A 144179-nucleotide genomic window follows, 5' to 3' on the forward strand; every position below is an offset into this window, starting at 1 on the left:
AGACAGAGAGACAGAGAAGGGACCCCTTATAACATGAACTGTATAAAATTATGTTGCACATTGAACTTGGCCAACAGTACAATGACTTGTAAGCTAGCCTACAGTGCCATATATAAATATACTTCGTTATTGGGCATATGATACAAAGCTATTAGAATAGTATTTATCAACAAATTCCATATTTGTTTTAATTCTACATATTTATATTAAAATCTATATATTATCAAGCATTTTGTGGCCCCCCTTGCAGAACCTCTGTGGACCTCCTCGCAGTAACAGACCCACTGTTTAATTCTATTGTGTATGAGCCCATTTTCATTAAGTTGTTGTTCCTTATTCGAGGGAACAGCATCACAGTAACCGAAAACAAAGGATGACACTTTCATATAATACAGTGAGAAGAGGGCACAGTGAAGACGACAGCTAGAGGGGCATTATAGAGAGAAGGCCAGAACCAGAGCCAGAGAGGCATATATTATATTCCTCTGGATTATGTGCATCCTTGTCTACACTGGCTTTACTACTGTGCAAAACGAGTAACATCAAAAAGGAAATTTTGGTACTTCAAAAATCTTTATAAGGGGTAATGGTGACTAGCACATTACTACTCCAGCACAGTAGGTGGAGGTAGTGCGACTCTGGCCGATTGGCACCCGTCATACAACTGCAACGAAGAAGACAATTGAAGTCACCCGGGAAGGTGGCAGCAGAGCAGCGGTGGTAAACGCGGCAAAATATTGAACGTAAGTAACAATAATTGAGTACTGAGAAGCAGATTTTGAGCTCTACTTATAAACGGACGTTGAACTTGGCGGGCGTCAACCTCTTGTTGTGAGCAGCAGTTGATCATCTAGCTACCATAAAACAGGTCAACGTTAGCTGTTCGTCACCCACGAACATGTTTTAATCCACTCTCCACACACAACAATAATATGACAAGTTAATCAAACTAGGGAGCTCTGACGCAGGACTCGAAGCGCAGTGGGTTTGTACAAGATGTCTTCTTCGGTGTGATGTCATCAGCTGCTGCTGCATATGATGATAAAGATGACGAAGGCACACTTAACATAGACAGAGGCTGCCCACCGAACTCGGGTAACAGCATTTTTAGAGCAATTGTTTCTGTGCTGTGGAAAGGTATTCTTCTGGAGAATGTTTGCTCAGTAAAGCGTTCCTCCATTGTGGACAAATATTTTAAATATGTTTCTATTGGATGTGTACTTTTTGTAGAGGGGTACCATCACCTTGCTTTCAGGACTCCTCAGCGCTGCTATTTTGTCCAATCACATTAAACTGTTGACTCAAGGTAAGATAAACCCCAAAGGAATTAAGGGCCAATTAATGTGACATTTATGACCTAGATACAGATTTTATAGCAGAAAAATCTTCTATGATCCTCCATGATTGGCTGATAATGGCAGACATATTGGCTGACCGGAATATTGGTCCGATAAGAAATGGTAACAAATGACTGTTTGAGATTTTACATGACACTGAAATAGATATAGAACTAATCTAGGAATGGTACAATAGACATACATATCATTATGGTGTCATATGTGGGCCATTCTACCGAATTCGTGCAAATTGCTGTCCCACAATAATAAAAAAAAAACTATTTAACAAAACAATTAAGAATTCAGACCTTTAATAGTTACTAAGATTATGGTATGATCTAGTTAAACACAAGACTGTAACATGATAGTAATTAAGCTAAATATATACAAAATCATCATTTATGCTACCTTCCTAGGTACTTTCTATTGGGAAGTAGTTGTCCCAATCTCTAAACCCTAAATTTCAATCCATGAAAATAATACTTAAAAGAATTTTGTCATTTTTTTCCAATGGTGTATTTTAAAATATATGTTTGGTTTATTTTAAACAGAATGTAAAATATTTAGATTCATTTTGAAGTTTTTTTTTTAAATTATAAAACATGCTTTAAAAAATGGTGTCCCACACTTTCATGTCACAACCGTAACAGGACTAGTTGTACCACATGTGTGGAGCCTGGTTTTAGCCACACACCTGAATTTCTGACCAGGAAGTTTGGGGGCTCAAAGCAAAATATTATATTTTGTTGTGTGTACAACTGTTCAAACATCTGTTGCTAGCCATTTACTTGTTAGCATGTTTGAGTTATGCTCGGAATTAGCTAAAAATATCACAACTGTAAACGTCACAACCGTAACAAATTGTAATGTTATAGTAGTGACAACATGTAATGTTCCACATATATAAGGCAATGTTTGATCATTAATATTACATTATACTCTTAACACATAATAATAATAATAATAATAATAATAATAATAATAATAATGGGCTGGACGGTGGTGCAGTGGTCAGGACTGTGGCCTCACAGCAACAAGGTTCTGCTTTCGAGTCCTGGCTCGGGCGCGGGATCTTTCTGTGTGGAGTCTCCATGTTCTCCCTGTTCCTGGGTGGGTTCTCTCTGGTACTCCAGCTTCCTCCACCGTCCAAAGACATGCAATTTGGGGACAAGGCTAATTGGATTCTCTAAATTGACCGTAGGTATGAATGTGAGTGTGAATGGTTGTTCGTCTCTGTATGTTGGCCCTGCGATGGACTGGTGACCTGTCCAGGGTGAACCCTGCCTCTCGCCCGTAGATGCTGGGATAGGCTCCAGCCCCCCTGCGACCCTTACTAGTAAGGAATAAGCGGAAGACGACGATGGACGATAATAATAATATTGGATTTGATTTGCAAAGCACATTTCATTTTTAAAAATCTCAGAGTGCTAAATAATTTATAATATGATAAAACATGAAGAAAATGCTGATTTATATTTGACATTATGCAGCTTAGCTGGGAGAAAACAAGCAGCAATGCCAAAAGAACACAAAAAGAGTGGAGCAGAGAGGGTGAGAGAAAACAGAAAAAGACTGAGGGAAGACCCAGAGAAGTACGAAGAATATTTAAAGAAGGAAAGAGAACGAAACAAGAAATGAAAGGAAGAAGGAAAGGTCAAATCTATCAGTGATTTATCTGACAGGGAGCAAATGACGGTCAGAAGATCATGGCGAAAAAGACAGCAACATCACAGGGTATTGGTGAAAAGTCAAAGAGAGCTTGAGAGATTGTGCGTGGCTTCCACGCCACCTCCCACACCCTCTGCCACGCCTTCTGCCATGTCTTCTCCCATGCCTATTCACCTTCCATGCACTTCTAGTGAGACGAAATAAGACATTCTGTTATGCGTGTCCACAGAAAAATAAAGACCCTTGAGCTGAAGATTAAAGAACTTGAATGGAAGAAAGAAAAATATAGAAAGCGGTGCCATAGATTGTGCGTGAGCCAGAGAAGTCACAATGTTCCCCAAGAACAAAATCTCAGAAGGAAGTACGGAAGCAAAGAAATCGTGTGCATATCAGAAAGACCCTTCTTTTTCATAACACACTCATGCATGATTTGAAGAAAAAATACAAGGCTGCCAAGTACAAAGAGAAACATGAATTAAAGCTGCAAGCAGCGTTGTTAGGGCCTGAGCCCCCGCCTAGCCGCGGCCGGATCGCCGGCCCGAATCCAACGGTGTAATCGGCAAATCCCTAGGCCTTGTAGTTTAGGAGATACGAGCCTCAGTTCGCTGCACAGTGTGAGTGCAGAGCTGAGAGCCGGCCCTTTAAGAGCCCCTCCCTTCTCTGCTCGCTCTCTGCCATCTCTGTCAAAGCTGAGAGCAGAGCTGAGAGCAGAGCTGCCAGCTGGCCCTTTAAGAACCCCTCCCCCGCTGCACTGTGTCTGATCTGTGCTGGAGTGGAGAGAGTGGAGGATTCAGAGAAATGTAGTGTGTAAAAGCTGAATAAGTCGGCATACGTTGGTCAAAAGTCACACAAAATACCATATTTTTGTAGGGATTTTTGTCAGGAATACAGTGGTGTGTTTTTAAAAGCTGTGCGATGTATGGTATAGACGTGAGAAGCATTTGTTTGAGAGTATGTACCCTGAGAGGACACGCTCTCCCCATAGACTTCCATTGTAAGGCGAAAAGTGTCTCCCCCACTTTGACGGCTCATAAAATCCAAACCGAGCGCGTAGTATATTAACCTTGAACAACTTTCAATCAGCACAGTTGGGAGAGTAATGTGTGAAAGTTTGGAAGCCCTGGCATTTACGGTTTAGGAGGAGATAGATTTTGTTCGGGGCGCAAAATTGTCCAAAATTAGACATTCGTGTCCAAATTGTGGACATCCTGTTACAGTTAGGTCAGGGGTGTGAGTGTATGATTTATCCGTCTTGATGAGACGAGTTCAATGGTGTTTGTCCCATGTCTGTAGGACATTCCTACAGTCTGTGGCGTGGTTTTTTGTGTATGTAGGTGGCGCTATTGAGTAGAGCGCCTCTTTTTTTTTTAATTATCGAATTTTTCGCCGCACCCGATGTGCTTACCAAATTTGGTGAGTTTTCATGCATGTTTAGGGGGTCAAATTTACTTTTGAAGTGGCGAGTGGCCAGGGACTGGCTCAGGCCCTAATTAAGAAGCGTACTGACAAGCAGGTTGTTCAGGAAATACTTTTTACGTTTCTATGCTCAGAGAAACACGAGGCAGCTCCCACAGAGTAATCAACACGACTGCAGACAACCCACATCTGAAGTTCACCTATCAGAGAACTGCCCAACACAAGATCTTAAACCTAGTCAAGACTTTCTTAAATCGAGATGACAACAGTCAGGCATCAGCAGGGAAGAAAGAAACAATGACTTGACCTCATATTATTGATTATAAACATTTGTGTTTGTAAAATGCACATAATAAGGCAGGTTATGAGTTAATATTAAGCAATAAGGTTGAGGGGATATTATACAAACTTGCAAACAAAATACTGTGGTCACGACCAAAACAGTGCGGTCACTACCATAACACTGTGTGTTTTGTAAAGTAAAATAAGAATTGAGTCATTAAATAACGTTTTATGATAACTATTGGTTAAAGGTACATTCAGTGTAATAACTAATTAACTCTGAGATCTCTATCTCTATTTAAATGCAAGCTTTTTTCTAAAATGAATTACACGGATGTGTAATTCATTTTAGAAAAAAAGCTTGCATTTAAATTTTGATGAGTCTTAGAAAATAAAATTTGAAATTTGTTTAAGAAAAATAATTTTAATCGATTTAGTTGTAAAACCCTTCATAATAAATTACTAAAATTATTCTTTAGAGGATGTATGGTTTTTATGGCAGTGTGTTGCTGTGTTACGGTAGTGACACATTTCAGGAGCAGAAAAACATTTAAAGAACAGGCAGACATTAATATATGAAATTTGACTGCGCCTTTACTAGATATGTACCATAGAAATATGGTACAATATATGTATGGACAGGGTTTTTTGAAAAAAAACAACTTTTAAAAATGTGTTTCCAACTCTGGACTTTGCATGAATTCCGTAGAATGGCCCATATCAAGTGTTAAAAAGTTTTTCTTTCGATCTGGTCCACATTATATTGAAGAGCATTTATTAGTCATATGTTCACATTACTCTTCTGGATAAAAATGAAAACTCTCTAGTTTCCTTGTAAGTGTATTTAGTTTGCTTTCTATTTCAGTGTTTTTTTTTTCATGTCTGGTGTCCATTGTTTGATTGTTGCTAATGGTATTCCTTTGTCCAGTCGCCTGCAAGGCCGATGGACTTGTTATGAATGGACTTTGTTTGTGACAGGAAGATGAGTGAGCTGGAGGCTGTAAGCCTTGACATCCAGGACAGAATATCATCCATCCAGTGCATGCTGGATCTGTATGTTGCAGGTATGCTGTGATAATTACGTCACTTCTCAAATAGAATCATTCAAGTAAAATTATATATAGCACCTATATGTCTCCAAAAACTACAGATGTACCTCAACCCAAGATAAAGAGATTTGTACAGGAATTATTTGCACTTGAGAAGCTTCTGGAGGAGTTTGAAACATATGTTCGTCAGCAGAAGGAGGAGCTGGAGCACCTGAAGGTAAACTGGAGGCGGAGTATCCTTCTACTTATGCACCAGGCAAAACCCAGCTCAGCTTCTTTTTATTTCATTTCATGGCTGCATAAATGGGAACCAAATCAGGTGCATGAGACAATTGTTGTTTTTTTTTCACACAATCCAGTGTTGTGCTTCATGACACATTTTGGCAAATTTAATGGCTGCCTATGTCATATTGAGACAGTGTCACAACACACTGGATTAGTAAACAGAAATGTGATTAATACAGATGGATACCAAGGGCCGGTATCAATTGATACATTATCTATATGTGATAGCGTCTGTATTGGAGTACCAATAAGCTTGACAAATGTTGCCACTCTTGGTATTCATGGCATGTCACATTAATTAAATCTTACAAAGCTGCCAACCATCCCCTAATGATGTCGAAGTTGCTGGCACCACACAGATGTAAGTAGCACTTCATAGAATTTCTCTGTAGCTTCTCGCTCTCTCTGAGCCGTTGGTTTAATTCTGAACAGCACTGTTGTGTGTTTGGTGGTTTTGTTTGGTGACATTGCAGCTATTAAATCAAGTGTTTTCAGCAGCTCCAAAGTGTAACAGGTGCAAATAAATTATCATTTCGCATTATTGATTTGAGATACTTTTAGTCGCTGTTTCATAATGTTAGTTCTACTGATGTCTTGTCAGAAATGGACAAATTCATACCTGAGAACGGTTTTATTGTGAATTCATATGCTAAATGTAATGTAAGTATGAGCATTGACAGTGAGAGAGGAGATTGATTGCCTTATTTTTTTTACCAGCTCTTGATTGGCTTTGTATCTTAAAGTTGCTGCCTTGTTTCACGTTTTAGTTTTCTTCCTAACTCTATTATGTCTCATTTCATTGTCACCCTACAAAACATGATGACTTGTAAATAAACATCACCTTGAGTCACAGCCCTTTTGCCCCTCCTGCACCTAAAAACACCTCTTAATGTCTGCTGTCTTTCACAGGCTTAAGAGAAGATTTTGATTTGATACAGATCTCCACAACAATCAGACATTATCATTTAAAGGGTTTTTAATCAAATTAAGAATAATGGTGAAAGAATCGTATCACAATATATGCAACACCAGTCAAAATAGTAACAATAATCTATCTCAAAATTGCACAGCCCCACTTACAGTATCTCTGTTTCTTGTCCTCCTTATTTTTCTCACTTATACACAGCTGTAATGTTAGGCATTATATTAAAATTGGTGGTCATCACCATGTTTGCCTTTGGTGTATTACAAAGTAATACATCATTGTATACATAAAAATACACTTGAAGTAACCCTCACAGACCACATAATCAAACATAAATTAAAAGACACAAAAAACAACACAGAAAGGATTTAAAACTGTAAAAATGCTGAATATCACATCACATTAGGCCATCTGTAATTAAAGTTTTAACTCAGGTCAATGGCCCTAAAAAATAGGCATTTTTGGAAGTGACAATTAGGGCATGACACTCTTGTGTGTGTTTCAGGACCTTGAGAAATCCTTCCAACAAGATTTGTGGGATGTCCAGCTCATTACAGAAAATATACCTGAACACATGCCCAGGAAAAAATGCCCAGGAAAGTGAGGAAATTTTGTCTTTCATCCTAAATTTGCAGTTTTGGATTAGACAGGAAGAGCACTTGAATTTAGAGAAGTTATGTACTACATAGTATATATAGCTTACTCCTCTTCAGCTTTTGTTAAAATCATTAAAAGACATGGGAAACTTTCACTGAGCTTCTTGCTCTTTCATTAAATCTAGCTCACCCATCAGTGGACCTCTTAATCTAAAGCCTGATTTATGCTTCTGCGTTGTGGCGACGCCGTACCTACGCCGTACCTACACCGTACCTACGCCGTACCTACGCCGTACCTACGCCGTACCTACGCCGTACCTACGCCGTACCTACGCCGTAGCCCCTATGCCGTAGCCCATATGCCGTAGCCCCTACGCCGTAGCCCCTACGTCGTCATTGTGCATTTATAGTTCTGTGTCGAGGGAACGCCTTGCTCTGTAATTCACCGCCAAGCCACTAGAGGGGTGTGGCTTTATCTTCGTATGGTTTTGGGGGACTCGAATTCCTTAGTTTTCTTCCGGTCATAGCACATGGGTCAGAGACAGAGACAACAATGGAAGTTGTAAAGGTGGTCATACTTGCGAACCTCCTCGATAACTCTTTCTTCAGCTTGGTCCATTTTTATTTTTGCGTGTTGCTCTCACCACAGAAACTTTAAAAATGGCGGTGTTGTGCTGAACCGGAAATGTCGTGTGAGCGGACCAATCACAGTCCGTTGATGTTCACGTGTCAGGATTTTTTGGAGGTGCACGTCGGGCTACGGCGTAGGGGTCTGCGTTGACGGCGTAGGTACGGCGTAGGTACGGCGTCGCCACGACGTAGAAGCATAAATCAGGCTTAAGTATTCAAATAGAACACATAGCTCATTTAAAAGAAGATGACCATTCCCTGAATAGTTATAGTTAAGGTGTAAGTGAACTGATGTGTTGGTTGACACTATCTGCAGTAAGAAATAAACATGAAATGGATGTAGCATGGTAGCACCCTCCATTCTCAACACCAAATACCTTCATGTCAACTCAGTGGAAAAGAAGCAGTAACGAACCAGAGAGCAGTGGCAGCAGACCTCCAGCCCAACCACCCGGAACATGTCAAGAAGACCAGCAGGAGCTTTGTCAAAGAGATGGAGTTCATCACCATGCCTGAGTTTGACAGCATTCCTCAGTGAGTGTCCCTTTTTAATGTACACCATGATGATTGACTTATTGGCACAAGGAGGTCTGAGGATTATTAACAATAATCATAATTCATAAATATCCCAGTTGTGAACAAACAGTGTAAGAGACTGTTATCCATCTTATTAGGCTTTGTATGTACGTATGTTCCCATAACTGGCAAATATAAATACACTCTGCGGACAAAATTGGCATTGTTTGTCGATCATCAGTGGTATATATTGTGGTGACATTGTCCAAGAGACGTGATTGGGTGTTGGGTGGTGCTTGTTTATGTTTTGTGTGGTCCAGGGAGAATAAAGGCTCTGGAGTGCATCAAATACTCCAGTTACAAGACGATCTTTGGGGGTTGGTGTTATAACTAAATACAGCTAAACAAAACATTCTTTCAGTAGTGTGAATGTAAATGTACTCTGGGCCTCATTGAAGAACCCCCTCATGAGCTGATGTCCCTTTGTTTGAGAGGAAAAACCATAGCTGGGCACATCAGCAGCAGCATATAACTGCAACTTCTGATCATTTGAAAAGTCCGTACAGAGATATTATGGAACAAACATTTCTGTTGGATTGGTTTCCTCTAAACGAGTATCCTTCGGATTCCTTTTCTTCTGCTTCTCATTTCCAACAGATAAACACAAAGAAGTAGGAAGATGAACAAATTCACAAAATTATTTATTTCGTTAAGTTTTTTTTGTTGGTACACTCTCCCACTTCCCTCTAAATCTTGTTTGCTTTCCCCTTCACCTCTGTCATCAGCTGCTCTACATTAGACTAAATAGTCTGTCCCATTCAGGTATATGAAAGGACGCCTCTCCTATGATCAGCTGAATGCAACAGTGCAGTGCATAAACACAGCTGTGGTGGCTAAATACAAGATCCTCCGTCAGCCTGTGAAAACACTCAGTAATCATGCACGCAAGCTGCACCAGCGCTTCAAGGACCAGGAGACTAAAGACACTAAAGGTACGCTGGCTACTGTTCAGAAGACTAGACCTGAGGGAAATTGTTAATACATATGTTATGATAACATGTCTAATTTCAGGTGACACTGATATTTACTTATCATTTTAAAGACATTTCTATAAAGATCAGGACCACATCAACATGTTTCTTTTCAAATTTTGGCTACTATGAATATCAGTTCTTAATAGGCCAAGTAGACTTCATTCAGTTGTAATAAATGTTAAAATTTAAGTGCAAAAATACAGCTCTTCAAATGGCAATACAACGATGCCATGAAAGGAGCATTTCATATAGAACTGTGTATGTATTACAAAAGGGGACTTCTAATTAATATATTGAAAAGTCTCAGCATATAAAAAGTATTGGTCACATTTTCTCAGTAAATATTTTTCTAAAGGAGCTACTGACACAACATTTCACCAGATGTCGGTAACAACTCATACAAGCCACACATGCAAAGACATCAAACTTGAATGTCCATATGTGTTAAAAATGGAATGATACAGGGGAAAAGTATTGAAAACATGAAAAAATGAAGGCGCAAAAAGGCACGGAATCCCAAGACCAGCTGAAATCTATCAGTAATTAGAAAGCAGTCAAGCTCTTGTCAGTGCAAATGAATGTAAGATTGTTCAGCTCCAACTGATTGCCCATAAAAAGGTTTCTCATTGCCAAGGTGTCACACAAGAAACATCTCATGATGGGTAAAAGCAAAGAGCTCTCTAAAGACCTTCGCAGCCTTATTGTTGCAAAACATACTGATGGTGTTGGTTACAGAAGGATTTCTCAACTTCTGAATGTTTCAGTGAACACAGTTGGGGCCAAAATTCTGAGGTGGAAACAACAACATTTCAACCGGCCATGACTTAGGTGTTCATGCAAGGTTGCTGACAGAGGAGTTAAAGAAATTATCAGAACAGTTGTCCAAGAGCCAAGGACCACTTGTGGAGAGCTTCAGAATGACCTGGAATTAATGGGTACAATTGTTTCAGAGAAAGTAATGAGTACTGCACTCAACAGCCATGGCCTGTATGAACACTCACCACGCAATACTCTGAAGACTGAGCTTGAGTTAAGTTTGCTGCACAACATTTAGATGAGCCTGTGAAATACTGGAGAATATATAGTCTGATAAGATGAGACCAAAATTGAACTCTTTGGATGCTATAATACACACCATGTTTGGAGGTCAAATGGCACTGCACATTACCCCCAAAACACCATATCGAAAGTGAGGTTTGGAGGTGGAAATATCATGGCGTGGAGCATTTTTCAGCATACAGCACTGGCAAACTTCATATAATGGAAGAAAGGATGAATGGAAAAATGTACCGAGACATTCTTAATAAAAATTTGCTGCCATCTACCAGGATGATGAAGATGAAATGAGAATGGACAGTTGAGCAAGACAATCATCCCAAACTCAGCCAAGGAAACTCTCCCTTGTTTCAGAGAAAGGAAATAGAGTTGCTAGAATGGCCCAGCCAATCACCTGATTTGAATCCAATCCAATAAATCTATGGAAAGAACTAAAGATCAGAGTTCATAGAAGAGAATATCAGAACCTTCAAGATTAGAAGACTGTTTGTGTGGGAGAATAGGCCAAAATAATACCTGAGCAAAGCATGCAACTAGTTTCTCCATACAGGAGGCACCTTGAAACTTTTATTACCGACTAAGGCTTTTGTGCAAACTCCATCCATCCATCCATTTTCTTCCTCTTATTCTTGTTAAGGGTCGCGGGGGGGCTGGAGCCTATCCCAGCGGCTACGGGAGAGAGGTGAGGTCCACCCTGGACAGGTCGCCAGTCCATCACAGGGCCAACACATAGAGACAGACAACCAGTCACACTCACAGTCACACCTACAGTCAATTTAGAGTATTTAATCAGCCTCATCCCCATTTGCATGTCTTTGGACTGTGGGAGGAAGCTGGAGTACCAGAGAGAACCCACACAGGAACAGGGAGAACATGGAGACTCCACACAGAAAGATCCTGTGCTGGAGCCGGGACTTGAACCCAGAACCTTCTTGCTGTGAGGCCACAGTGCTGACCACTGCACCACTGTGCTGCCCATCTTTTGTGCAAAGTATTAAATTTAACTAAGTGTATTCAATACTTTTCCCCTGTGTCATTCCATTTTATTACACATAATTTATGGACATCTAAGGTTTGATTTTTTTGGGGGGGGATGTGTGGGTTGTTACTGATTATCTAGTGAAAATTTCATGTCAATAGCACCTTTAGAAATATATTTCCAGAGAAAAATGGTGACGTATTAAACTTATTTTACCTGCTGTATGTCAGTGGTACTAAGACAGGATACGAGTCCATCAGGACTGAGCAGCTCTGGTCTCCGTGCTCTGCTGAAATGTGTTTCAGGTCAGTTTTTTTTGGTGGAGGAGGATGTTCGTGAATTCACTCAGATGAAGGTGGACAAGCGATTTCAGGGGATTCTGAACATGCTGCGACACTGCCAGCGTCTACGGGAGCTAAGAGGGGGAGGCTTCACTCGCTACATGTTGTTGTGAACTTCAAGGTCTCACATAGTTTCTGTCAACATGAATATTTTGTATCACAATGAAGTGAATTGAAACTACATTTATTGAATAAAAATGAAAAGAAAACAATACCAGTTTTTGTTTTGAACACTTGATAACGATTAAAAGGATTATTCAACCTCAAGATCCTTGTCCCTTTTAACAACACTCATACTGATCTGCGCAAAAATGTGCTTTTAAAATGGGAGTTATAAAAGAATATTACTCATCACCATTTACCTCTTAAACCGAGTTCCTTTTTTTTAACCAACACTTGTGGTTTTGACACTTGAGGGTGAATCTCTGAAGCTGTGGATTCTATATCGATGCACTCTGCTGGCTGAGAGTTAAGCAGAGCATTATCAGCCATGGACAGAATCTAATGACACATTCTGTCAGCTGGATTTCTTTCCACCCTCTAGCTATCCATAGCAAAATGAAGCTTAAAACATGTAGTTTAAGTTGTATGGACCTAATGCACTCAACAGGCAATGACACATTAACATTTAACTTGATTGTAACTGAATTCGGTATTCTGATTCCGATTCAGCAATTCTGATTCTGATGTACAGTATTACACAATTACATTATTACAATTATTAGTAGTACACAATTGCGTAAAAATTTGATACAATTATACCTGGCTGAGGTGCTGGAGGGGTGTCGACAGAGCAGCACAGAACTACCACCAGAGAACCACACCAGCTTTGTCACGGAAGGGGATGGACATAGTTACTTCAGGCCCAGAGAGACATCAAGGCTTTCTTCCCCTGGCCAGGAGTGGGACATGAGGGTGGACCTCAACAAACAACTAAGGTCCCCCACGGAGATCACAACAACATCTCTCTGCCCAGACATTGTGGTGTGGTCCACCAAAGCAAGAGCAGTGCACCTCATCGAGCTGACAGTCCCATCAGAAGAAGGGGAAGAGGCCGCCTTTGAGCGTAAGAAGGCCAAGTACTCTGCTCTGAGTGCCGGGAGGCCGGATGGAAGACCACCACCTACTCACTCACATTCATACCTACGGTCAATTTAGAGTATCAATCAGCCTAGTCCTCAATTGCATGTCTTTGGACTGTGGGAGGCAGCTGGAGTACCAGAGAGAACCCACGCTGGAACAGGGAGAACATGCAAACCAATCCAGTTCCAGATCCCTGAAATTTCATCTCACCTCACCTTATTTCAAACTACTACAAGGGTAACTGCAATAGCAGAGCCAGGCAACACCTGCTCATGGGCTTCAGAAATTGCAGATTTCACCCCACATTCTCCTTGCTCTATGTATATTATTATATATGCCACCATTTTTGGCATCTAACTAGTCTTATACTATTAGTTGTACTGATGTACATTAATCGTGTATATAAACTGTTACATGTATTTTTTAATAATTTTATAGATTTAATTTTATTATGGGAAGTCAGTGGCAGGAATGTTTGAATACTACCATCTCAAAAAGTAAAAGAGCAAAAACTTCAAATTTCATGGGCTGGTGTTCCATGTGGAAATGCTTAACATTTTAAACATGGGACCAAACAGCACCACCATGTAGTCAGTTATTACCACATTAGTTTTTCCCAATTGCTAAAACACATTTGAAACCTCCAGCCATCTTCTTAAAACCTTTGTTTACCTTGCGGAGGGCTCTTGGTCATAGACCTTCCACAGCCATGCAGAGAAAAACTCATGTTAGATTCAGGAACAGGTTGTAAGCTGGAAGGAAACCTTCATTAAGTGCCGTTTTTTTTGATGAACCACTTGCATATCAGGACAGCACGATGAAAGCTCAAATTCTTTCAGACTATGACATTTTCAGGGTGCACTGTTTGCTAATCCAGCTGCTCACGCACAGCCATAATATCCTGTAGACCACTCAGAAATGAAAGGCGATGTTCAGTGTTATATGGCCCCAGGTTTGCATTACGGTGGAGAACCCCTAGTTACTTATGACTGCACAAAGGGTGATATTGCCACCATGCCGATCAAGGACTTACACAATGGCACGTGTATGTATTCCTGCCTTTCTGGGTCCTTTTCGTCAGATTTAACACTGTTTCATCGATAAAAATATATTCATGGGGCCTTTCCATGAAATCAAGTAAGAACATTCTACAAAAATGGATAAAAAGTAGTTCATTACAGTAAGTGATCCAGAAAGACACTCTGTACTCTGCATTCCAGATTTATATACATTACAATATAATTTACAGTACTGTAAAAAGTAGCAACTGAAACTACTAGCCTTCAGTTACTGTAGGCTAGAAGTTTCAGTTGCTACTTGCTATGAGCATAGAATTGGACTGTGCTGTAAGTTTGTGCAGTTACTTACTTGCATATACTGATCTCATATCTGTGACTCTTGCAGAGTTGCACTCAAAGGGTACTCTGTGCACTTGTTTCATGCTAAGTCTGTTGCATTGGATGACATGGTCATCCTCCTCATCAGTCACCTGTCACATGAACTCTTCCTCCTCTGCCTCTCTGTATGTTCCTGTCCTTTGTAGATGGATGCAGATGTGCCACCTGTGCACCCCGAACTGACTTTTGTCCTGCCCAGTTGGTCTGACCACATCATTAGAAACGTGTTTACATTTTGCTAACCATCTTTACAATTTTGCAACACAAGTGTTTCATATTGTGAAATATGTTTGTTACTGAGAATGTGTTTAAGGTTTAGCAAAAAAGAGCAAAAGAGTTTTGCAAAATTCCAAGTACCTGAACATTGAAGATTTGGCCAAAAGAGTGTTTGATTATAATAATGTGTTTAGGCCACTTGAAATTTGGTTCAGAGAATGGAGTTTAGTGTTTTAGCAATCAGGGAAAAAACAATGTATTTTATCTTTTGAAGGACTCTGTGCAAGTCTCCTTCAAAATAATCCAAGGCATACTGTTATGTTAGTGAAAAATTTAAATGCCTGTGTTTAAAATGGGTCACCTGGGTTTACATTTGACTTGCACACTTAAATTGTGTGGAGGGGATGATACTCACAGTCAGTGACCCTAGTGAAGACAACAAAAGTCTCAATGGTTTTATTATTACAAAAACTAGACAGGTCACATGTCATATTTTATTTATGTGATTTCAAAAACAAATGAATTACACCATTTTTTCCCCCCAAAGTTGGATCAATTTCCTGCTGTCAAACATTGCTGCCACATTTTGTAAACCACATCAATTGAAATGTATCATCGGAATATATCGATAGTTCCTTCATATATATATATATCTCTTATGAGCGGACACAATTGGGCAGTAGCTTTAAATTGTCATGATTAATTTTAGAAACAACACAACATTAATTTAACTTCACCAAAAATTCACCAATTCAGTTTCCATCTGTATAATTTCTGAATTTGCTCCAATTATTGACATTACACACCACAAATAACCTCTGAAAGGAGATCATTGCTGTAGATGGTAAAGATATTTCCATGGTAAAGATATTTGTCAGCTTTCCAAGCAGAGGTGAAGTAAATACATATCAAAATTGGCCCCACTCAACACTGTAAAAGAACTGATTGTCCTTTTGTTTAATAAAGCTGATGCTGCAGTGATCTAACCTTTCAGTAGAGACTGGAATTTTGGAACCCACCCAAAAGGCTGATTGTGCTGGATTGGCTGCTGTTGCTGTAGGGCTTTGCAGGATACACTTTAATGTCCGCCCAGACTTCGTTTTCCTTCACTCATCCAATCAAGTCCAATGAATGTAAGGCTCATAGTCATGAATATAAAACCCATTCCTGTGAAACATGCAGCCTGAAAACCCAAAAAGAAAAACAATGTCAAATCAAAATCGCACAGCCTTTTGTAGTTCGTCTTGTTTACTGAATTCAATTAAACTCTTTCATCTTGAGCTCCGTAGTCAAGAGGGTAACCAGAAACCAACCTGGATCTTTGGTCTTGAGCTCATGGGCTCTTGTTCAGTGGGGATGATGCGGATATAGAATAGTCCAGGAAGGATGAAGATCAGACTGGGGGCTGTGGTTGCCCCTGACCAAAGAGAAAACATGTCATATACACCTTCTTTGAAAAACACGATTTATTATGCTGCAAATAGAAAAGGAATGTAGGAACCATTTTTTTTATTCTTATTTACTGTTTCAACTAGATGGAATATATCTCCCCCCTTCTAGAAGACCATCGTGGTCAAAAATAGAGGAGCATTTAGTGCATCCTTTTTCCATGGAGTTTTTTGTAACGCAAATGGGCTGTTCCATTTCAGGACCCTGTACTGACTTTTGCCAGAGAATCCACAAAATCAAATCCATATATAGCAAGCAGGTAGTCCATAATGTATTATATATAAAAAGAATTTCCAATAGAACGAGTGGATTATTGCTGATTTTGAGGACAAGATTAGAGATAATCAATTCAGTCTGTTTTGTGAAATTAAACACAAAAAAGTAACTAAATTTTGGCAATTTCTATAAATCATTGTATAAAGTTAAAATATTTCATGGTACTCAAGTAAAATAGTATTTACTATACACTGTGTATCACAGAATAATTTTGGGGGAAAAAATTGCATGTTTGCACTGTTATGTTATTGAAATCATTACTCACTGTTAAGAAGATAATGGCATATATTGGACTGCTTCCAAACGAGCTCGTTGAGATTGAATTGAAATGTGGGAACCCTAGTAGATTTGTTATATTAATTTGTCTAGGTAAATGTGGGAGGAGATACATTGATTTCTGAATAACATGATGGGAACACACTTGATTAAACATCCCACAATGAGTGACTCGAGAATCCTTCCAATGTTAAAAGATCCAAATGCAAGATAGTATGGTTCCATTTAGCCATGACAACAGGGTACAGGATAGCTATTTCATCAGAAGCCTAGTGCCTTATCTGCTTTTGAAGACCTTACAGACCCCCAGTCGACCAGTGAGGTGTGCTGTGGCTGCTTCAATGAGTGTGTGGTATACTGAAAGCTTGGAATGCAGGTTTCAAATCTGGTTACATGACAGCCTGACAGCCAACGTAGGTCACTAAAAGCCAGCCTGAACAGAGCAAGAATGCAAAATGGGCCAACAGTCAAAAGATCCAGAGTCACCTTCATGTCTCAAGGGAGACCAGGCATCATGGCTTGGTATGAAGTCTATCATGGACTGTAAGTCTACTCTGTCCCTAAGAAGCTATTGGCTATAACAGAGCAGTTGGCAGCAATCTAGGAGCACCTTGTGGTTCCTCATCCTCTTCCAACCATCCATCAAAACTGAGACTAAATCAAAATTAACAACAAACAGATGAATTTCCAGCTCAGACATTTCTTGCTGATGCCCTCACAGTTACGCAACAATGTTGCCATGGAAATGGCAGAGTATATTTTAAGTAATTTGCACTGTTGCGCTAATTTAAGCATATTCTAAATGTCTTGTTGACCAGTTAGGTTGCTTGGTCAGAAGTACTTGTTGTACAAGGGATGCTTTTGAACAGTTTTGCTTTTGTTAAGCAAAACACATGTGGCTGGCACTTTCTGCAGTCTGGACTTGCAAAGAAGTAATGCAGGAGGGAAAAATATCTTTGTGAGCTGAAAAAAACCTATTTGAGTCCCTGAAATGCAAAATATACTTCATGGATGATGAAACCCCTAAAATCCCTGTTTGTTGATTTATTTTTTTGTTGGCTATTCTAAAGTTAGGTGTCTGATATTATTTAATTGCCATTTCATCAAGTTGTGACATTTTATAAGAACTACCTGTAATCCCAAAGATGTCTCGAATGTTGGGGACAAGGATGACCAGCAAGTTGACAGCAAACAGTAGACAAAAGGCGATAGTGATATGTCGGAGCCAATGGAATGCCTTCCCTGGGAACAGAAGCTGTAGGAGAGCTCGTCGGATCTAAGAGAATATGGACATAGGGTATGCTGAGATACTGACAGGATACTCATATCAGATGAAAATGCAATCTCAGCACTTGACGCTCAGTGTTTTGAAGTTAAATATTAAAAAAAAAAATGTTGCAGCATACTTAAGATTCACTTATGATTATGATTTTCGTTTTATTCGTCTAATCCATTTTAACAAATGGTCAGATACTGAATACGTATTTGCAGGTGCTCTCTAACTCAGAGGGACTTATGACAGTGTCACACAGAATATCAGATAGATGTGTTATAAGAGGACATATATGTTCATACAGGAAACAGGACCACAGGCACGGTCAGAGTGACAGCCACCAGGACAGCCAGTCGAACACACAGGATCAGACTATCCAAAGGGTCCACCTTATTATATGTATGGAGGAGCTCTGCTTCAGTATTCTCTGAACACACACATACACACACAGATCATAAACCTGTAACCTTTCAATTTCTATCAGATCAAACTGAGCTATGTTTTGCAGCTGATCAAAAAAGATTTCTCACCATAGAAAGTCAAATAGCCAAATATAGCAGTGAGGATGTACATGATGAACATGCCAAGGATGGAAACATTGCCAATATGCTGCATTCTTCTCTTTGTTGGGCTGCAGGGGAACAACATGGCAGAGATTTGGACAAGATCTTAAGACACAAAAACCATTGCAATCATTTTGGATTTCTTCTTTTTAAATGTAATTAAACAGTGGTTAATTTCTATGTCCAGCAGTTGTGGAATATGATCATTTATTTTGACTTTTGTTATGTCATATTTACTTTCTAATTTTGCTCTCTGCAATCTCCAAAGAAACATAGCTGCCTTTTGGTTAAGTTGCTTTTATCTAACAATGGCTGGCTCAAATTGAGCAATGACTGAGAGTTTGCTTGATTCAACTGAGTGGACTTCCACTGCTGTGTACTGTAACCTCTGGACTATGCTGTAAACCATACTGAGTGTGCAGAGCAAAATTCAAGAAGAAGCGCAGAACAGTGCAAAAGACGCAAGCCAAAGACATTCTCTAATACAGAGTGAGATAGCAACAATGAAAGGAGAAAAGAAATTCCATGGGGGAGGATAGGTAATTTCAATGGTGAGAGAGGAGTGAAAAGGAATCTTAAGGAGAGATGTAGGAGCAGAAATGGGGAACGTGATGAGTTAGGAGGAGCGAAGCATTGGTGAGGAGCTGGTTTGGCGAAGGAAGAAAAGAACATGAAGAATGTGAGAAACTGAGGAACAACAACAAAGGGATGTGACTGATGATTGTTGCAGCCTCTCTTCACACTGACAAAGCAGTTCATCTGGTAAGGATGTGTGGCAGGCTGGGTCTCTACCCCTCCTTCTTCCACCACGTAATCATCACCAGGTTCCTTCATTTGCATCTTACTTGCTGTGGTGTGGTGCCGGTCCTATAAGGTATGCATGCTGCTACTTTTAGACTTTCTAATCTTATTGTTGGGTTCTACAGGTCAGGCAGGAACTCTGACCATCCCTCACCTCCCTGGTTGGCAGGTTGGCTGTGTTGCCTTCTCGCTCAGTGGATCGCCAATGTGTGTTTTGAACTTTTGCATAATTTAGCTGCTCCTTGATGTAGGCTGGCTTATACTTCTCACCTCACCAGTCTATTTCTTCCTGGCCTCTAACTGCAGCTATTGTTTTAGCCCTTGGCCTGCTATTATTGTGACTAAGCTGCGGCCCTTTTCCTGGGCCTCCCACCCCTGATGTGTTTTGCAAAGTTACTGCTGCCAAAATCGGTATAGATTAGTGATGATTAGTATCATGTTCTGTACTTTGGTATTGGAGCAATCGGGGCTGTCCTTTGAGTTGCTGGTCCCCAAGCTTGTCTTCTTGGGCACTTGTGCTGTTTTGCCCTCTGTCAACAGTGGCTACAAACTGCCTCAAAGCTTGGGCTTCCTAAAGAGTCTGACTCTCAAATTGGATTGTGATTTGGAATGCATTATATTTAGTCCTGTTTGTTTTCAGTGTGCTTATCTATGCATGCAAGTGTGTGTGTGTGTGTGTGTGTGTGTGTGTGTGTGTGTGTGTTTGTCATAGGTTGATTATAAAAAGGTTTATCAAATAATACTAATGAAACTTTAAATGTCTGGAAACATGGCTCTTGCCTGGTGTCTAAAAAGAACCTTCATGTCTTCTTGTTATTTCCTGGGGTGCAATTCCTCAGGTTGCATTAAAGTTTTACATTTTAAAATTGGAAACTTGAACTTTTACCCCTCTCTAACTTTCTATCGAAGCTTATTGACTTTCAGTGGATTCTATTGACATTGCATGCCAAGGAGAGACTCCCACAAATCATATTTGCAAGCGGTGTATATGATGCACTTCCTTGATTTTTCAATATCTATAGAACCAAGCGAAGCGAGCAGGAAGCATTTTCTGGAGGAAAAAGGTTGCATAGTTACCTTATCATCAACGTAAATCTCATGATCTTTTATTGTTTCAGTCCAATTGCAGCTTTTTAACCATATTATTCATGCATGTACTTTAAACCGTGCAAGCAATCAACACCTCTAGTCTGGCCTGCGTCTTAGACAGAGCAGCAACAACAATCTTTCATGCTTTGTGCACCACTATGCTTTGCTCTTGCTCCTGCTTTGTCAAAGATAATTTTAGAGAGTGAGTCAATCATTTTCTTATTAATTTTTGTTTCTTATAAATGGCAAGGTAGAGAGGTGCTGTTCCAAGCCTAAAAATAAAACTAGTGGTGAGAATTGACATGAGAAAGCTCTTAAGCCAATGACTGTCACACATCCTCCCTAGAAGTGCATCTAAAATAAAAATCTATATGTCACAATAAAATGTTTTTTAATTTGCAATACTCCTTTAATTTGCATGTATGCTGTTGAGAATGTGAGAAACAAAACAATTCTTTGTCTTACTTGCTCAGTTCGGTGTAGATGGGAAGCACCTCAGGGTGACACACAAAAGCAAATGCCAGAATGGGGATGGCATACGCAGTCTGGAAATAAAGTAGTCAAGCAACTTAAAATGGTGATTCTCCAGCAAGCACAAACTCTGAACATATCAGGCTATGTGCAACACACAATATGACACATCCAAATAGCTCTCATGAGTTCAGAGCACTCAGCAGCCTTTGAATTTTTGACTGTTACAATGTCCTTGAAATTTGGGGACTTAATTACTGACCTCTTTGTTGATGGTGAAGAATTTGGTGGCACATGTGACCTCTGGGATTGCTGTGTTCAGAGAATAGTTTCCAAATACTTCTAGAGGGCAATCAATGTTGAATCTCTTGTAGATGACCTGATGAAACACAAAAGGAGAATTTTACTTTTTGGTATTTTGTCTGAGGAAAACTTCCTGTTCTACTTCTGGTGATAAAGGCATGATTATAAAATGGACCCAAAGGACTGTTGTTACCTCTCAGGTGCATAGTACAATTTCCAGCAGTGCGTGAGTCTAGGGCAACAATAGATTGAAAATTTATGAAAATAAATTTAAGAGCTTTTCCAGCTTGAAAATGTATCTTTTTTACATGTACACAATTTTATAAGTTGATAACTTATGATAAGTTGGCCAAAACCAAAATAAAGAAAGCTGTCATTACTCTTAAATGTATCACTTTTAAGTACAATTTTCTGCCCACTCGTAACAATAGAAAGGTATTAAGTTAGTGCAACTCATTTATGTTGGGAGGAGCCGAGTGGACTTGCCTGTGCTGTCCTCACCAGGAGGGAAAACGCCATTTCACACAGACTACTTTGAAGTCAATTTACTCGGTGAATACTTATTTGCTTCACTACATTCACAACAGTTAGTAACTGTATTAACACACAGTCATGGAAACGTTTGTTCCTATTGAAATTTAAGCTTGTCCTCAGATAATTGAGCCATTCTATCACTAAACCTGTAGCTAGTTGGCTGTTAGCTGGTAAACTTAGCTAGCTAGCTGTAGTCAGCCCTAATTTTTTTCATGTTTTTGTTGTGCAGTGGCAGCCGAATTATATCTACTGGCACGGAACCTCTGTAAGGGAACTTGTGACACTGCAAAGGTGAGAAAAAAACGTGTTCTGCTTCATCCAAATTTAGATTTGGTAAAACTTTGATGCAGGTTTGGTTTGCATGCAGCTGTTCATACATTCGTGTTTAACCTTTAATAAGTGAAGGGTTGCTACGCTCCATAGTTATTATGTTTTGGTTTTAAAATCTATGCAGGTTGATGTTTAAACCCTGAAGTTATTTCTGTGTGAGGTTCAAGTTAATTTTCTACATTAACAGATTGTGCCTTTTATTAGGTACCTTCAGGCTCAGGCCCTATTATGTTTGCAACACATTAGCAGCACTAATTTGTGTTTGTGTTTTTACAGATAAACCAAGAATTCAGACGGATCACCACTATTGACCTTGAGACCACTTTCATGGCAAAATTGGACCATTATACCCCGAAAATAATGACCTTGACGTCCTCAAGAGGAGGGGCTGCAAAAATGAATATTCAGCGCATAAAGAACATGGTGCTAGAGGTATGAATAAATGTAACATGGTTAATTTCAATCAGGGAAATCCACTTTTTCAAGTAGTTGAATGTTTGGTGTGTGGTTTATACAACATCTCAGGCTCACGGTAGAGGGAATTTTGGATTTAAATTTGTCAGTGGGCTAAAATTACAATTTAAAATGAATACTAACATTGCTCGTTGTCTCCTGAATGTATTAAATGCTACTGTTTGCAACCCAATACTTACAAAGGGATAATATTCTCACCGGCCACTTCAAGGTACAATGAACATCAATAAAAAACAAAACTTTGAATACTTAAGCATACAACAAATGAACTGCAAGGAGATCATGAAAACAAAAGCTAAATTTAAAACCCTTATTAAAATGAAATTTGCAGTCAAAATTGTCTTCATTCGGTCATCAATCAACACTTGTGCCAACAGAACAAGGAAACAGAATAGTAGACAAATGATTTGAAAAAAGGTGGGTTTATATATATATATATACTTTTCTTTTACCTGATGTTTTAAGATGTATAATTAAAATTTATAATCTGACTTATAACTTTCTTTAAAACTGTCAATATATTATTTGATAAGTAAACACAGTAGAGAGGCGTAATTAGTTTAGTCCTCATAAACGTCATCTTCCAGGCTTTTCCCCCAATGATGTAATAAAAAGCATCCTCATTGAAGAGCAGTTTAACATTTTTCTTCCTCTTCTTAGGACAACTCTGTGGACAGAAGAAGGGAAGGTGGCTGTCCGTACGTTGGTGGTGTATTTAAGACAGAAGGAGGAGGACCTCTTCAGAGAGCAGTTGGTACCTTACTCAGACAATGAAAGCGAGCATAGCCAACTCTGGACAAAGATAGTAGATGGTTGATTCTGATGTGTCATGAAATAGTAACTACCAAAATGTTATATTTCACAACCAGGGGCCTCATGTATCAACACTGTTGTAGAAAAACTTGCGTACGCCAGGATCTGCGCTTCAACACGAAAAGTTTGTCGATTCTTGCGCAGTTTCACGCCAACTCTGGAGCTGCAGTAGAAGTTGGCGGAAAGCCGATTCTTGCGTTAACTGCACTTTGGTCCGTTGGCGACACCCTGTGGCGGTGTTTGGTAACTGACATTATTTGACAACCGCACATACATCGGGCACAAAAAACATCAACACAAAGTCAAACACCTGTTGGCTTTACTGAAGCAGCTATTAGAGATTCTTCACGATTGTGCTGAATGTGCAACTGTCAACAACGGCAGCACTTGTGCTGCTGGAGGACGTGGTACACATACAAACTGACATATACCTGCGTTAGGCTACTGTATCACACTTACTGGAACAATGGAAATGGAATTCTTCAACCAGACACCACCAGCTATCTGAGCCCATCATGTAATTTGATCAGTTTTACTGTACATACACACACAAGCGTTACCCGCCTGTCAACTGAGCAGCACGGAGCGGTCCTAGCGCCCGTTAACTACAGCACACAAACACATAGGCAGGCATCCTGCAGACACACTGCATGCTGCGCAAACAGAAAAAATATGTACATCTGCCCTTTACCGGGGAGGCCGGGACAAACGATGTCCCATACGGGATGCGCCTTTTTTTCTTTTTTTTTTTTTTAGCTCAAATACGGGGTGTCCCAGCTAATACGGGACGGTTGGCAACCCGAGGTGCTGAGCACGTTCGGCTTCTCGGCCACTGGCTCCTTCCAGCGGGGTGAGCCAGTCGACCCTCAGCCGGGCCATGCCCTTGGTGGTGCACCTGATCATCCGCCTCTCCCGCAGGTACATTAAATTCCCGTACGGTGCGGTTGCAGCAATAGTCAGATTCTCTGTGTAATCGGAGCATTGACTGCACTCATGTTGCCATAAAAGCGCCGTCCCATGAGGAATGTGCTTACGTTCATCTTAAGGGTTTCCACTCATCAATGTGCAGATTCATCTCTGATGCGCAGATGAATCTGCTCAACATTGTTGCGAGGTGGCCTGGCTCAACGCACGACTCGCACATTCTGTCCGACAGCGCTGTTGGGGAGAGGCTGCAGGCAGGTGCTGACTGCCATTCCTCTGGAGGGCATCTGAACGCCGCTTGACCTCCACCTTGCGGTCCGACCACTTTTTTTTAGTCTCCGCGGGGGTGCACTGCTCCGAACCCACCGCGTTCACCCTCTCGCACACCTTATCCCACTCACATTTTTTTTTTGTACTGACACCACTGGACAGGCTGTCAAAAAAAAAAATCTGCTGTCTCTCCTCCACCTCCTCGACAAGCATCTCGCAGGCCATGAACCTCTTTTTCTTTGACATTATTTTGCGAGTGCAGACAGTGGAGACCCTATTTAAATAAATTCGCATATTTATGCATGGGCGTAACGGGGGAGGGCCCGGTCACTCTGACATCTGCGCTGAGCTCCACGCTGATTGGGATGTATCAAGCAAACCTGCGTGGATTCCGGTGCTCGCACAGATTGAGACATCCGGATTTTTTTGTGCGTACGCAACTTTCTGGATTCTTGCATCGGCAGTTTTTTAGGATGAGATCCAGGCAAGTATTGATACATGAGGCCCCAGGAAATAAGTATATGCTTTGAGAAGTACAGGGGAAGTCTACTCAGGAAATGAGAATGTACTTTGCTCCTATTCTTAGATGTGGTTACTTAAGATACTGACATTGAAAATTGTGGTAACCAGAGGTGCCACAACATCTGACCCAGCCAGTGCAACAATTGTAATCAAGGGAACAGCAGTCCTTGAGGTCCTGGATGTCCCAAGAGCCTGTGCCTTGCTGATGGCGCTAATTTATGCCCTCAATCTCAGCTACCCAAAACATCTGAGAAACACTTTTGAAGTATTTCAAAAGATTTTCCTTGAGCTTGATGGTCTTAAAGCCAGTCCCAAAGTAATGTCTCTGAAAAGTAAACTCTTGTACTAAAGTGTTGAATTCAGTGTTAATTGTTGTAGTGACATGTTTTCAGGGGTTTTAGCTGTAGTTTTATGGTCATTCTGGAAACTGTGATGTTGTATTCCATTGTGTGATATTGATAACTTGGCCTTAGGTACATTGATAACAGTGATAACTCAGCCTTTTCCTTTCTTTCCTGTGATTAGTTCCTGAGTTTTTGTTAGATTTGATTCCTTCACATGCACTTAAAGACTATCCAAAACTGCCTTTAGTAATTGCAGTATCTTTGTGTTGTGTTTATTTGATCTTGTTTAACTTGTTTATTTGAAATTCATTTATTTGTGTTTTGTTTAGAACTAATTCAGTTGTGTGTTTATTAATTTATTTGGAGGTGGGCAATGTTTGGTGCACAAAGTTGTTGGCAGAAACATTGTTCACAAAATGTTACTAAAACATGTATTGCTATTCTTGTAATTTATTTTAACTGTCAACTATAAATTGCTAATGCTCAATAAAATTAAGGTAACAATTTGCATGGACATTTCTGAGTAGAGTGGAAGTTAAACAAATAAATTGGACTAACTTAAATAAATCAATTTGGCTACTTTGTTGAACTTCGCACTTCACTAAATTTGAGTTAGTATAACTATAAAAGCCTCACGGAATTAACTTAATAAAGACTAAGATGCCATTACTTAAAAAGATCCATGCAAATTGTCACCTTAATTTTTTTAAGTTGAGCCAGTGTTTTCTTTTTTAGAGTGTAGTCACTGTCAAGTTTCAAGCTCCCAGAGGACTAACAATAAATAAATCACACAGTCATACTGGGCAACCAAGACCCTGAATTCAAAAAGAAGTGGAAACAGATTCTGAACAAGAAATTGTTAGACTTAGGCGTTTTGAAGTAAAGACAGTGTCACAAGATTTTAAATGCAAGAGTCAAAAAGACACCCCAAGCTTTGCTGTAATGGAAACTGAACCAAAAGAAGAATTAACAGATGCTGAGGGTGAACTGAAGGCTTCCAAGACACAGAAGTAAGAATGAGAGGGTAACACAAGAGGTGATGTTTTCAGCTGGGCACGATCAGGAAAGAGCAGAGCCAGAATCCACAGCAAGGTTACACAGCGAGATGAGACTAGGAGTTCAACCATCCAGAACTATGGCAGGATCATCATATCATTATTGTTGTAATGTGTTATTTTCAGACTTGTTGATGTCTTTTGATAACTAAACCGTTAAGAGTTACAGTCGATCCGGGGTTGTATTCAGTTGTGGAATTACTGAAAAGCCTGGTTAATTTCAGTAAGTAACATGAATCACCACTCAGTAACCAGTGCAGTATTTGCGCCAGAAGTAGCCAGGTCTGGAGCAAGCTTAGCAGGACTCAGCTTTCACTTTCCTGTTATTTTGTCTCACTGCATTATCTTTTCTCCTGCTGACTAGTTTTTTTTCTACTCCAGTTGCAGGCTTAAAGCACGAGCATGTATTAGTCAACCTGAAGTACACTTGGCTGGATGGCTGGAGTGTGCTGGAGAACGGCCTTGAGGATTCATTGATTGATTAGTTGAGGGCCCTCTCCCATACACCCCACAACCACCCTCGAACACACAGGCACACACACTGACAGTTAAGACAACACAACTCCATTGTAGATTGCCAAACTCCTTGGTTAACAAGGTTGACCACATTATCAGAAATACATAGTGGGAAAAGGCATTTGAAGCGAAGCTCCTATTCAATGTTTGGTGTAAAATATAGCAAATGTTGTAGTTTGTTTTCTGCTGACACAGCTTGGCGGTAACTCATTCCCTAATGGTAACAATTATTTCTCCCTCCGTGCCTTGACAACAAGCAGAGTCTAGAAAAATGGATGTCCCGACAGACTCACAACTGAGAGGAAGAAGACCATGCAGGAAAGAGAGAAGCCACTGGTGTAACCAAGATATCCTGAAAAACACAGGAAAATAGACACAGGCACAGTAATTACACTGCAACATTTACTGTCGGAACAGATTTAATATAAGTTCTACTTAGCTTTCAAAGATTTCTATAGATTCATTCTTGACAGCAGCTTTGTAAAGGTTGATGTACCTTCCAATGATGAACAAGGAGGATGTGTTCCAACTCACATTCATGTAATTGGAGAGCTTAAAATGAGGGACTCACCCAAGTGTCTCATAAGCGCCAATGGAAGGATGATGCAGGCAGTGACAATGATTATGAGGTAGTTTCCATTCATGAACCAATCACTAGGTTGAGTAAAGAACATAAAGCATCACGTGTGATATCATTTTTACCAACACAAAAGCTGCAACTGGAATGTAGTGTGAAGGTCCCGGGGAGATAATCTTAATATCAATACAGTTACAGATGGACAGCCTTACTTCTTTTCTTGAGCTCTTCATGTCTCCACAAAACTTGACAAACTTACAGTCAGTGTTGTTGTGAATATTTGGATTTTGGAGGAAAGAGTACCAGCAAACTACAGACAATCTGGCAGTATATTAGCATACATGCAATTGCATTATTATATTACTAGTAATTATACATTACACAAGTGCATGAGTACTCAAAAGTCTTTACATTATATTACATTACATTGTAAGCAATCACCTACAAAAGTGTCTGTGTCCAAGACAGAACAGTTGCCAGATCATTTCCTGCAAGCCAGTCAAAATAAAAACACTGTTTAGCATTCATTAAACATTACATAAAAAAGAAAACACTTTTTAGCGCATGTTATTCCAGAAAGTGCTGTAAACCACACTGTGAATTTATTTTCAAGATTAGGTTTTGTGTTTTAGCAAAGTAGAGAAATTGTAACAGTTTAAGACTCACTGTATATTTTGTCAACAGGTTTTGAATCATATACATTCTTCTCATGTATGATGTTTGTAAGAGTTTTTTTTAAATTTTTTTGTACTTCAATGGTAATTAATTTTATTTTATTCATTATTAGATGGTTTTCTTTGACAAAGCATATTGTAACCCGGGTTTTGAAATGTGCTATTAAATTTTATATACATGATTTCACAGCTGTCAGCAGTACTCACTCAGATATGGATGTCTTGCCTAAAAGGGCTTGGATCACAAGTGGTAACTCAGATTTCACAATAAACAGGTAACTGGACATGGCTGTAGAGGAGAAAAACATTGGGAGACTGAGGAAAAAATGTTCATTGGTGCACAGCTTCACATTTATTATATTTTCATGTCCCCTGGAAACAGAGTTATGGCATGTTTTGGTTGCCTTGGTTGAGGTTGTAATTGGTGGTTTCACATGAGGAACCAACAGTTCAAAATCAAATATCACATATGGGACCCATTCATATTACATCCTACCTCCAATGTTATGTAATGTTATGATGATGGCTGCTAGAATCTTTCCTGGATGACCAAAAGCTCTCATGCCCAGCTGCTCGTATGCACGAATACCTGGACAGACCAACAACAAACTGACTTTGGACTTTGATACACCATAGGACTCTGAATAAGCATTAGATTTATAGTAATGAAGGAGAAAAGGGGTCCAGTGAACAGAATTGAGCTCTTAGGCTAGTTTTTAATCGTGTTTTCAAAATTTAATGAAGCCTTACCCACAACACCAGCACTGCGTAGCAGTAGATGGATAGAGTAACTGGACAGACAGGCTATACATATCAACAGGACCCTGTAAAACACAAACAGTTGTGAGAGGCAACACACATCAGCTCATTTATGTTGATTATTTTTGACTATTTTTCTGATCTTTGGATTTAATTAGGGCCTGAGCCAGAAGGTACTTCTGGCGAAGACCCTATTATGTTTTATGTTTCTCATTTTTATTTAGTTCTTACATATTCATTTATTTTTTTTAGAACTGGTTTTCAAAGGGCGAAATAAACTTTTTAAAACAGGTAATGAAACACACACCCTGGATCTAATCATTTAGCTGCTTAGCCCAGACTTGTAAACCAATTAGACAGAAAAATGCAACATCTGACACTCCTGATTTCTCAAAATTTCTTGGGGCAAAGATGATCTTAGTAAGGCTTACAAAAGGAGAAAATTACTTATTCAATGAGAACAGATGCAATAATGTCACTATCATTGTTATCTATGAGATACAAGGCCAATTTAGACTGCTGTAAAAATCCTGGAGTGTGTTGAACAAATGGTGTATCTCTAATCCCTTAATCATGGATAAGTGGATTACGCACTGGGGCTATAATGGTGCATTCAGTAAACACTGTCCCACCCTTAGACTGCAGCAAGGCTGGGTTGCGTGTGTGTGTGTGTGTGTGTGTGTGAGTATGTGTGTGTCTGTGTTGGGGGGGGGGGGCGTTTAACATGACTGCCTCTTTTTTTTTTAAACAAAGGACTTGTCTAACCATGCCACAGCTGACATCTCCCCCGATTATTATGATTTGTATAAAGGCAAGCTCACACACCATGGGTTTGAAAGTTGTCTCATTGCTGTAGGTTTCATGCTTCATAATATAAAGTCCTTGTGGTTTAATCTTCATGTTTGTCTCAGGTCCATTTTTATCCCATTTTTAAAAAAGGTTTTCTTTCAAAGTATGGCTTGTTTTAATTTAATTTTCTTTAAAAAAAGAAACCTGGATACTTCAACACCATGGTTTTAAAAAGAAAAATTTATTATCACTGTTTGCATTACATTTTTGGCATAATCAATTAAATATCATTGATGGACTTGCAAGGTCAAAAATTATCCTGTGGAATGCATCAGGGGCACCTTGTCACCTATCACTAGTCATGGAGGAGGGGGGTAGCACTTCAGTGGGCTGATGCCTGAAATACAATTGGGCCGTCCCAGATGTGTAAGTTCGGCAAGGGCACTGTTCTGTGGAGTTTCTTGGGGACTGTGCCATTGTGCAATGAGAAAAAGTAAACTGACTGGCTCTGAAAAAAATCCGATCCATACTCTGGTTTAAGGAGGATGTTGAAGTGTGTCAGGGTTTTGTTGAGCGAGCATAGTATGGTTCTAAGAATCAGGGGAGCAGGAACGGTATTTTACTCACATTAACATGCTGTTGTGAAGAAAAGAGAGCTGAGCGAGAAGCCAAGCTCTAGATCTGCCAGTGAAACTTTGTTCCTAATTATGATCATGAAACATGCAAATATGATTCAGTATGAGAGGTGGGCAGATGGTATGCCCTTGACGTATCAAGTATCTCTTGAGGTATTCCATGATGATGTTAGAAGCACAATCATACAAGAGGATCTTGGCATAGAGTCACTGCTTCTTTGCATAGAAAGGTCTGGGTTGAGGTTATTTTTGTATGTCTGTTGGTCATCTCCCCAGGGAGGTTTTCCAAGTGCTTCCAGATGGAGGAGACCTAGGACAGACTGAGGATCAGCTGATGAGACTCTGTCTCCATTCTGGCCTTGGAACACTTCAGGAACCCCAAGTCAGGAGTCACTGGCTAACACTGGCACTGACTGGCGCAAGATCCCTGTTTAACAAAATCTACAAAAAATGAAATTATTACATTTGATTTCTCAAAGTTGTGCTCACAATTTCGAATCTGTTTCAATATGCGGCTGTACTTATAAATGCATCCATCCATTTTCTACCGCTTATCCTGTTAAGGGTTGCGGGTGGGGCCTGGAGCCTATCCCAGCTGCCTTCGGGCAGAGGTGGGGTACACCCTGGATGTGTCACCAGCCCAACACAGGGCCAGCACATATGGACAGAAAACCATTTACTCTCTCACCTAATTAGAGTGTGCAATTAACCTAGTCCCCTCTTACATGTCTTTGGACTGTGGGAGGAAGCCAGAGTACCCAAAGAGAACCCATGCAGTTACATGGAGAACATGCAAACTCCACACAGAAAGACTCACATTCTCAAGCCAGGGCTCCAACCCACAACCTTCTTGCTGTGAGACAACAGTGCTAACCACTGTGCCGCCGTATAAATGCGTTCACATGAAACAAATTAGCTGACTAAACTTGAGGCCTTTCTAAAGGAAATAAAAACATGAATTACCCACAATTTTCTTTTACTAAACTCTGACAAAACTGAAAATTATTTTCCTGGGCCCAAAACACCTTAGAAACACCCTATCTAATGAGATAGGCATCTTGGATGGCATCACCCTGGCCTCCAGCGCTATTGTAAGGAACCTGGGAGTTATCTTTTATCAGGATCTGTCCTTCAACTCCCGCATAAAGCAAATCTCCAGGACTGCCTTCTTTCATGTAACATTGCTAAGATCAGACACATTCTGTCTCAAAAAGATGCAGGGTTACTTGTGAGAGTCTTCATAGAGTCCCTAAAAGTAGAATAGGGGCCAGCGCATACAGCTCTCAGGGTCCTCTTCTGTGGAATCATTTCCCAGTTTTGGTCTGCAGGCACCCTCTCTACATGTAAGAGTAGACTTAAGACCTTCCTTTTTGATGAAGTTTATAGTTAGGGCTGGCTTAGACTTGCTCATAGATATGCTGCCATAAGCTCAGACTGTCAGGGGATCTCCCATGATGCACTGGGCTTCTTTCTCCTCTCTGTCCTCTCTGACCCACTGTACTCATATGTGTTACTAACTCAACCTCTTTTCGGAAGCCTTTGTGTTTCTCCACTTCCCAGATGCCTGGTTGATGCTGCTAGAAGAGGCTACAGATCTGAAGAGGCTCAGCTATAGCCTTAGTTTCAGTTTTAGCATTAGTACTTGTAGTATTTACAGTATATCAGTATTCTCAGTCCTGTACTTGTACTAGCTGGTTGTTATTGTTTGCTGTCTTTCTCATTGCAGCCTGCTTATCTCCCCGTCTGTCCATCATTCTCTCCCCTTTCTCTCTTTCTTCATCTCTGTCCCTCTCTTTCCTTCTCTACATCTGTGTTTTTCCATTACCTGTCTTGGTCTCTGCCTTGAATTTTAAACGCTATTGCTCAATATTCTTCTCATGTCTGACCGAATACCCCATTGGATTTACTAGAAAATATATAGATTTTTCTCACTATATTGTTGTACTTTGTTCAGCTTTCATAGACAATGTTGTGTTATCGTTGATACGAGATATTTCAGTGTATGTGAACAGTGAACTTAATTGAGCGACACTGCAACCTTGGCATAACTGGTACTGTACTGAAAATAAGTACAAATTATCACCAGTAATAAACATAATGCTTGTGAATAATGAATTGTTACATTAAAATATTGCATAATTCACATTATTTTCTTGTTTGTTTAATTGTTTTTTTTTTTAAATCCGAGTGCAGCAAGTTAAATCATTCTTTAGCTTGGGAGGATTAAAGGTTCTCCCTACAAGGTATCAGTGAAACTTTGATTTTCCAGTTGAACCAACATACTAACAAGCTGTTTTGCTGTTATTGTTTTTTTAATTTTTGGGTTTCTCATCAAAAAGGAAAAATAAAAAAACACAACTGTTACTTTGTTCGATTTTTCTATATTAAATCAAAATCCTAAAAGAAGAACACAAAAGACAAATTACAATTTGGCTTTCAACATTTTTTGTTTGCTTTCTAAAGAAATTGAGAGGTAATGTAAATCAAATAAACTGGAAGTAGATGTCAGAATAACAGCCAAGTAGATATTCCATGTCATCAAATCAAAAACAAAAGGACAAATCAACAAAATTTTTCAAAAAATAAATGACATAAGCAATATCAAAATAGTTATATTGAATATCTTTAGATAGATGTAATTGCCGTATGTACAATTTTTTGGGGGAAACTCACAGCAGTCGTTAGTAGGGCATCAGTTAAACTAGACTGGATCTTACTTCAGGAGAAATATTTACTGACATGTCGCTACAACATGTAAGTCAGTGCATTGATGTATAAATGGAAATAATTTTATTAACATTCCTTTAATGGTTCAGAAAGTAAATGAACTTAATAATGGTCTCTCTCTCACACACACACATACACACACACACACACACACACACACACACACACACACACACACACACACACACACAGAGGCTCCAAATGCAGTTCATTTAACATTTAGGTAGCTATTATCTTCTTGATGCCAACTGTTAGTTAACTGCAACCATTCCAAATTTAAATTTTAAATTAGCCCCATGAAACTGCTTGTCTAGAATTAATATGAGAGGGCAGATTACTAACTAACAAATGTGACATAGCACAACAAAACATGGGTATGTCAAAAATATCTTTTCAGCTTGAAAACATCGCTGGTCTTTTTATTTAATTGCTTTCTCCAATAACTACACTTAAAGCTGTGTTTATTCTATTAATGTTTATTATTTGCTTCTTCCAAAGATCCCATTTTCTACCATTCTGTTTTTCATCAACTAGTACAACCAATCAGGAGCCACTTTACATTTGGTGGTTAAAGACCAGTCTGATTCAATGGTTTTCTAAATTTAAAAAAATTATATTTGTGTTATCATGAGATCTTGGCACCCTAATGCGGGTAATGCTACCTTGAAATCTCGGGCAGTTATATCTGCCAGTGCAATGCGCTGTGAGAGATTGACATGTAGTATTGACATATGTGTCAATAAAGTTTTCCCCCTGACTGAAGTTCAGTCTAGTAAGAGTGATGCCTTACTCATGAATGATGTGTTTACTTCCCTGGAAAATGCTTTTTCAATTGAGAACTGAGTACACACACCAGAATCCCTTAGTTTCTGTCAATACATGGTATAAAGTAATGACACCTGTAAACAGTGACTGATTTTGTCATCTACATCTATTTTGCAAAACATGTAATGTAAAATGTCGATAATTTCTCATATTTGTGTTTTTAAATTTTACAACATAGTAGACACAATTGGTCTTTATGTTTAACTTCTGTGTCAACTGTCCTGTTTGGTTTTTGATTGAGCAGAGAAAAGAAAAAATGCCTTTGCTTAAATTTTTTTCTTTTTTACAAGAAATTAAAAAAATGACACTAAAAACAATCAAATGAAAAAAAAGATAAAACCCCTGTGGCCCTTTGTGTATTCATTTTGTTGGCTCAAATGGAAAAAAATCCACTGAGAGATAAACAGAACATGTGTGAAAGTACAAAAATTTGTAGAGTCAAAATCATATTGAAATGTTGATGATAAATACATGTATGGATTAAAACTACACAGCATTCACTGTTTAAGAAAAATAGTTATTCTTTTATTGAGGTTGTGTGGCAGCATCACTACTTTCTAAAAGTTCATCTGCCCAGTATTTTGCAGTCCATATTCCAGGACCTGGTCTTCAGCACCATCTATTTGATGTTGTCTTTTAACATTCAACATTCCATTTTCTATTTAACATTCAACTGCATATATGTTTTTATCACCGTGTATGTTAGCAACATTTTTTTCAAGCTAAATATTGTGTAATGCTTACCTTTTCTCCTTTCTGTTCGTCTGTGTGTCCCTTTCAGGGAAACTGTGTGGGTGTTTTTTAAAGTGTCTGTGTCGTGTTCAGTTGGGCTCTCTGCTCTAAGGTGAACATGCTTCTGACACTCACACGAAAAGCATGATCCCTGTGTTTGACATGGCGTATGACAGACCCAGAATGCCACTGCCCATGATGGCGTTGCTCAGATTAAAGACAGACATTCCAAATGAGGTTTTACCTTCAAACTGGAAAACACATAAAATGGAATATTAACTTAACAGTGATTTGATGTGCAACTGCATATTGTGAAATCACATCACATCACATCTCACCTATGTAGGGATTTTACACGATAACTAAATATGTCATTTTAACAACAAATGGTAGTTAATGATGTATATAGTATACTGTTGGTGACAGAACACTTACCAGAAGTTGAGGGTATTAAAAAATAAACAGTTATCTCAGTCAGCAAAGCTCTGTGGGTGCTGCTTTGTAAAACAAAGATGATCTTGACATGAATTATTTTTAGATGTCCATCTTTCATATCCAAATTAATTACATAATAAATCAAGGCTGCAGTAGGAGACATTCATCAGGCAACTGCTCCAAAGAGCACAGTAATGAAAGTTAAAAGGTTATTTACATTGCTAAGTGGTGGACCTGCTGTATTATGCCCCTTTCTGGCCCCCATGCAATCCCATGACTTACATGCTGTGTCTCAAGCACACTGTAAATGCACGCATTTCAGAGACTGAAGACGCATTTTGGCATCTGCTTCTCTAATACTCACATCTGTGAACTGATGTCTTTTTGAAGCATCACTTGAATGTTGCAAAAACATTTCCTCCACTGGTGGAGTTCTAGAATATTCATTAAGAAAATAAGACACATTGCTTCTCAGCTTTGGACAATATGAACATGAATATAAGCATGAATTCAGATTCAAGAGCCTGTGTCCACATAACATGTTTTCTGATAGACAAATGATGGAAGGACACTGGGCAGCACAAGGATGAAACACTTCCAATTAGGTGGATCCATTCAAGAAAAGAATACATGTATCTGATCATCTCACTTAACGGCGACCGTTAGAAGGAGCCTGAATTTTTTTTTTACTAAACCAAATCTCCAGAACCCCAGATAGTTGATGCTACCATCGCCACATGGCTGACATATGCAGAGAAACCCAAAAGGATTTTTAATTTGGTGTCATTTTGTTGAATTCAATTTAATACAAACTTTAATGCTGCTATAGATAGTTCATATGATGTAATTACAGACATTCTCCCAAGACCTCTTAGTGATTTCCAGTGTATCTGCCATAGGCTCCATCTGAATCAAAGCATTCAAAAATGAAGCTGGCAATCACAGGAATTTGCTATGTTGACACAGGCCCAAGGTCACCCAAGAGAAATGACATAGGGAACATACCCTCCCTCCACAGGCACATCAACGTCATGGTGATGATTACCATTTGACAGCTTCTGCAGTTCCATACTAATGACAGGCACTTTTTGGGAACTTGTTTCTTGAGATTGACAGAAATTTAAAGAGAATGAAAAAAACAAAGAAGGATGAAATCTGAAAAACAGAGAAGAGACAAAAGCTTATTGACAATAGAACACTGATACCATTACTGTGTACTTGTGGTTACAAGTGGTTAAGCTGTAAGTAGCTGTAAAAGGAAACTGTTGCAATGTATACCTTACGAAATGCAGTGACAAATACATATACAAATATTGTGGGAATTTTTTCTCCACGTTATGTGTACCACACAGCAGGAAACAATACTGGGTTTTTCATCATGCCAATAAAAAACGATGCTAGAAAAACAGACACTGGATTCATCAATGAATCATAAAACATACAACTCAGATCTAATTGGTCAGCAGGGGACTGTCCAGTATTGTGGTTTGGTGTCATACTACATCAGGAATTGTGAGATATTTTCCTCAGTGTTATGAGGGCCTTTGCAAAGCTTTTTTGCATCTCTGAATATATCTCTCTGCAAAATCCTTTGTTGCTCAGTGACCTGGAGCACACTCGATGTGGAAGATTCCATTCTGCTTGACATGAATGTGGCATTATCAGCCATGAGTTGTTCAGGTAGACCAATCCAAGCAAATGGTCTCATCAGCCTTGTGATGGTTGCTTGAAATGTGATTTGAGATGTGCAAAAAAACTTTCTGCCACTCAGTGTAAGATCCACAACTATCATGAACATGTTGTTCTGAAGAGGCCCAGCAGAATCAATATGTAGTCTCTTCCAGGACTCTACTAGCAACTCTCATGGCTATAGCTGCTCTGGCATTCCAGCTAGCATTTTTGTATGTTGGCCAAATCTTGACTCAGTTCCTTTACAGATCTATTCCACATCTGAATCAAGATTTGGCCAACATACATTTCTTTGAGCAAAGGCTTTAGTTATCACTAGGCCTTGGTGATGGTGGATATTTTTTTAATACTGCTTTTCTAATTTATTTTTTTAGAGCAATTTAACTCTGATGTCCCACAAGACACAACTGCTGTGGAAAGTCCATATCTTTTTGTGCTCAAAACTTGACCCAAATACTCTATGCAAGTTTTACTGAACTCAAACTACTATCATTTTACTTTCAGTCCATTGTCTTGAAGGCATTTTAGGGTATCGTGCAGGTTTTTAAGGTGCTCCTCCTGTGAGCATCCCATGATCAGCAAGTCAGAAAAGCAACCACTGGTATCATCAAAATTTCAATTATTGGAAGATGGTGGGTGCAGGGCTGATTCCAAAAGGGAATTTGTTCTACACAAAGAATCCTCTGTGAATGTTGATTGTGTTGAATTTCATTGTGTCATTATCCAGCAACACATATCAGATCAGATCAGTTTTGCCTCAGCCCCTGGCTAGAACATAGTGATTCTTCCAAACACGGCCATTGTACTCACTAGTACCAACACCATATGTCTTCTTTCCCTATGGAAAAAATCAGGTAATTTTTTTCCTTGTCGCCTGTTGTGATTAATTGACAAAGTGGATACAGTGCTCGCACTCATTCATTCCTTTGTTGGCTATGCTTCAAGCCATAACATATTACTGTGCATGCATGACTTATAACATAGCCTTTACCATGTTCACAGTGGTATAAAAGCATCCTTGACCACTATAAGCATTTAACTCTTTAATAGTAAATATATCACAAATGTGTACCATAATTAAAAGTTTTTTGCTTTTTTTGTTGCCAACAGATAGTGTGGTAACTAAAGCCTCAAAATTGTATTGATTCTTCCTTGGTCCATTTACACCCTTACACCAAGTTTGGTGGACACTTGCCATCTTGTTTTTGCATAATCCCATTAAATGAAAAACCAAGACCCAAACAAATGTCACAGTTGTTGGTGCAATCTGTTCTAATTTTGTTTATGTGATTTGTCATCCAACCTTGACTGAATTACATACACACGATCACTTGTGTTTTCAGCTGATATCTCTTTCATCAGTTATGCAGTGTGTCATATGCTACTGTTATGCCTGGAGGTTAAAGCATCAGATGTGAGATTCATGAGAAAGTTTCATTCTCACCTGAATGATGTCTAAAAATCACCATTATTGTTTTGTTTCTGTTCTTTTTTGTATGTTTTTGTGTAGGTCACTTCATGAAACAGCCTTGGCTTTTTGAAAAATGTTGTACAAAACCAAGATATCATTATTATTATTATTATTATTATTATTATTATTATTATTATTATTATTATTATTATTATTATTATCATTATCAATATTTTTATTATTATTATTATTACTTGCTCAGAGCGCTTCAGAGGTAACGCCACCAAACCAAAAGTTAAAGTCATTTTGAAGGCATCTGAAAAGATCTGTTCAAAAAATTCTGTATTACATTGGTGCACCAAAATCTTCCTCAGACACCTGTGAAAGGCACTTTGGCTTCATAAAAAAGAGGCTGGAATGAGGTCAAATCTGGACAGCTCCAGTGGTAGATATCTCCTCCCTGTAGGCCTCAATAAAAACAGACAGGGTGATAGCCGCTAAGAATGACCTCCTTGCTCAAACATGACTGAGCTGAATGTTCAGACACTGACATTTTGTACAGAAGTGGTCACATGGACACTATTTTTATGTAGTATCCCCAAACAGAGATACACTTTACATGTAGCTTTACATACTGTCATTCAATTGCTGCATACAATCACTAAGTTTTTTCATATGGCTGCAACAGAAATAAGGGAATAATGTAAAAATATTTGAAAAACACACGTAATTCAGTGATATAGTCAGAAGGTAGTGAGATAGTTGACTGTTAAAATATAAAAAGTATAGCAATCACATTTTGCAGAGAACTGGAAATTGCAGAAGACTATCCACTGTTTTCTGACTGTTTTCTCCAGTCACCTGCATATCTGACACTATTTGACTGTTTGACTGATTAAACTTGGTGATGCAGGTGCACCCACCCATCCTGTGCACCAATCAGGCTCAAGTGTTGCTTGCCATGCTTTTTGGCTGAAGACACTTCCGACTGTAAATAAAAAAAAATTAAAAAATTGTGTTTATGATAAATTCCAGGCTGTTGAATGGATAATTAAGTTGGTGTGTGATCTGTATGTGTGTGATCATAAATGTGTCTCTTGTTGATCTTAAAAGTGACTTTAGTTTTTAAAACAAATCTTTTTTTTTTTTTTTTTACTTCACCACTAATCAATGAATAATGGTATTTTGCTATCATGGATGTTGCCTACTGTGGAAGTGACAAAAAAATCGGAATCTAAATTAAAATGTATGAGACGCTATGTGAGAATGCTTTTAATATATTTACCAACTTACAATTTATCGTGTATGTCTTCAATGGTCTCATATTGGTTTGACACTGCATGGGTGGCAGCTGATGTAAAAAAAACTATAAACATTTATTGTGTCTCAATTCTCATATTTCCCTCTTAAATATGCCAGTTTGAGTATGTTCACACTAACATGTATGGAACCATATTGTGCACTTTGAATACCCAGATGGTGTACTCAAAAAAGTCAAAAGGTTGAATGAGAAATCCTACACATCTCCAGTCTGCTAAAATAGAAATGGATGGACAATTACCTTTTCAGACTTGTGAAAACAAATATAGCACTTTTTGTCATACACATTGTGTTAACGTAGGGCAGCAATATATTGTGGTTGGAAAGAGGCCATCATTACTTTTATTGGGCTGATTAAGTAGTCTCATCCTATGGTGATGCCATTAAATTATTTTAATAACATCAAAGCCCAAACATATTACAAGGTGATTTAAAAAAACAAAAAAACAAGACAGGAGTAAAAACAGCAGCTATATCAAAATGATTTAGCTTTGTCCATTTAAAAAACATGCATTTTTTTAACTAAAAAAACAGAAAACAACTGTTGACTTGTTTGTTAATCAAATAATTATGATATGATACAAATCTGACCCTTGACGTAAGAGTAACTGACTGTATAAAAAATCCTGCTATGCTATGATTCTTCATGTGTGCCAAATTATTAAAAAATTATTACTTCCAGAATAGATTGGTCAAAGAAACATATTTGTGACATTGGAGAAAGAAACGGAAGTGTTTCACATGTTTCAATGGTTTACATTATTCTTATACACACAAGTTGATTCTGGAAAAAACTCAGGTGAGTACATAAAGTCAAATCTGTGCTGACTGCAAATGACACCCTGTCCTATTTTTCTTTGAATGTTAGGTTTACATTTCAATATCATACCTCCTTTTGATGTCTCCCAGTTTTTTTTAAAAGTGCATCTCCATCACACTAAGATGTACCATGTGGTAGGCATCAATTTATGTTAAAGTAACACTAAATATGTCCAAAATGATTGGTTTTTTTCATTTTTTATTTTTTTTCTCTTGCACGCTCATGTAAAACATGCACATATATTTTTCATAAGAAGTTTCAGTTTAAAAACAACAACAAAGGATTTAAGGAAATAAAGACTACCAATGATTAAAACCATTGGAACAAGAATTGGACCGCATCTGGAGAACAGCTGCACACTCCTCACATAATGAGCTAAATGAATCAGATATGGGAGGTAACTAGTGCAGAGCTTTCAACAAAGATCGACTCCTCTCCTTTGTTTTTTTCCTATTCCAGAGCAAAATTTCTCAATTTAAAATGCATCATCACAATAGAATTTGTTGATCTGTCAAAGAACTATCGTATCTTACCTCCTGAAACAGGCCCGGCCAAATCTCAGAAGCAAATAAACACCTGTGTGGTGGAGTCCAGGGATCAGAGCTGGAGTTTACACTTTTATTTAGAGCCTAGAACAGAAGCACACAGTGTGCCAGGAAGCGGTTAGAAAGCAAATGTAGAGCCTGACAGTGAGGAGGGAGGGTTGCTAAAAATGATGGTTTCAAGTTTCTTGTGATGTCATAAGAATAGACACTCCTCTTTCTTTTCCCAAAGAGAAATCAAATTAAATGTGAGTTTCTCTCAGTCACCTGGAGTACTCTGTGGGCAATTGACTAGACTCCAGTGTACTGTTCACTCACACTGAATTGTTTCCATGGCTAAAATCTCTTCCCTGTGCATAACTTGTCATTTCTATTGATAGTGGAAATATGAGGTAATCAGTAAATGGTTGCATAAGAGCCTGGTTCCTGCTGGCCACCCCTGCAACAGACACAAACTGGAAAAAGCTAGTTCTGTATCAGATCAATTTGGAAGTGTGGAAACATACCACTGAACAGTAAATACATAAAACAGTGATCCCAAGATGTGTTCATCCATTCAGCAACAGATGGTTCAGGATACATAAATTCTCTGACTATTTTTGATGTACGTAATATTATTCTTTTGTATTGTCAACTGTGCATGCTTCCTCTGTCAATCTGTGTGTTTCTTAAGCATGTGTAGGGCATACATGCTTGATCAGCTGCTGTGTTAAGTTTTTCACCATTGTACAAGACAAGATACATCACACCTTAAATCATGCACTTTAACCTGACATCTAACCTTTATCCATACTAATGCTTGTAGAATTGTAAAATCGTTCCTTGGATGGATGTATATTGTTGTATTTCCCGTTCTATTTTGAGGTATTATGTACAGTGTTTCCTCTGTCCTTTTAAAGCCTTTTATAGTTTTGGACCTGCCAAGTGACTATGGATGTCAATTAGCATGTCTGCTAACTCTTTCTCCCAAATGGACTGCCTTTTTGGAGGCTTTAAAATACTCAAAAACTCACCATATTTTGCAGTTGCATCTGCTTCTGGTGAAAAATTCAATATTTTATTGGTTGTGGATGGCCGGCACGGTGGTGCAGTGGTCAGCACTGTGGCCTCACAGCAAGAAGTTTCCGGGTTCGAGTCCCGGCTCCAACACAGGATCTTTCTGTGTGGAGTCTCCATGTTCTCCCCGTGTCTGCATCGGTTCTCTCTGGTACTCCAGCTTCCTCCCACCGTCCAAAGACATGCAATTTGGGGACGAGGCTGATTGATTCTCTAAATTGACCGTAGGTATGAATGTGAGTGTGAATGGTTGTCTGTCTCTCTATGTTGGCCCTGCGATGGACTGGCGACCTGTCCAGGGTGTACCCTGCCTCTCGCTCGTTGACGCTGGAATAGGCTCCAGCCCCCCCCCCCCCCCGCGACCCTTAATAGGAACAAGTGGATGACGGATGGTTGTGGATGACGGATGGTTGTGGATGTGTTCTCAAGAAATGGCTTGATGGTGCCACCTTCCAAATGAAAAAAAGGGCCCCTCACATGAGTTCCACCTAAATGTAGCATGTCTCAGAAGAAGAGTGGCCGTCAAGCAATTGAAGGGCCACTAGTTTGGCCCTCACTCCCCCCAGTGACCAGGTCGAAGTGTCCTTGAGCAAGATACTGAGTCAATAATTGCTCCCGATAAGTCGGGTGGTGCCTTGCCAGGCAGCTTCTACCATAAGTGTGTGTGTGTGTGTGTGAGTGAATGGGCAAATGAGATGACACTGTTAAGCACTTTGACTGCCGCTTAGGTAGAAAGGCACTATATAAAATGAGTCCATTACCATGAACCATATTTTTTCATTAGTTTTTATAATCATACTTTGACAAACTCCTCCAAGGAGCTTTCGTCCTATTTTGTTCAAATTTCATCTGTCCCTACTAAATGGTGGACCAAGCTTAAATTGCAAAGCTTTTGAGTTTTCAGCATAGTATGTTGGCGTGACAGGACTGGGAATTTTGATGATTTACCCTGAAAGTTTAAAAACTTATAAATCCCACCTACCTGCTTGGATCTGGTTCAAATTCCTCAGGTTTCCATGCCCTGAACACATGTAGGAGTTATTTTTGACTGTCAGTCATAGCGTTCCCTAGTGGCAACAGGAAATGATATTTTACACTGAGAGGTCCCGTATTTAGCCTGTTCTTCAAATCTCAACTTTACTCTCATAGGAAACCTCCAAACACATGCTGTTATATGCTTGTTACATTCTGAGGCTCTGAGGTGGCGGCAAGGGCCAGGAAACAGGAAGTTGCTTTAACTTCACTTCAGATGGTTGGATGTTCATGAAACTGTTTCAGCCACATAACTGAAATTTGGTACATGATAACATAAGAAGACCTACAAAAAAGTCCTGGGAGCCATGACCTCAACCCAAGAGGAAGTCCGCCATTATGGATTTTGTCTGTTATTTCTCATCATTTAGAGATATTGTTCTTCAATGAATCTGTCCTAGAGGCAGAACCTCTTCACATTTTAATCCCATGTGTTTGACCCCTTAGTGATCTTAAATTGTGAAGTTCTTTTGACTATATGTGGTCATGAGAGGACTGGAAATTTTGATCATTCGCCATGAACACCAAAACACTTATACATCCTTTCTACATGATCAGATCTGTTTTCAACTTTACATTTCTTATAAACATCCCATTCTGAACCCATCTGATTGTGAAGCTTTTAAATTCTCATATTATTTGGGCTGTACAGGACAGCGTGTTTTGATGATTCACTATGAAAAATAACTTATTTCACCACACATTGTCAGATCTGGTTCAAACTTCTCATGTTTGACAGATGTCCTGTTCTTAAAGCATCTACATGTCAAGATTGTCTGTCAATCATAGCATCCCCTGCTGGCACTGAAATGTTCTATTTACACTGAGAGGTCTTGTATTTAGCCCGTTGATCAGATCCAACTCCAGTCTTGAAGAAACCTCAAAAGAGGTTCAAGATGAACCCCAGTGAACGCTGCCAGTTTTTTTTTACCCTCTTAGGCTCTGAGGTGGCACATTTATGAGTTTCATGCATAGGCGTGCTGAAATTACTCACCATCGCCACCTTGAAATCTTCAAAATATTCACTCTGCCCCTGTGATTCATCTACATACATGAAATTTGGTACTGTACACATTTGCAATATCAGAGGACCTACAAAAAAGTGGGAGTGATCTCAACTCAACTATTTCTCACCATTGTAAATGAACAAACTCCTCCTTGGGGCAGATCTGATTCTCTTTACACCTTACAATCATATATACAAAAAAACTTCCATTCATTCCATCCATTTTTTTTTTTATAGTGCTTATTTGTTAAGGGGCACAGTGTCAGGACAGGACTCAAAGAAGGACCCAGGTACAGAATAGCAGTAATGGAACGAGCTTTAATGATGATCCAAAGTCAGAGGAGCGGGCTATGAAAATTATCTTCGTCTCTCATGCTCACAAGCACTCACACACACTGACTATCAGGCTTAAGACTATGGGTCTACAAGGGGAAAAAACATTTACAAAGGGAATCTAATGAAAATCTACTTTACAAAAGATAAAGTGCAACAGACTACTCTGTCCAGCTAAAATAAAACTCTGGCTATGCCTCGCTGGCTACTCTACTACTATATACAAAAGCAAAAAGCTCGCTCACTCAACAGAAGAAGGCTGAAAACCTATAACAAAAAAAAAAAAAATCACAATGTGACTACACAATGTCTAGAAATAAACAAGCAAACTTCTTAACTCAACACTGATCTTAACAATAAGTTTTACCTGACTATGAAAATTTACCAAAAAATAAACAAGCTCTTGACAAGGATTCGGGATTTCTCTGAGACTGTAAGGCTTCCGTGGTCGACAACGAACAACACTTCTGCGACAAGACAAGGGAAGACAGAAACATATACATGTGGCCAGGGAAAGGGACACTAATTCCACTAATACTGCACAATAATTTTGAGAGGATTCTTCACAGTTGCCCAACAATGCCACCCCGGGAATTTCACCCAGAGAGTTTTATTTTTCTTACTAGGGGACAAGACACACAGGTAAGTTCCATTCATCGGCTGGAGACGTGGTTTGTGGTATTAAAAAAAAAAAAAAAAAAAAAAAAGTATATATTTTATTTAGAAATCAAGTTAAAATCAGTCTGCAATCGGACAGTCACATACACACCAAACAAAGGAAAAAAAAGGGAAATTGATCAGGGCAGAGACTTCGAGGGGGGTGAGCAATTGTATCTGGGGGGAGTTCACCCAAATTAAAGAAATCAAAAATAAGTCACCCACACACGCACACCAGGAAGTGACCGTCACCCGGGAAACACAGCACACAAAGAGGGGACACCACCACCAGTCACCATCACCGGCCTCTGACACTGAAACACACACAAAAAAAAAAAAAAACACAACACACAATGTAAGAGTTGCACTCAAACCAAATGCAAAGATAATTCAATTGGTGGAAAGAGTTAAATCAAAATAACCTATAGAAAGAATAAAATTTTAATCATTCAAATACAGCCCAATATAAATCAAAGCAAAACACCTAATTCAAAGAAAACTAATAATTCAAAACACGATTTAACCAAAATGGCGAACACAAACGAAAGAAAGTTAACCCTGATCAGAAGAAACAAAAACCAAATATCAATTAATTCTGTAAATCCAACTGAAACAAACTAACTCAAGAAACCCAAAACAAGAAATAGAAATTAATAAGAAAACTAAATAATTAAACCAAAATTAATTCCACACCCAAACAATAAAAAATCCATCAGATTCAGCTCCGTTCAGGTGTGTGTCACCACGTGGACGCGCAGAGTGGGTAACTGCAGGAAAAAGCCTAAAAAAGGGCCACCCGAAGCACCGAGCAGCCGAAGCAGCAAGGCTGCGTTTCCCCAACCCACGGCCACGCAGATTACCCGGATGGACAAGATGGGTCAGCATAGACAAAGCAGCAGCGTCCGGTTGGTTGATTGTCCCTGATGAAATAGATTAGCACAGTTTTTTTGGCTGAAAATGACAGCTGCGGGCCGACAACAGGCACCTACCTTAGCTGAAGTGTATCAGCACGCACGCACACACACACACGCTCATCCCAGAGGGAGGGAGCCGGATGTCAGCATTTCCTAAGACCACACTAGCATTAGCCACTCGAATGTTACCATCATATGCAGAGAGAGGGAGAAGGAAACCTACCACTCACAAACGGAGTGCAGAGAGCAGCACAGCAGCACAGAGCAGCATGCACAGAGCAGCATGCACAGAGCAGCATGCACAGAGCAGCATGCACAGAGCAGCATGCGCACCCACAGCCGCACACACGCCGGATGTGGAACAAAGGCACTTCCACATGGAAGTGTTATGAAGCAGGAAGGGCGAGGGAGGGGCTGTCTTAAATGTGGGCACCTGTTCTCTGATAGGCCGACAGACCATCAAGGTGTGTTCAAAGAACATTGGGTGCTATGCCTGCTGCCACATTCACACGAGGAGCTAATCACACTGATGGGGGACAGGTGTGCGGGGTGCAATAGGGGAGAGCGTAATCAGCTGCCTGAGACACAAGAGGGGGCGGGACAGACGCTGACTGACAGGACGACAACGGGAGGAGAGGCTGGTGCACTGAAACGAGAGGGAAATTAATTCTTCAAAAATAACAAAGAAATAAACACAAGACAATAAACCCAGACAAGACAACCTCACCGCTGTGACTGTGACATTACCCCTCCCTCAAGGGCCGACTCCGGACGGCCCAATAAGTTCAGGGTGTTGGGTATAAAAGTCATCTATGAGACTGTGGTCCATGATGAATCGGGATGGCACCCACTGTCTCTCCTCCGGGCCATATCCCTGCCAATCCACCAGATATTGCCTGCCCCAGCCCCGGTTTCAGACTGCCAGGAGCTTGCGTACCTTGTAGACCGGGCCACCCTTGACGATCTCCGGAGGTGGTGGGGGTGGTTGAGGGGGGACCAGGGAACTTTCATGGACTGGTTTGATGTGACTGACATGGAAGGTGGGATGAACTCTGAGGGACCGGGGCAGGCGTAGCCGGACAGCGGAAGGGCCGATGATTTTGGTCACAGGGAATGGTCCGACGAATCAGGGTGCCAGCTTGCGGGAGAGGTCCTTGAAGTGAAGATCCCGTGTAGAAAGTCAGACCTTCTGGCCTGGCTGGTACTTCGGGGCGGGTCTCCGATGACGGTCTGCTGTCTTTTTGACCCGATCCCCCTGGCGGACCAAAACCTGTTGGGCGGCTGCCCAGACCTTGCGGCAATGGTGGATCAAAGCATGGGCGGAGGGGACCTGGACTTCAAACTCCTGGTCAGGAAACACAGGTGGATCATATCCAAACACACACTTGAAGGGAGTAAAACCGGTAGCAGATGTACGCAGTGTATTGTGAGCTTACTCTACCCAGACCAGGTGTTGACTCCATGTCGAGGGGTTCTGGGACACCAGGCACCGGAGGCCGGTCTCGAGCTGCTGGTTGAGCCGTTCGGTCTGGCCGTTCACCTCCGGGTGGTAGCCTGAGGTGAGGCTGGCTGAAGCTCCTTTTAGCCGGCAGAACTCTTTCCAGAAAAGGGAGATGAATTGGGGCCCCCGATCCAAAACAATGTCTTGAGGAAATCCAAAATGTCTGAAAACGTGACTAAACATGACTTGGGCGGTTTCTTTGGCTGTGGGTAGGTTAGGTAATGCAATGAATTTGACCATTGTGGAGAATCTGTCTACTACTGTGAGTACCGTAGTGTGACCATCAGAGACCGGGAGCCCCGTGACAAAGTCTATGGAGATTTCAGTCAATGGGCGGGATGGAATGGGTAGAGGCTGTAGCAGCCCCATCTTCTTCCCGGAGGCAGACTTGTTTCTGGCACAGACTGAACAGGCTTGGACGTATTCTCGGACCTCCGGTTCCATGGATGGCCACCAGAACCTCCGGGAGATGGCGAACATAGTCCGCTGTACCCCTGGATGACACGTCAGGCGTGAAGCATGGGCCTAGTGGATCACCTGTGGGCGTAGACTTGGAGGAACAAAGAGTTTGTTCTCTGGACATCCACTAGGTGGCGGGCTTTCTACATTGGCCTTGGTCACCTCTTTTTCTATCTGCCAAGTTACCGCTCCAACCACACAGGACCGTGGAAGGATGGGTTCTGGTATTTTGGCGACAGGCTTGGGGTTGTAGAGTCTCGACAGGGCATCTGGCTTGATGTTCTGGGACCCCGGCCTGTAAGAGAGAGAGAAAGTGAAGCGATTAAAGAAGAGAGTCCACCTGGCCTGGCGTGAGTTTAATCTTTTAGCCTTTTTGATGTATTCCAAGTTCTTATGGTCTGCCCAGACCACGAAGGGGTGGATGGCCCCCTCCAGCCAATGGCGCCATTCCTCCAAGGCCACTTTGATGTCGGCAATAGTGAACTCCTGGCGGTCATAGTTTTTCTCGGCCTGGGTCAACCGCCAGGACAAGAATGCACAGGGGTGGATCTTACCATCCTTCTCTGAGCGCTAGGACAGGACTGCCCCGATCCCCTCATTTGAAGCATCTACTTCCACAATGAACTGTCTCTGGGTGTCGGGCGTGACGAGGATAGGTGCAGTGGTGAACATCCTTTTCAGCTCCTGGAAGGCTTTCTCGGCTTGAGGGGTCCAGGAAAACAACACCTTAGTCGAGGTCAAAGCATGCAGAGGAGCCGCTATTGCGCTGAAACTTCTGATAAACTGCCTGTAGAAGTTCGCAAAACCAAGGAATTGCTGAACTTTCTTGCAGCTATCAGGTGTTGGCCACTCGGCCACAGCACTCACTTTTGCCGAGTCCATCTGCACCTTTACAGGGGCTACAATGAAGCCCAGAAAAGAGATGGTGTCGGTGTGGAACTCACTTTTTTCAGCCTTCACATACAGCTGGTTCTCCAGCAGCCGCTGGAGAACCTGAGTAACGTGATGCCGGTGAGACTTCAGATCAGGTGAGTATATCAAGATGTCATCTAGGTATAAATAGACAAAGTGATCCAGAAACTCGCTTAGGACCTCGTTGATCATGTTCTGGAACACAGCTGGGGCGTTGGTCAGCCCAAAGGGCATCACCAAATATTCGTAGTGGCTGCTTGGAGTGTTAAAACCCGTCTTCCACTCATCCCCCTCTCGTATCCTGACTAGGTGGTATGCATTTCTTAAGTCCAGTTTAGTAAATACTTTGGCTTGTTGGATTTGATCAAATACGGAGGACATGAGGGGAAGTGGATAGCGGTTCTTAATCGTGATGTCATTTAATAGGCTGTAATCAATGCAGGGACGGAGAGAGCCATCTTTTTTGCCCACAAAGAAAAACCCCGCTCCTGCTGCTGAGGACGAGGGTCTAATTAATCCTGCTTTTAACAAGGTCTCTATATAGTCTTGCATGGCTCTCTTTTCAGGACCAGAAATGGAATACAGACACCCCTTGGGTATCGGGGCACCAGGTATCAAATCAATAGCAGTCATATGGTCTACATGGGGGAAGAGATAGGGCCTTCGCCTTACTAAACACCTCCCCCAGGTGGTGGTAACAATAAGGCACAAGGCTCAGGTCTGGTTTCTCAGAATCTGTGGCGGAGACAGAAAACACATGATTCATTAGGGGCACGGGGTTTTGCAGTGCCTTCTTGGACTCCAAGTGCGGATCACAGTCCTCTCCCCAAGCTAGGACCTTCCCCACTCGCCAGTTCACATGGGGGTTGTGGTGGCTGAGCCAGGGAATCCCTAACACCAGAGCCTGGGAAGGAGAGTTGCACAGGAAAAATCTCAGTTTTTCATGATGTCCCTGTATTTGCAGACACAGGGGCTCTGTAGCATGGGTCACCGTAAAAATACTGTTACCATTCAAGGCTTTGGCTCTTACAGGAGTCTCTAGAGGCTGGGATTTTACTCCCAAGCCACGTGCAAACCCCCAGTCCATGAAGCTCTCATCCGCTCCAGAGTCTATGAGTGCCCCCACCTCAATATTCCCCGCTGTGCAGCCAAGGCTGACCGGGACCAAATGACGTCAGATGGTGGAGTGTGCTGGACTCACCTCCTGGGCTTCCTTGGCAGGACATGCTGTCACCCGGTGGTTCTTCTCCCCGCAGTAGAAGCACCGGCCTTCCTGCAGGCGGCGCCGACGCTCCTCCGCTGAGAGCCGAGCCCGGCCGAGCTGCATGGGCTCCTCTTCCCGTGCTTCGGATGGTGGAGACGTCGGTTGAGGTGGAGCTCTGCGAGGTCCCCACTCCCTAGCGGCGTTGAATTGTCGTGATCTCTCCTTCCTGATATAGGTGGCTTGAAGCTCCCGAGCTCTGTTGTCAGTCCTAATAGCTAGCACAATCAATGCGTCCAGGTCTTCGGGCAGATCCAGCGGCAGCAATAGCGTCTGGATCTGTTGGTTCAGTACTTTCAGAAAAACATTGTAAAAAGCAGTGTCATTCCACCCACTCCCTGCAGCCAGGGTGCGGAAGCAGATAGCATAGTCACAGACAGAGTCATCATTTTGAGTAATTTGACTGAGCTGGCGAGCTTTCTCCGAATCAGTAGATACCGGATCAAAAGTTCTGATGAGTGCCCTCTTGGACTCACCTGCCGTCGCGCAGACGTACGAGTTGGGAGCCCACTCAGCTGTAGCCCAGATTCTGGCTCTCCCCTTCAGGTGTGAGATCCTGGGCTCGGTCTTAAGTGAAGGCCTGAGGGAGAAGCTCAAAATGGAGGGAGCAGTCAATCAAAAAGGCTTGGCATAGTCCAGGCTCTCCTGCATATGGCTTAGGAGGAGCCAACTTGAGCGCAGCTCCAGGGGCAGCCGCTTCTGGAACTGGAGCCTCAGCAGCCGCTGGAGGCTCAGGCATGGGAACTGGGGTTGTGGCGCGCTGCAGAAATTCACCTATCTGCTGCACCCTGGATGCTAGTTGCCCCAGTCGTTTCATCATGGACGCCTGGATTCTCTCCTGGCGCTCCATGCATGCTCCCGGAAGCTCTGCTCCTTCCTGCTCGGATCCTGATGGGTCCATACTGGCAGAAGTGTTCTGTCAGGACAGGACTCAAAGAAGGACCCAGGTACATAATAGCAATAATGGAATTAGCTTTAATGATGATCCAAAGTCAGAGGAGCGGGCTATGAAAATTATCTTCATGACTCACGCTCACAAGCACTCACACACACACTCTCTGACTATCAGGCTTAAGACTATGGGTCTACAAGGGGAAAGAACATTTACAAAGGGATTCTAACGAAAATCTACTTTACAAAAGATAAAGCGCAACTGACTACTCTGTCCAGCTAAAATAAAACTCTGGCTATGCCTCGCTGGCTACTCTACTACTATATACAAAAGCAAAAAGCTCGCTCACTCAACAGAGGAGGGCTGAAAACCTATAACAACAACAAAAAAAACCAACGTGACTACACAATGTCTAGAAAAAAACAAGCAAACTTCTTAACTCAACACTGATCTGAACAATAACTAAGTTTTACCTGACTATGAAAATTTACCAAAAAAAATAAACAAGCTCTTGACAAGGATTCTGGATTTCTGTGACTGTAAGGCTTCCGTGGTCGACAATGAACAACACTTCTGTGACGAGACAAGGGAAGACAGAGACATATTTATACACACGAGGAGCTAAACACACTGATGGGGGACAGGTGTGCGGGGTGCAATAGGGGAGAGCGTAATCAGCTGCCTGAGACACAAGAGGGGGCGGGACAGACGCTGACTGACAGGACCGGGGAATGCAGGATGACAACAGGAGGAGAGGCTGGTGCACTGAAACGAGAGGGAAATTAATTCTTCAAAAATAACACAAAGAAATAAACACAAGACAATAAACCCAGACAAGACAACCCCACCGCTGTGACTGTGACACACAGGGGGGCTGGAGCCTATCCCAGCTGACATTGGGTGAGAGGCGGGGGAACACCCTGGACGGGTCTCCAGTCTGTCGCAGGGCCGTCAGGAGCAATTAGGGGGACAGTATCTTGCTCAAGCATACTTCAACATTGTCACCATGGGAAGTGAAGATTGAACCAGCAACCCTGCAGTTGCTAGACACCCACTCTACCTTTGAGCCATGCTGCCCCTGCTAGAATCTTCGACATTGTCGTCATTGTTGTCATCCTCTGCTTATCCGGTTGGTCTGGGTCACGGGGCAGCAGCCTCAGCAGGGAGGCCCAGACTGTCCTCTCCCCAGCCACGTCCACCAGCTCTTACGGGGGATTCCGAGGTGTTCCCAGGCCAGCCAAAAGATATAATCCCTCCAGCGTGTCCTGGGTTGTCTGCTGAGAAAGGCTCTAGCACCCCTGTGACCCTTAACAGTATAAGGGGAAGAAAATGGGTGGATGGATGGATGGTTTTTGGAGCTTTTTGGACATGGTGCAGTGGTTAGCACTGTCACCTCACAGCAAGAAGGTTCCCAGTTTGAGCCCTGGCTTGAGCACAGGGTCTTTCTGTGTGGAGTTTGCATGTTCTCCCTACACATGCATGGGTTCTCTCTGGGTACTCTGGTTTCTTCCAATAATTAATTAATTAATTAATTAATGGAAGAAGGTGGAAGAAGACTCACCAGCTGACAACACGGTAATGACCGGACTGGCAATGACTATGAATAGGGACAGCCCAGTACAAGAGAACACCATGGCAACCAGCGCACCTACAGGAACAGGAGGCCACAAACTGCAGACATGCATCTGTAGATGGAGGAAAATAACGTCTCACTGGGGGTTGAGGATTCACCATGGAAAGAAGAGGTGTTTGAGGAAATAGAGACAGGGGCCTCGCATTGATTACTTTCTGCAAAAGGAATCAAATCAGTCGAGTGAAGCACACCAACTGGATGAAAAGCATAGCTTGGTGTATCAACACCACTGTCACAGAAGTGGCAAACTCAAACACAGAATTAATGGAGGAACAACCATCAGTTGTGGAACCCACCAAAACCTCCAGACTGGCAGTAGAGAGGACAATGCTTGTGAAGTGGCCTGGTGCTGGGGAAAAGAAGCTGTGGGAAATGGTGAATGCCGCCACCTTGGAACAACTCCAAGGCACTGCAGAGCGTATACTGAAGCATCAGGTCCTGTGCTGGGCAGGCAGCTTGGTACTGTGCAAAAGAAACAATCACCCACAGAGGGGGAGCAGTGGCTGTAACAAAGACAGACAACATTTTTATTGTGAATTACAATTTGTTTTTCTTATTTCATTCGAAGGTATGTGGTGTTTTTAAATGTTTTTTGACTTGTCTTAACAAACAGTGACTTCTTGGATTCCTGTGTGTACCACTCAATTATGCTTGTGTACGACCTAGTTCAATAACTTTTAAAATAAAACTTTAAAACTGTTTCAAACATTTTTGTCATGCTCTTTGAAATTTAGTGAAAACAGTGGGTGTGTGTGTGTGTGTGTGTGAAGATACAGCGTTTGCCCTGCCCTCATTACCACTGCTGAGATGCCTTGAGTGAGACTCTTAATCCTACTGCTCAGCTGGTCTGTAGCAGCAGATCAGACTGTGGTTGTACTGAGCAGCATTCCGGTGTGCACACGTGTGTGTGTATTTACATTAACATGTAAAGGGCTATCATTAGAAGACAACAGTGTTTTGATTGGTCAAAAAAATAATATTTTCTGCAAATAACAGAACTTAAAAGGGCAATACATATTCCTGTACTATTTGTTTTTTCTAGGGAAAATTTTATGTTGTAGATAACTCATTCTCTAAGAATGATGATTGACGTACAGATGTTATTAGGAGTTTGGAGTCTTGTCAAGACTATACATCTGTTTCATTTAAAAAAGTTATTACTAGGTATAGACACAGATCTGATATGACTTCAGATAAGCTAAGTTAGGATCTGAATATGGCTAAAGTGTCATTTCAATTATTCTAGTTTTCATATCTTTGGCAAGGTGAGTTTGAGTTGCTAACCCATTCTCATAAATACTCAGCCATCTTTGTCATGGTGATGTACAGACAATTATAATAATAATTAAAACATTAAAAAAATTATAATCTTAACCTCCCACTAGAATTGTGCTCTGGTAGCTTGCCATGTGTTTCATTTATAAAAGGAAGTTTTGATTAAGGAAAATTTCAATTACATTGAAAAAATTTAATTCTCCATGCAAATGTAGCATGTTCATGCAGCCACCATCTCCTCAGTCACTGGGGAAACAATAAAATGCCATTGTGCACTAAATTCCCATACATAAAAGACATTAAGGGATGTGTAAAAAAAAAAAAAATCTGTAATCGTTTATAGATGTCTCAGATGTCTGTCAACAATGACCACATATGAAAGGGATCTAGTTTAGGAGCAAAGGAGCATGCACATGGCATAGAGATTTGGTGAGTTGCTGGTACTGGAATAAATAGTACAGGAGGAAGGAAACCATACACTCAGGCTCCAGACAGAAAAAAAAAATGCACTGTGCAATGGCGTCAGGTGACAGCGTTACGGATGTTTCTAACTTTTCAAAAGGCTGAAACTGCATGTAATAATTCAGTAATGACTACTACACTATGAGAAAATGTCAACATGTTAACTGGCACAGTGGCATATGTTATCTAATTTAAGATGATTTTTCATTTATGGATTAGTAAATTTTATTTATCACTCTTACATTTTTTTACAGCAGCTGAAATCCTCATAATAAAACACTGAGAAATCAGGTTCTTTGTTCTCACTGAAATATTTTATGCGTGAGTAAATCTGCTTTTTGCAAACCACAAAACATGTTACTTTTCTTGATGGCCAATCAACAGTATTTCTCAATTCTCTGAAGGCATGTCCCCACCCCCTACACCAATCCACTTAGAGCTAATGTCATTAAGCGGCTTACAGAAGCGGGTGAATGTAGCGAGGAAAGATTTGTTTACATTTATGTGCAACCAAATGATACTGAAGACAACGATGTCACCCATGTGAATTGTTTGTGAATAGATCATATTCACCAGACGGATTACAAAGGATTATTTTTCATAGGGTGGAACAAGGTTTTTTGGGTGATCGAAACAGGTCAGCATGGAGTGCTACAGCAAGGTAACTAAAATCTGCTCAATAATGGCAATATCAAGAACTAACTAGCTGAGAAAAGGAAGTATGAATGATTACCTGCACTAATCAAGTTACTCGAATTGTGTGGCTAGTGATACTTGGACCTCCTGTGAATGTCAGATTATAAAGGTAAGGGTGAATGGAAAAAAGCTTTGAAAATTATCTGATGACAGTCCTAATAATTTCCTCCTTAAACCTATATCAAATCACAGCAGAACATTTGCAATGTAGGAGAGTGTGTGAGATCTGTCCTTGGTGCTGAATGTGTAACCAGAGTATGCTTGAGTTGGAAAGTTGTATTTGATTCTGTCCACTTCCAAGATAATAATATATGAAGTGTGTGTATGATTCAATAACCTATATTTCAGGGTTGTACAGGGACCAAAAGTCATAGCATTTTGGACCAAGCAGGTCCACCATAATGGATTGAACACACCAACAAGGCACAGCAACCAAGTTCAGTTGCCGTAACTCCATCTTCAGAAATCCCACTCCATTCACTGATTTAAATAAAAATTCGGACAGGTTTATAATTCTATTGTAGTCCAGCACTTCTGGTACAATTTGTAAAAATATCATACCATGAACTTCACTTAGCATTCTCTTAATGTAAATGTGCACCGCAAGAAATATCCTGCAAATTATAGACTCATATTATCTTAAATTGTTTTCTACCATAGCCCATATTTCAGACAGCATTAAAATAGTATTAAAGTATTCTAATAATATTGACTCAGTAAATTCTTAGGGCCATATTTATGAAGCAGCACAAAATTGCTTGAGGTTTCAATCCATTAACAGTTCCGTAAGGGGGATGTGTATATGAAAAAAATGGCCAGCCAATATATGTTTTTGGTTAAGGTCAGCTTCCTAGCACAGCGCAATTTATGCTGGGTTGTAATCTCTGCTGCCCGCTATCCTTATCATGTGTTGCATTGAGAAATAAAAAAAAAAAAAAAAAAAACTTGAGAAAAAGCATTCATGTGAAAGAAGTAATTTTTAATCATAAGATTTATTTGATATATGTATTTTTTATTATTGGATTTTTCTCGTTCCAACATTGTTACTTAAACTGTATATGATTAAAGAATAAACAACAGTAATCAGCACACTGAAGTCTGCAAGCCCCCCCAACTCGAACTCCACCAGGCACAGCCATATCATGTAATGGCTACAGGACAATTTACATCCATCCTCTGCATAGCTGCAACTCTGGCAGCATTTCAGCTGGTTTGCATTTTGCCCACCTGGGTTTACACAAATCCTGCTGATTTGTCAACAGATTGACATTAGGCGCTTTCACACTGGCCACCAAGCCACTAATTGTCCCATCTTTTGCTGCTCGGTCCGAGGTTTCAGACAGAGTGCAGCAAATTTGGGGTCAATTTTGGCCGGGCAATATTCCTCCTCCGTACACTTAGGGCATGTTTCCACTGGCTCACTTCGTCTCTGGTTGGGTCGGTAAGGCTGCGTTTCCACTAGCACTACGTACCACATCAGCATGGGTGGACTCACCGGCCGAGAGTTTCCCAGTGTAACTTGTGTGCGACACAACAATAGACGAAATGGCGTTATGACGTATTTGTGAATATTCTCAGTCATCCAGGTCATCATAATTCTCAAAAAAGATCAATATAGGCAACTGGATGCACCTCTCATAAGTGAAGACGTTTCGCCACTCATCCAAGCTTCTTCAGTTCTAACATTCTGGTGGGAAGTATCAGGTATATAACCACCAAGGGGGGTGGTGGCAAAAACAAGTGGTCGTAAGGCCAGAACAAAAGGCTCTTTAGGTGGTCACGTGAGTCATTGGCCTCAGTTTCAGGTCATTACCCCTCATTATGACTGTTGCTCAGTGGTTTTTGCTTAAATTAAAAGTAAGGGATGACAGACAGGCAAGGCTTCAAGTGACGAAACAGAACACTCAAGAAAAGTATAAAAGACTTTACCAAGCGATCGACCAGTATTCCGCTGAGGCCAAGATGATATGAAGTAGGCAATATAAGCAGATAAGTTACCCAATCAGTGTCCCTTTGTGTTTACGTCACATTTTTGTACCCGCTTAGCTTGCTTGGAACCCCAGTGGAGCAAGGACCAAAATGGAAATGGTTAGTACCATGTTGGGGCCAGTGGAAATGGGGCCAAACCAACCTGACCCTACCCTACCCAAGCTGAAGTGAGCCAGTGGAAGCACCACTATTGCCACCTCCACTGCTATGTGAATCCAAGCTGTGAATGTTCCAGCTCGGTGTGAGGTGGGCAGAGATGTCAATGGTGATGCAAACTGGTAAACATAAAGCTCACTGATTCTCCTGCATAAAACACCTCCAAGAATGTCAACACCAACACTGAGTGCAGCCAGAGCGGCGAACTGCTGTTTTGAAACTTACAGATTGTCTCGGGGCTAAATATTCTTCTGACACATCGTCACTTCAGCAAGATGAGCAACTGGGGAGCCACTGAAATCAGGGAGCTGCTAACCATCACTGGTGAGAAGACCATAGATAACCACCTCACGGGACTGTGAAAGATGGCTTCTTGTATGAAAAGGTCACAGAGGAGCTTGGTCAACGTGGCTATCCCCAGATGATGGAACATCACCTGCTAGTTGAAAAACTAAGGAAAACTATACCACCAGGTCTGTGACCACAACAGCAGCAGCAGAGGGAGGTTGGACTGGGAACACTGAGATTTGCTAGACTTTCATGGGGCTGAATATTCTCCCAATGTATGTGTTATACATCACTGTTCATATGCAGCTTTGTGTGCACATCATGTCACATGTTCGCGCCCACACAAGTAGTGGCTTCTTCATAAGGAATATTACGCCTCCATTTCACACGGATAAGATAGCAAATTCCCGCTTCTACTGGGGTGCAAATTTGGCGCATTCTGTGTCGAAAAAGGGCAATTGTCAATCAATTATCTCTTGGTTTCTGTGGTTTCCCATCATGTATGCATAGATTGTTACTGTCCAGACCAGGCTTGGTCACAGGACACAGGTTCAGATGTTTCAATAAAAGCTTTTAGGTTTCCAGGCAACTCCAAGTTCAAGGAACAGAATATCAGCTATGAAATTATCTTATAGGATCACCCCTCTTCTGTACGAGAAGAGGCATGGCTATGAAAAATATCAAATAAAAATCACTCCACTCAAAAGAATAAACAATAGGTTATTGAAGGTTAATTGACAAATGAAAAAAATCACTCCACCTACAGAGGATCAAGAACTCAATAAAAAGCATAAACAAAAACACTCCTAAACGTTATGAAAAGGTAAGGAAACAAAAGATCACTCCTTGCAGAGCAAACAAAAAGCTATGAAAACATTAACTAAAGACTGGTCTAAGACAGAAAAAACTTGCAACAAATAATCACTCACTTGGAGGAAGGAAAACACAAAACACCAAGGCTGTGGTCAAAAGGGTGGGGTGAACGCACAGGCACAAAACACACTGTCACAAGCCAAAGGGAGATGCAGACAATGTATAGACACAAGGTAATAGGGAACAGGTGGAAACGCTTTACAATCTGACCAAGACACACGAGGAAGAGCAAGTGACCTGAAACAAGAGGATAGTTAAATTGCAAAGTAAAACAGGAAATGGCAAGACAGAACATGGAGCCAGGACAAAACCCAACTTGACTTCACCGCAGTGTGACAGTTATACTGTTTCATTAGGCCCTGTTTAAATTCAAGAAGATATTATTCCTGTTCTTCTTCCAATTCCATTACCAATAAAATACAAAAATCTTCATAAAAATCAGCTCTGGTTTTGTTCGTAAGTATGGAAAAATGATTTGATGGCATCCCCTACCTACATCAGGGGTCTCAAACTAGTCCAGTAAGGGGCTATGTGGCTGCAGGTTTTCATTGCAACCCGGCAAAAGCAACACCAATTTTTCAACAAGTCATCATTAATCAATCAGAAGGACACACAGAATCTATATTGTGCTGTTAAAAATCTGGAGAGGTCACCTTCCATTTAGTTCAAAAGAATTTATTCAGATTAACAGGAAAGAGCACAGAGCTCTGGAGATGGTCTTCCCCTATCCTGGAGTCAGCATACGCAGGTGCGTCGTCCTTGGCGTTGGGGCAAGAAGTTCAACGATCTAACTATCTCTCCAGTTTTGTGTGTTACAAGGAGGTGCTTATGTGATCGCTTCTGCTTCAAGTGTGTATTCATGATCTTCGTGTTATTTTGCAGAATCTTCTGTCTGACCACGTGCCAGCACCATCTGTTCCCATCGTAGACTTCTTGTTGCATCTATGAAGATCAAAACCTCTCTTTTCCCTGATTCATGACCTTGCTCTTATCTACTTTTGACTCCCACTACTTCATGCTACCATAGAAATTCTGTGGACTCTGTTCTGACTTAATTAGCTTGAAGGAGTGATGCTAGCCATGAGCTACACTCCTGCTAGTCCCTGTTGTGACCTTTTCACCTGTGTCCACTCTTGAACAGTCTGGTCTGTGCTTCACTGCCTTGTGTTTCCTGCACTCTATTTTAAGTAAATGTATGTATAAATTTAACTACAGTTTAAGCAAATATATATGTATGGATTAATCTACAGTTAAAGCAAATACATGAATAAATTTATCTACATAACGTATAAATCAAAGATTATATACAAGAACTGAGCGAATATTATGAAAATAAAATGTATATTTCTCGCCAGAAATGTCCTTACAATGCTTTTTAAAATCAAACCTATCTTGGAACGACGCTCGTCCATAATGGCGTCCTGAGCAACCACCATAGCAACAGCAGAAAACGTGACACTATAACAACTCTATTCCACGAGGTGAAAGATTCATCGTAATAACGAACAAACCAAAGATTATACACAAGAAGTGAGCGAAGATTATGAAAATAAAATGCATATTTCTCACTAAAAATGTCATCAGAATGCTTTATTAAATTAAAACTCTCTTGGAATAAGGAACTTTCCTCCGAAAATGACAGGAGCGGCCGCCATGTTTTTTTTTTTGAGAGGCCCGCATGAAAGAGTCACATGACCTTCCAGCGCTCCAATAGAGAAGAATAGGGGAAAAAAACGTACCCATTTCACAATTTTTAGGCCTTTATCGTTGAACTGATACATTTTGCACTGTGGACAAACGTAGCCTTTTCACGTTTTGACATGAGACTGGGTTGTCCTCCACCACATTCGAGAGTGTTGTGCTCACACTGACTGGGAATTCTCAGCTTCAAGCTGTCGTCATCTACCATCCTCCCAAGGCTCCGGCTGCGTTTAATATCTGAACTATCAGAGCTCCTCACTCCTTGCTTGGGGACTTTAACATCAATGTTGACACCAGCAGCTGCAAATTGGCTTCTGAGTTCCTTTCTTTGATTGATTGTCTCAAATTTGTGCTGCATGTACAAGGTCCCACGCACAGTAAAGGTCACACACTCGATCTGGTTTGTTCCACCTGGACCTGCCTATCTCTGACCATCATGCGATCGCATTCAGTGGTCCTACCTCCCGGTCTAGGGAGCGACCTAGTCGCCTCGGCTCTGCCGCGCGCGGGGGCGTAACGCGAGGGCGAGTAGAAATAATGGCTCTTTCGCAGTTAATTTGCCGTTACTGCCTTCTCGGTTTGAGACACTGGGAAATACTGATGTTTCTTAAAAATGAGGATGGTATTTTATATTAGTATGTCAACACTGTGCAGGCATCTCAAGTTGTTAGGATTGTTGGATCTATACGAACGTGATTCACCACCTGGAAAAGCTCTCTCTCTCTCTCTCTCTCTCTCTCTCTCTCTCTCACACACACACACACAGAATAAGGGTTCAAATAAATGTCAAATTTATTTTATTTATATTTAATATATTATTTAATATATTTATATATTTTATTTGATAAGTAGTGGCTTTAACTTTTTAAGCTATATATCACAACTGATATCAAACATTTAAACCTTATAGACATATCAGAGTCAATGAACAGTAACACATCAAAATAACATGCATATAATCTAAGACCAGAAAATTCCCCCTTTTAATGCTTTCAGGTTCAGGATTAAAGAAAATAATGACATTAACATAAACTCCACTATTTGGTCTATAAATAAGCAAAATTAGGTTTAGAAACATTGATCAAAACAAGCTTCACCCATTGGGAACATTACTGGGATTATTGAGGTTATGATAGTGATTTTTACATGTCCATTGTCTCATGCAGTGGAAAGATGAGCAGATAGCTTTAAAATAATTAAAAACTGCAGGGCATTTTAGCATTTGGCTGTTCAAAATCCTGTCATTACTGCTGTATCATCTTTAAGCCATTGGCTGATGATGGCACTTGACAGAAAGAAGCTTTAACACAGTACAAGTTTTACTGTAGCAGCCCTTTGCATCAATGAACACTGGTGAATCTACCAGGGTTTCCCCCGCCCAGAGGGAGGCTCTTATCTCTGTCTGCCTGGGAAATGAAGGCTTTGCAAGTTCATTTCATTACTGTTGTTGTTGGGGCAGGATTTATTTGGGGGTTTTTATTTTTTTGGTTGTTTTTTTCCCAGAGAAAAAGTTAAGACCCTGCATCCATGTACACACTGGACTCTGTAACTGGTTTGCCCCTCTTGAAAGGTAACACTACTCTTCCAACTGAGGTCAACAGATTTCCCAAAATGGTGCATTTTGTCCCTCTGCCTAAACTGCCCTTCACCAAGGAAACAGTGGAGAAAATGCAGTAACATGGCTACCCCAGGGATGCAGTGTTAAACTGGGACCTCCCATTCATCTCCAGTTTCTGGAAGGAAGGGAGAGCCCTCTGGTCCCTCCCCCCAATTTGTGGATACTTGCCCTGTGAACTCTGTCAAATGGCTTCTGGCTGTCCACTATTGGGGATGTGGCCTTCAATACCTGGTGGATTGGGAGGGTTATGGTCCTGAAGAGAGATGTTGGGAATCAGGGCCATGAAGTACCGGCCTTTGATGGAGGGGTTGTTATGTATTGATTTAACTCATGTCCTGTCTCTTTTTAGGCCCCCATTTCCTGTCAGGTTCCCTTTGTGTCCCCATCAGTGTTTGACAGAACATGATTCTCACCTTTGTCTCATCAGTAGAAAGGTTGTCTTCTCAGTTTTTGTGAACATACCAGCATACTTTCTTAGTTATATAGACTGCCAGTTTTTGATCTGTTTCCACCCCAGACCATGTATTTAACTAGCAATATTTCGAGACCTCTCCCTGTGTAATCAAAGACTCTTGAACTTTCTTACTGCTGTCTGCTGTTGTGCATTTGAGTCCCACCTATCTGCTGTCAGTTTCCTGGGATGCACCCTGAAGCTATTTATCTGTTTATGGTATCTTATGTTAAGAATGACATGTTAGTCTGATGGTGCCAGAAGGTGTCAAATGGCTTCTGGCTGAGGGTGCGATATTGGACTCACCCAAATTTTTACGGTTACATGGAGGGAGTGTGTCCGGAACTCTTACACCCCTTTCGCACTGAAACACACGTGTCAAAGCGGGTTTTTGTACCCGCATTTGCTCGGCATTAGGGCGCAAGCTTCAGACCTTCAGACTTCAGTCCAATATCGCACCCTCAGCCAGAAGCCATTTGACACCTTCTGGCACCATCAGACTAACATGTCATTCTTAACATAAGATACCATAAACAGATAATTAGCTTCAGGGTGCATCCCAGGAAACTGACAGCAGATAGGTGGGACTCAAATGCACAACAGCAGACAGCAGTAAGAAAGTTCAAGAGTCTTTGATTACACAGGGAGAGGTCTCCAGATATTGCTAGTCAAATACATGGTCTGGGGTGGAAACAGATCAAAAACTAGCAGTCTATATAACTAGGAAAGTATGCTGGTATGTTCACAAAAACTGAGAAGACAACCTTTCTACTGAAGAGACAAAGGTCCCAAATATAAGACTTTTTCTTTCTTAGAACTATATCCTGAAGAAATAGAGTTATCTTATAATTAGGGTCCAGACTTTAACATGTCAATAGATCACAACAGTAGGTGGCACCAATTAACTGTACAATGAGTACAAGACTGGTTCAACCTGTCCCTCTAACTAGGTTACAGTGCCAGGGAGCTGTATGACCGAGTGACCCAAACACCAACAGTGCAAAATTCAGGGAAGTTAAACACTAAAAAGGCTTAAGACACTTAAAATGCTACCACGCAAAGAAAAGTTTGCCTTTGATGTAAGAGCAACCACTTTCAAGAGGTCGTTAGGTGCAAGTGTTTGTACTTGGTTAAAAAAGAAATGACTGGCTGCCCATTATAAGAACCTTCATTCAGCTAAAAAAGAGATTGCTAAAGAGCTGTATGTACCCGGCAAGGAGTTAATAGCCAGTCTCAGCTGTTGCAGAAAGAATTATGCAGTGTAAGCATAAGCTTTTATGCAAGAAGTATTCCCTTTGTATTCTAGGTACTGCCGTGAACATTTATTTGTGAGCTTCAAGCACCTTTTGTAAATGTTTGAAATGCAAAAACAAATCCACACTGACACATCTCCACACATAGAATAGTACTTCCAGAAACTGTGCAATATATTTTTCTTCTACCTCTTCAGATATTAATATTATTGTTTATAAAATATTCATTTGAAGCAGAGTAAAAGAGTGAGACATAGTTTTTCCATCATCTTTGCTTTAACTGCATTTCTTATTCAACTTCTTCAGCTGATTTTGTACTTAAGACAAACTCATTAAAATTTTTAAAGATTAAAAATCAAAGTAAACTTATTTTTATAACTATGGCAAGCCAATTGAATTGGAAGGCAAGGCAAGGCAAGGCAATTTTTTTATTTGTAGAGCCCGTTTTCACAAACAGTTTGTCTCAAAGGGCTTCACATGGCATCATAACAACATCCTCTGCCCTACGTGAACCAGTCCTAACTGAAGGCTCTGTCATAAAGGAAAGTCTTAAGCCTGGACTAAAACGTAGTTAAAGTGTCTGCCTCTCTGACCCATGGAGAGAGCTGGTTCCATAGAAGAGGAGCCCGGTAACTAAAGGCTCTACCTTCCAGTCTGTTTTTAGAGGTACTGGGAATCACTAAAAGACCTGCATTCTGGGAGCGGAGTGCTCTGGTGGGACAGTCGGGACTAATGAGCTCTTTCAAATAGGATGGAGCTTTATCATTGAGAGCCTTATAAATCAGCAGAAGGATTTTGAAGTCTATTCTAAATCCTACAGGAAGCCAGTGGGGAGAAGCTAAAGTGGGAGAGATGTGTTCTCTCTTCTTAACTCCCGTCAAAACCCTCGCTGCAGCGTTCTGGACCAGCTGGAGACTCTTTAGAGAGTATTTAGGACATCCTGACAAGAGAGAGTTGCAGTAGTCCAGCCGAGAAGTGACAAATGCATGCACCAGTTTCTCAGCATCACTCTGGGAAAGGATATTCCTAATCTTAGCGATACTTCGCAGATGGAAGAAGGAGGTCCTAGTCACATGCTTTATGTAGGAGCTGAAGGAAAGGTCCTGGTCAAAAATTACTCCAAGCTTCCTTGTAGTTGTACTCGGGGTCAAGGTGATGCCATCTAGAGTACTGATCCGATTCAAGAGTGTGTCCCTGAGGTGTTTAGGTCCAAACACGATGACCTCAGTTTTATCTGAATTTAGCAGTAAGAAGTTAGAAGACATCCAGGATTTAATGTCTTTTAGGCAGTCTTGCAGATTAGTAAACTGGCTTGTGTCGTCTGGCTCCATCAACAAGTAAAGTTGTGTGTCGTCCGCATACACAGTGGAAGTTGATTGACTGCTTCCATATTATGTCACCTAATGGGAGCATGTAAAGAGTGAAGAGAATCGGTCCTAAAACTGAACCCTGTGGTACACCACATGTAACTCTGCTGTACTCTGAATAGTCATTATTAACATTAACAAACTGAAACCTATCTGATAAGTATGTCTTAAACCATTTTAGGGCAGTTCCTTTAATCCCAATTTCATGGTCTAGTCTCTGTAGCAGGATGCTGTGGTCGATGGTGTCAAATGCAGCACTGAGGTCCAAAAGGACAAGTACAGAGACAAGACCTCTGTCTGAAGCTATGAGAAGATCATTAGAGACTCTGACAAGTGCTGTTTCAGTGCTATGGTGTTCCCTGAATCCAGACTGGAAGGCTTCAAAGAGCTTGTTGCTGTGCAGATGTTCATGTAGCTGCTCCAGGACAACCTTCTTAAGGATCTTGGGGATGTAGGGGAGGTTGGATATAGGCCTATAGTTGGCTAACACATCAGGGTCAAGAGAAGGTTTTTTTAAGTAAAGGGTTGATGACAGCCACCTTAAAGGCCTGTGGAACATAACCTGTGACTAAGGAAAGATTCATTTGATATAATATGGACGTGTTGACTAGAGGGAAGGCATCCTTAAGGAGGCTTGTCAGGATGGGATCCAGCAGACAAGTGGCTGACTTGGAGGAAGTGACTGCAGAAGTTAATTCTGACAGGTCGATGGGGGAGAATCTGTACAAGTATGCACCAAGTCTGGGAGGTGCTTCTATGGGAACTGTAGTCTGTCCTCCATTACTGGCAATCTTTGTTCTAATATTCACAATCTTTTCAGTAAAGAAAGATAGGAAGTCGTTATGGGGGGATGCATGGCTCAACAGCACTATGGTTCTTGGGGAGCCTGCCCATGGTGTTGGAGAGGAACCTGGGGTTGTTCTTATTCTTTTCTATTAGGAACGAGTAGTAAGCGCGTCTAGCATTACGGAGTTCTTTTTTATTTAATAATAAACTCTCCTTCCAGGCTTGGCGGACTTCCTCGTGCTGGCTGGAATGTGTCTTCCTTTCCAATTGTCTGGTCTTCTGTTTTAAGGCACGCAGCTCTGGGCTGTACCAGGGAACTACTCTTTTTTGGTTGATAACCTTCTTTTTCAGGGGAGCTACAGCATCAAGTGTCCCAAGGAGTGCTGCTGCAGTGCTGTCCACAAGATAGTCTACCTGGGTGGGGGTGAAATCAGCATAACTGCCCATTATATTACTACAAGATGTGGCAGCAAGTTCTGCTGGAATAAGCTCCTTAAATCTAGAAACAGCAGTGTCAGATAGACATCTACTGAAGCGGGACTTTTTCCCAGGTAGGATATAATTTGTTAGGGTAAATTCAAATGTAATTAAGGAGTGATCAGACAAGACGGGGTTCTGAGGAAGAAGTGTGATGAGGTCAGCTTCTATTCCATAAGTGAGTACTAAATCAAGGATGTGATTAAAAGTGTGAGTGTGTTTATTTACCCTCTGACAGAAGCCAACAGAATCAAGAAGCAACTAAAACGCAGTGGCCAGAGAATCATCACTGACGTCCACATGGATGTTAAAGTCACCCACTTCATGACTTTGTCTGAGTTCAATGCCAAGTTAGACAGAAAGTCAGGGAATTCTTCTAAGAACTCAGAATAAGGTGCAGGAGGACGATACAAGCAAACCACATTTAATAGTTGTTGGGTTGATTTGCTGGAGCAGTGGTTTTAATTTTAACTAAGTTGCTATAAATTACTCCTCCAGATTTGGGTGTAGGCTTATAAAGCCTCGGGGCAGACACAGTTTCTCTCGGCTGGGTGGGTGACAACACGAAGGAACCCACAGAGGGGCGTGTTAAACTGCAGCTCTGCCTGCTGGTCTGAACTCTGGGTGCTTGTCAGGGATTAGTATGGCTAATAAATTGGCCTATGTTCCTAGATAAGAGAGATGCACCATCCAAAGGAGGATGGACGCCATCTCTCCGAATCAGACCAGGCTTTCCCCAGAAGGAGCTCCAATTGTCTATATAAGCCACGTTGTTATCTAAGCACCACCTGGACATCCAGCGATGGAATGAACGCATGCGGCTAAACATGTCGTCACTCGCTAAATTGGGCAGCGGGCCACAGAAAATTACGGAGTCCGACGTTGTTTTAGCGTAGTTGCACACCAAAGCCATGTTTACTTTAGTTCAGGGGTGTCCAAACTGGTCCAGTAAGGGCCGGTGTGGCTGCAGGTTTTCATTCCAACCAAGCAAAAGCAACACCTGATCCAACAAATGAGCTGTGTGGACACAGCTTAGTTGATCTCAGTAGAATCAGGTGTTGCTTTTGCTTGGTTGTAATGAAAACCTGCAGCCACACCGGCCCTTACTGGACCAGTTTGGACACCCCTGCTTTAGTTAATTCCGACTGGTGAAGCCGGGTGTCACTAGCGCCGACATGTATTACAATCTTACTGTATTTAAACTTACGTTTTGCCAGCAGCTTTAGATTTGCCTCAACGTCACCCGCTCTGGCCCTTGGGATGCACTTTATGCTCGCTGGAGTCTCTACCTTCACGTTGCGGAGAACAGAACTGCCAATGACTGATGTCGGCTTCACAGCGGGGCTGCGAGCAACAGAGCCGACATGTAGAGTTTTACTCTCAGCGGGTGTGTCGCTGAGTGGGGAAAAGTGGTTGGAAACATGAAGGGGTTGGTGGGCAAACACGGGCTTACTGCGTCTAGGTTTCCCTCGTGATGTCACCCAGCGGGACTGGCTAGTTCCCGGCTGCTCGGGAGCTGCAGGGGAGCTGCTAGCGGTGGCTAGGCTAGGTGGCTCTGCATCTGCTAAGGTGGACTTAGAAGCTCCTGAAGGTAAAGGACTAGCGCTAGCTTCCATGTTGCGGAGCCGGGTCTCTAACTCACTAATTCTCGCCCAGGATTACAAACAAACTACACTTATTACACGTACCATTAGCACTAAAGGAGGCAGAGGAGTAACTAAACATCTGGCACATGGAGCAGTAGAGGGAGGGAGAGGCGGAAAGAGAGAGAGCAGCCATAGCTAGTATGCTAAGGTGAAGAGTGTACCTATGGCAAATATAACAAATAGAACGGGGAATTTCAGAGCAAAGTCCTGCTAAAGACTTAAGTGACAGAAACCTATGTATTACACCAAAACGTCGTATACAGTGGTGCTTAAAGCGATTAAATTAGCAGTTCACCTGAGGGGGGATTGAGAGAGTCGAACAACACAGCGACAGTATTACAGGCAGGAAATGACGTAACACGCTCACCGTAAGTCTTGAGGAGGCCTGCTCACCTGGAGGCCTGGAACTGTGAAAGACCATAAGAATGTCACGTATCCTCTTGTCAAAACAGAGCTTAAATATTTGGAGCTTACCACATGGATGTGTCAGTCATTTTCTTAAATGCATACCTTCATCTTGTGTCTTCTCTGTCACGACAACAGGTGACACCCCATCTAATGATGGCTGTGGGGACAGCTGTGATTGGCTCTCTGCAGTTTGGCTATAACACTGGTGTAATCAATGCCCCTCAGAATGTGAGTATCTTAATGTGTAAGAGAAAAATGATAAATAAGGAAAAAAAGACAAAATATTTGATATAATCAGGGCTACAATTAAGTACATTACTGTACATGAATCTTTGTTCTTGTGATACTAAACTATTTTGGTGATTTCCAAAGTATAGACCAAAGTTCTCTGGTGGGCTTTGTACAGTAGATAGTGCAGCAAGGCCACAATTTCATTTGAAAAAAAAAAAACAACTAACAGACAGACATACAGATAGATAGACACACTGATTGGCAAATTCACCAACTTTTTGTAAGACAAACTGAACCTATTTGGGTTTTTTGTGATTCAGATCATTGAACATTTCTACAATGAGACCTGGAACAGCAGATTTTCACAGCCCATCCCTCAGACAACTTTAACAGCTCTGTGGTCACTATCTGTGGCCATCTTCTCTGTTGGTGGAATGTTTGGCTCACTATCTGTCAGCCTGTTTGTTAACTACTTTGGGAGGTAGGAGTCAAATGTGAAACAGCATTAGTAATTACTTATTCCCTCAAAATGATGAAGAAGCCCCTGATGAATACTGTTTTCATTTCTTCTATAGGAGGAACTCCATGCTGATGGCCAATTTGCTAGCCTGTATTGCTGCTCTGTTTATGGGCTTCTCAAAGCTGGCTGCCTCCTGGGAGATGCTCATCATTGGACGATTCATTGTAGGACTGTACTCTGGCCTGTCCACTGGCTTTGTGCCCATGTATGTTGAGGAAATATCACCTACATCTCTCCGTGGAGCATTAGGCACTCTGCATCAGCTTGGTGTAGTGATTGGCATTCTTTTGGCACAGGTGAGTCCCTTAAACTCTCCACCTTTACTTTTTAAGACCCAGTTATAAAATGAGAAAACAGTGGTCAGATAGCCAATAGTCAGCAAAATTTCCATGTATTTTTTTTTATCTTGTTGATTCAACCAATTATTAAAGTGCAGCTTTAAAATACTATGTTTTGGAAATACCAAGTTGTTCTTTATTACCACTGCAAAATCTTGGGAGGCTGTTTGATTTTCTGCTCAGTTGACCCTGTCACTTAATAGCAGTTCACGAGTCCAATATTGTATTGTAATTAAAGGCTCATCTACCCACACAGCCAGCTCCTAGCCATATGTGACATTATCACATCAAATCTCTAATGTTGTTGGGCCAGATTTGAAAACATAGATTGGTGAGTGAATGGTACTAAATGGTAGTAAAATTGTATATTATTTGATTGTAATCTTCAAAGTAAGTGTAGATGAAAACACAAGATACATGAGTCTGAAAACTCACACTGGCCATCACAACTTCTGGACACTGTATTTGATATCTCAGCATCCAACCACATTATCAGAATATGTTCCCTTTGTCCTCACCCAAATATCAGAGTTGTTTCTCTTCGGCTGTCCAGTTGTCCCCAAATGTTCTCAGTTTACACAGAAACAATACTGACTTTCAAGGACAGCACTTGGGGAAACATACAATTCATCAGACTTGTCCCCAATGTCAAAATAAGTCTTTAATGGTCACCACCTGATGCAAGTTTGCAGAATCTGACAAACAGAAATAATTTTACAGTTGTGAATTTTTTTTTAGCCCAATCCAGGAAGGGGCTAAAATTGCCAAAACCATGGCATGGAGGTTTTCCCTTTTTCCTACTTAATTTCTGAGTGCAGAGCACAGCACGGGGGCACACTTGCAGCAGCCTGCAGTGCTCTGACATTGGGAATGTGAATGATGGCACAGGGCACTGCCTTGCAAATCCAATCTGTGGGGGCCTTACCACTCTTCTCTTAAATTATTTTACAGGCGCTAGTTACACCACTGTATAATATGGCTAGCCATCTCTGAAAATGAGGCCTAATAGGTACTGTTATTTGTGTAATTACAAGGTACACATTTGGAACTCCAACCCAAAATCTCAGGTTCTTAATTCATATCCATGGTCCTTATCCCACTAAATTAAATGGTTGCCTTATTCTTTGGGTCAACCTGATTCATGAACTCAGTAAGCCTGCCTTGTCATTTGATGCTCCATGTTCTTTGGAACTTTAAACAATGGACTTTTGGATAAACTCCTGGCCAATTCAAAGCCTTGATTAAGTAGTACAGTGTATCTATCCCTGCTTTGACTGATTTAATATTACTTATTGTACTCTTTCAGGATAGGCAGAGCTGCATTTGCTTTGCTCCTTAAGTGCAATATGTATTCTGCTGGTACACTTAGCTCCATGTACCAAAAATAGGGCACTGCAGTCAAAAAAAAGTTTGAATTGAAAATTTGATGTTATGTGGGATTGTGTGGCTTTAACCTGAATGAAATACAAGAAATATGTGTAAGCAGTGTCTTGTGTGTGTTGTGTAGATTTTTGGGATTGAATCCATCTTGGGGAACGCCTACCTCTGGCCCCTTCTGTTAGGGTTCACTCTCCTGCCAGCGGTTCTCCAATGTGTCCTGCTGCCCTTTTGTCCTGAGAGTCCTAGATATCTTCTGATCAACTGCAATGAAGAGAGCAAAGCCCACAGGGGTGAGTGAGACATTGAGCCCTATCTTATGCTCATCCAAAATCCAATCCACAGTTAGAAAGCGTGAGGTGCAATTGCTTTAATTTATTCAAAATGTGTCCAAATCAATCCACCTTCTGCACTGTGTCTGTATATATATATATATATATATATATATATATATATATATATATATATATATATATATGGGCCTACAATGACTAAAAGTACTGAACACAGAACACATCACCATTTTCTCAGTAAGTATATTTCTATAGGTACCATTGACATGAAATTTTCACCAGGTGTTGAAACAACCCATGCGTCCCACTCATGCAAAGAAATCAAACCCTAGATGTCATAAATTATGTTTAATAAAATGGAATGACATATGGAATAAGTATTGAACACAAGAAGAAATGGAGGTGCTAAAAGGAACGGAAAGCAAAGACACCAGCTGAAATGTCAAAGATTCCAGAAGAAGTTAGAAGGAAGTGAGAGCCTGCAAGGCTGGAGTCAAGCGCCAGGAGAGAAAACCCAGATATAAACCATGCATACCGGCTGTAATCATGGGGAATGTCCCTCTCTTTCCAACAAGATGGACGAGCTGTCGGTGCTGACAAAGATCCAGTGGGAGTACAGGGAGAGTAGCCTCATATGCTTCAGAGACATGACTGAACCAGGACGTGCAGGACTCTGTTGTCACCCTGGATGGATTCACTCTCGTGCACTCGGACCAGAAAGTGGCAGAGAGCAGCATGAAGAAAGGAAGAAGTTTGTGTGTGTTTTTGAATGACAGGTGGTGTAACCCTGGGCACATCACTGTGTTTGTACACAAGAACAACTCTGCAGTAGAGACACTGAGCTGGTAGCAGTCAGTGCTCGGCTGTACGACATCCCGCGGGAATTTTCACACGTCACTGTTATAACCATGTACACTATGAACATCCCGCCAGCAGTTGACACAGCTGCTGCGTGCGAGCGCGGTGTCAATGGTGCTGACCAGTCACCCATATGCCCTCCACCTCATCTCTGGGGATTTTAATCATGTCCCCCCTTTTAGCCACTCTCCCGAACTTCACACCGTATATGAGCTGCTACACAAGGGACAATAAAACTCTGGACTTACTATATGCAAACACCAAGGATGCACACAGCAAAGGTGGGGAATGACAGGACAATGCAGGGGATCAGTACTGGGCAAACCAGTTAAACCAGTTCTTCAAAAGATTTGACTCTGTTCCCCTGCCAGCCCCCACCAACTCTTCTGCTTCGTCACACCTCATCTCCTCCCACCTGCAGCCTTTTACACCCTAGCTCCCCACACAGAGCTCAGCCCTCCAGCCCTCCCCATACCTCCTCTGAATGTCACCAAACACAATCCCTGGACTCATCTCCCCAGTCACCCCCCCTCCCAGCTCTTATCACCAACGACCAAGTTAAGCCTGGTTTATGCTTCTGCGTCGCGGCGACGCCGTACCTACGCCGTCGACGCAGACCCCTACGCAGACCCCTACGCAGACCCTACAACGTAGCCTGACGTGCACCTCCAAAAAATCCAGACTACGCGTCGTGTCGTGAACGTCATGACTGTGATTGGTCTGCGCAGGGTCTACGCCGTTGCTACGCCATCGCGGTGACGCAGAAGCATAAATCAGGCTTTAGGAGGGAGCTCAAGATTACCAATATAAGCCAAGGAAAGCCATAGGCCCCAATGCTATCAGCTCCAGGTTGCTCAGGAAGTGTGCAGACCAACTCAGTGATATTCAACCTGAGCCTCAGCCTGGACACAGTGCCGGTCCTATGGAAAACCTCCTGTGTAGTGCCGGGTCCTAAGATAGTCCATCCAAGTGACCTACGCCACTACAGACCTGTCACCCTGACCTCTCACCTGATGAAGACCATGGAGAGGATCGTCCTCAGCCACCTCTGCACTGTGGTGAGCTCTGTGCTGGACCTGCTGCAGTTTGCCTATCATCCTGGCATCGGGGTGGATGATGCCATCATCTACCTGCTTCATCGGGCCCTGTCTCACCTGGAGTCCCCTTGGAGCACTGTGAGGATCAGGTTTTGTTTTTGTTTTGTTTTTTTACTTTTCCAGTGCTTTCAACACCATCCAGCCATCCCTGCTGTGTGGGAAGATGGAGGAGGCCAGTGTGGACCAACATCTGGCTGCTTGGACAAATGACTACCCATCTGACAGACCACAGTACATGAGGACGAACAGCTGTGTGTCACATGTAGTAACCTACTGCACGGGGGCCCCCAAAGGGATGGTGCTCTCTCCATTCCTGTTCACCCTCTACACTGCAGACTTCAACTACAACTCCAACCTCTGTCACCTGTAGAAGTTTCCCGATGACTCAGCCATCGTTGACTGCATATCAGAGGGGGACAAGCAGGGGTACAGATGGGTCATCACGGACTTCGTGAACTGGTGTGAGCAGAACCACCTGCTGCTGAACACTAATAAGACCAAGGTGCTTGTGATTGATTTCTGTGGGAAACCTCCCCCACACACAGCTGTGAACATCCAGGGCTTGGATATGGAGATAGTTGACTCATTCAAGTACCTGGGTGTTTACATGAATAATAAATTGGACTGGACTGATAATACCAATCACCTCTACAAGAAGGGAAAGAGTCACCTCCACCTGCTGAGGAGACTGAGGTCCTTCGGGGTTAGCAGGGCCCTACTCTGGACTTTTTATGACATTGTGGTGGCCTCTGCAGTGTGCTACATCATCGTAGGTCATTCCTGCCTGCAGCCATCAGGCTGTACAACTACAGATGATGAACGTTCACATTCAACTGTCTGTTTGGTCAGCAATTTGCAATTATTGGTGCAACATATTCCTATTTTTCATACTTGATGTAAATATTTTTCTGTAAATTATCCAGTGTAAATGTTAATATTTTTTGTTTCTTATTTCACAAATATTTTTTCTTTCTCCTATTTTATATTATCCTTTCTTCTTCCCTCTGTAAATGCTGCTGAAACTGCCTACATTTCCCCTGTGTGGGGAAACGTTTACATAAATGTATTATTATTAAATCTATCAGTAATTAGAAAGCCCCTTAGATTAATATCTGGTTCAGTTCTGAATGATTGACTATAAAAACATCTCATTGCCAAGGTGTCACACAAGAAACATCTCATGATGGGTAAAAGCAAAGAACTTACTCAAGACCTTCACAACCGTATTGTTGCAAAACATACAGATGGCAATGATTACAAAAGGATTTCTAAACTTTTGAACGTTCCAGTGAGCACTGTTGGGGCCATAATCCGGAAGTGGAAACATCATATCACTATTTCAACCGGCCATGACCAGGTGCTCCTCGTAAGATTACTGACAGAGAAGATAAAAGAATTGTCAATCAGAGTTGTCCAAGAACCAAGGACCACTTGTGGCAGAGCTTCAGAAAGACCTGGAAGTAGGAGATACAATTGTTTCAAAGAAAACAATAAGAAATGCACTCAACAGTCATGGCCTGTATGAACACTCACCACGCAAAACTCTGAAGACTCTGAGAATAGTGAAGAAAAAACATGTTGAAGCTTGAGTAGAATTTGCTGCACAACATTTAGACAAGCTTGTGAAATTCTGGGAGAAAATAGTTGGACTGATGAGATTGAACTCTTTGGATGCCATGGCACACACCATGTTTGGAGGTCAAATGGCACTGCACATCAGCCCAAAAACAACATACCAACAATGAAGTTTGGAGGCGGGAACATCATGGTGTGGGGCTGTTTTTCAGCTTACGGCACTGGTAAACTTCATGTAATTAAAAGAAGGATGAATGGAAAAATGTACAAAGACATTCTTAATAAAAATCTGTTGCCATCTACCAGGATGATGAAGAAGAAATGAGGGTGGACATTTCAACAAGACAATAATCCCAAACACAAAGCCAAGGAAACTCTCCCTTGGTTTCAGAGAAAGAAAATAAAGCTGCTAGAATGGCCCAGCCAATCACCCAACTTGAATTTTTTAAAAAAATCAATGGAAAAAAAAAAACTAAAGGTCAGGGAAAAGGCCCACAGAACCTTCAAGATTTGAAGACTGTTTGTGTGGAAGAAAGTGCCAAAATCACACGAGCAATTCATGCAACTAGTTTCTCCATACAGGAGGTGTCTTCAAGGTGTTATTTATGATAAAGCCTTTTTTTAACCAAGTATTAAATACATTTAAGTAAGAATGTTCAATTCTTTTTCCCTGTTACTCCATTTTATTACACATAAATGAAAGGGGGACAAGATGGTATATGTTTCTTCTGACGGAGCCTGAGGGCCGTCCACAATGTATGAACGGAGTAGGAGTGAGATGAAATCGCACTTACCTGGGCTCTTGCATCAGGGATCCACACAGGCCATCCTGGAGTGAGGTGATTCAGGCCTCTCACTCCGTGTCTTCTGTAGAACACCACAGTGCCCTTCATTCTATTTTCTCTTTCCCTGGCTATGACAGGCGTCCCATCTGGAAGATCTGGGGCGAGGAAAGAGGGAAGCGTGTGTAGTCGAACAATGAACAATCACATCCTCTGATCGTGTCAAGTTTAGTTTTGCAATTTCTACATACCTTGAGTCCTAGTCCACTACAAGTAGGTGAGTGCTGTTGTTGAGAGAGAATAGGTCGGCACCTACTCTCTGCTAAGGTCGCTCTGGAAACTCATTGGGCATGAGTGGCTCCACTTGGTTGGCATGTTCTTGATGCAGGTTGTGCATGTTCTCACAAGGTCATTTAGATGGCTGTTTAGGCCGGGCCACCATACTGCTTCTCTAGCCCACTCTCTGCACCATGTCATCCGCTGGTGTCCTTGGTGTAGAGTTTCCAGGACAGAGCTGCGCATCGCTGGAGGTATGATCAGTCTGGATCCTCTGAGCAACAGTCTGTCCATCACAGTAAGTAGAGCTCTCTCTGACCATTATGCTTTTACTAGGCCTGTGAGCTGGCAACATTCTGGCCAGCCTGTCTTACAGAATTAGATGACCTGTGTTCACACACTGTCCTTTTTCAGTTCATCTTTTAGTTGTGCAAGGTAAGTAGCACTGGCGGGCAGGCTGTTCACTACCTCATCAACATAAATGTTTGTGTCTTTCATCAGACTTTTGTTTGAGTCTGTGAGAATGTGCTGGGGCAGAAAGGTGCATGTGAGAGTGTGTCTGCTGTGTGCAGAGCCTTATCTGGGGTATGGAAGATAGAGTAGCTGCAGCATATGAGTTGGAGCCATAACCACTGTATTCAGGGAGGGAGCTCTGTCAGTGCCTGCTGTCCTAATAGACTCACTAGAGGTTTGTGGTCCCTCTCAAGTGAGAAATGTCTCCCAATGAGAAAGTCTGTGAATCTCATGTCAATCTGAGAACCTGTGCAAACCTTTGTTTGGTTACAGGCATAGCCCGTGACGCATACGCAACATATCGTCACTCCTTCTGGCTGGAGGAGGACAGCACCTAATCCATATGAAGACACATTAAACTGACAGTTTCAGCTCTTTATTGGGGTCATAGAGTTTAAGTACTGGGGTTGACGTGAGGTCCCTTTTCAGCTGATCAAAACCTTTTTTCAGTGTTCAACCCTATTTCCACTGTTTTTTGTTTGAGAGAAGGTTCCTCAGCGGCTTGTCCTCCTCTGCCAGCTCTGGAATGAATGGTGGCGCATGGCTTCAGTTTTATACTGTTGGGCTGCTGCATCATCCCTAAACCCTAACATAGCTTGGGTGTGACTCTGTCATTTCAGTTTTGTCTGTGCTGTCGACTCTTGCCACTAGGTAAAGCCTGAAGTTTTCTGGTCTACTCAGCAAGGCTGTGTGCAAATCATTGATCACATAAACCTCTTCTTTGACCACTTGTTTTCCCTTACACAGTGACTCACTATACTTTAAGCGGTATACCACCTGGGCCACACAGTACTTCTGGCTTGTCTAACTGGATGTCTTTCTCTGCAATAGTGTGGTATATCTGAGCTTGGGCAACTGAAATATCAGCTCCTATGTCTATCTTAAACCTGACTTTGTGGTTTCTAATGGCTATGTCTGCAAACCATGGATCTATGCCTGCATCTGTTGAGCCTAGAAACAGTCGTATCTCACCACAGTGCTCACTACTCTCTACTTCACATATGAATTTGGCCGCTGATTTACATACCTTACTGTAGTGTCCTTTTTTCCACAGGTATGGTATGTGACCTCTCTGACTGGGCACTGCCATTTACCATGACTAGGAGACTTTGGAGGACTGATGGCGATCTGATGTGGGCGCTTTGGTTGGCACGGCACTGTGCACTTTTGGGCCATTATGTTCATACCGCATCGAGTCAAGACTGAAATTAATTTTGATGCAGAGGTAAGAAGGAATTGACATCATGTAACCAATGTTTTTCAGTGCTAATGAAGCTTCGGGGCACTGATGATGTGAATGAGGATATGCAGGAGATGAAGGAGGAGAGCCAGCAGATGATGAGAGAGAAGAAAGTGACCATACCTGAGCTGTTTCGCTCTCCCAGCTACCGCCAGCCCATTATTGTTGCGATCATGCTACAACTTTCACAGCAGCTGTCTGGGATTAATGCTGTAAGTCAAAGGACCAATAAAAGTATGTATTATCACATTTACAACCCAATGTGTAACTAGTCTGACACAAAGATACATAAAGATAAGATGATTAGACAAACACTATTTTTTAAGGAAAAGTTAATAAAATGTGTTTCGTGAAAGGTGTCAAATCTCAACCAAACAAAGCTTTTCAATGTGTCTGCTGGTTGTTTTGGTTTAACAGCCAGTATCTTAGCTGGTTCAAGCCTCATTGCTGGTTTGGTTTTGTTGAAGCAGGCAGTAGGTTACAAGTTCAAGTTTAGTATAGAAAAATAATAGTAATAGTCACAGAACAAAGGAAAATAATTTCAATAAATTTAAATTTAAACTGGTAACCAACATCAGCCTGTGAGTGATCTGTAGGCTTTTTCTGATGATATTTCATAGATTGTCGGTGGAAGGAATGTGCTATACATACAAACTGGTGAAGCAGTACGTCCGCCAAACAAACCTATTCAATTACATTAATGTGATATGCCTTGCATTGTTAAATTCTCACATATAGTTCAAAGAAATAGTCATAGTGAAACACCATATAATTTTGCTCTAGACTTTTTTTCACCACTCTTTTCCTCAGGTACTACTAGATTATTCAGAAGCTGCTATTTATTGATTTTTACAATTTTTGTGAGGTTTCAAAAACAAAAATAAAGGAAAATGTGAGAGAGAGACTGTGTGTGTGTGTGTGTCCCTCTTGACTTAAGTATACGACATGTGATTCGTCCACTTCGTAGATAGGAGTCAAATGACACAACTAACACGCATTGTCATGATACTCATTATGGGCTTTGTCAAGACAGCACACGTAAAGAAAGCCCAGTATCTGTCCAACTGCTTCATATTACCGTTCAAGTCTAGATAATTAACAAACCACTGAGTTGACACCAGACAAAGCTTAACATGCATAATGTGTAGACTTCTTCATTTTTGGCTAATAACTTCCATCCATCAATATACTGTTTGATAGGCAGGGCTGTAAATAAGTGTGGGTGATCTGTTTTTTTGCCCTTCAGATGAACACAAACGCATTCAGTTCAAGCATGAGGGACTTGGCATTCCTCACAGATAAAATGTCATGTAGTAGATGGCTGTGTATGATTTGTGTTATCTGCAACATAGGGTAATACTTATCTTAGAGAACACCTCACCTCAGAGACAGTCAAATACAGTCAAGAAACAGCAAGAGTGCTGTAAAGCCAGCCTCTATTTCAAAAGTCATAATAAAGCTAACTTCCACATTTTTACAACACACATATACACTAGGAATTACTTTAAGGGTTAAGAGAAACTGATTTCAACATGAAATGATCTTCTGGTGAACATGTTTTCAAACAAGTGTCTGTTTCCACAGACCTGTTTCACTTCAGAATAATACACCACCACCCTTGGAACACACAGAAAGGCTGAGGCCAATCCGACGTACATTTTCAAAACTTAAAGCCCTATATATACAGTAGTTTAACTCTTATCATAATTCGGATTATCATTATAGGAAACCGGGTGACATGGTGGTGCAGTTGTTAGCACTGACACCTCACAGCCAAAAATTTCTGGGTTCGAGTCCCAGCTCGAGCGCAGGGTCTCTCTGTGTGGAGTTTGCATGGTCTCCCCTTGCCTGTGCAGGTTTCGTCCCACAGTCTAAAGACATGCAGGAGGAGGCTAGGTTAATCTAATACACTAAATTGATTGTAGGTGTGGTTATAAGAGTGAATGGTTATCTGTCTATATGTGTTGGCCCTGTGATGGACTAGATGGACCCTTTCTCTTGCCTGAAGGCAGCTGGGATAGGCTCCAGCCCTCCTGCAACGATTAACAGGATAAGCAGTAGAAAATGGATGGATGGATGGATTAAAAGAAACTGCCTGGATTCAGGACAACCCAAAAAGGTCTAGGAAAACTGTTCTTATGCTCTGTTATCCTCTTCAGGTGTTCTACTATTCCACTGGGATTTTTGAGAGAGCAGGTGTGTCCCAGCCTGTCTATGCAACGATCGGAGCAGGAGTTGTCAACACTGCCTTCACTGTTGTTTCTGTAAGGACTAAGGGGACCGTTCTAAGCAAAAGCATTTGGTTTCATGTTATATGGTACATGTATTAAACATATTTTTCTCTTTTTGTGCAGTTGTTTGTGGTGGAGCATATTGGTAGAAGGCCCCTCCAGCTCATTGGTCTGATGGGAATGGCCATTTCTGCTGTTCTTCTAACTATTGCCATGGCCTTGTTGGTATGTGTGACACCACACACATTTTCTTGAAGTAAATGTTTCATACGAAAAGGCTTAACCAAATAAATTACAATATTTTAAACGGGAGTATTTGCCAGAATGATTCTGGATGATGTTTGTTATGAAATTGAGCTAGATAAAAGGTGGCATGATGAATAGATATTCTGCTATGGTCCCATCTGGTTTGTATTTTCAGTTTTGGACTGTGGTCATCGAGTCAGTCAGACTTTTGAGTTTCTGTCCTTGCATTGTACCTTGGGTATCCTTCATGCGTCAGTTGAGTGTATGTGTATGTGTATATATATATATATATATATACATATATACATACATACACACGTGTGTGTGTATATATATATATATATATATATATATATATATATATATATATATACATACATACATACATACATATATACATACATATATAAATACACACATATTATATACATAGTAAGAGCTCTGGAAATGACTAGCAGGCCGTTGTAGTGAAAAGCTTAGGCTTTTTAATGAAGAACTCAATGTGGCTTCAAAAACTCATGAAGCAAACAAGTACAGCCTGTTACACAGGGGGAAGAGGCAGGAACACAGAGATGTACCTACATAGTTCCCAACATGGCCCACCCCCAAAAAAGGCTACATTGTCCCCCACCAAAAAGTTCCTCATCCCTGAGGGAACACACAAAGTCTCAGATGCGAACTGGAGGCCTCCTCTGCACCTTGGCCTCGGTGTGGGGGGCAAGGGGAAAGGGGTCTTAGCTACTGGGGAAAGGGAATTGGGGCCCAGGGCCATCAGTCTCTGACAAGGGGCTGTTGCCCCAGTGGTTCAGGTGTTGGGAATGGGGGGATGGGGAAGAGGTTAAGGGGTAGGAGACAGTCACTGGGAAGCCCCATGTGGCCGGGGTTGCGACAGCAGGGGAGTGAGCAGGGAAGGACAGGGATGCTTACTCATCTGCAAGACTGCCTGAAAGACATTAAATCCTGGATGTCCTCTAACTTCTTAATGCTAAATTCAGATAAAACTGAGGTCATCGTGTTTAGACCTAAACACCTCAGGGACACGCTCTTGAATCGGATCTCTACTCTAGATGGCATCACCCTAACTCCGAGTACAACTGCAAGGAACCTTGGGGTCATTTTTGACCAGGACCTTTCCTTCAGCTCCCACATAAAGCATGTGACTAGGACCGCCTTCTTCCATCTGCGAAGTATCACTAAGATTAGGAATATCCTTTCCCAGAGTGATGCTGAAAAACTGGTGCATGCATTTATCACTTCTCGGCTGGACTACTGCAACTCTCTCTTGTCAGGACGTCCTAAATACTCTCTAAAGAGTCTCCAGCTGGTCCAGAACGCTGCAGCGAGGGTTTTGACGGGAGTTAAGAAGAGAGAACACATCTCTCCCACTTTAGCTTCGCTCCACTGGCTTCCTGTAGGATCTAGAATCGACTTCAAAATCCTTCTGCTGACTTATAAGGCTCTCAATGATAAAGCTCCATCCTATTTGAAAGAGCTCATTAGTCCCTACTGTCCGACCAGAGCACTCCGCTCCCAGAATGCAGGTCTTTTAGTGATTCCCAGTATCAATAAAAACAGACTGGGAGGTAGAGCCTTTAGTTACCGGGCTCCTCTACAATGGAACCAGCTCTCTCCATGGGTCAGAGAGGCAGACACTTTAACTACGTTTAAGTCCAGGCTTAAGACTTTCCTCTATGACAGAGCCTTCAGTTAGGACTGGTTCAGGTAGCTCTGAACCATTGATAGCTATGCTGCTATAGGCTTAGACTGCTGGGGGACACATCAGGTTACATGGAGCCTTTGCCCCCTCTCCTCTCCTCGCCTCTCCTCTCCTCTCCTCTCCCCCTCTCCCCTCCTCTCCTCCCTGCACATTTTTGGAACTGTCATTACCATAACTTGTTGCACTTTGTACTTTGGCCTTGGTGTCTCGCAGTCTCTCTGTTTCCACAGATCCACCAGAGCCCCAACCGCCGCCTGCATCACCCCCCCCCCTTATTCCCTACTGTTACACCGGCCTGCGCTCCCCTTCCATGAACCAGTCTGCCATCCAGTCCCCCATCAAGCTGGCTTGCTCTCCCTGCCTCCCCTTCCAGAAGCTTCCTTCTTCAGCTGTTATTAACATTTCCATGTTTCCCACATTTTGTATTGTAAACTGTTTTCTTGTCTGTAACAACATCTACTGCACGTCTGTCCGTCCTGGGTGAGGGGTCCCTCCTCTGTTGCTCACCCTGAGGTTTCTCAGATTTTTCCCTGTTCAAAGGGTTTTCTATGGAGTTTTTCCTCAGTCGATGTGAGGGTCTAAGGGCAGAGGATGTTGTTATGATGCCATGTAAAGCCCTTTGAGACAAACTGTTTGTGAAAACGGGCTATACAAATAAAATTGCCTTGCCTTGCCTTGCCTTGCCCGGCACCTGAGGAAAGGAGCCCCCCGATAAGAAACTCGTCTGTCCCTGTGAAGTGCCAACTTCCTCCTGTTGAGGGGCAACTGTACTCTGTAGACAACCTCCCCCAGCCTCTCCAGTTCTCTGCAGGGCCCTGCCCACTGGCTGTCCAGCTTGGGCACTGTCCCTTCTTCCCTTGAGGACCCTGACAATTTCTCCCAGCAGGAAGTACTTTCCTTGGGTACTTTCGTTGTAGTTCCACTTCTGCCTCACACTGGCACACTGCTGCTGTTCTTGGGCAAAACTGTGGGCTGACTTAAGGCAGTTTTTTAGATTCCTGGTATACTCTCTCCCCAACATGAGAACGGCCAGCCGGCGTGACATCTGAGCTCTGGAGCGACACACCAGCTTCCTCCCACAGTCCATTGACCATAGGTGTAGCTGTGTGTTGACCCTGTGATGGACTGGCTACCTGTCCAGGGTGAACCCCACCTCTTGCCCAAAGGCAGCAGGGGGACTTGGTGGTGATGATTCTCATCCCTGCCACTTCACATTCGGTTGCAAACTGCCCCAGCAAGAGCCGGAGGTCATGGCTTGATGGAGCTAAGCAGACTACATCATCTGCAACAAGCAGAGACAACATCCTCCTGCCACCAAACTTGACCCCCTCCACCACACAGCTGCACCTAGAAATAAGGGCAGCCTTGGTGGAGTCAAGCCCTCACTCAGAACAAGTCCGACTTACTGCCGGCAATGCGAACTAGACTCTCACTACTTCAGTAGAAAGACTGAACAGCCCTTTGTCAGGGGCCATCCACCCCATACTTACTTAATCCATGTAGTGAAGTATTAAACCAACAATAGATCCTGTGAGTGATGTTTTGCAAGCAACAACATTGGTGTTGTTAGTGTTACAGTGGTTTCCAAAATTATTACTATGACAGAGATCAGGATCAAAGCACCTACATATGCTTTTATTGGAAACAAGCTGATCCCCATACAGACTATGAGTTGATTGACTATAATGACAGAAGGGCAATGTTTGATTTGGTCAGTCATGTAAAATTAATCACTTTTTTGGATATTGTTTGTGTATAAGAAGAGAAGGGTAACTCTTTAAGGGAAAAATTGATTTCTATCTTTTTAATGTTGCATTGCTCCTGAAGGATTCACTCAAAAAGAAGGAATATCTCGGGTGAAAAAACAGAAACACATAATGCAACTATTTGCCTTGAAATTCCAAGTTGTTTGGAAATCAGATATTAAGTTGGCACAAAGAGGCAGTTCAGTTCTCTCAACTTAATGTTGCAAGTCCACTTTACTAACTGCAGGTTCAGTAAACTAAGGTTTGTTTATAAACACAACATTCAATTTTGTGGGTTCAACTTCTAATTTTGCATCATATGAACAAATGATTGTGTGGAGCCAACTCCAATCTACATCAGCTCAACAACATTATATAGTGGGGATAATGTGCATTTTCAAGTTCACCTCTCAGGACTTAAAGTCCACCTCAGCATCAATGACTTACATTTGCATAACAGTACTGTACTTACCAGAACAGGCGTCAGTTGAGTGTATGTGTATGTGTATGTGTATATATATATATATATATACATACATACACACGTATATATACATATATGTATTTTTATATACACACACACACATATATAAATACACACATATTATATATATGTGTGTGTGTACATATATATATATATATATATATATATATATATATATATATATATATATATATATAGTAAGAGCTCTGGAAATGACTAGCAGGCCGTTGTAGTGAAAGCTTAGGCTTTTTAATGAAGAACTCAATGTGGCTTCAAAAACTCATGAAGCAAACAAGTACAGCCTGTTGAACAGGGGGAAGAGGCAGGAACACAGAGATGTACCTACATAGTTCCCAACATGGCCCACCCCCCAAAAAGGCTACATTGTCCCCCACCAAAAAGTTCCTCATCCCTGAGGGAACACACAAAGTCTCAGATGCGAACTGGTGTTCGACAAAACCATTTAATAATTTCACAAGGCTATTTGAGTGGGTAAAAAAAAAAAAATTGAGTGGCAATAGTTTTCTCCATTTCATCCCACAAACTGACCCACCTGTCACCTAGGGTACAAGGCACTTTAAAAGAAAGGAGCAAGTACTCCACAACGACTACGTAACCAAGATAAGTGATGGCACTTTTGAGAAATATGAAAAAACGCGATTAGGACTGTCTAGTCCATCTTAGCGTTCTTTTCATACCTCTAACTGACCTTACTGGTAACAAGGGTCCAAGTGTGTGTGTGTGTGTGTGCGTGCGTGTGTGTTGATAAAAGGTTTATTAAACTTGAAAGACAGGAGTAGGTGCGCAACTCCAAAGTACATAGTCAATAAAACAGCTTTCACCTTTCAGAGATAGGGGAAACAATCTGGACTGCCTAATCCATCTATCCATCAGCCAGACATATACATACCTGTGTGCTTTCCAGAACATACAATGCTTGACAAATCAACAAGACAATCACTGCTATCTTTAGTTTCACAGGCTCTTGGACATGAGCTTCTTCTGGAGTCCATTAACTCTCGAAGAGCAAGTGTCTCCACCATTGTTCATTATCACCCTTTGTATTACCTCTAACATGTTCTTGAGCTCTTTTAGGTAATGAAAGTTGAAGACATAGAGCAAACCCATCAGCAGGATGAATTTCTTGGGTGTACTCTTCAGATTCCAAAGAATTATATGCTCCTACAGAATCAGTGCACTATCAATCATCTCCTTGGGGACAGGGCATTGAGGATCCTCCTCTGTAACCACCAAAATTCCAACTTTCATTCCTTTCACTGCCTCACCCTCTTCAGTTGGCCAAATTACACAACAAAGTAATAAAAATAGATTGCAAATCAGCATTATTCCTCAACACATAAAAATCAAGGGCAGCACGTTGGTGCAGTGGTTAGCACTGTAGCCTCACAGAAAGAAGGTTCTGGGTTTGAGTCCCGGCTCAGGCACAAAACTTTCTGTGTAGAGGTTGCATGTTCTACCCATACTTGCGTGGGTTCTCTCTGGGTACTCCGGCTTCTTCCCACCGTCCTAAGACATGCAATTGGGGACTAGGCTAATTGGATACTCTAAATTGACTGTAGGTATGAATGTGAGTGTGAATGGTTGTTTGTCTCTATATGTTGGCCCTGTGATAGACTGGTGACCTGGCCAGGGTTTACCCCACCTCTCACCCATAGCCGCTGGGATAAGCTCCAGCCCCCCCCCTTCCCCCCGCGACCTTTAACAGGAATAAGCAGAAGGCAATGGATGGACATAAAAATCAAGATCCATTGGAAACTTGGCTGGAAAAAATATCTGACGCAAACTAACGTAACCATATAAACGGAAGAAATTCAAATTAAAATATATCATGATTTAAAATAAATTGAGCAAGGAAGTCCCTCACTGAAACTAGAATAATTCACTTGTGCAGCGGTTAAGGAACTGGGCTAGCAGGTCAGTATCTGCATAAGTCAGGGGTTCAAATCGCACCACCAGCGTTGTCCCCTTGAGCTAGGCACCTATCCCTGAGTTGCTCTAGGGGAGATTGGCTCTGAAGGTATAGGTATGTGTAAGTCGCTTTGGATAAACGTGTCAGCCAAATGACTGAATGATTAAATACATACTCCATTTCAGCAGATGTCTTTCCACATGTCCAGGTTTTTACAACAAGACAAGAATATTCAATTGGACTCACCTCTTGTAAGTGAAGACGTTTCCAGAATCAATTCCTCAATGAGAGAGTAAGATAGGCTCACTTTACAATTGAAGTCCTAAGGACCAAAACTAATGCTTTGTAGGAAGGACTGACAGCAGTCCTTCCCGGACATGTCTTGGAAGCGGCTTCCAAGTAAACTCAAACTGCACAGATGGTGCAGCACACTAAAGGCAAAGAAAGACAGATAAAGAAATTCCAGAACCTTGAGTCCTGGTTCTGCAGTTCTCACCCCAGAGGTAAACATAAATGGGCAGTAACACAGAGCAATGTTGTGGAACAGGACAGCTAACAGAGCATGGTTGCGGAACAGGACACCCAGCGCAAATGGGTTAAGAATTTGTCAGAAAGAGTACTCTCTCCAGTCAAGTTGAAAGTCCTAGCAAAAGGGCTGAACTTTGCAGTGACACCAGATGGTGTCCAGTGGTGGATCTGGTCACAGCCACAGAGTCGGCTATAAGAAATAACAAGTTGTCTGAAACAGAAGCGGAGCAGTTTAGGCTTAAGGTATTAGCAGCACTCTCCAGTCCCAAACTTCCTCAATCTAACCTGTCTAGACAGGAGAAACTAGCACTCAACACACTGCAAAAAGTTCCAAATCACAATCTTACCAGAAGACAAAGGGAGATGTACAGTTGTCCTTATATACCTGATACTTCCCACCAGAAAATTAGAATTGAAGGAGCTTCTTGGATGAGAAGCTAAACGTCTTCTCTTACAAGAGGTGAGTCCAGATGCTTAAATTGATTATTCTTGTGAATTACGATGACCTGGATGACTAGAATATACACAAATACTTATAACAAGACATATTTCCTAGATATCCTATAACTACAAGTCATATCTTCTTTTGAATCAAAAAAGATTGAGATTAGCAAATGATATAGATTCCAGAGTGGTATTAATTCCTCATATACCTTACAAATTTTGAAAAAATAGGAGGGATCCTCGGGCTGCACGGTAGTGCAGTGGTTAGCACTGTTGCCTCACAAGAAGGGGGTTCCAGGTTCGAGTCCTGGTTCGGGCATGGGATCTTTCTGTGTGGAGTTTGCATGTTCTCCCCGTCTACGTGGGTTCTCTTTGGGTACTCCGGCTTCTTCCCACCATCCAAAAACATGTAATTGAGAACTAGGCTGATTGAATTCTCTAAATTGACCGTAGGTATGAACGTGAGTGTGAATGCTTGTTCGTCTCTGTGTGTTGGCCCTGCGATGGACTGGCGACCTGTCCAGGGTGTACCCCGCCTCTCGCCCGTTGACGCTTAGATAGGCTCCAGCCCCCCCGCGACCCTTAATGTGAAGGAATAAGCGGGATGGATGAATGGATGGAGGAGGGATCCTCATTCAGGAAATGGGACAATCCAACAACAACTGCTCTCTTCTGTTGATTTGAGTTCTGGACAACAGAAGAGGGGTTCAGCCCAGAAAGGACTGCAGAAGTAAAAATGTACACAGCATCTTCATTTGCTTATACTCTGGATACTCTGGAAAAGGCTCCAGCCCCCCCCCCCCCCCCGCAACCCTTTATAGGATAAGCGGAAGAAAATGGATGGATGGATGGATGGATGTTAGGGAGTTACCAATCTTTTCAGTGATATACAAGTGGCTATGACCTTCTGTGTGTGCAGTTAAAATGGGCACATTCTCCATTCATTCTGATAGGCACCTGCATTTACTGATGCTGAAATGAATGCTCAAAAGGTGTCACCAAATACGGCTGTCAAGTGAACAGACTTAAAGGACAGGCAACTGACCTTCAGCAAGGAAACTATTACTCACATCATCATCTAGAGACTCAACAAAAGACTGGAGTTCCTTGACACTCTGCAGTCTCTGTCTGGAAAAAATGCTGATCTAAAATGAGAAGAAAAAAAAACACGATGGCAGATATTTTTTGCTTAATTCAAGCAAAAATATCTGCCAATGAAACAAATGAAAATTGTCTCAAGATTTCTTGAAATAAGACATAATTTCTAAAACTGACATGACTAACAGGTCTTAAAATAAGTTTTAATAACTTGTGTTTACTTATATTTCACTTGGATAGTAAGATTTTTGTGTCTCATAATAAAGTTGTCATGCTTGAAAGTATGGCGTCAGATAGCTGTCAAAATCATGAGAGCGCAAATACAAACTAAACGAGCACAGGTTCAGGAATTGAGGGCATAAAAAACATAACATTGAGAGGTCAAAAATAATCTTGTGGCAATTAAAGTTTTGTCTCGAGCGTGTAAATTGTGAAAGAGAGCAGTTGTGAGACTGAATTGAACGACCCTCCTAAGAGTGCTGGGTCCAGTTGCCTAGTTTGATCTCTTTTGAGAAGCATAGAGAAAGCTATATTTTAACTTTTTAACCAAACCAAATGCAAAAGAAAAGGAAGAAAAACATACAAATGCGAAACTCATAATAAAACATAAAATAATGCAGTGAAAATGGTCCTGTATATTTTGCATTGCTCATCTCAAGGACATGCACCAGAGCCTGACTTAGATATCTTACTTTCTGTGGAGGACCAAACACGGAGGGGAACAGTGATGGCAGCACTTGCAGAATTTCAACAGCCAGTTGCGCTGTTGTAAAAGATTCAATATAAAACACTGGCCCCTAACTAGGAGGATAACGTCAACCTAATACTATATCAGTGAGACTATTCACTCAGTTCAGGGCAAAATAGAGAACTGAGTTGGGATAGAATTGAGAAGGATAGAGAAAATAGATGAAAAAGGACTGGACAGGAGTACATGAATTTGATAGTTAACAAGCCTGAAGCTTCATCCTCACTGTGATCGCATAAGTAGAAAACACAATTTTAACCTTTGTCCATTCCTATTTGTGGTTTCAGCATCTTTTTGGACACAGCAAAAAAACTGCACCTTCTGGCAGAAATGATCTTCCCTTTAATTCACTGATGAAGTTGCAGTTTCTCATGTCCAAAATGTGTCAAAGCTCATCCATACATTGTATCAAAACTAACATAATCACTAATATGATCAATCACATTAAATTGCACGGAGGTGCTAACAAGACGCTCAGACCGCACCACACACAGCGAAGGGGCAGACAGATGCACTCACATTCAGTGAGTATGGAGGGAAGACTGGTCACTTCTTCAAGCAGACATTGGGGGTTTTTCTCTCCTAAAACAAATAACAGACATCCTGTTGTCAGACTAATAGAATTTAAGATTCATTTCAGTCTTCTGGAACCTAATTCAACAATGAAATGTATTATTTAGACCAAAATATAATGAAGTGAAGCACCTGAGTGTTACTTATGGAGGGTCATAAAAAGGTTCCACTTGACTCAGCCAGCACCAGTGTGATTCAGATGAAACTTTATTTTGTTTTGATGCAGAAAATATATAGGCCAATACACTGTTGACTGGCACCCGGCAAATATTATTTTTGAATCCTAGGAAGACAGTCACCTCTTTTTTGATTGCCGCAGTCTGAACTGCTACTACCCTCTGTGGAGCGATCCAGAATCACTGTTGAGTCGTTTGAAACAATTTTATCACTGTCATCTGGGTGTTCAAGACGCCGCCTCTTTTTAGAACTGCAAAGATTAGCCAATTAACTGATTAGATTTCAACTGTTGTTTTAAAATTAAAGTCAGCATGTGATAGGTTCCATAGTAACATTTGGCTTAAAGTTGTAAGACCGGAAGAAATCACTCGAGCTTTGAGAAAAATTTTCACAATTTCAAGGCGTTATTCAGAATTGATCAAATAATTTAGACATGGATGAATAGAGTCATCCTCAACAAAAGTAATTATTAGTTACAGTCTTACCTCTGTGAATGACTCTCATCTTGTTTGCATTTTTGAGGAGATCTCACAGTTTGCAGTCGTTTGTGCAGCTGTATAACCACAGTGACCTGGACAAGACTCAATTAAAACATTCATCAAATTGCTACATTAAGTGGCCAGATGGAGTCTCTTTGGGCATCAACTCAAAGTGTGTCACACACTCATATATTCTTCAGGCCTTGATCCTGCAGCATTGGGAAGTATTGTACTTTTCTTTTTTGCCATTGCTGTAAGTTCTGGTTTTGATGGGTATTTGTCTGATCTTTGATCCCCTCTTGCCCTCAGAATTGCAGTCATACTGGTCATGCTGTTTTGGATGAGTCTGCATCTGAGTTCCTTTGACATCAGGCAGGTGCTTTCTAAGCCCGTTTTAGACAACTCAAAGTACTGTTGTTGGACTTGCTCACGTTTGGTGTCGGCGTGCAAATTATGTTCTGGGAATGATAACTTCACAACCTTTTCAGGGGTTGTGTACTTTGTAGGCTTTGTTTTCAAAGGGGCCGATGTCTGTTGCGTTGGTGAATCATTAATTGAGGAATTCCCCATGTTTGAGTCTTCTTGGAGAGATTCCAGCAACATTAAAAAATAATTAAGTGGAAATTTTTTTCACATTAATTGTGTTAAGAAATATTTAGTGGTTATTTTAAGTCATATGACTAAGAAACTGACCTCCTATGACACATCATGACACAAAATCCACACTGTTTTTCACCGAAAAGTTCTCTGAGAAAATAATTAAATAATTTTACATATATAGGTAAAAAGCATGCATATTGCATGCATATTGTGCATATTGCATACTTTGTCACTGTGATATAGACTGTAGCACACAAGGACAGACGACAATTTGCACATTTAAGGCAATGAATATTCTTCTTTGTGGCACTGCACTTTGCAATACATGTGCACATAAAACAATTTTTTTTCATTTGTTAAGAGCTGAAATGTGTATTTCTTGCATTTATTTATTTATTTTTATTGATATTTAATTTGCGCATTTAAGGCCATAAATGTTCTGCTTTGTGGCACTGTACCTTGCAAGACAGATGTATTGAATAAATTCAAATACAGTGAACAAATACTTTTAACTTTCCCAGGAATATTTCTTCCTCTTCTGTTACAGATACATCATGATATATCATAGATAAATTGTCTTGTGATGAACAAAATATCTCAGAATCACTGTGTAATGATACCATCATTATTATGTACAAAATTGTACTGTATTGTCATGGGGAGTACACCATTTGTATGTTGCGATTTTTCTTTCCTCACCAATTGCCGCAAATTATCGTCCTTTTTGGTGATGTGCAAATTGGCCACCCTACGTAAAACGAACGCATTCACATCATCTCCTCCAAGTTCAAGAAACCGAGGAGGACGAATCATGTGGCCAGTGTTTACCAGAGGCACAGGAGAAGACAGCCACAACCAACCAGACTGATGATAATAATCCTGCAGTCGAGGTTGATGGGACACTTTCTCCAGTGACTGAAGGTCATTCAAGCATCATTACTCAAACAGTAAGTCCGTATTTCATTAGCAAAAGACAGAGCACTAGTGACTGCAAGTGTTTATTTTTGTGCAAATAGTCATTTGTGCTATAATAATAATAATAACAATAATAATAATAATAATAATAATAATGAGCATCTAATAGTTATTCTGTTAACACATTTTACAATTGCCAATATTACAAAAACATTATCAAATATTTTGGTAAGATAATTTTGTTTTATATGAACCAGAAATTTGTTATAGATATTTTTTTCAAAGTCACCACACTTAATTGAAATATGTATAGAACTAGGGACAAATACAGTATTAAAATTACTGGATATAATTTTTACATATTTTCAAGGTCAACATTTTCCCTTTTATAATATGATTCTTGTTCATCTGTTTCAGCATAAATTACAAGAACCTGCCCGGGACTGCATGAAGGTTAACCTTTCTAAAGATTTCTTCTCCAGGCCAGAGAAACTCAGAGACTGACACAGGTACTGTAATATATGCATTTTTGTATTAAAATATATGTAGTGTTGAGCTCTGCAGATTGTTTTTTTGTGTGAAGTCTATAGTGTGGTATTTTTTGTTTGTTTGCTTTTTGTGATAATTCATTTGATGTTTTTCCCGCCTCCTTAGAGAGCTGTTAACCAGATGGTGAGTGGAGTCCAGCAATGTCAAACAGCATTACTGGAGTATCTGAGGCATCAAATGAAGAACATCCTTGAGAGTTATTCTGGAGACCTGGGTCAACTAAAGAGTGATGTAATGAGGGTATTTGACCAGTTTGGTGACCCTTTCAGCCAAATTGCTACAACCCATTTGAAGGACAAGACCATCACAGAACTGTTACATCCAGCTGAACCAGAAATTGTTACTGTAAAACAAACAGTCTCTTATGTGAAGCGTGGAGATTCCAGAGTTCTTGTCATAAAAATACATTGTTTTTATTATATACCATTCATTAAGAGTATGGAGCAGCTGCTTTCACATCCTAAAATTCTTGAAATGATCAATGAGGAGCCAGAGTCCTGTAAGGATGGATTTTTTAAATGATTTCATTGATGGGGAAATTTTTAAGTCACACCCTCTGTTTTTGAAAGTTCCCACAGCATTGAAGTTAATTTTATATACAGATGAAATTGAGCTTTGCAATCCTCTTGTTCGAGGTTCTCGTGCAAACAAAAACAAATTGTTATTGCTTTATTACACTTTAGGTAACATCAACCCTAAATACAGATCAAGACGAACTGCCATTCATCTGCTTGCCATGGTAAAATCAAAAGATCTTTCCCACTGTAGTATTGATGAAATACTTGAGCAGATTAACCATGATTTGATTGAGCTGCATATTGGTGTTCGGTTTGACACTTCAAATGGTGAGTGGACAATTTATGGTGCACTTTTGTTTGTGTGCGAATTTCCCCATTTTGATATCATCAATCAAATGTCACAGGACATCATGCATGTTATTCTTGAAGGTGTTGCCCCATATGAAATCAAATGTGTTTTGAAGCATCTTGTACTTTCTAGACATATGGATTTAGACACATTTAATTGTAGAATTATTGGTTTCCCTTATTCTCCTGTAGATATGAGGGACAAGCCTTGCCCCATATCTGTTACTACACTGTCATCAAATGACAATAAACTGAAACAATCAGCAGGGCAGATGCTGGTTATGTTAAAGATTCTGCCATTTCTCATCAACATGACTGGAGAAAATGCTCACACACAATTGTTACTTCATTTGTTGGAGATAGTTAAAATTCTGTTTTCACCTATTATTGCACTCTCAACTCTTTCTAGGCTGAAGCTTTTAATTGAGCAGCATTTAAGACATTTCAAACAGCTGTTTCCAGATGTAAATATTATACTTAAACAACATTACCTGCTGCATCTTCTCTCCCAGATTAAAGCACTTGGTCCTATTGTAAGTGAAGTATGATCTCACAAACATCTTCATCATGTCAATCAATATGCAATCGATCAATTGTTGCCATAATGCATGATGCTGTGCTTTCAATTGGGACAAGCTTTTGACCTGCAGCTACAATAAAGCAGTGTTGCCTCAATTCAAGTTAGGTCTCTTTCTTGAAACAAGATCATTCATCATACAACCTACATCTTATAAGCATAAAACATCATGATATGTCAAAGAAGCTCATTTCATCTAAAATATTTCTCAAAACAAGGTCATTTCAAGATTTTCTCACCTAACAAGATATTCAAGATGCACTATCTTGAAACAAGGCCCTCCATCTTTGTGTAATTTTGGTTATAAATGATAATGTCTGAAATTAAGTGCATAGACATAATTTGAATAGAAATAAAACAAATACTCATGGCAAGATTTTGAGTTTTTCCAGTACAGATGCAGGAACCAAAGGAAGAACTCATCTAGGTGGTCAAAAAATGTCTGCTTCAGATTCATGGAGACAATCCATCTGAATTCCTTTTCAATCTGCATAAAAACCACAAACATGGAGACAAAATATTAACATAAAAACATAATGTAATCAAAGGAAGAATGAAATACCGGTCACTTTAATAATACATCAAGTAGAAATAACACTAACCTGTCACTCTGTGAACAGAGCAGACCACCTGACTTTGAAATCCTTGACCAGTGGATCCTCCCCAATAATCTCCTTTCGCCTCAGAGAAAAGGTGTTGTCCATAAGTGCATCAACTTTCTTTCAGTCCACATTCCTTTTCACCATGTCACTCTCTAAATTGCACCTGTCTTCATTTCAAGTCTTCTATTCTGAGGGGTTACAGAGGTAGGGGTTCAAGGGATCTTGTTCATATGAGGGTTCTGGGACATCCTTCTGGAAAATTCTCAAAGTCGCTCTCTCCTCTGGCAGGTTGGTCAAATTGCACAATTCATTATCGTAATTTGGGTCTTGAAAATGTACAATCAGCAATGCATCCAAGCTTAGCTCAGTGTTCAATATATTGATGAATGCATCAAGCGACCGGAAGACTTTTAATTGGCAAGGCAAGGCAAGGCAATTTTATTTGTATAGCCCGTTTTCACAAACAGTTTGTCTCAAAGGGCTTTACATGGCATCATAACAACATCCTCTGCCCTTAGACCCCCCACATAGACTGAGGAAAAACTCCATAGAAAACCCTTTTAACAGGGAAAAATCTGACCTCAGGGTGAGCAACAGAGGAGGGATCCCTCACCCAGGACGGACAGACGTGCAGTAGATGTTGTTACAGAGTAGAAAACAGTTGGAAGTCTTCTAATATCATCTGGTGCCAGGATTATGCGAAACAGCATCCTTGAGTAGGGCGTGTCAAATTTTGATCGAAATTGAAAAAAATATGAAATTGAAAGGGCCTTAGTGGAGCCTATCACAGCGGCTACAGGCGAGAGGCGGGGTACACCCTGGACAGGTTGCCAGTCCATACATAGACAAACAACCATTCACACTCACATTCATTCCTACGGTCAATTTAGAGTATCCAATAGGGCACGGGGATAACATCCAAACTCCACACAGAAAGATCCCACAGACCCTTCTTGCTGTGAGGAGGCAGTGCTAACCACTGCCCGACCGTGCAGCCCGTTCATGAATTTTGCAGAAGCCAATGCAATGCATACAGGCAATTAGTTGGTGTATTTTAGGGTCATAAAGGACAGAAATTATAACATAAATTGATTTGAAGCATTTCTGTTGATATGTACAAAGGTGCAGTAATTGCAAAAAACCCTTAAAAATCCAAACGGATAGCAGAGTGAGCAATTCAGCTCTGAAACGTAAGAATTTACTTTCAATCTACCAGTTGCTACAAAATGTATAATTTTGTAGCCTGGTTGTAATAACATTGGATTGGCTGATTTGTTGGATAGTTGGTTAGTGTGTTGGTTGCTCTGCTGGCTGTCAGCCAGAGACTATATGGGACTATATGCAGCCAATTTGTATTCTTAAAATCGTAACATTGCAACTGCTTGAACCAGTATCATCTACCCATAAGATGGTTTTCTAGTTGAAAACACTGTGAGTTCTGCAATTTTGAAATAGAGGTTCAATACAACTGATGGTACCAGTCACTTTCAGGACTTATCAATCGTTGATATTGAGTGTATAAACTGCATCTTGATTGTGTGCTAGCTCCTACAATACCTACAAAATGAGTAGGAAATCACACAAAACCAGGAGTGCATCAAGTTGCCAGCTGAGTAATCTGGTAGGAGCAGGCAAAGAGTTTCCCCAGCAGAGCTTCCCACAGGCAGGGATCTCCTCAGGTATGGCCTGCTGAGGAGAGAGACAAGCCAATTTGACTGCAGGAACTATCTGTTTCCCAACTCATCAACATGGAAGTGGTTCCTGCACTTCTGTGTCAGTGGACAAAGGCAAAAGGCTCACTACAGCTCTCAGGTTCTGTCGCATTTGGGTTTCAAAGCATGGGCTGAAAGTTGCAATGCTCAAAAACCTGGAGAAGATAATGGAATATATAGTTGGGCTTTACATACCCAACTGGTTCAACATCAAGATGAACTCCAGTTGGATAGACAGACGAAAACATCTTTTGTACCATTCGGAACTTTTCAGGAGCCAGAAGAAGGAGGTGGTAGACCTTGTCATGCCTTTCTCCAAGCCTTATGAGGCCTGTCAACTCATTGAGTTCAGGGCCAAGGGCTTGAAGTTTGCTGTGGAGAGGCAAAGGTTTCCCATTCAGCATGGATTTCAGTTCCACTGGAAAACAGTCTGTTTGGCATTGTTTAAGCAAGCTTATTTCAGCATCCTTGTAGGTTGACATAAAAGCATCTTCAGAGGTTTGTTTGTTGCAATTATCATATGCTGCTTGCACCAGGTCCCTCCACGAAGGGTACTGGGTGAGGTCTGCGGATTCTGAGTATTGGTAGTTGTCAGACTGCAAAAGGTGATGCTTCTGAGTTCGTTGGAGTCTGCCTTGATTTCCTCCTTAGGTCTTATAGGCCAACTGTCATATGGTTGTTTAAGGAAAGCAGGCCCATTCTTCCATCTGCTAGGCTGTGAAAGGTCAAGTAGAGTCTTTCCCCTGGTGATATCATCAACTGGATTATTGGAAGAATCTACATAATTCCAGGAGAGAGGGTCTGTGAGTTCTTGAATCTCAGCCACCCTGACACCAACAAACACCTTGAAGCGGCAGGATTCAGACTGTAGCCATTCAAGGACCGAGATGGAGTCAGTCCACAAAGTAATCTGTTGAGAGGTGATGCGAAGTTCTCTCTGCAGGAGCTGAGCAAGCTGTGCACCAGCCAGGGCACCACACAATTCTAGACATGGCATAGACAATTGTCTTTTTGGAGCCACTCTGGATCATGACAAAGCTGGTCTGGCATTCTTTTCTATACTTAGTGAGTAGATAAGTCACTGCTCCATATGCCCGCTCAGAAGCAGGCACACCTGAGCTCCCAACAGACCTGTCAGCAATTACCACTCCTTTAATAGATGCACCTTAGTCTGCATACTTAGCCATGTCAATAATTCAAAAGAAAATATAATTCCCCCATTCATGTGTCATTGAATCAACTTCAACAGACGTACATTCTTGAGAAAAAAACTGTGCTGACCTGCTGCACGACTTGCTCACATGTTGAAGTTAGCACACGGGTCCCATGACCTAACATCAACTTCTCAGAACATGCTATGGGATTAAAGCACATCTAACTTGTTAGCAGACTGTCCATATACTTTGTTATAAGAAAAAAAAAAGAGTTTGTTTAATGTATTAGTTTTTAAGATTAAGATTAAGATTAAGATTAAGTTATAGCCGGTATCATGGAGCTTGCTAGGCTAGTCTCATCAAACCAACTGGCTAGTCAATGTAGCCTAAGGGCTAGAAGCTAATTAACTAATTTACATTCAGAGGATTAGTTCATTCGCATAACTAAATTGCAGGCATGTTCAGAATTTCTCCACGTATTTATTACACAGCTACTACTAGTCTAGCTGCTAGTTCATGTAAAAAGTGCAATTTTGTTCTTTTCCAGGATTCACATAGCTACTTCTAGCACTAGGCTAACATAGGGTATCACTTAAATTTTTGAAACTAAATGTTTGCACTTTATACTGTAGGTAAATGGTCAGTTCACAGTATTTCACTTATTAAAGACAAAACTCAATTTGTACTAAAATATCAGACAGTAGAAAAAGTTAAATTCACTTATGCTAACAGTCAGCTATTTCCATATCTGGTCCTTCGATAGAGAAGACTTTGACATTGGGTTGATGTTAAAGTTGACTAAACTAACGTTGTCTGCGTATGTGCAAAATGACGTAGCGTAGTGAACCAGAGGGTGAACTTCAACATCGATTTAAGATGACAAGAATAACTCAGTTGTGTCAACTCCATCCATCCATCCATCCATCCATCCATCCATTTTCTACCGCTTATCTTGTTAAGGGTTGGGGGGGGGGGGCAGTCCATCACAGGGCCAACACATATAGACAGACAACCATTCACATACACAGCCATGCCTACAATCAATTGGAGAATCCAATCAGCCTCGTCCCCTCTTGATGTCTTTGGACTGTGGGAGGAAGCTGGAGTACCCAGCGAGAATCCACGCCGGCACAGGAAGAACATGCAAATTCCACACAGAAAGACCGCACACTCGAGCTAGGGCTCGAACCCGGAACCTTCTTGCTGTGAGGCAACAGTGCTAACCACTGCACCACTGTGCCGCTAGTTGTGTTAACAGTGGATTAGAATTTCAAAGCAAAATCACAGATATTTATGTTATCTTAACAAATGTATTGAAAAATTTTGAGATGAAAGTTCATGTGACTCAAAAACAGAAGTTGAAACGGCAAAAAGGGAAAATCTTTTTTTTTTACAGTGTGCCTCCATCAAATGCATTTTTAACAACATTTAAATTAAGTGCATGTAATTACATGAATGTGCTGTATCCCTCAGGATCAATTCAAGTGGATGTCCTATTTCAGCATTGTGGCCATCTTCAGCTTTGTGGCTTTCTTTGAAATCGGCCCAGGCCCCATTCCATGGTTCATTGTTGCCGAACTCTTCAGTCAGGGGCCTCGCCCAGCAGCTATTGCAGTTGCTGGCTTCTGCAACTGGTCTGCCAACTTTGTAGTCGGCATGTGCTTTCAGTATATTGAGGTAAGGAGGACTATGATACCTAAGTAACCTAACTCAAAAAATAAATAATGTGTTTGTTTATGTCTTGTTTTTAAACAAGACCCCACAGATTTTTCTATTAGTCTGAGATTTCAGTTCAAGTCAAAATAAATTCATAAATATACCAATCATAATACAATCATAAAAAGTGTAAAGATTACAGCGACTTTGACAAGGACCTGCAAGTGTCCCTGGTCTATAGTATTAAGCCACTAAGTCACCACCAAGGTGTCATTTGAAAGACAGCTGGTGAACTTGCAACAAGATCATACATGCCTGAGGCTCATTTGACATAAGGCAAGAAGCACTTGTATATGCAGATTTGTTATTAAACAGGCACTGTCCTGCTGGCGGGATTTTCAGACAATCTAGAAATGTTATATCGTATGAAAACACATGCAAAAATCCACTGTTTACACACTTAAAGATGCTGCATATCATTTGAAAGCTACTGTTCTTGTGAACAACACTATGTAAACCTCTTCAAGATCAAATAACAACAGCAACTTCAAGAGTTAGTGCAAAACATATTATTATATTAATAAATGTCTATTAAGTGCTGAAGAATAATTCCTATTAGCCAAGCTCATTCTCTGTCAATATTTCCAATCAATTAGTCTACTACTGGAGATTCAACATACACACCTATTGAATGAGCCTAAGATGGCCACTAGTACCCTCTTAGACCTTGATCAACACCTTGTCAACCTGGAGCTTCCACATCACTTTATGAAGCTAATGATACAAGACAAGATCTTACTAGCATTCCATAGACCTCGCCACATTAATGCAGTTAGCCAGTAGAAGCAGATTTCAGAAATGATTGACATTATTCAATTAGCCAGTGAAATTCTTACAATATGCTGCAGCAGTGGGTAAGACTGATGAAAATTTAGGGAACCCCAGCTTATTTCATAGTAACAGCTGAAGTTAATCACATTTAAGATTGAAATGGTGTAAAAATAACTAATCTCTCTCAAAATGATCATATATGTTGAAGCAATCAAAAATTATAGCCTTGGGGTAAAAAATATGCTGTGTGGCATTTTTGAGCCAAGCTTAAAAACTCATAAATAACGAGACATATCCTGGAAAACACGAGTGTAACATTCATTCAAGTGTGAAATTCTTGCTTCAGCAATATGCTGCAGCAATGGGTAAGAGTGATGACGATTTAGGGAAACCCCAGCTTATTTCATAGTAACAGCTGAAGTTAATCACTAGGAGTTACATTTAAAATTGAAATGGTGTGAAAATAACTAATTTGTCTTAAAATGATAATATATGTTGAAGCAATCAAAAATTATAGCCTTGGGGTAAAAAATATGCTAAGTGTGACATTTTGTGCTCCGGCTAAAACTTTCTCACCCTACTGAACTTTAGTCATAGTTTTTGGAATTCAATTTTCAATCCTACTCAATGACATAAGCACTGACACTAATTCTAAATGTCTAACATGAAAAAGAAAGAATGTCAAATGTCAAAAGTAACTCTGTTTTGTCTTTGCCCTCACTGCAGCAAGTCTGTGGCCCCTACGTCTTCATCATCTTCACCATTTTGCTGCTAAGCTTCTTTGTCTTCACCTACTTCAAGGTCCCAGAGACCAAGGGCCGTACCTTTGATGAGATTGCAGCGGGCTTTCACCACTCAGCTGGCCAGGGTGCAGACAAATACTCTGCCCCTGAGGAGTTCAGCACACTCAGGGGGGATGACCCTGACCTATGAAAGCTGCCCTATGGTCAAATTACTTGTTACTCCTTCGGTACTCTTATCAAATACTATAATCAAATGATTAGTTGGTAAGTACCACTTCAGTTCCAGTAGTACAGGGTCTGTGCTGCTCCTCTTTGAAATGTTCCTTCATTGTCAAGTTACAAGGGTGACATCATCTGTTATTAATAAAAGCAGTGAGCCTGCTACACATTTTCTTTTGTGCTCTCTGATTTATTTCTGAAAGCTTTTAATAGCAGTGATGGGGTCAGGAGTTTCTTCCTGTGGCCAAGTGTCTATGAAACACACAATACGACATTCATCTATGTCCTACTGATTCTTCACTGTTTTGTCTGGCATCCAACTATCTCATTTTTACCTGAATGAAAAGGGAGAAGTTAAGTTTCCTCTCTAACAGTCTCACTTCCTGAAGCCAGCTCTATTGCCTTGTCACTTTGGTTCAATAATCTCCTTGGGGATTGTAGTGGTTGGCGTTATGACCAGCCAGCTTCAGCACAATCAGCTGGTCCCTGACGTGAGTAATGCAACTGTTACTGCTGGAAGACATTCAGCAGAAAAACATAGCTGAATGTAAAAGGTAATAGCATAAAAAAGCAGAACCCTCTACTAGCTATTTTCGAGAAGATGCAACGTCATTAAGTTAGTCAAAAAGTTTGATTTGTCAGTTCTTGACATCTGTAGGTGGACTCAGTGAAAAAGGATGCACTCCCTATATAGATATAAATGACATTCTAAATTTATGAAACACAAAAAAAAATACAACGGCTCCTATTTATTAAATGAACATAGGCTATTATAGGAAATGGAAACATGATGGGTATATGATCATCTCTTTGCAATGCTTGGCATTTTTCAACGAAGATGTAAATGGAGGCTATGATATAATCTCAGATCATATACACGTGTTTTCAAGACACGACATTGAATCTGAAAATTCCTCCACCATTCTGACTAGCATTTAAGCATTTGCACTCACATATTAATTCAAAAATAGTGGTGATGGTGATGGTAGAGACATAGTTAGGAGAGTGGAGTCATATCCTTGCAGAGTGACTACATTGTTTAACATTCATATAATTTCTGATTAACCACAACAGAATAAGATTAGTGTGCTGGTACACTCAGGTCACGGTGGAACTATGCAGATGGCTGTCCTTGACCAAAGGGGGAACTCTATGGTACACTGAAGAAAGTTTGTGACGTGGCTGTGAGGTTTCTCTACAATATTATGATGAACAGGTCTTTATTTGATGCTCTGATGTGCACAGAGGTGCATCGATCTCTCATCTGCCACCTCTGCATCACTGCAGCAAGATAACATGGTTTTCATGCTCTAAAACATATTTGGAGTATGCACCCTCATAAATGATATCGCTAAGGGAGTTTTGGCTTGGTGAAGTGATCCAAAAACTTGCCTGCTGCACTGAAATCATGATAGTCACTCTAGTAATATTAGTATCCAGTGGCTAACTTTTGACGAATGGAATCAAAACAGCTCGGGCACAGGGTCTTTCTGTGTGGAGTCTCCATGTTCTCCATGTGCCTGCATGGGTTCTCTCTGGGTTCTCCAGCTTCTTCCCACCATCCAAAGACATGCAATTGGGGACTAAGCTAATTGGATACTTTAAATTGACCGTAGGTATGAATGTGAGTGTGAATGGTTGTTCGTCTCTGTATGTTGCCCCTGCGATGGACTGGTGACCTGTCCAGGGTGAACCCTGCTTGTCACCCATAGACGCTGGGATTGGCTCCAGCCCCCCTGCGACCCTTAACAGGAATAAGCAGAAGACAATGGATGGATGGATGGATGGAATCAAAACAGCATATTGATACCATGAAAAGCTTACATTCATATAGGCATATTAGGTAAATCAGGTAAATTATTGCATATTATTATTATGATTAGTATTATTATTAGTATTATTATTATATTGCAATATAAACCATTGTGCCCAGATGTCTAGGAAACACCAGATTTTAGTCGAGGTTACTCCTCTTCCTGCCTTGCACATTCATGCATGAAAATAAACAAAACTTTGCAAAGAAGTCCAGTTCTATGCCAAACTCCCCTAACTGGCTAAACCAGTAGTTCTGCTGGTGGTACTTCAGCAACCAACAAAACAGTTTAATGTTCTCATGTAAACAGCGCTGTATAAATCTACTACAAATTCTCCTGAATAAATCTCCAATGTTCATGAAAAACATGCAAAACAAAATTTTATTTTCATTGTAGATGCAGTGTGGAAAAGATTTCGGTAACATGTTACTTGAATGTGGGTTCATCAGACTGACATAACACTGTCATAACAACCCAGTCTCATGTCAAAACATGAAAAGACTACGTTTGTCCACAGTGCAAAACGTATCAGTTCTCCGATAAAGGCCTCAAAATTGTGAAATGGGTATGGTTTTTTTGCCTATTCTTTTCTATTGGAGCGCTGGTAGGTCATGTGACTCTTTCATGCGGGCCTCTCCAAACAAAAACATGGCGGCCGCTCCTGTCATTTTCGGAGGAAAGTGCCTTCATCCAAGCTAGTTTTGATTTGATAAAGCATTCTGATGACATTTCTAGCGAGAAATATACATTTTATTTTCACAATATTTCCTCACTTCTTGTGTATAATCTTTGGTTTGTTCATTATTACGATGAATCTTTCACCTGACGGAATAGAGTCGTTATAGTGTCACGTTTTCTGCTCTTGCTATGGTGGTTGCTAAGGACGCCATTACTTTACTTTACCGCCATTATTGGAAGTCGGCCCCCGTTCATCTGTAAGAAAATCCGGAAGTTATCGCTCACTCCGAGAAACTGTTTGTGAAAACGGGCTATACAAATAAAATTGCCTTGCCTTGCCTTGCCTTGTGTTTCAGCTCTGTAACTTCTAGATGCTAAAACTGCTGCTGTCTTTGGGGCTTGTGTTTTGGGGCATCATATTATGTGTGTAAAGTTTGGTGTATGTAGCCCAAGTAGAAATACCAGAACCCAGATTTGATCCTCAATTCTGCTCCAAAAGGCTCTAGGAGTGCAAAAGTCACAGACCCTGATTTTGCCCAGTTTCACAAGGGGAGAGTTTTTTTTCTCTTTTAACCTCGGAAGTTGAAATTTTAGTATGTTGTTCTGTCCTCCAAAAGGATCTCATCTGTAGTGGTTTGACCCCCCTAAGTTTGTACTGCTGTCCGTAAAGGGCGTGGCAAAGTCCAGTAAAGTCTTTCAATTAAGCATCGTAACTTGGTCAAAGTTGCTCCAAATGAGATGAGATTTCTGGGAGGAGTTCACACGTCTGCCAGAAACCAATGCCCATGACAGTTGTTGTTAAGTCTCATTTGGTAATTTATGTGACTTTTAATGCAACGTTGACATTGTTTGAGATGTCTTTGTAATGACAATTTGACATAAACCAAGACAACATAACCTGTCATAATCATGACATAGTAGACCTGACTGTCAAACCTTAAAATACTATTTAGGTTCATATCTTAACGTGACATTAAACTATCAATGGTTCATTTGACATTAGCTGTCACAAGACCATTATGATTGTGTCCTAAATGTTGTGCTTTTCATAATGATGAATTAAGTGTAATAACAGTGCCAAATGAGTCTATAACTGTCATATCTTCTCTCCTGCAGTTATATACCTGTCATTAAGTGTAATTACAGAGTTAAATATGTTTTTAACAGTGTCATGACTGTTTTCTTTGAATTTAAGTAAAGTGGAACAACTTGAACCTTAAATTAAGAGTGATCACACTAAATGATTTACATAACTTAACAAAAGCAACACACAAGTCAACAGATTTTTCGTTCATTTATTTCAACAAAAAACAGAAAAAAACTGTTGCATGATTTGTATTACTTCTCCTAAAACATAGGGTTCCAGCATATACTTTGTATGTATTAATAGAACAACTTGTTATACGTTTTCAACTCACAATTTTAAGTGTATTTATACATTATTGGTAGGAGTTTTCCTCTTTTTTCTTTGCTGTGATGGTTTCAGCCATCTCCTCTTTTATAGCCCCCCTGTAACGCTCTGCAAATGTCAACATCTTCTCTTCTCCTGGGACCAGGTCATTGAAGTTGTCTGGAAATGTGATCGCTAGCTCAGCAATTACAGCTGTTTTACAATTGTGTTGCGGTCACCATTAATTTTGGCAAAGGCCTTCTTCATGGATCCAGAATTGTTGAAGATGCAGAGGGCATGCTTGTCGCAGCAGATAACTCCCTCAGTTATGGTCACTTCACAAAAGAACAGAAAACAAAGAAAGTCATGTTTTTCAGGCATGCATGCATTGGCATTGTTGATTTGGCATCCTGTAAGTCCTGTACAAACAGATGAGAAAGGATCCTACTTATCCAACTGCTGGTTTACTGTGCAACTTCCCTCTAGGCTGGTTATATTAGATCAGAATCAGATATCCTTTATTAATCCCTTGTGTGAAATTGTTGGATTGCAGTGGTCCATTTCATAGTAAAATTTATAGATTTAGGTTATAACAGTGTTATGACAATGTTTTCTCTGAATTCAAGTAAAGCAGAACAATTTGAACCTTAATTAAGATGTCATTAATTGTAATTACATAGTTAAATCAATTTATAACTTTTCATTCATTGTAACTACATAAGGAAATCAGGTTATAACAAGTACGCATTGGCATTGTTGATCTGGCACCCTATAGGTCCAGTAGTACCAGCAGATGAGAAAGGATCCTACTTATCCTCCTTCTCGGCTGGTTATATTAGATTTAGCTCTATCACTATCTGCCTCTGTGGCTAGCAATATCTGCCATCAAAAGCTTAGGTGGAGGATGCCAAGCAAGTAATGTCCTTTCTTAACTGTCTCAGAAGCTGCGCCAAACATAATCAGCTTGGGTAGAGAAGAACCAGCATGGTACAGTAAGCAGATTTTTTTTCTCATCTGTTGCAGAGGCTAAATATCTAACAAAAACGGAGAAGACCACAGAATATTCTGTGGAGAACTACAAAAGTAGTAATATGACTGCACCTTTCCACGTGCATTTGGAAACTTTTGCGTGTGCATGTGAAAGCGCGTCCTTGTGCACGTGCACCCACCGTGCTAAAACGGGGCGTGTCCGCTGTCTTCCAGAGATGTCAAACAATGAGAGTCTGTGGCAGAACCTAAACATGCCCAGGCATGTTCCGGCATATGGGATTCTGGGTAGTACTTAAATATGCCCAGAGTTTGTTAGCTGTATCATATGCGTTTCTGACCCGAGGTGTAGCCAGCTGGACTCCCGCCCATGTTTTTTCCGGTGAATCATGGCCATGACTGTGGTTAACGGTAAGTTTTTCCCCAATGCCTATTTGTTTTCATGCGTTTGTGTTTTTTCTGATATTTATGTGCGCACAAACGTGTCAGTTTCCTCTACCGCAACAATGGGTGATATTAATAAACGTGTTTGATGTAGACGTAATTAGGGTTATTGGGGTGTGTGACCAAATGCCCCGCATGTTGTGTGTGTGTGTGTGTGTGTGTGTGTGTGTTTGAGTCTAGGTACGTTTTTCCCCAATGCCTATTTGTTTTAAGGGGTTTGTGTTTTAACACACTGTTTTTCTGTGCGTAGATGAGGGTAGACGTTTGTATTCGTCGGTGGAGACGCGTCAACTAGAGGATCCGCCCTGTGAGATTCTAGTGGGATCTGTCAATGTATATGTGGATAATGATGATCGCTACATGGACCGTGAGACTTCAGACCGCTTTATGAAGCACCTTAAGTTGTACTTCCACTGCTAAACGAATCAATCATGTCGCAGTGGTTCGATGACTGTGAGGAGTGCAGAGCGCAGCAGCGGGACGATGGCTGCATGGACGTGTGACAGGGACCACATACGTGTGATGATGACATAGCCTATTGGTACTTTGATAGGAATTATGACGCCATCATGACGAGGTTGTGGAACGACAATTTCCTGCGCACAATCAGAAACTTTCTATATCTAAAGAAAATGCTCATCAGCCCCTCTAAAATAGCAGGAGCCGTTGACACAATGTTACACCATCTAGACCAACCAGACGCTGCCATAAAAGCCATTGACAACTATTATGGCAGCATACCGTCGGGTCCCGGATACTGGGCAAGCCGTGTGGACCACCGCTTGATTTCAAACACATGACAGCCAAAGTGAGGTTATTTTCGATGTGGGTGTTTTGTTGTTGTTTTTTCCCTGATATACTCTAAAAAAGGTTGATATTTATTTAACTCTTCAAACACTATGTGCGTTCTTGTTTTCTGTGATGACATGCTTGTTGAAGGGGCCAGTGTGATAAAATCTGAAAATGTAATTAAACATGAGTATCTGGTTTAAGGGGTTCTGTAGGAACCCAATCTGGCTAAAATATTTGATTTTGTAAAATACTGAGTTTAAAAGTAAACTCAAGCCCCGACAAGTCAAGACATGCCTGCGGACAGCGTTTCCTCTCCCTCGCCTTGCAACAAATGTGTGATATTATTAAACATGTTTGATGTAGACATAATTAGGGTTATTGGGGAGTCTGACCATATGCCCCGGTCAGGTGGCAGGGCTCCACCCATTTTTCATTTATGAGTATGGTTTAACCACAGTGGTTCAGGAGGTCAAACAGTTTGTGTAACCGGCCATGCGGTGCACAAGCACAGAGGATCGTGATCCTGATTTTTCTTATTGCTGGGAGAAATAATGGCTGATTGCAGCAGTAAGCAACTCTGTATATATTAGCCACGATTACATGCAGACTTTTTCTTCATTCCGATTGAAATTATTCTGATTGAAGAGTTCGGGTCAACTGTTTTCATGTGACGTGATCTATTCTGATCTGGTGTTTTCATGTGCCACTTCATTTAATCGGAACAGCTGTTTTACGGCTGTGTGTCTTGTGCAGAGCGATGTAAACATCACGTGACTGATGTTGGTCGATGCCGGCTTCGTTGAGTTTTTTTAACGGAATTTCTTGTTTTCCTGCCATCTAAGGGCGCGATAATGTTCAGGTCTTTGAGAGTTTGTATTAAAAAATAAACTCTCCGCTGCACACCAGTTCTGTTTACTGCTGCTTGGAAGGCGCCATTTTTATCAAGTGAGGAAACGTCACTGCACATTTACATCAAGACAGAGCATGCGCAGAAAGAACAGCTTCACCGTTTACATGATAAGATTTTACATCTGATCGGTTTGGGAAAGGAATATTCTACCCCTGTGAAACCGTATGAAATTCCATTCAGTTTAGGCCTCTTCATTCGGATTGAGGTGGTTATATGGAACATTTTTATTTGGTTTGGGCTTCTAATCCGATTCTGATTGGAATATTAGGCTCCATGTAAACCCAGCTATTGTCTTCACATTTTACAGTAACAAATTTACCACTAATTAAGTCTAACCCTAACCCTATATTAATTAATCACTTCTTTGTTTACAGACACCCCGACCGCACCTGAGCACAAAAACAGGCTCAGTTTAAAGAGGAGACAATTGGCCAGACCACAAAGGTGTGTAAGAGGGCTAAATCATCCTTTGTGTATGTAAAACACCCACCACACAATTTAACACATTTAATTTTAAAAATACAGACCCTGTGAGAAGAAGCCATGCACAGCTGAGAGAAAGGCAGTGAGCCACAAAGCATGATGGTATGTAACTGCATGCTTTTCAAACAGTTTTATCGACACCCTCAGACCTATCAAGTTTTTCTTATTTTCAATTCATAGATCCTACACCAGGATTCCTACATATCCAGCAGGCAGTCAATATGCTTGAAAGACTACCTATTTCCACACCTCACAACATTTGACTGCCCTTGACACCGGAGGGCACTAGAGGGCCCTGGATCATGCAACTGTCACCCACAGTGGTGGCTCTGGTGGTGCTGGAAGACATTTGTCCGACCAGACCTACAGAAGACGATTTTAATTCAGATTCAGATTCAGATTCAGATGACTTTATTTATCTCCGAGGGGCAATTAAAATACGGTACAACTGAGCAGCATGACATTAAAAAACAATAAACGGACATGACAGTGGGAATAAATAAGAGAATAAAAATAAGATTAAAGATAAAAATACAATAAATATACTACATACAGTATGTACACAATGTAGAATGAAGAGTAAGGTGACTGGAGTAAGTGAATAAAGTGCAGACAATGTAAACAGTATAAACAGTGTAACAGTGAAGACAGGATATTGAGTAGTCCGGGGAGAGTATGTAGACCTATGTATGTAGTATGTAGGACCTGTTGGCTGTAAACGTGTGAAAGAGTTCTGACAGGCAGGCCGATGATTTTGGAGCACACTGATGCAGTGCGCTGCAGTCTGTTCCGGTTCTGGAGGCTGAGGGAGTGGAACCAGCAGGTTATGGAGGATGTGATGATGCTTTCCACAAAGGCGTAGTAGAAAGTCATCATTATGGGCGCGCTGACTCCAAAGGAATTGAGTTTCCTGAGGAGGAACAGTCGTTGGTGACACCTCCTGAGAATCTCCTCTGTGTTGGCAGAAAAGTTCAGGAGGTTGTCAAAGATTGTGCCCAGGTATTTGTACTCCTCGACCACCTCCACTGGCTTCCCGTGGATGGTGGTGATGACAGCAGAAGCCAGATCCCTCTGCTTGCTGGAGAAGGTCACCACCATCTCTTTGGTCTTGCTGACGTTCAGTTCTAGTTTGGAGCTGTCACACCACTCTACAAACTCCTGAAGAGCGGATCCATGATGTTGTGCTGGGCCTGACAGCAGTGACAGGAGAACTGTGTCGTCAGCATATTTCACCAGGTGTCAGTTGGGCTGTGTGGATCGGCAGTCATCTGTGTAGAGGATGAAGAGCAGGGGGGAGAGCACACAGCCTTGGGGGGAGCCAGTTGAGGTGAAGCGGAGGTCCGAAAGGGAGTTGTTGACCCGAACTTTCTGAGTCCTGTTGGTCAGAAAGTCCAGAATCCACAGTATAAGCTGGTCGTCCAGATGGAAGCAGGAGGAGAGTTTGGTGGCCAGGATGTGGGGCTGCAGTGTGTTAAATGCTGATGAGAAATCAGCGAACAGAAGTCTGGCGGAGGAGTTAGGAAGCTCCAGGTGCTTGTGGATGGAGTCCAAGATGAAGATTTTTGCATCCTCGACGCCTCTGCGTGCGCGATAAGCAAACTGGAGTGGGTCCATCAGGGGGTCGGTTGCTCTGATGATGTGCTGTTTTATGATCTTCTCCATGGCCTTCATCACCAGGGAGGTGAGGGCCACGGGGCGGAGATCGTTCAGAGACTTAGGGTTGTTTTTTTTGGGGATGGGGATGACTGTGGAGTGTTTCCACAGCTGGGGAACTGTGTGACTGTCCATGGAGTGTTGAAATAGAGTCCGGAAAACACTGCCTAGTTGCCCCGCACAGTGCCTCAGGACTCTGCTACTGATGTTGTCGGGGCCGGGTGAGCTCCTTTCCCTGGTCCTCCTGAGGGCTCTCACCACGTCCTCCATCGTGAAGGTGAGTGCGGAGCTGCCAGGTTTGGCAATGAAGATCTGGTCTCCTCAAGCTGGATGATGTTGTCCGACTCAAACCTTGTGTAGAATGTGTTGAGGTCGTCGGGGAGGGAGGAGGGGTCACTGCTCTCCACCTGGATGGCTCTGGGGGTGGTGACCGCAGTGTTCACAGAGGCCATGGTTTTGAGGCCCTGCCAGGCTGAGCGGAGGTCCCCTGTGGTGAATTTCTTTTCCACAGTGTTTTTGTACTCCAGCTTAGCAGTTTTTATGGCCCTCTTAACTTCCCTGTTGACCTCCTTTTTTTCCAGTGCGGAGCCAGTGAAGAAGATCCTCTTCTTCTTGTTAAGGATTTCCTTAAGCTCCTTGGTGATCCAGGGTTTGTTGTTGGGGTAGATAGTGACTGTTTTTGAGGGGATGATGCTATCCACACAGAAGGAGATGTACGATGTTACTGTGTCAACTTGGTCGTTGATGTTATCAGAGGGAGAAAGGAGGCTGTCCCAGTTAGTGGATTCAAAGCATCCTTGGAGAGTGGAGATACTTTCCGCTGTCCACTGCTTGATGTACTTGGTGACCTTCTTCATCCTCTTGATGACTGGGGTGTAAGCAGGGGCCAGCAGGATGGTGTGGTGGTCTGCTGAGCCAAGAGGGGGGAGGGGGAGGGCTTTGAATCCATCTGGTACAGAACCATAGCATTTGTCCAGAGTCTAACCCTGTCGGGTGCTGCATGTAATGTATTGCTGGAAACCTTTGAGTGACTTGTCAGGGGAGCAGTGGTTAAAGTCACCCAGTAGGAACTTGGGAGAGTCCGGTGATAATAGTTCTAGTTTTTAAAGAGCTGGAGGAAATCTTTGCAACAGAGCTCGAACCAGCACAAGCAGACAGAGCGGAGACGAACCAGAGTAAACCCACAGATGAGGATTTAAAAGATCTGGAGGAAATCTTTGCAACAGAGCTCGAACCAGCACAACTGGCAAGAGACCCTGAACTTTTAAATGGAGGGCCTCACATCACACCACCACCACAATCTGAACAGGTAATTGCTAGAACTGTACATGAACCTGAAGCTGTTGCTTGTAGCAGTATTAACACACCAAACATTTCAAGACAAACTGGCTATGGGCAGGGGTCTGTGAGGGAGATTAGCCAATTTAATGCTATAGAACTGCGTCAAAAAGTTGATTTTAGGGATGTAGCTATTGACAACCCTGAATGTGTACCCACTTTTATTAGAGACAGGCTCTCTGGAGTGATTGACAGTGCATTAGAAAGGTCTGGCAGTGTTTTAAATGTTGTGTTGAGAGGACCGTCCCTGGCTCGCGACGTGCAATGTGCATTACAATCTGACGATGAATACAACCAGGATATGTTTATAGAGGCGGTTGCACAGGCTATTGAGAATAATGATTCATCGATGACTGACGACGAGCTGGAGTTTATTGTTACAGCAAAACCACTCAGGAGCAGGGCGTTTGAAATTGGGTAATGTGTGCTATGATCAGATTCTATCTAGAAAGGCACATGTCCTCTTTAACCCAAACAACAATGTAGAAGATAACAGCCTTTACTTTTCACTATGCCTAGCACACGCTGCCGATGCCGCAGCGTCTGAACAAGACAAATGGTGCTTGCCTCACATCTACTCGCATCGGCAGGTCTCGACCCCTCACAGCCGGTTTTATTCACACACGTGGCCAAATTTGAGGCTGTAATAAACGCCAAAATTGTGATTTACCACCACACAGAGGCCCGTAAACGATTGCAATGTTTCCAGACTAACACCGCACCTAATTTAAACACCATCTGGCTTTATCTACACAACAATCACTACTACTTCATCACCAACGTGACAACTTTTTTCGGCACAGCGTATGTCTGTAATTACTGCTACAACACTTATGACAGTCCTCTAAGGCATAAATGTAAATATTTGTGCAATGTGTGCTTTACACACTGCTGTGAACGAGCGTCAAACATTTTAAAATGCAAGGACTGCAACCGTATCTGCAAATCAGAGGTTTGTTACAAAGCACACAAAGAGCACGGTAAAACTCATGGCCAGATCCCCTGCCACAGCTTAAAATATTGTAGCGGCGGGGAATTGTTCTGTCCACCACCATGCGCGGCAGCAGAGTGATCCATATGTACGATAAATCATACGACCAGAGATGGATCGACTCTTTTTCTTTTACCTCTTCCGATGCGTTTGGCAAAAAAACCCGATGCTCTAGGATTTAAAGATTTGGAAAAAGGACACTTTCCGCACCAGTTTAACACAAGAGCAAACGAAAACTACAAAGGTAAATACCCAGAACTTGCTACAGCTTTGATAAAATGAGCGTCAGCGAGCAGAAGAAGTTTATGGAGTGGGGAAGAACCCAGTGTCCAAAATTTCTTATGGTGAACTCTTCCACCAGTTTTCTGAGCGTGTGACAGCCCTGAGAATGCAGTATGGCTTGAGAGTGGTTGTGATGTGGGGGTGTGAGTGGAGTGCACTGTGTAGATCTAACCAGGCCGTTAGAGGTTTTCTATCCACGTACAGAAAACCAGAATGTCTAAACCCTAGAGATGCATTATTTGGGGGGCCGTACAAATGCAATGAAACTGTACCACCAGTGCGTGGGTGGTGAAAAAATTCACGACTACGACTTCACCAGCCTTTACCCCACAGTGCAGTCTAAAAAAAACAATACCCTGTGGGCCATCCGCAAATTATTCACAACAACTTTGTTGACATTGAAAACTATTTTGGTCTCATTAAATTTGTTGTGCTGCCGCCACGGGGGCTCTACCACCCCGTCCTCCCATACAAGGCTCACGCCAAGCTCATGTTCCCGCTATGCCGTACCTGTGCTGAAGAGCTAAATCAGTCAGACGAGTGCAGACATAGTGACACAGAGCGTCAGTTGTCTGGGACGTGGGTCTCTTTTGAACTCCAAAAAGCTTTTGAAAAGGGGAATTGTTTGTTGCACATTGAAGTCTGGCACTTAACGGACAAAACAGACACGCTGTTTAAAGAATATGTCAAGACCTACCTGAAATGCAAAGAGGAAGCCTCAGGCTACCCCAAACACGCCACAACACCTCAGGAACGTGATAAATACATAGCCAACAATGATGAAAAGGAGTGTATCAGACTTGAGCCAGCCAAAATCTGTGTCAACAAAGCAGTCAGAAGCTGTAACAAACTCCTCCTCAGCTCGCTCTGGGGCCGTTTTAGCATGTGTTGTAAGATGGCCACATGTGAGCTGATCACAGAGCCTGAGAGGTTTACCTAGCTCATGTTTAGTGATCACTACAAAGTGAGCCAGTTTTGTTTTATCTCTGACGACGTTGCTATGGTGCAATGGTCACATGCCGACTGTGTGGGGCTCGGGTGAAAGACATGAATGTGTTCATGGGCGCCATGACCACCGCGGATGCACGCCTCGAGCTCTACAACCTGCTTGACAAGCTGTAGGAGCATGTGCTTTACTGCAACACAGACTCTGTGATCTTCACATCTCAACCAGGGGAGTGGGTCCCCCGACAGGTCCGTATCTGGGTGATTTAACAGATGAGTGAGAGGATGGGGACTTTATCACAGAGTTTGTGTCTGGAGGCCCAAGTGTTACGCATACCAAACACACCACGGCAAGACTGCTGTTAAATGCAAGGGTGTGACATTAAACTCTGTCAACTCCAAAACCGTCACCCCCCAATCCCTGAAGGGCTTGGTTCAACCATTCGCAGCCAATAAAAACACAGACGCGCACTTGACAGCTGTGTCGGATACAATCAAGCACGATAAAAAGTGATTCCACCTTAAAAATGACACAATAGTTAAAAGAGTTCAGGTAGTTCATAACAAGCGCTGGGTGTTTCCTGATTCTACCACTTTGTCTTACAGTTTTTAAAAATGGATTCTGGTTTTGACCCCGGTTAAAATATCCCTTTTGCATGGTGGTGAGTGGCCCATCCAATTGTGGAAAAACTTTTTTTGTTAAAGACATCATAGAAAATGCGCAGCAGATTATTTCACACCCTATAGACAACATTGTTTACATTTATTCGTGTTGGCAGCCGCTGCACGACCAACTCTTAAAACTCAGAGAGATAAACTTTGAAGGGTTTACCAGACTCTCTGTGTGACGACTCTCTACTACCGCCTGAAAAAAATAATCTCCTAATTATTGACGACTTGATGAATGACGCCAGTGGTAATATAGAAGTTCAAAATGTTTTTACAAAATATGTACATCATCAAAATCTTAGCTGCATATATCTGGTGCAAAATCTGTTTATCCAAGGCAAAGCCAGCAGGACCATAAGCCTAAACACCAACTATCTGGTCCTTTTCAAAAACCCCAGGGACCGTTACCAGACCTCATTATTAGGGAGACAGATGTTTCCAGGAAACAGCAAATATTTTTTAGAGTCATTCAATGACGCAACCTTCGCCGCTTACGGGTACCTGTTCATAGATTATAAAGCAAAGACCCCTGATCATTTGAGACTCAGAAGCAATCTTTTGGCTGAGAAGATGGTCGTCTACGTGCCTAAAAAATGATTCGAAAAAAAAGTCATGACGTTTTCACGCATTCAAAGAAACCTCCCACTGCTCAAACTGCTATATACTGTAAGTCACCGCAGAATATGAGAAGGGTCAGTATAGCAAATGCGTGGTCCGATCTCGTCATTTCTCTGTGTGAAATAGCGCTTAATGTGCTAAATGGGAACATACCTCTAAACACTAGGCAGTACAGACAGCTTAAGAAGAAAAAAAACAGATCAGACTCATTGCAGACAAAAAAGTCAAACTCGTTAAAAAGAGAAAATCTGTAAACCAGTCTGGGGGTTTTTACTGACGCTGTTAGGTGCTGCAATCCCTTTCATTGTTGACCTCATCCAGAGAAAGTAGAGGGAGCCATGGAATATGCAGATAAAATGTATCTGGTTCCCCAAAGTCAGCTGGATTCGTTGAAGCAGCAGAACACCAGCTCAATTAGAGTTGATACGCAAAATGAGCTGGACAAAGCCATGGCCGAGGTTCTGGATCAGCCAGGTGTGAATTTGCATGAAAAAGCCAAAAAATATGCATCCATCTTACAGAGATATCTGACACTTGTGAGACAAGGTGAGCAGGAAAAGAATGTGTTGACTCTGCCGCTCCCTATTTCCCAAAACCCTGTTCAGGCCGTTGCTCATGCTGAAGAGGGCGCTGCTGCCACATCTGCTGCACACACCTGCTGCACACACACACCAGACACTAGAGACGCGTAGTCTCAGATTTAATCAAACACATGCCTAAGAGGAGTCGGAGAAACGCGGAGCACATTTTGGCATGACTGACTAGGGCTCCAGACACTGTGTCGTGGTCAGACCAAGGGGAAATTATTCTCAATAATAAAATAATTACACGTGTGTGATTTGATCAAGAATGTCACAGCGAGCCACAACGTGAGCGACTCATCAAGACCGAGGGGGTGGTCAACTTTTCTAAAAACTTTGGCTGATTTAAATGTGCCGCTTTCGGCGATACCAAACACTCATGTCCGCAGAGCTATCGGCAACATAAAACACGCAGACGATGTCGGCTTTACCTATTCAACACCTCTTGTGAGAAGAGGCAGCAAGAGAACAATGTTGGGTGACGAGTTGTGGGAGACCTGTTGATGTTTAGTTATTCTTTTCTTCTTTTTTTCATTTTATTATTGTTGTCAATACATGTATCATACAGGCTTATTTTTAAAAAGCTATTTGATCAGTGTGGAAGAGCTAGTGGAATTGATGTCTGCATTATTCTTTTCTTTTTTTCTTTTTATTGTTGTTGTCAATACATGCATTATACAGGCTTATTTTTAAAAAGCTATTTGATCAGTGTGGAAGAGCTAGTGGAATTGATGTCTGCATTATTCTTTTCTTTTTTTTCTTTTTATTGTTGTTGTCAATACATGCATTATACTGGCTTATTTTATTTTGAAAAGCTTTTTGGTCAATGTAAATCCATGATTTTTCACTTATCACATGTTTTGCCTTGTATGTTTTTACTATAACTAAATGCTGGTGCATATGTTATGATGTTTTCTTTGAGAATAAAATACGCTTGAGAGCATACCGATTTCTTGAGTTTTAATTTTTTTATTTTCCACACGGCACAAATGTAAAATCATGGCCGTGGCACACGGCTACAGGTTTGATATTGTTTACACACTTACACACCATAGCATCATTATGCAGCAAATTGTCCGTATACATTTTTAACATTCTATCAAAAGACATTCCTTTCTGCATGTGGTAAAGAAAAAACACAGAGTGTTGGCCACAGGAGACAGCCTGATGCCTTTGAATCTGTTTTTTTTAATAAGACACAGCTACATAGTTTTTCCATAAGAAAGTGTTTATCTCGGAGGCAAAAATATCAGGTGTATTCCCAAAGCTGTCGAAAAACCATCCGTTCTTGTCTTTTGTGATGTAAAGAGCTAGCCAATGCTCTCCGGGCAGATGTGACGGATCTGTGTTAACAATCATCATTGCAGGGAACCACGGTGTTTTCCTTTTCGGGAGCTCATCACATGCCAGTACACCTAAAGAACACTGGTCTCTCTTCAGTATTTTTTAACAACTCTGGTCAGCTCAGCAGTGTTCATGGTTCTCAGTGGTAGTCCAGCAGCACCTGTCGACTGTTTGATATCTCAATGACTGAGTCAAACACTGAATAACAAGTGAGGTGAACAGTTCTGGCGAGGGAATTTCTGAATCGCACCTCCAATCTCATATTTCCAGACTTGATCAGAGAAACGTTTCCGCCATGACCCTCGTCAGGTTCCAGGTTGAAACAAAACAGGGTGTAGCCAGACCCAAGTTCTGTTCTGTTTATGGCTACTGGTCTGTCCTTCAGGTGTCGACCTGTGCTTTGAAAGAGTTGAAAGTACTCTCTGACATATTGCTCATTTGGGAGATGTGGTTGAAACGGCTTGGCTGGATAGGGTGCACCATCAACATACAGGCTGATGAACTCGGTGTTGCAATGCTGAAAATCAAACGGGTTCCTGATATATGACCCTGTGTAGGCCTCGTTATCAACAAAGCATCCAATTACAAATTTCAGGACCTGGCTGTTGTAAAGGTTTTCCTGATTGCACACCCTAGTCTGACAGCGGGAGAGATGGAGACTTTTTTCACAAACATGCTGGCTGACACGATATTGGCTTTATACAACACACTTTGTGGAGTCATCAGACAAAACTGGTCTGTAGAGCGTATAAACTTGAACGATATGTCGACTCCATTGAGCATAAGTTTTTCTTGGAAAAACAAATCAGCATGTATCGGTGCAATTAGCTGGACAATTCTGCTGTGTACGGTATACGCTCCTCTGTGGGCGAGTCCTGGATTAGCGCCAGTTATAGACGTGTCGTTCATGTGATTATGGCCGTCTTTACGAAACAGCGCATTGCTAAATTGTGTGTTCAGAGTGTCCGTGTTATAATTGATTAAACATTCAATTATACCCCTGTATGGGTATGTGTTGGAGCTCTGTGTGATCAACCTATCCCCTATTTTATCATCAACTTGAGAAAATAATGTGCATCCGGGGTAGTTAATAAACCCCACGTCAGCCTGACCGTCCAGAGCCGTCCCATCCGGGTTTTGGATCCGCGCTCGTGCGTAGATATATGAGTCGTTCAAATCCAGGTAATCCTCGCCGCATGCTGAAATATAGAACTCCAAGGGGCCATCATCTATGAGAGCTGAGTCTGGTGCTACCTCCACATATGTAGATTTCTCAATAGACGTCTGTGTGTATGGGACTGTGAACAGGTCGACCGGCAGAATTTGGTCTTGTTTTGTACAAGTTGTGAAAGACTATGTCCTCATTTTCACTGTTCACATCACAAGGAGCCATTTTAATTGATCTGTGAAAAGACTTGTACGCACTGACCAGCTCCTGGATCACGTCCACATATCTCCTTGAATTAACAGATGTTAAATACCTCCACATACGTGTCTTTGAGGTTCTGTTAAACTGCTCCACAACACTAGCCTTGGTCTCATTCAGGGTGGAAAAATGTACAATGTCATGTGTCTTCATCAGCCTCTGAAAGTGTTTATTATAAACTCCACGCATGTTTACTGAACACATCTACACACGTCAGCAAATATCTCACATCGTTATTGTCTTCAGAATACTCACCCATATCAACCAGATCAGCCTGAAATTGCTTGTCAATACCACTGACCAGTACTCTATGACAGCGAAAGTGTTTAAAAGCCCTGGCGTGGAGTGTGTAGGCGTCCTGGCCCACTAAAAAAGTTTTAACGGTGTCCAAGTCAGGAGTAGCAGCCCCTGTCTCCCTCGCTGCCTTACGCAGACTGTTAATACGCCCAAGACCCCCTGGGTGCGAGGGGTCGTAATAAATATTATGCAGTATGGTGTTCATGGTCAAGACAAACCGCAAATGATCTTGTGTTGGTTAAACATCATATTGATTTATTTTAAAATCCAAACACACACACACACACACGTAGATACAATCTATAAAGACTAAAATTTTTAAAAAGAGTGAAAGCTGGTTACAGCTTCAGATCAGAACAATTTTTGAGCAGCTGGTGGTTTGGGCTCCCATGTGTTTCAGATTTTCACCCGCTCGTCGTATATCAACCAGAAGTTTTCATGCTTGCTCACAGCGTCGCTCTGCTTGTCAAGTATGGCTGCAAAGTTGTCAACCTCTCAACCTCTATCAGTTCAGCCAATATAGATTCCACTACTCCGGCGATTTTCACAGGGTCGCAGAGCATGCGTTTCAGAAACAATTAACTCTTGATTGTCAGCTAGAAGTGTTCATTCCACAGCATGTTCATGATGGCGTCATATTCTGCTTGAAGAAAATACTCCGGGACTTCTTCCAGACAGCTGTGTTGACGCTGGCTCAGGTGGTTGACAAGACAACCATAACACTCATCTTTCCACACCTTATTCACAGTTCTGGTGAGCAGGAGGTAGACGGCAAATTTTACATGCTGCACAAGACGCGGTTCCTGGTCTAAAACTGAGGTAATCATTTTTGGACCTATACACCACAGGGACACACTCTTGAATCGGATCACTACTCTAGATGGCATCACCCTAACTCCGAGTACAACTGCAAGGAACCTTGGGGTCATTTTTGACCAGGACCTTTCCTTCAGCTCCCACATAAAGCATGTGACTAGGACCGCCTTCTTCCATCTGCGAAGTATCGCTAAGATTAGGAATATCCTTTCCCAGAGTGATGCTGAAAAACTGGTGCATGCATTTATCACTTCTAGGCTGGACTACTGCAACTCTCTCCTGTCAGGATGTCCTAAATACTCCCTAAAGAGTCTCCAGCTGGTCCAGAACGCTGCAGCGAGGGTTTTGACGGGAGTTAAGAAGAGAGAACACATCTCTCCCACTTTAGCTTCGCTCCACTGGCTTCCTGTAGGATCTAGAATCGACTTCAAAATCCTTCTGCTGACTTATAAGGCTCTCAATGATAAAGCTCCATCCTATTTGAAAGAGCTCATTAGTCCCTACTGTCCAACCAGAGCACTCCGCTCCCAGAATGCAGGTCTTTTAGTGATTCCCAGTATCAATAAAAACAGACTGGGAGGTAGAGCCTTTAGTTACCGGGCTCCTCTACTATGGAACCAGCTCTCTCCATGGGTCAGAGAGGCAGACACTTTAACTACGTTTAAGTCCAGGCTTAAGACTTTCCTCTATGACAGAGCCTTCAGTTAGGACTGGTTCAGGTAGCTCTGAACCATTGATAGCTATGCTGCTATAGGCTTAGACTGCTGGGGGACACATCAGGTTACATGGAGCCTTTGCCCCCTCTCCTCTCCTCGCCTCTCCTCTCCTCTCCTCTCCCCCTCTCTCCTCCTCTCCTCTCTGCACATTTTTGGAACTGTCATTACCATAACTTGTTGCACTTTGTACTTTGGCCTTGGTGTCTCGCAGTCTCTCTGTTTCCACAGATCCACCAGAGCCCCAACCGCCGCCTGCATCGCCCCCCCCCCCTTATTCCCTACTGTTACACCGGCCTGCGCTCCCCTTCCATGAACCAGTCTGCCATCCAGTCCCCCATCAAGCTGGCTTGCTCTCCCTGCCTCCCCTTCCAGAAGCTTCCTTCTTCAGCTGTTATTAACATTTCCATGTTTCCCACATTTTGTATTGTAAACTGTTTTCTTGTCTGTAACAACATCTACTGCACGTCTGTCCGTCAAGGCCTTTCATCAAGGTTGCTTCAATTCCTTTGATCTTGAAATATTAGTCTTAATTTTTTTTTTCACTGTGGCTGTGCTGTTGCAAGTCCAGCTCAGGTCAAATGTGACCTGCATTCCCAGGAACCTATAGCTGTCTGCCCTCTCCATCTCAGTCCCTCTGATGAACAGAGACTGTAGAGGGGGAGGATTCTTCCTGAAGTCCAGGATTAACTCCTTGGTCTTGTCAGTGTTGCGGAGGAGGTCGTTGTCCTCTTCATAGACAACGATGTTGTTGACCAGGGCCCTGCATCCTGTCTCGTCTCCCCCTTTGATGAGCTTGAGGATGGTGGTGTCATCAGCGTATTTAATGATGATGGAGCTGTCCTTGGTGGAGACACAGTCATGTGTATACAAGTTGAAGGGTTTGGGGCTGAGGCAGCAGCCCTGTGGTGATCCAGTGCTGACTGTGATCTCAGCAGACACCCGTCCTCCCATCTTCACCACCTGTGGTCTTTTGGTCAGGAAATCCGGGATCCAGTTACAGGTGGGAGTAGGGACTCTGAGGTCTGCCAGCTTCATGATCAGGCTGCCTGGATGGATGGTGTTGAATGCAGAGCTGTAGTCCAGTAAGAGCATTCTGGCATACGCTCTGCTGCTGTCCAGGTGTTGCAGGGTGTGGTGAAGGGCTAATGCCACCGCGTCGTGCACTGATCGGTTGGGGCGGTAGACAAACTGGAGGGGATCGATAGTGTCTGGAACCTTTTTGTTGATGTGGGTGAGGACTAGTTTTTCCAGGCATTTCATGGCGACTGATGTGCCTTCAAGTTTTTGGGACAGAGCCCTTTTTGCTGCTTTTGAGGCACTTCTGCAGCTTGTCCTGGGCTTTCTTGAACTCCTTGTGGTCTCCCGACTTGAAGACCTCCCTCCTCTTCCTCATTTTCTGCTTTATGTCCCCATTAAACAAGGATTTTTTTATTGGGGTACAAAAGTACAGTCCTGGGGGGTGCACAGATGGATGTGCACCTACTAATGTAGTCACTAACAGTCTGTGTATTCATGGATGTCGTTAGTGGCCTCTTTGAAAGTGCTCCAGTCTGTTGTCTCTAAGCAACCCTGCAGGCTAGCTTGTGCACTATCAGACCAGGTGTTCATGGTTCTCACTGTGACTGGTCTTGACTTGAGCCTTTTGTTGTAAACCGGTTTGAGTCGGATCACCAGGTGATCAAACTTTCCGAAGTGGGGTTGTGGTTCAGCTAAAAAGCCGTTTTTAATGTTGCTGTAGATGTCCATCCATTGTCTTCCGATTATTCCTGTTAAGGGTCGCGGGGGGGGGGGGGGGGCTGGAGCCTATCCCAGCGGCTACAGGCGAGAGGAGGGGTACACGCTGGACAGGTTGCCAGTCCATCACAGGGCCAACATATATACATTCACACTCACATTCATACCTACGGTCAATTTAAAGTACCCAGTTAGCCTAGTCCCCAATTGCATGTCTTTGGGTGGTGGGAAGAAGCCAGAGTACCAGGAGAGAACCCACGCAGGCACAGAGAGAACATGCAAACTCTACACAGAAAGATCCTGTGCCCCAGCCGGGACTCAAACCCCAGAACCTTCTTGCTGTGAGGCGACAGTGCTAACCACTGCACCACCGTGCCATCCTCGCTGTAGATGTGATCCAATATTTTGTTTTCCATGGTGGGAAAGCTCACAAACTCAGTCTAGGTGTGGTTTTCCAGAGACTGCAGTAGTTGAAATCTCCCAAAATAATAACAGCAGCATCACGATATGTGTTTTCATGCCCACTGATCATGTCGTGTAGCTCCTTCAGTGCAGCCTGCTCATTGGCTGAGGGGTGGGGGGGGGGGGTGTACACAACACTCACAATCTCACAATGATGCATTGCAGTTCTCTGGGCAAGTAAAATGGTCTTTGTCTCAAAGTGAGATATTCCACGTTTTCAGAACAGGATTTTGAGATGACCTTACAGTCAGTACACCAGGATTGTCTGACGAAAGGCGGCCGTTCCTCCTCCGCAGGTGTTGCCACTTTTTGCAGCAGTGCAGTCCTCTCTGAAGGCATGTAACCATCTGGTATTACTGCCTCGTCGGGTGTCCTCTCCCCCCGCCTTGTTTCACAGAAACACAGTATGGAGCAATCCTGTATGTCCTTCGTGGTGGAAATCCTGGTCTGAAGTTTGTCCATCTTATTTGCTAGTGACTGAACCTTTGCAGACAGAATGATGGGGAGGGTTAGCCTGCTATTGCTTACTGTACCAAGCGCTTGAGCTTCTGATCCGCTCCTCCCCGTCTACCACGCCTCCGCTTTGGCCTGTTGTTCTAGGAAGAACTCCCTGTCAGGGGCCGACCAAGCATCGGGTACGCATAGTATGTTAGCTCCAGGTAGGACTCCAGCATGTTCAGGTCGAAAACTCAGAATTTGCTGTGCTCTCTCAGCTTTAGTACGGTCGCCTGGTCAAAGACACTCTTTGCAGTGTGTGCCTTGACTCAGCATAGAAAAAAAACAAGGAAAAGAAGTGACTGGACTCGGAGAGCTCCACAACGTCGCACACCAGGGAGCGCTATCTTAACCTCCTCCACCTGAGGCAGGACCTCCCCCCCGACCTGGAGTGGGCAGGCCACTCTTTAATGGCTGAGGACCATGGCCTCAGACTTGGAGGTGCTGAGTCTCATCCCTGCCGCTTCACATTCGGCTGCGAACTGCCCCAGCAAGAGCTGGAAGTCGTGACTTAATGGAGCAAAGAGGACCACATCATCCTCAACAAGCAGAGACGACATCCTGCCACCACCAAACTCAAACCCCTCCACCACCCGGCTTCACCCAGAAATTCTGTCCATAAAAGTTATGAACAGAACCAGTGACAAAGGGCAGCCTTGGGGCAGTCCAACCTTCAGTGGCGGTGATAGACCCATTTCACTGAGGAGACCAGTGTGGGGCCAAGGATTTTGTCAAAGGAGCACATTCAATCCGAAGAAAAAGAGACAAAGACACGTTTGACTATTTAAAGTCTTTAATTTATTGGAATATTAGTTGTGGCATAGAAAAAAGAGAAGGGGAGCAGAATATCTAAAAAATTCTACAATTCTACAATTTCATTTAGCAGACGCTTTTGTCCAAAGCGACGTACAACACAAGCAAGAATTCAAAAATAAAATAAACACTTCCCCGACAAAGCACTGTTCTAATTTTCATCCATGCTACTGTCTATTGTATAAGATATAATGTTACAGCAACTGTATTCTGCGGTTTTGATGATTTCTGGCAAAACGATCAACTACAGACTCAAGATTCAAAGCCTTTGCACTCCTAGACTCAGTACTCAGTACACCACAGTTGCTTGGTCTAGCATTATTCATAGTGGATCTGAGGTACATTTTCACTGGCTTTAACGTAGAAGAACTCTCACAAGAAGCAGTACTCACTGGGATTGCAACTGCTATTTTGCAAAGCCTGTAGAGCTAAAAAAAGACCTCTTAATATGGTTCAATGAACTGTACTAATTCTACTATACTGGAGGGTCTTTGCATCCCACTCTGTATTTTCCTGTCTAAGATCCCACTGAACTGATGCAGTTCATGCCCTAAATCATCAATATTTAAGTCATACAATCGAGCAAATGGAAACAATGCTGTCTCCTTCAGCAATGTATCTTTTTGGGGGTTGAGAGCCTGGATGCTGTTCATTATGTTACAATTTGTCTTTGAAAATCGTCTGTTAATCTCACTGAGCATTAGATCAATTACATGGTAGAAAAAGGTTGTACAAAAACTGTTTTTAATCTATATCAGACTCTTTCTGACCAACAGTAGTCCGTGCACAATGTTTGCTGTTAAGAGCTGAGTGTTTTATGTCTTTTGCAGCTGGTGGAGTTGCATCACATTGTCCAGAAATGTTCAATACCTCATCCCACACATCATCAAAAAAACAACTCCTGCCTAAAGTCATTCAATGTCTGAACTAAAGCATCAACTATGTCAACTGTTAGGATTCAGAGCCAATGTGCTGGCGACCACCATTTTCTTCCTCCCTCTGTTCCACGTGGAGATGGGACAGAACAAAGACCAATAAAAACTTTCCCGCCAGCCACCAGGTTGAGGTGTGGCAACCCTCTTCAAAGGGGGAAAACCATTACTCATTGGCTGAGAGCCCAGGGGGTCCCCGCTACGTCATCATCAGAGGTGGACCTATAAAACCAGACGTACTGCCGAAAAGCTTCGCTTTTTCCCAGGTACGCTAACTTCACCAAGTAGCGTCTGCCGAAAGGGAGCAACTACCACGTGTCTTCCTTTGTTCCTCTCTCTTATTCGTGGAGCCGCAGTTTACAACTCGCGGGACGAGTCAAGTCCACAGACTTTCACTTTCAATTCAGTCATGTGACCGCGGTTCTCCTCATCCCCTAACATGGAGAATCCGCGCTTCCCTTTTTTTTCCTTTTTGACTTTGTTTTTGGATCCAAAGGAGACAGCCCGCACCCGCTGATCCCCTCTACCCTGCAGAAGGACGCAAGTTTTGTCGGGACGTGTTGCTCAGGACAATTCCCCGACCCGGTCGACCACGGAGGCGTGTATCCGAGGCCAAGGAACGACCCTCTGCAAGCGCCATCTCCATCTCCGCCTCTGAGCGGAGCAACAATAGTAAGGCATTAATGTGTCTGGGCAGAGATCGTAGTTGAGAGTGTAACAGTAAACGCTGCAAGTGAACGAGCCGCCGAGCTCTCATCACCTTATTACTGTCACTGTGTCGTTGTGCTGTGTTAACTCTGTTGTGTCAGACGGGCCGCCAGGCCCTCAGCATCTGATCATCAACAGTTATCACTGTTTGGTTTCCATTTTGGCTCTATTCGTCCTAGTCCGCCATTTGGGGTCAGTTACCCTGACCCTCTCGGGTGCGAACGCGCACCCTCCCTCCCTCTCTCTCGCTCTCTCTATCTTACACACACACACACACACACACACACACACACACACACCCTTGATAGAAGCAGATGTTAGATAGTAGTCCGTAATTGTGAAAATATACCTATTGATTATTGCTGTGTTAATTGTAAAATTAATATTGTGATGATAAATGTGTTATATTTTGCAACAATTTGACTCCTGGTTTTATTGTGTGTGGATTGAACTTTGATTGCTGGTTTGATTGGGTCAGTGCTCGGAATCACACCCTCTATTGATTGAGACTGAATAGACCTGATAGTAATTGATTTTAATTAAATAATTAATTGTTTAATTTTAATTGATTCAATAGCTGTTGAATTTGGCCAAGCAAATTTGACAATTTGCTTAACCTGTTCACCTTTGAGTTCGATAACAGAGGATTAGCTGTTCCCTGATTCCAGGGTGGTGCCCCGTTAATAGATTATATTGTAATAATCATATTTAATAATTGATTATCTTCTTTATAGTTTAATTTAAGATATCGCCAGTCCTCTCCCCCCTTTATGAGCCTCAACACAACAGCTTTTGAAATGCCAACTGATGAAGACTGTCACATATCAGACAGAACTTATGCTTCTCCAAACACCTTACAAAGTGTAACAAGATGCACAATGAATTCAAGATCAATCTGCTCCAGCAGACCATGAGCTTCAATAGATCTTTCACCTTTATGTTCTTGGGCTACCTCTTGCAGTTGCCGTTGTTAGAAAATATGTAGACACGTTCATGTTTTATTACATTTATGTTTTATTACCATGAAGTTTTAGGCTGATGTAGAATTGTATGATTGTGTTGTGAACTTTATACTGACCAAAGAAATGAAGTGTGTGCAGGATGCACACACGGCTGTTTTTACACTCCTGAGATAAGAAGAGTTTGGGAAAGGCCTTGGACAGTGAGGAGTGAGTGTCCCTGCGCTTCCCCCTGCAACTGCCCTTGAAAGAAGAATGAAGAACAAGGCATGATGGGAAGCTTCTGAGAGGAAGAACTTTGCATACACATGTTTGGAAGACATTGAGACTGTTCAGTGCAGATGTAGAACTTTGCCTGTACTCCTTGCTGCAAGTAAAACTTTAATTGAGATCTCTGTCTCTGAGAATTTTATCTTGTATGTTGGGAAAATTTGTGGTAAGTGTTAACTTGTGATGTTCCTATATTGCACCCACTATGGTACCAGCTACTGTCGGTTATGCGCATGCGCAGGGAGGACGCAAGTGTGTGACAAAGGAAAATGGAGGGAAGTTGTTGCTTTTGTACTCCGGCTGTTGAATGCGGAATAAATGGGACAAAACTGAAGAAACATTGTGTTTACTAAGTCATAATTTACACTGGTAGCAGAGGATGGTTCGAAGATGGCTGCGAACTACAGAGTACCGCCGAAATTTGACAAAGCCAGACCGTACGAATGTTGGAAAAATGAAGTCAACATATGGAGACGAGTAACCGAACTCGACAAAAAGAAACAAGCCCTGGCTGTTGCTTTGGGGCTCGAAGGAAGGAGCTTGCCATGGAAATACCAGCGAAAGAGTTCGACAAAGATAATGGTATGATGACGTTGTTGGAGAAACTGGATAGTGTTTTCGAGCAAGAAGAAAAGGACCGCGCTTATGAAGCTTATTCACATTTCGACCGTTTAATGAAAGACAGTTCCATGTCAATGGAGGACTACATTATTGACTTTGAGCAGCGATACAATCGCATGAAGAAGTATAATATGGTAATCCCCGACGCTGTGTTAGCATTCAAATTGCTGGATACAGCCTGCTTTGATGAAAAAAACAGACAGCTCGCATTGACGGCATGTCCTGATCTTAGGTTGTCATCTACGAAGTCAGTGCTGAAACGCATTTTTGGCGGCAGCACGCCTGGCATGTTAAATCAAGATGCAACTTTTTTCACAGAACAGAGACAAGGAAAGGGAAGACAAAACACGACGTTCCAAAATGACAAAAAGACACCGTTGCCGGGTTCTAACCCACTGGATAAGTTCGGTAAGCAATCAAAATGCGCTGTGTGCCAAAGCACATTTCACTGGGCCAGAGACTGTCCTCACAAAAAGACCGAACAAGTAAGAATAACTGAAGAAGAAGATGTAGAGGAAGTTAACGTCACATTGTTGACAAATAATCCCATGTCTGACGCTGAGATTTTCATAAGTCCCTTGGGTCAGCCATCATAGACACTGCATGCACTCGCACCGTATGTGGGGAGAAGTGGCTTGACTGCAATGTAAATGGTCTCAGTAAACAACAGACAAACAAGCTAATGAAGACTGAAGTGCGCAGTTGCAGACCTTTTCGTTTTGGTCATGGCAATTTAGTATATTCCAACAGAAAAGTGAAACTACCTGCCAAGATTGGACAAACAAAATGTCACATTGAGACAGAAGTGGTTAATGTTGACATCCCACTGCTGCTGAGTAAAACATCCTTGAAAAGAGACGGAACTGTTTTGGACATGCAAAATGACAGAGCAGTGATGTTTAAGCTTCAGATACCTCTTGAGTTCACTAGGTCAGGACACTAATGTGTGGACATTAGAGACAACGACAACACAAGGGGACAGGCGGGGCATGGTGAGACGCCTGCAGTGACAGATGAAGATGAAGTGCTGACAGTGACAGAAAACATGTTGCCAAGTGAAAAGCAGAAAGTCCTTCTTAAGCTTCACAAGCAGTTTGGTCACGCATCCGCAGAGAGACTGCATAGGCGAATCCAAAGCTCTGGAAACAGAGACAAAGACTATTTCGCCATTCTACAACAAATAGTACAGAGGTCAGAGATGCTCATGTATTAATAACAAAAGTCGTATCATTTGATGCAGCAAAATAAGAAGAGATAACAAACTGGAAAAATAATGGTGTTTTTGAAGAAGTTGAGGATGCAGGTCAAAAGTGTGTCTCCACTTGATGGGTTTGTAGCCTAAAAGAAACAGACAAGGGCATTGTGCCTAAAGCTAGACTTGTGGCCAGAGGTTTCAAAGAGCTTAATATTCAACAGCTACAGAAAGATTCTCCAACATGCGCTTCTGAATCTCTAAGGTTATTGTTAACTGTGATTTGTCAAAATAAGTGGAAAGTCCATTCTATCGACATCAAATCTGCATTCTTGCAGGGCATGGAGTTGTCAAGGGTAATACATGTACGCCCACCCCCAGAAGCAGACAGTAAAGGGGTTCTATGGAAACTAAAGAAATGTGTATATGGTCTCGCTGATGCATCACTTTATTGGTACGATCGGGTGAAAGAAATTATGTTTGGCACAGGTGGTCAAGTGTCACAAGTGGATCCTGTAGTGTTTTACTGGCTAGATGAACAGTGCAAGGTCAAAGGTGCTCTTGCAAGTCATGTTGATGACTTTGTTTGGGCAGGCTCACAAAATTTTGTAACTGATGTAATTCCTCAACTGAAGTCTGCGTTCAATGTGGGACGTGAAGAACATGAGAACTTTTGCTATGTTGGGATGGATATTGCCACTGTTAATGGTGTAATAGAGATGCATCAACAAAGCTACATTGAAAACATGCAACCCATTCAAATGACACCAGCATGTGCTATGCAAAGAGATGCACTTTTTAGTGAAACAGAAAAACAGCAGCTGAGGTCAAAAATAGGAGAAATACTATGGGTGGCAAAACAAACAAGACCTGATGTTATGTTTGATGCTTGTATTCTGGCATCTATCCTGAAAAATGCTACTGTGCAGTCAATTCATGATGCTGAAGGTTACTCTGAAATTCCGACATTTGAGTAATAATGATGCTTTAAACTTGACTGTTTTCAGCGATGCAGACCTGCGTCAAAAAGTTGATTTCAAGAATGCAGTTGTCGACAGCCCTGACCATGTGCCATCCATTGTTTGAGATAAACTATCCAAGGTGATTGGCCAGGCATTAGTGTTTTAAATGTTGTTTTGAGAGGGCCGTCCCTGGCTAGCAATGTGGAAGCTGTGTTACAATCTGACGACCACTACAGCCAAGGTATATTTATAGAAGCGGTCACTCAGGCTATTCAGAATAATGACACATCCATGACTGACGATGAATTGGAGTTAATTGCACAAAACCAGCCAGTGCAGCCATAGTGACACTGAGCGACAGTTGTCTGGGACCTGGCTCTCTTTCGAGCTTCAAAAAGCTCTTGAAAAAGGGTATTGCCTTGTGCACATTGAAGAGGTCTGGCACTTTCCGAACAAGACAGACACATTGTTTAAAGAATATGTCAAGACCTTCTTAAAATGCAAACAGGAGGCCTCAGGCTACCCAGAGCATGTCACAACCCCCCAGGGGAGCGCGAGAACTACATAGACAACTATTATGAAAAGGAGGGTGTCAGACTCAATCTGGGCAAAATCTGCATCAACAAAGCAGTCAGAAGTTGCAGCAAACTCCTCCTCAACTCGCTCTGGGGCTGATTCAGTATGAGGTGCAACATGCCCACTTGTGAGCTGATAACAGAGCCTGAGAGGTTTACCCAGCTCATGTTTAGTGATCACTACAATGTGAGCCAGTTTTGTTTTATCTCTGATGATGTCGCTATGTTGCAGTGGACACACGCCAATGGTAAGGGGGCCCGTGTGAAAGATGTAAATGTATTCATAGGCGCCATGACCAAAGCATACGCCCGCCTCAAATTCTACAACCTGCTCGACAAACTTCAGAAGCGTGTTCTTTACTGCGACACAGACTCTGTGATATTCAAGGCCCAAACAGGTGAGTGGGTCCCCCCAACAGGGTCGTATCTGGGTGATTTAACACACGAGCTAGAGGGTGGGAATTTCATCACAGAGTTTGTGTCCGAAGGACCTAAGTGTTACACGCACCGAATACTATGTGACAAGACAGTGGTTAAATGCAAGGGTGTAGCATTAAACTCTGTTAACTCCAAAACTGTCACCCAAGAGTCTCTGAAGGGATTGGTTCAATCATTCACAGCCAATAAAAACACAGACGCCTACTCGCAAGCCGTGTCGCATACAATCAAGCGCAATAAAAAGCGATTCCACCTTAAAAATGACACAGTCGTTAAAAAAGTTCAGGTGGTTTATAACAAGCGTAGACTTTTTCCCGATTACACCACTCTGCCTTACAGTTTTTAAAAAATGGATCCAGGTTTCGACCCTCAGTTAAAACATCCCTTTTGCATGGTGGTGAGCACCCCTTCCAATTGCAGAAAAAGTTTTTTTTGTTAAAGATATTATAGAAAACGCACAGCGGATTATTTCACATCCTATAGACAACATTGTTTACATTTATTCGTGTTGGCAACCACTGTACGACCATCTTTTAAAACTCAGAGAGATAAACTTTGTGAAGGGTTTACCGGACTCGTTGTGTGACGATTCTCTACTACCACCTGACAAAAATAATCTATTAATTATTGACGACTTGATGAATGATGCATGCAATAATATAGCAATTCAAAATGTTTTTACAAAATATGTTCATCATCGAAATCTTTGCTGCATGTATCTGGTACAAAATTTGTTTATTCAGGGAAAGGCCAGCAGGACCATAAGCCTAAACACCAATTATTCAATTCTTTTCAAGAACCCCAGGGACCGTTATCAAACCTCATTATTGGGAAGACAGATGTTTCCAGGAAATAGCAAATATTTTTTGGAGTCGTTTCATGACGCAACCTCCGCCCCTAACGGGTACCTGTTCATAGATTATAAAACTAAGACACCAGCTCATTTAAGGCTCAGAAGCGATCTTTTGGGGGAGAAGTCTACATGCCTAAAAAGATTAGAAAAAAAGTCATGATGTTTTCACGCGTTCAAAGAAACCTCCCTCTGCTTGAGCTGCTATATAAGTCATCACCTAGAATGAGAAAGGTCATTATCGCAAATTCGGGCCCTGATCTCAGCATTTCTTTGTGTGAAATAGCACTTAACGTGCTAAATGGGAACATACCACTAAACACCAGCCAGTACAAAAAGCTTAAAAAGAAAAAAAAAATCAGATTATAGTCACTGCTGACAAAAATGTTAAACTTGTTAAAAAAAAAAAATCTGTAAACCAGTCTTGGGGTTTTACTGCCACTGTTAGGTGCTGCAATCCCCTTCATCGTTGATCTCAGAGAAAGTAAAGTCAACCATTGAATATACGGATAAAATTTATTTGGTTCCCCAACGCCAGCTGAATTTGTTAAAGCAACAGAACACCGGATCAATTAGGAATGATGCGCAAAACGAACTGGACAAAGCAAGTTTTGGATCAGCCAGGTGTGAATTTGTATGAAAAAGTGAAAAAAATATGCTTCTATCCTTCAAAGGTATCTGACACTTGTGAGACAAGGTGAGCAAGAAAAGACTGTATTGACCCTGTCGCTTCCTCTGTCTGAAAATTCTGCTTATGCCAAGCCTCTTGATGACGGCGCTGTTGCTGATGCTACAACTGACGATGTTGCCCTCATCATCCCACAGACACCTGTTGTTAGAGACAGGGTAGTCTCAGATTTATTAAAACACATGCCTAAGAGGAGTTGGAAAAATGTAGAGCACATTTTGGCCTAGTTGACTAGTGCTCCTAACACAGTGTCGGGTTATAGTTAGGGGAGATCATCTTCAACAATTAAATAATTAAAGGGTCCCACGTGTATGATTTGATCAAGAGTGTTACTGTTTTTTACAATGTAAATGACTCGTCAAGACCGACGGGGTGGACAACTTTTCTAAAAACTCTGGCTGATTTGAATGTACCACTTTCAACAATACCAAACACACAAGTCCGCAAAGCTATTGCGGACATAAAACTAGCCGGCAATGTCAGTTTTACCTATTCAACACCTATTGATAGAAGAAAAAGAAGAGGTAGAAAGAGAACATTGTTGGGTGACAAGTTGTGGGTGAGCTATTGAATTTAATGCCTGCGAAATGCGGTTGAAACGGTTTTGACGGGTAGGGTGTCCCATCAACGTACAGGCTGATAAACTCGGTGTTGTAATTCTGAAAAGTAAATGGGTTCCTTATGTATGACCCTGTGTAAGCTTCATTATCAACAAAGCCTATCACAAATTTCGGAACCTGTCCATTGTAAAGGTTTTCCTGATTGCAGACTCTAGTTCCTTGAGGGATGGAAAATGTCTTTAAAGCAACTCTGTTGATTGTGTATTTTGTGTTTGTGTGCTGTAACGCACTGCTGTGGGCTAGTCTGACAGCGGGAGACATGGAGACTTTTTTTACAAATACACTGGCTGACGAAATTTTGGCTTTGTACAGCACATTTTGAGCAGTCATCAGACAAAACTGGTCCATAGAGCGTATAAACTTCAACGAAATGTCAATTCCATTGAGCATAAGATTCTCTTGAAAAAACAACTCTGCATGGATTGGGGCAATGAGCTCAACAATTGTACTGCTGGCGGTAAATGCTCCTCTGTATACAAGTCCGTAATTAGGACCTGTCACAGATGTGTCGTTCATATGATTATGCGCGTCTTTATGGAATAACGCTGTGCCAAACTCTGTGTTCAGGGTGTCCGTGTTATAATTGATTAAACATTCAATTCTTCCCCAGTATGGGTATGTGTTGGAGCTCTGTGTGATCAACCTATCACCTATTTTTACCTCAACTTGTGAGAACAAACTGCATCCAGGGTAGTTAATCAAGCCCACATCTGACTGACCGTCTATAGGCGTACCATCCGGATGTTGGATCTGCACTTGTATGTCGAGATACGAGTTATTCAAATCCAGGTAATCCTCGCCGCATGCCGAAATATAAAACTCCAAGGGTCCTGTGTCTGTGATGGCTGAGACAGGAGCAATTTCCATATATGTAGATTTCTCAATAGATGTCTGTGTGTATGGGACTGAGAACAGATTGAGCTCAGTTTTCACATACTCTCCCGACTGGCTATGAATCAGCGACATTTTGTTAAAATATATCTCTTATCAGCGGTCTGCCGCGGGTTGCGGATGCTCTTCTCTTCTCTTTTGTTGTCCTCTTTCTGGAACGATCCGATGTTTTGGCTGATGTTTTAGTTCTTTTCTTTTTTTGTGGGGCAGAGATACTGGGAGGTCTCTTTCTCAGTTGTTCGGTGCGTACAATAAGACTATTTCCTTCCTGTTGCCCCAACATGCTACTTTTCGCATGTTTGAAACTACATCTCCCACAATGCTAGTGGCTGCTGTCTTTAAATGAGGCTTTGCTATATTTATACCCCTCCTCAGCAAGCACAGAGCCATCCTGAATAAACTGCGAAATATTCCACCCAGACTGTTACCATATTGAGTGCTCGTTCCTATGAATCCCGGCATCATGCCACCTGCCTGCTCCATGTAATACGACATATATCTCCTGTCGTCGCTGACATGAGGGGTGTACATAGCTGTATCCTTTTTTTTTAAAAACTTGTTCTTTGTGGGTCTAAAGTGTAGTTTCACAATTGCCTTCCCATACATAAACAGGATGTGCTCGTTTTGAAATGATATCTCTATGTCATCTATCACAGATTTGGAGAGCGACGTGTTGTGTGGCTTGTCAAAAGTCAATGTGGGCATGTGTCTGTGCTCGTCAGATACATTTATACACCGCAAGAGCGGAACGTGGCTGTCACCGACCAGCTGGTAATCCACAATATCACTATAAATAAAAGTATTGTATCGCCCACCATGAATGTCTGCTGGGTGGGGGGGCTATGTGTTTCTTTGAAACAGCTGGTGAAAAAAATCTCAAACTCCTTGCCTCCTCGATAAAACCCAGTATTTCAGCTCTACCATCGCCCTCTCAGTGTGACTGTAGTATTTTGAAAGGAGCCATCTTGCGGTTTGTTTGTAATTGATTCAAACCATCCAACATAAACCCTATTGTTGATGTTGTTGTACGCAAAGTGTATGAGTCCATACATGGTGTGTGTTGAGCTTTGCATTAATCTCGTTTAAATTTTGGGAGACTGAATATCCCACAGTTAGCTTAAGGTCTTTCTTTTCCACAACCTTTGTCCTATGATTAGTTGTGGTCACAGAGATGTGGGCGTCGGAAGCGGGGAAACTTGACCAAATCCTGGGGTATTGGACTTCGGAAACACCCACTTCGTATGGTTCGTTTGAAACAACAGGTCTAGCCAGTTTTGTCCTGTAGTTCTATATCTTGTTATTTGGATAAACGTGCAATGACGCATTACTTGGTGGCGTGATGTAAAAGCCGTTCTTTTCATCCATCTCCTAGCGTGTCAAAATGCCAAGTGACTGACAAGGCGCTAGGGCTCTGACATTTATGAAACATCGACAATATCACTGCCGGCAATCCAACTGTTAAATTTCTCAGGCCACCCCAACCACTTCACCAGGACTAAATTTCTATTCGCCTCTTTTTTCCTGTCCAGTATTTCCTCGATTTTAAAACATTTGTTTTTATCCACTACCACATACTGCAACTCCTGTGCGTAAAATGTTTTTAATTCCTTTCACCGGCTCTCCCGCCATGTCTGTTAATCTGTACATGGGTGGGTCTCTGGCCACGCATTCTGTCACAGTAAAATATTCATCTGTCAAAGTCTGTTCATACCCCTTTTTAAACACACTTTGATATTCGCACAGTATCCCAAACCTTATATTTAAAATCTGCAATTCTGGAATTAAGACTATGGCCTCATTTTCACTGTTCACATCACAAGGAGCCATTTTAATTTATTTGTGAAAAGATTTGTTGTACGTATCAACCAGCTCCTGGATCACATCCACATTTCGCCTCAAATTAACAGATGTTAAATACCTCCACATGCACACCTTTAATGTTCTGTTAAACCGCTCCACCACGCTAGCCTTGGTCTTGTTCAGGGTGGAAAAATGGACAATGTTATGCGTCTTCATCAGCCGCTGAAAGTGTTTCTTATGAAACTCTGTTCCTGCATCTGTCTTAAGTTTTACCGCCCTTTGCTCAAAATGTCATTAAATTCCTTTGTCACAGAGACCCCATTTTTAGTTCTTGTGTTTACTGAACACATCTATGCATGTCAGCAAATATCGCACATTGTCATTGTCTTCAGAATACTCACCCATATCAACCAGATCTGCTTGAAATTGCTTGTCAATACCACTGACCAGTACCCTATTTCTGCAAAAGCAAAAGCATCCTGACCTACTTAAAAAATTTTGACTGTGTCTAAGTCTGGGGTAGCAGCCCCAGACTCCCTAGCTGCCTTGCGCAGACTGTTCACACCACCAAGACCCCCTGGGTGTGCAGGGTCATAATAAACACTGTGCAGTATGGTTTTCATTGCCTAGCCAGGTCACAAATGAGTAAGTGTTGGGTTAAACAATGTGGTTTTATTTTTTAAAATTCACACACAAAGATACAATCTAAAGAAAGATATTTAAAATAATAAAAGAGTGAATGCTAGTTGCAATCTAAAGAAAGAAATTAAAAATATAATAAAAAGAGTGAAAACCGTTTTACATCTGCAGATCAGAACAATTTTTGAGCAACGAATGGTTTGGGTCACCAAGTGTGTGAGATCATCATCAGATCACCGATGATGGCAGGGTAGCACCGTTGGCTGTATACTCACATGAGTCTTCGGCCATGCTGTGTTCAGAAATCGATTCAGATAGGTCACAGGTCTTGGGCAGAGAGTCTTGAGAGTCAGTGGGTCCTACACTGTATGGATCAGGAATGATGACTTTTCCTTGACAAAAAATGTTTAAAAGCATGCCAGTAATTTATCATTGTATCAGTTAAAGACAACAATACATAATCGAAGAAATTGTTTACCGTTCAATCAGCCATTTTCTCCTGGCGAAAAGAAATAAAGAGTCGTACGGTCCTCTGAGGTTTTGTTGTGTCTTTTGGTCAGAAAGAAACAAACAAAGTGTGTGCCAAGTTGGCTGTGATGTATCTACAAGTAAATAAAGGGGTTGGGTTCCCCACACCTTTCTCCCCTAAAACTAAAGGCCTGACGTGTGACTTGTAACACCAAACACGATCACATGGTCTGTTTGAGGCTTGAGAGAGGACATGTCTGAGCATGTATGAATGTACCTTTTTTCTGCAGGTCATCGGGCTAAAAGTTTTACTAAAGCAGATGTTTATTTGTTTAATGACATGGTCACCACATCAAGTAAAGAATAAAGGCATCATAGAAACTCTCATTTTGTTACAGCAAGGTCAATTAAAAGCTTTCACTCTGTACATAAGTTTTTCTGTCAGGATGAGTTGCTCAAAATACAACACCCCTAATGAGAAAGCGTCTGCAGGCAGTGAAGCCATGCTTCAGAGACCGTCAGCGTTATCATATTGATTTTAAAATACCGCTCCGTTCGCAGCAGCCGGACCGCACTCCAACGCTAGGAGTCCAATAGCGCAGCCGCACTCACACACATATGTGCACACGCACTCGCTCGCGACCACAATGGTAACAACGAAGTACAATGTTTTGTAGGGCGTCTTGTCCCTGACCAGTGAGTTGTTAGAAGCCACTGTGGTGCATCAGTAAGAATGCTTGGGACGTTGGTACACTCCACTTGTCAACTTTATTGAGGTAATAGGATTTACAGGAGGTTGTGAGTGATGACGAAAGGATGTAGCAGGGTGTGTGGGTGTGGTTCTGTAAAGAAAACAAATGTAAAATACTTAGTGCTCAAATAAACAACAAATATAATCACACATTTCCACAATCACTAACTTCTACAATAATGAACAAACGTATGAACTGTTAATGCAGTGACAAATTCTGCGAACATAAATGGCGCCAGTAGGTGGCGCAGTAAGCTTGAGTCCAGGGAGGCATGTCCACCTTGCGTGGCTATAAATAAACAAACATTCACGGTGTTAGTAGTAGTCATTGCTACATAAATTGAACTATACCGTCACAAACACCAACACACAGCTAACAGGAAACACAATGACAAAACAACCACACACCGAGACAAGATGAGATAACAAATACTCCCAGGTATGTGAACGCACACGAACTGAAGTTACAAAAACAATGATCCACCGAGGACATGAACGAACTCTGCCATCATGCTAGCATTGCCGAATGATACCCGACACTGGCTGCCTGTTGCGTCAGCATCCCGACTCCACTCTGATTGGGTGTACGAGTGGAGCCAGGCGGGGTGCATGCGCCAAGAGCATGAGCCAGCGTCTGGGAATGCGTTGCACATAAACAATCGCTGTGTAAACCGTCAGCCCTTCAGAACAGACAAAGTAATGCTCAAACACTGGTGAACTTTTCCACTCCCATAATCCTTTGCAACAACCCTGCAGTGGCAGGCTCTGCATAAATTGATCAAATTATGCTAAATAAAATCATACTTTAATAGTTATATAAAATATCACATATTAGATATGAAACTCAATGACGTGGGGGCACGGTCATGCGCAAAATCATGTAATCGCATGCACTAAATCACGACATCGCACGGACAAAGTCACGTCATCACGCACAAAGAGTCACATGACCGCACACGCACACAAGGATGCACACGCACGCGCTTCACATGCATGCACAAAAGTGCCTGTATATTATTACTCAGGAACTTCGAGCAGATCCAGGCTCAATGGGGACAGCCTTCTGCTTTGACCGGTTTGGGGGAAAGAGAGCAGGAGAGTGGGGCAGAGACAAAGACAGATCATGGACAGAGAGATATATAGAACGAAAGAGAGGAACAGAGATAAAGAGAGAGTGAAAGGGAAGAGACTGATGGACAGACAGGGACATGAGCAGGTGGAGCTACGGGTGGCAGCTTGAGCCTCTTCAGGTCTGTAGCCTCCTCCAGTAGCACCCGGGATCTGGAATAAGGGGAGCCTGAAGGCTCCAGAGAAGAAGACGAGTTAGTAACACATATGAGTATGATTTATATGTAACACATACAGGAGGACAGAGAGGAAAGAGAGGAGGAGAGAGAAGCCCAGTGCACCATGGGAGATCCCCCAGCAGTCTAAGCCTATAGCAGCATATCTAAGGGCCAGCCTAAGCAGTCCTAACTATAAGCCTGATCAAAAAGGAAGGTCTTAAGTCTGCTCTTAAAGGTAGAGAGGGTGTCTGTGTAGCAGGTATAAGATATTTGTATGCATTCCACCAAGAATCCCTCACAATTTATTCTGTTGTCCCCATATTATTTATTGTCACTGTTATTTTTTTGTAATGTTTTCTACTATAGATTGTTTTGGAGCTTTTATTTTGAAGCCTTCTATTCCTGCACAAACGTGTCATACCTGTGTTTGTTTCCCCTCCCTCCTCACTCATAACACAGACAATGTGAGCAGGTGAGTGTTTTGTTTGTGCTCTCTGCAGATTTTTGTTCTAAAGTTGTTCTATGTGATTACAATCAATTTAAATGGTTAAAATCTAGTTCCTAAGGTACTGTGTTACTGTGTGATTATCTTATAAGGGTTTACACATTTTGGTCAACTTTTACCTCGTAAACTGTTGTGCAGAATTTGTGAGGACTCAAACTGTTGCAGCCAACACGAAATACTGAGTCTCCTTCTCTCACTCAACACACAACACAATGTGGAGCAGTAGTGAGGGTCTGCTGAGAAGTAGGCACAGACCGGCTACATCTGCATCCCGGACTGAAACTGGGAGACAGTTCCACGAGAGGGGAGCCTGATAGCTGAAGGCACTGATCCCATTCTACTTCTAGAAACTCTAGGAACCACAAGTAAACCTTCATCCTGGGAGCAAAGGGTTCTAGCTGGGTAATAAGGGACTATGAGCTCTGTCAAATATGAAGGTGCCTGACTGTTGTGGACTTTGTATGTTAGAAGGAGAATTTTGAATTCTATTCTAAATTTGACAGGGAGCCAATGCAGAGAAACCAGTACAGGAGAGACATGGTCTCTTCTACTAGTTCTCGTCAACACGCGGGCAGCAGCATTTTGGATCAGCTGGAGAGTCTTTAGGGACCTACTGGTGCTGCCTGATAGGAGGGAATTGCAGTAATCCAGCCTGGAAGTGACAAAGGCATGGACTAGTTTTTCTGCATCCTTTTGAGACAGGATGTGTTAAGTGTGTTAGCAATGTTACATAAATGAAAGAAAGCAGTCCAAGACATTTCCTTAATGTGGGAGTTAAAGGACAGATCCTGATCGCAAAGAACTCCTAGGTTCCTTACGGTCGTGCTGGGGGCCAAGGTAATACCATCCAGGGTACCTGTCTCATTAGATAGGGTGTCTCTAAGATGTTTTGGGCCCAGCACAATAACTTCAGTTTTATCTGAGTTTAATAAAAGGAAATTATGGGTCATCCAAGTTTTTATCTCCTTTAGACAGGCCTCCAGTTTAGTCAGCTGATTTATTTCATGTGGATGCATTGATAAGTACAGCTGTGTGTCGTCTGCATAGCAGTGAAAATTAATCGAGTGTTTCCTAATAATGTGACCTAGAGGAAGCAGGTATATGGTGAAGAGGATTGGTCCAAGCACAGAGCCTTATGGAACACCATAACTGACTGGGGGCCCTGACCATGGGCTGCTGGCTGGGGGTTTCGAGTGCACCGGGGGCCTGGGGGCCGGGGGCCTGCCCTCGCACTGCGCAGTGGTGGGCCCTCTTCCTGGATCTCCGGACAGTGCCCCTTGGTGCTCCAGTCTGACCCCTGGACCAGGTAGGCTAGACACTCTGTCGGCTGGTTGCAGTGGTGATGGGGTGGTCAGCGGGGCCAGTCTGGAAGTTGGCCCCCTGCAGGTCTGGCCCATTCCTCAGCCCCTCTCATCGCCTCTCTGCCCCATCACATCACATCTCATGTGACACTAGGCCTTGAGGGGCTGGACCCCCCAATTTTAATCACATTGTAGACATTTAGGGCTTGGGGGAGTGCATGAGGATGTACTGGGACACTCTGCCGTCTGCAACCAGCGGGGTGCCTCCCCCAATTTTAACTACATTCTAGTCATCCATATCATCACATCTACATTACCACACACAACACGCACCCTGCACCCATGTTGGGACGGGGGGGGGGGTGCGGCTGGGGCGGGGAGTGGGTCCAGTGCTGCCTCCTTTGCTAACTGCACCATTGCAGACCTGGGGGCCTGGCCGGTGCTCTTTTGGGGGGGGGGGGGGGGTTGGTCCTCCTCCCGGCGTGGTGGTTGGGCTGGGGTTGGTTGCGGGCCTTGCTGTTGTGCAGTGGATCGCTCGCTGGCGGTTTCACTGAGTCTGAGGTGCCCTGGACCGTATCAGCATTTATGGAGTACTCAGCCCCTGTACGGAGGAAGATGAGAATATGATTATTTTGTCCGGGGGTGGCGGTCCTGGGCGTGCATGCCTTTGACTCACCCCGGCTGGCGGGCTGGGCCTCTCGGGGGAGTGGGGGGTCCTGGCTGGCTGGCTGGTTGGTGGTGCCCTATAGCCTGAAGCCCGCCTGCTCTGGGGGGAGGGGGAGAACAGGGGATGGGTGGAGGGGATGGGGATCGTGGGTTGGGGGGGGGGGATAGCTCTGTACGGTGGCAGTGGGCCTGGTCGTTGTGGTGGGCTGTGGTTGCCCCGCCTGGGTGTGGGGTGTGGGTGGGTGTCAGCCTCGCCGCTAGCGGACCTCTTGGGGGGCTCTGGTCGGGTGTCGGGCCAGAGGGGCCCTATGCCCCTGGGCTCTGCTCATGCTGTGGGGGGGGGGGGGGGGGTGCCCGGCGGGACCGGGGTCATCTCTGCCCCGTCTCTCTGTGGGTTGCTTCCGGGTGGGGGTTGCTGCTCCTATGCTTTCCTACGGGTCCTGGCATGGGTTGGACCTGTGGCTGTTTCCTGGGGGGAGGGGTGGCCTGGGGCTCCCCGTGTCCTGGGGGTTTCTGGGTGCTCTGGTGGCCTGGTCCTGACCTACCTGCTATCCTGGATTGGGGTTGTGATGTCCTGGCCCCCTCACATCAGCTACAGCCAGCTACGCACAGCATCCAAGACAAACCGTAGCACACACACATACACACACACACATGCGTATACACACATACACGCATGCGGCGCACAACTGACCCATAAACACACACTCAGACATTTATCGACAAATTATATTCAACCAAATGGTAAGCCTGCACCGGAAATTCTGCAACCGATGTTTTTTCCTTTTTTTTTTCTTTTCTCCTCTCTGTTGCTGTTGTTACTTTTTTGTTGTTTGTTTGTTTGTTTTTTTCTGCTATTGTTGTTGTTTTTGTCCCCCCCCCTTGTCTTCCCTATCCTGTCCCTGTTCTCTCTTCCTATCCACTCCTGAGCCTCAGTACAGTAGCTTTATCAATGAACCAATACCATTCCTGATAAAATTAAACATAAATGGCAATAGGAGGAATTTATCAGATTCCTCCTATGCAGAGTAAAACTGCTTCAGTGCAACAAGGCACCAGGAACATTGATGCTGCTTGCCTCAGCTACTGAACAGGACAGGTTTAAAAAAAAAAAAAAAAAGATAGGGTGTCTCTAAGATGTTTTGGGCCCAGGACAATAACTTCAGTTTTATCAGAGTTTAATAAAAGGGAATTATGGGTCATTCAAGTTTTTATCTCCTTCAGACAGGCCTCCAGTTTAGTCAACTGAATTGTTTCATGTGGATGCATTAATAAGTACAGTTGCATACTGTCTGCATAGCAGTGAAAATTAATCGAGTGTCTCCTAATAATGTGACCTAGAGGAAGCAGATAAAGAGTGAAGAAGATTGGTCCAAGCACAGAGCCTTGTGGAACACCATTAGTGACTGCAGTGGTTTCCGAGGGTTTATCATTAGTTAGTACGAAGTGAGATCGACCTAGTAAATATGACCTGAACCAGTTTAGTGCAGTTCCTTTAATGCCAATGACATGTTCCAGTCTCTGTAGAAGGATATGGTGGTCAATAGTGTCAAAAGCTGCACTCAGATCTAATAAGACCAGCACAGAGACCAGTCCCTCATCTGATGCTAGTAGGAGATCATTGGTAACTCTGACTAGTGCTGTTTCTGTGCTAGGATGAATCCTGAACCCTGACTGGAAATCCTCTAATAGGCTGTTTCTATGGAGAAAGTCACAGAGGTGTGTAGTAACTGCTTTTTCCAGGATTTTGGAGAGAAATGGAAGATTTGATATTGGTCTGTAGTTGGCCAAAACTTCTGGATCCAGGGTTGCTTTTTAGAGAAGGGGTCTAATTACTGCTACTTTAAAGGACTGCAGGAAGTAACCAGATAACAGCCACACATTGATCATGTCCAAGAGAGAGGTGCTAATGAGGGGTAGAGAGTCTTTAAGCAGCTTAATTGGGATGGGGTCTGGAAGACAGGTGGAGGGTTTAGAGGAAGATATTATTTTCGTAGCTCATGAAGGCTAATGGGAGAAAAACTTTCACTTAACAATAGACCGTCTTTGGGCCTACATGCACATCCAAAGCCTGAAAAAACACATGTTGTCAGCTGGAGAAGACAAAGAACCAGCTGAGCGACACCCCAAAATGCAAGAGCCCCAGCTGATCAGCGGCGCTCCCGCAAAATCCATGGCTCCCATTGGTTGAAATCTGCCACAGCCAGCCCCAAACTGTGATGTCAGCTAAAGTTATATCAACACAGAAACTCACTGCTTGTGGCGTGGACCTTCGCTACAAACAGTGAACCCACTGCTGATAGAAGTACCAACAATAGCCTCTTCTAAGACCACGCCTTGTCCCATGTTGGCAATCGCTCTAGTCTTAGTTCGGCTTATGGATTTCCCTCACTGGACGAGCCGATTTCAACTCTCTTCTTGTATTGAAGAAAGCAAAATATAGCTGGGCCTGATACCACAGACTGATGCCTCTCCCCCGGATGTGAAACCTAGTCGTTAACAAAGCCCAAACCGTTTCAAGAAGAAGGAGGATATCAAAGACCTTGCTTCTTTCAAAGTTTACCCCCAAATTCCATGCCATGAGCCAGAATTAGATGCATCGCCAGAGACAAGCCATCCCACCAGGAAGACACCATAGCTGCTGATAGCCACTAACCAACACCACCTCATCTGCACAAAGGACACTGAGGACAGATTAAACTCATTGCTTCACCTGTAACAGAGTAAGAGGCTTGTAGCTCTGGACAGATTTTAGTGATAAGAGTGTGTTTTGAACTGTTTGCTTTGTTGTTATCGGGACTACCATGACCACTGCTGTTGTTAACAATATTGTAAACTTATTGTTTGTGCTGCTGTTGCCATTGTTTGCTTGTGTTACACTACTTGAGTAAACTGTGATTTGACCCGTCTGCAGCAGGTCAAACTTGTTTTGCTCTGCACTCGCAGTCGGCATCAGTACTTGCTGTGTTAGTTAAAGGTCCAGACTCATGCCACTCATCAACTGAGCTGAGTGACTTCCTGTGTAACACAGAGAAATACTGCTCCTCTACTACAATCATCAGAGCACTGCTGCAGAATATCTCTACCTCTCTTTCCACTTACTCACATATATACACACACACACACACACACACACACACTTGCTTGTGATCTGTTAGTAGTTGTAGCATATGATAAGATTTGTCAGACAAAAGTGATGTCAACTGGAGATTGAATTTGCTGATGTAAATAAATCCAGTTTTATTTTAAAGGGAAGTCATCAGTCTATTTGCTTGTACATTGTGATAAAAGCTGTTTGACGGAGTCAGTGGCAACCTCCACTCATTCTCTGTTCACTCTAGAAATTACAACATTTCCCAGATATTAACATTTATGGATGACCACCTTTTGAGATGGCATTCCTTTTGGGTTATTGGTCCAGATTTTCTGTAGGTGCCCCATTTTATTATTAATTCCATTTGTAATGCCCTTTCTACACGTTCCCGTGTGGAGGGTTAGACAGCCAGATAATGTATAAAAGTATCCAATAAAAAAACTCAAGGCTGGACTTTTCTTGGTTTTAGGGCAAAGGCCAAAGTGTAAAGAAAGACTTAAAAACATTTGTACATTTCCCTGCCTCCTCTGAGAGAGTGCTGCATATGATAGAGGAGAAAGGAAACTTGTGATGAGTGCCTGGAGTTGCGATACTGACAATGCCCACAAGATGGCAGCAAACAACATGAACTGATACAAAAAATGATGTTTTGTTTTTTTTTTGTAATTCAAGTTTTTATTTCTTTTATCCTTGGTCTGTGACAGTACAGCACTTGACATTGTGAGACAGTTTCGTACACAGTATGTAGCATCAGTAACATAGCAGTACAAGAGCAAATAGAAGCATTAATAAACATTAATGTAACAAGGCACATGACTCATATCAACTTGCTACATGACCAGGAAAAGTGTCCATACAACAACTTTGATCATTGGAAACATAGAGAACCGAAGTAATTAGTATTCATGCCACAGGCTCCTTAGGCGATGTTATATGAGTCCAGAAACTGTCCCATATTGGTGTTGTATTTTTGCCTCTGTTATTCACCCTGTTGAGTATGAGTTCATATGAAGCAGTTCTAACCATGGCATTCACCCACTCTTTCAGATCAGGGCGTTCAGGTGTCTTCCAGTGTTTGAGTATTGTCCTTGCAGCTGTTGTGATGCCTGCCATGATTACCGAAATTTCACCGTTTGTTGTGTTGAGAGCCCGGGTTTTATCCCCCAATAAACACAGTCTGGGACATAATGGTATATCCCTTCCCAGCCAGTTGCTCAAATTGTCCATAATT

At 42.0% G+C, this 144179-nt stretch overlaps 4 protein-coding genes and 2 long non-coding RNA genes across 16 annotated transcripts; 4 read left to right on the forward strand and 2 right to left on the reverse strand.

Moving 5' to 3' along the window:
- Window positions 1–615: 615 nt before the first annotated feature.
- ska1 (spindle and kinetochore associated complex subunit 1) lies at window positions 616–12395 on the forward strand. Of its 8 annotated transcripts, none has more exons than XM_086213835.1 (8): window positions 616–743; window positions 1231–1306; window positions 5632–5767; window positions 5854–5969; window positions 7468–7562; window positions 8582–8722; window positions 9527–9696; window positions 12079–12395. In XM_086213835.1, exons 3-8 carry the CDS (start codon window positions 5662–5664, stop codon window positions 12225–12227), a joined length of 777 nt encoding a protein of 258 aa, XP_086069961.1. In that variant the 5' UTR covers window positions 616–743; window positions 1231–1306; window positions 5632–5661; the 3' UTR covers window positions 12228–12395. The 8 variants fall into 8 exon arrangements, with proteins under 8 accessions (XP_086069961.1, XP_086069967.1, XP_086069964.1 ...); XM_086213841.1 differs by having other exon boundaries at window positions 5686–5767; XM_086213838.1 differs by having other exon boundaries at window positions 5682–5767; window positions 12079–12394.
- Window positions 12396–14563: 2168 nt separating this feature from the next.
- On the reverse strand, window positions 14564–41163 carry LOC147255829 (sodium-coupled neutral amino acid transporter 3-like). 2 transcript variants are annotated; one of them, XM_086213843.1, is made up of 16 exons: window positions 41020–41163; window positions 36252–36401; window positions 35611–35680; window positions 34947–35062; window positions 29095–29168; window positions 28841–28933; window positions 28552–28633; window positions 27665–27747; window positions 27387–27445; window positions 21271–21387; window positions 21003–21082; window positions 18615–18715; window positions 18387–18511; window positions 17943–18087; window positions 16124–16227; window positions 14564–15993 (listed from the first exon to the last, which is right to left on the reverse strand). In XM_086213843.1, the coding sequence occupies exons 2-16, from the start codon at window positions 36314–36316 to the stop codon at window positions 15889–15891; spliced, it is 1419 nt and encodes a 472-aa protein (XP_086069969.1). In that variant the 5' UTR covers window positions 36317–36401; window positions 41020–41163; the 3' UTR covers window positions 14564–15888. The 2 variants fall into 2 exon arrangements, with proteins under 2 accessions (XP_086069969.1, XP_086069970.1); XM_086213844.1 differs by lacking the exons at window positions 34947–35062; window positions 35611–35680.
- A 3979-nt stretch (window positions 41164–45142) lies between these two features.
- On the reverse strand, window positions 45143–46524 carry LOC147255830 (uncharacterized). The gene is made up of 3 exons (XR_015117722.1): window positions 46250–46524; window positions 46102–46179; window positions 45143–46032 (listed from the first exon to the last, which is right to left on the reverse strand). It is a non-coding gene; the product is annotated as an uncharacterized LOC147255830 (long non-coding RNA).
- Window positions 46525–54886: 8362 nt separating this feature from the next.
- On the forward strand, window positions 54887–100831 carry LOC147255831 (solute carrier family 2, facilitated glucose transporter member 1-like). 3 transcript variants are annotated; one of them, XR_015117878.1, is made up of 11 exons: window positions 54887–55082; window positions 68266–68358; window positions 68682–68842; window positions 68937–69177; window positions 70727–70889; window positions 77255–77442; window positions 79390–79494; window positions 79585–79686; window positions 91017–91177; window positions 91563–91654; window positions 91800–91844. XR_015117878.1 is itself a non-coding variant. In XM_086213845.1 (10 exons), the coding sequence occupies exons 1-10, from the start codon at window positions 55065–55067 to the stop codon at window positions 100023–100025; spliced, it is 1482 nt and encodes a 493-aa protein (XP_086069971.1). In that variant the 5' UTR covers window positions 54887–55064; the 3' UTR covers window positions 100026–100828. The 3 variants fall into 3 exon arrangements, 2 of the variants coding, with proteins under 2 accessions (XP_086069971.1, XP_086069972.1); XM_086213845.1 differs by lacking the exons at window positions 91017–91177; window positions 91563–91654; window positions 91800–91844 and adding exons at window positions 98079–98282; window positions 99819–100828; XM_086213846.1 differs by lacking the exons at window positions 68682–68842; window positions 91017–91177; window positions 91563–91654; window positions 91800–91844 and adding exons at window positions 98079–98282; window positions 99819–100831.
- On the forward strand, window positions 92072–94170 carry LOC147255832 (uncharacterized). The gene has a single exon (XM_086213847.1). It carries the CDS (start codon window positions 92176–92178, stop codon window positions 93106–93108), a length of 933 nt encoding a protein of 310 aa, XP_086069973.1. The 5' UTR covers window positions 92072–92175; the 3' UTR covers window positions 93109–94170.
- Window positions 100832–103883: 3052 nt separating the features above from the next.
- LOC147255833 (uncharacterized) lies at window positions 103884–110073 on the forward strand. Its single transcript, XR_015117723.1, has 4 exons — window positions 103884–105334; window positions 105618–107513; window positions 107595–107654; window positions 107733–110073. It is a non-coding gene; the product is annotated as an uncharacterized LOC147255833 (long non-coding RNA).
- Window positions 110074–144179: the final 34106 nt, after the last annotated feature.

This window comes from Aulostomus chinensis, chromosome 9 (genome assembly GCF_037954235.1).
Source record: "Aulostomus chinensis isolate RoL2024-O1b breed Wild chromosome 9, RoL_Achi_v1.0, whole genome shotgun sequence".
In the NCBI taxonomy this organism is placed as follows: domain Eukaryota; kingdom Metazoa; phylum Chordata; class Actinopteri; order Syngnathiformes; family Aulostomidae; genus Aulostomus; species Aulostomus chinensis.

Bases quoted from the DNA above. Each gene is read 5' to 3' on its own strand.
- ska1 (XM_086213835.1), top strand. From the start codon at position 5,662: ATGGACTTTGTTTGTGACAGGAAGATGAGTGAGCTGGAGGCTGTAAGC. The intron at 5,768-5,853 runs GTATGCTGTGAT...CAAAAACTACAG, and splicing joins GCTGGATCTGTATGTTGCAG to ATGTACCTCAACCCAAGATA. The intron at 5,970-7,467 runs GTAAACTGGAGG...TGTGTGTTTCAG, and splicing joins AGGAGCTGGAGCACCTGAAG to GACCTTGAGAAATCCTTCCA.
- LOC147255829 (XM_086213843.1), bottom strand. From the start codon at position 36,316: ATGGAACTGCAGAAGCTGTCAAATGGTAATCATCACCATGACGTTGAT. The intron at 35,063-35,610 runs GTGAGTATTAGA...TGTGTTTTCCAG, and splicing joins AAAGACATCAGTTCACAGAT to TTTGAAGGTAAAACCTCATT. The intron at 27,748-28,551 runs GTGAGTACTGCT...TACTCAACCTAG, and splicing joins GGCAAGACATCCATATCTGA to TGATTGGTTCATGAATGGAA.
- LOC147255831 (XM_086213845.1), top strand. The intron at 77,443-79,389 runs GTAAGTCAAAGG...TATCCTCTTCAG, and splicing joins AGCTGTCTGGGATTAATGCT to GTGTTCTACTATTCCACTGG. The intron at 98,283-99,818 runs GTAAGGAGGACT...CCCTCACTGCAG, and splicing joins TGTGCTTTCAGTATATTGAG to CAAGTCTGTGGCCCCTACGT.
- LOC147255832 (XM_086213847.1), top strand. From the start codon at position 92,176: ATGAGGAGCCAGAGTCCTGTAAGGATGGATTTTTTAAATGATTTCATT.